Raw genomic sequence first — 144,179 nt, 5'->3', positions numbered from 1 at the left:
CAGAGTGAAAGCCTTCTTCTCCAATTCATTCCTATCGATCATTGGAAGAGAAGACTTCGAAAATCCATTTTCGACAAGATTCCAAAGTTCAAAATCCATAGAAATAAGAAAGATCCTCATTCGTGTCTTCCAATAAGTGTAGTCCGTCCCATTGAACATAGGTGGACATGTAATAGAGTGGCCCTCTTGGTTTCCGGCGTATACTATCTCTGGGTTTTAATCCGTTCGAGAGTTAACCCCGCTCTGATACCAATTGTTAGGATCAAGAGCACTAAGAGGGGGGGGGGGGGGGGGGGGTGAATTAGTGCAGCAGAAAACCTTCTACGATAAAAACTGCGTTCGTTCGTTAAAAGTGATTTCGGTAAGAAAGTCGATTCGTAAATCACTTTAACTTTTGTTTAAGCGAGATGCAGCAAAGATATAAATGCAGTTTGTAGTTATGATTCAAATCCGATAGTAGGCGCAAACTGAAATATGATATTCGTAGGTAGAAACTGATTTACGTCTAAATGCGGATTCGTAAATCACTTGATTAGGCGAGATGCAGTTTAAGCAAGGATATAAAGGCAATTTGCAGTTATGATAAAAATCAAAACGTAAACGCAAACTGAAATATGATGATCGTACAAAAAAATAGATTTACGTCTAAACGCTGATTCGGAAAGTGCAAAGCTTGAAACCCGATCGTATATGCGCAGAAAGCAGTAAGCTTTAGTGGAGGTCTGCAGTAAAGATAATATGCTCAAAGTAAATGCAAACAGAGATTTAGAGTGGTTCGGTCAATCTTTACCTACTCCACTTTTGGCTTCCTCCACCGACGAGGTCATCGACGTCAACTAGAGGCCTTCCTTCAATAGGCGAAGGCCAACCACCCTTTTACAGTTTCACTCCTTTTGACGGGCTTAGGAGACAACCCTTATAGAATTTTCTCTCTTCTCTTTACAGCTCAGAACTTGGAAGAAAAGAGGGAAAAGAACTTTTGGCCTTTGCAACAATTTTGAGCTCTAAAAATCACAGAAAAAGATCAAGATTTCGGTGTTAGTTCATTGCCCTATAAATGGGTGGGGTATTTATAGGCCCCAACCCAGTTCAAATTTGGAGCTCAAAACTGTCAATTCCCGGAATTCCGGGATCAAGCGGTTGCACCTCTTGACTGGAGCGGTTGCACCGCCTAGCAGAGCTCGAAGACTGAGCCTCTGGGCGGTGCCACCTCCTGTCAGGGGCGGTTGCACCTCCTGCCAGAGCTCGAAGACCGAGCTGAGGCGGTGCAAATTCTTGACTGAGGCGGTTGTACTGCTCAGCTAGTACTCGAAGACCGAGCCCAAGCGGTGCCACCTCCTGTCAGGGGAGGTTGCACCGCCCAGTCTCGCTCGGAGACTGAGCCTAGGCGGTGCCACTGCCTGGCTGGAGCGGTTGCACCTCCTAGTCTCGCTCAGAGACTGAGCCCAGGCGGTGCAACCTCCTGCCTTGGGCGGTTCAATCGCCTGGCAGAAATCAGGGTCCGAATGGGTTGATCCATTCGGCCCAATTTGGGTTTTTTAGGGGCCCAATTGCCCCAAGATTAAGTTAATGGGATCACCTCCCATTTCCAACTGAATCATTGTGCTAACTACGATATTCCCTAAGACATTTACTACAACTTGCTCCAGTGCGTCAATCGCTTCTTCCGGCGAGCTTCCGGCAAACTTCCGTCGATCATCCGATGAACCCTCGGTGATGCTCCTGTGGACTTCTGGCAAACTCCTAGACTTGTGATGATCCACTTGGCGAGTTCTGATGAGCTTCTTTGGCAAGCTCATGGACTTCTCGGATTTGTTCCCGCAGAACCTCCGATGATTGTCCGAACTTTCGTCGAACTCTCGAACTCCCAACGTGATCATTGTTTTGACTCCGGCGCAACTCTTGCTGCATGTCTTACTTTCATCGTAGTTAATCCTGCACACTTTTTTTTTTTTTTGTAAGTAAAAGTAAAATTCATTATGTGTAAAGTTTCTACAAATAGCTTTATCTATACAAGTCATAGACAAAGCCAAGTAACTCATAGAGTGCTAATGCGATAGTTATGACTATACATGCTGTAGACTATAACTATCTGTGGGTACATTATTTGGCATCATTCCCAAGATCTTTAGCTAATAGCAAAATTAAATTTGATAAAAATATCTTTTTCTCTTCGGGTGAAGTGCTCAGTTTTGAGTTCATGCTCCATACAGGATCTTGAGTCTCTAATAATCTCTTCCAAGAGCTGAGCATTGTTTGTGTGTTGACATTCAAAGATTCTATTACATCTCTCTTTCCACATCCATCAAATAGCACATCTGAAAATAACCTTTGCTAGTTGTGTAAGAGGCCCTTTTCTTGATAAACATTGCATAAGGTCGCCTAGTTCTTGGTGCAAGTTTGGTTGCGGTAGTCTATTAAGTTCAAATCGCTGGAGAATCTCCTTCCATATCCATTTTGTATAATCACAAGCAAAATAGAGGTGGTCAACAGTTTCTTCTTGTTGCAAACAAAGGGAGCATCGGTTAACATGATAGATACCTCTTCTTTTTCATATTGTCTATTGTAGGTAGTTTATTGAGAAGGGCCTGCCATGTACATAAGGAGTGTCTTTGTGATCCCGGTCGATCCCATGTCCAACTGCTTGGGACCCACTTGTTATTTCTTTGCCTAATTTGATTCCATGAGGATGTGGCACTAAATTTACCATTGTCATGAGGCCAAATAAGTATATCTGAAGAGTTGTTCCTGATTCGAATAGCTATGATAGTCGGCCAAAGTGATAACATTTCAGGAGAAATAGGATTAGGGAGACACCAAGTACCGTTAGCGATGAACTCGGAAACCTTCCAATCTTTGGGAGCCCCAAGATCTTTTCGTATTCTGTCGCCATATAATTGAAATATACTCTTCCCATTCACCCAAGGATCGTACCACATATTAGTACTAGTTCCAGAAGAGATTGCATACGAAATGTGTTTGATTAGCCAATTCCTTGCCTTTAAAATTCCTTTCCAAGCTGCAGAGTGGTATGTTCTTGTTGAAATTTCCCATATTGATTCCTTTGAGAGATACTTAGCAGAAACCCAATGTGACCATAAGGAACATTTGTTTTGCAAAAGATCCCACAATTGCTGTACCAAACATGCTTGATTCCAATCTCTAGTATTTCTCAAATTTAGCCCCCCTTCATCTTTCGGTTTGCAAATACTATCCCAATTTACCATATGCATTGCCTTATCATTTGTGCCATTCCAGAAGAAGTTCATTAATAACCGTTCAATATCTTGGAGAAGTCCAGCAGGCAGAAGAAATGCATTACACCAATATATAGAGTAGGAGTGTAATACCGAACGGATGAGTTCGAGTCGTCCTGCTTTTGATAGAAACCTATTTTTCCAAGAAGAAATTCTATTCTTTATTTTTTGCAAGATAGGTTGACAGTGGGTTTTGTGAATGCCTGTGGATATGAGCGGGAAACCCAAATAAGGAACTGGCAAGCTTCCTTCACTAACCCCCAAAGTTTGTGAAATAAAGACCTTATCCTCAACGTAAGGGCTCATATATACTTTACTTTTCGCATGATTTAACTGAAGTCCAGAAACCATACCAAAGTCATTCATAATAGTAGCCAGGTACTTTACTGAAGTTGGTTCATTTTGGAGAAAGATAAGTAAGTCATCTGCAAATGTTATATGTGATATATGAACAGAACCAGCACTGGGTACCTTAATGCTGTCATTTAAGACTGCGTGTTCCAACATACAGCTAAGTCCTTCCATCGCAATAGTAAAGAGATACGGAGAGAGTGGATCACCTTGTCGGATGCCATTCGTGCTCCCAAAAAAACCAATAGGTGAGCCATTAAAGAGTATCGAAAACTTTGGAATTTCTAGGCAAGATTGAATCCAATTAATCCATTGCTGTGGGAAGTTCATATCAAGGAGCATCTTATAGATAAATTTCCTATTAACTGAATCAAAGGCTTTCCTTAGATCAGCTTTAATGCAGATTTTTGTCCCTCTTGCTTTTGAATGCAAATCTTTGACCAAGTCATTAGCAAGCAAAATGTTATGATGTATACTTCTCCCTTTGATGAAAGCAGCTTGATTTGGGCTAATGATCTTGTGTAATACCTTTTGGATTCTATTTGCCAATACTTTGGAGATGATCTTGTATATAAAGTTGCATAATGATATGGGTCGATAGTTCTCTAGTGAATCAGCCCCTGCATTCTTCGGAATTAAAGAAATAAAAGTGCAATTCATCTCTCTAAGAATATGACCTGAAGAGAAAAAATGTTGGCAAGCTTTGATCACATCATTTCCAATAATAGACCAAGCAGTTTGGTAAAATTCAGCTGGAAATCCATTTGGACCTGGGCTTTTGTGCTTTGGTGACTTAAAGACAACACATACAATTTCGTCATCTGTAATTGGGGCATTGAGGATTGAAATAGCTTCCGAATCAAGTTTTCTAGTCGGCTCCACATGAATGTTATTAGGTTTCCCAGCTTGATTGAGTAAGGAATAAAAAAATTGCTCTGTGTGTGCTTTAACCTCATCTAAATTCTCAATAAGATTATCATCTTTGTCTCTGCATTTGCTGATACGGTTAACAGCCCTTCGAGTAGCAATTGAAGCATAGAAAAATTTAGTATTGGAATCCCCTAGTGTAAGCCAATGCTGTCGAGACTTCTGCTTTGCAAAACTTTCCTCCTGTTTTAAGGCTTGCATGAAGTTATTTCTGGCTTCCGTCTCTTTGTAGATAATATTTTCATCATTTGGCTGAAGTTGCAGCTCATGTTGCAATGACATTAGTTCCTTTCTGCAAAATTGAACTCTGGTGGTAATATTGCCAAAGGTATTTGTATTCCACTCCTTTAGTGCTGCTTTACAGGCTTTGAGCTTTTGACATAAGATGTAAGGGGGAGATCCATGCACATTAACATTCCAAGCAGATCTGATAACATCAAGAAATTGAGGATGAGTACTCCACATGTTAAAGAATCTAAACGGTTTCTTGCCTCTTGGTGTCGCTTTTTCTGCGTGTATATACATTAAAGAATGGTCAGAAAACAAAGGAGCACCATACTCAAGAAGTGAATCTGGGTAAACTGTTAACCATTCATGGTTAATCAAACACCTATCAAGTCGAGCCATTATTTTTCTGTTAGCAGCACCTTGATTACTCTAGGAGAGCCAATTACCCACAGATTTCATATCAAACAATGCTGCAGTGTCAATGTAATCATTAAAACTTTGAAGCTGACTTTCTGAAAGTTGTCTACCCCCCACTTTTTCATTTGTGTACCGAACAGTATTAAAGTCTCCAAGAACAATCCAAGGTACATTGAGACAGCCATTTACAATATTAGTCAGGTCAGACCAAAGAGTATTTCTTTCTTGCATACTGTTTGAAGCATATATACCAGTGAAATTGAATTGACAGCCATTCTTTTTATCCTCTACCTTAAGATGAATGAATTGATCAGTAGCAGAAATAAACCAAGCATTAATAGAGTTAGGATTCCATAAGACCTATATTCTACCAAAAGTTTCATTTGAGTCATTGGTAAACAGTTCTGCGTCCGGCCATATTAAATTCTTTTGAGCTTGAACGCGCGATTGTTTAATTTTCGTTTCCACTAGAATAACAATATCACATGCGGCAGACTTGATTATTCTGTTGAGCTCCCGACATTTCTCCGACTTATTAAGTCCGCGAACATTCAAGCATGTTATCTTCATTAGTAATAAACAAATGAAAAGGTAGTAAGGTATTCATCCTACGACTTTGGATGGATTGTACCATCCTTTTTCTTATCCTTCGGTTTTGTATTTTCTTCCCGCACAATATCCTTACCTTTTATGGCTTTATGTTAGGACTCTAGCTTGGAGAGTCCTAATTGAGAGGGACATTCATGTAAAACTGTTAGGACTCTAGCTAAGAGAGTCCTAATTGAGAGGGGCATCCATTTAAAACTGTTAGGACTCTAGCTAGGAGAGTCCTAATTGAGAGGGACATTTTGTTAGGACTCTAGCTAGGAGAGTCCTAATTGAGAGGGGCATTCATGTAGGAGGTGTTTTCTTAGAAAAGAATTAGGAGTTGTAAGGGAATAGGAGTCTTGACTAGGAGTCCTATTAGGAGTTGGTTAGAAGTAAGAGTCTTAAGTAGGAGTCCTATTAGGAGTTAGGGTTTAGAAGCCCTATAAATAGCCTTGTATTCCTTCTCTTTTGATAAGCAATAGATGAATCTTTTCTGCAGCCTTTGAGCAGCAACTCCAAGGGAGGAACCCCTATAGAGTTCCAAGGAGGCCGATCCCCTAAAGAGATCAACCCCAAGTTTAGAATCTGCAAGGGTTCTAACACCTGGTATCAGAGCAGCGTTCTTGGCGTCTCGCTGCCCTTCCACAGCCATCCATCAACCCTCTACAACCATCCCAAGCAATTCCCACAATTGCTTAAAAGATCGTCACCGAATTCCGCCATCATCTCCACCACCACGGATCATCCTTTGATCTCCCCGTGAATTGCAACAGGTTCTGGTTTCCTACCTTACTGCTGCTGCAATTTAGTTATCCTTATTTGAAAATCAAAAAAAAAAAAAAAAATCGTTCTTATATTGCTGCATAAACTTTTCGTCACAAAGTTTTCATCTCTACGACGAAAGATACATTGCAGAATTCCGGCCGCATAGCACCATCTGTTTGATCTTGCTACTGTGCTTTTTATATCCAAATTTCTACGAAATTTTTATGACATCTTTGACACTTCTTAATAGTGGATTTCCCTTTGGTTTCATCAAAAAATTCTTAATATAAACTACTGATCTTTTATGTCCAATCTGCTGCACTTGAATTGCAGAATTCAAGCCGCATAGAACCATCTGTTTGATCTTGCTACTATGCTTTTTCTATCCAAATTTCTACGAAATTTTTATGACATCTTTGACACTTCCTAACAGTAGATTTTCCTTTGGTTTCATCGAAAAATTCGAAATATAAACTATTGATCTTTTATGTCCAATCTGCTGCACTTGAAAATCTATGCTGCAGAAAATTTCAGCCGCATATTATTGCCTTAACCCATCTATTTGCAATCTTTTTTGAATGAAATTTCTTATACACTTCATATATCATCTTGGCTTCTATCTAAGATTGATCTATTAAGAAAATTCATCTCAAAAAATGATTTTATGTTGCTGCAAATTTTCGTCGTATCCTGCTGAAATTTTTCGACGAGAATTCTGCAATTGCAACTTGCACCAATTTCCTTGCTGTTATACTACCGAAATTTTCTTGATTAAATTAGATATCCTTGCTGTCATATAAATTGTGATTTTGCTATCAATTCCCTCCTCAATTCTCTCACGTTTTTGGTGGGAATTACGTCGAGAAACCGTTGTTTCTTCGACGACAATTCTACTCTTACAAGACAGCACATACTTACTGCAACTTCCATTGATTTCTACCAAACCTTTGCTACCATCTACCACATATCCAAAACTTTTAACTATCACCCTAAAACTCTACCAAACCACACCCTCAACCTGCACCCAAAATAGCCACAAAACAAGCCTAAATCGTAGCCTACATCCACCAATCTACCAACCCTTTCGACCATCACCTTTCTTAACCAATACATACCTTTAACCCGACAACAAAAGAGAGATCTTGATATCACAGATTAGACGGCATATACTATGATATCTGAGGAGGTATTCAATGCTAAATTCGAAGCCTTCGAGGCGCGAATGGAGGATAAGATTGGGATGCTCTTTACCGAACTCAGATTGGGCCGACCACTAAGCCCGAAGAAATCACATCAAGGAGAGAGCTTTACCCAATCGCACCAAGCCCAAAGATATGACTTCCAAGAGAGGAGAAGCTCTATGACCAACCTCAACTATCCATGCATGAGAGTGGACTTCCCTAGATGGGAAGAAGGAGACCCGATTGGTTGGATCTCACACGCGGAGCGATATTTTCGGTACCACAAAATCGCAGATGCATCTTTGGTGAAAATTGCAGCTATACATCTTGAAGGGGATGCTATACAGTGGTTTAAACAGTTTGAACATACTTATGGAGTCCTTTCATGGCAACAATTCAAAGAAGGACTACTGATCCGCTTCAGACCAACCGATTACGAGAATATTGACGAAACACTAGCAAAGATCCGACAAACCTCCACCATTCAGGAGTACCAAACCAGGTTTGAAAGGTTATCTAATCAAACTCATGATTGGTCTCAAAAACAGCTATTGAGGACCTTCATTGAGGGCTTGAAGCCGGAGATCCAAGGAGAAGTTAGAGTGCGACAACCGTATACGCTTATGGCAGCCATCTCTTTCGCACGACATCAAGAGGAGCAATTGAACCATGAAGCTCAGAGGACTAGGGTCACTCCTCAACCAGTAATATTGAAGCCCTCAGCCCCCCCTACTATTGACCAAGTCCCTACACCAAAGAGGTTAACAAGAGAAGAGCTTCGGGAGCGATATACGAAGGGGTTATGTTGGCATTGTGACGAGCCGTGGAGCCGTAAGCATTGCTGTAGTAAAGGGGGACTTCTTATGATTGAACCGATAGAAGAAGAAGTCATTGAACATCCAGAAGAGAGCCTTGAACATGAAGAAGAAGATGCAGAAGAAGAGCCACAACCGATCGAAGTTACGGTATATACACTAGCTGGCTACTCAAACCCGCAAACGATGAAAATTGGAGGCCTTCTCAAACAACAACCAATCACTGTTCTCATCGACACGGGCAGTACTACTAACTTCCTAAATAGTAAGCTTGCTGTTCGGATATTATTACCTATCGAGAATCGCTGCAGGTTTGATGTTAAGGTCACCGACGGACGGATTTTGAATTGTGATCATAGGCGCTTGCAGGAGAAACTATTGCTGCAGGACCAAGAGATAATTGCAGATTTCTTCCTTCTCCCTCTTAACAATCATGAGGCCATGCTCAGAATTAAATGGTTGACGACATTAGGTGATATTTCTTGGAATTTTATGAAACTAATTATGAAATTTTACAGTAAGGAGAAACAGGTGACATTGCACGGGAAACGTGGGGGCGACATAACAACGATTTGCACACAACAAATGGAGAATGTTTTGCATAAAGCATGCAGTGGCTTTTTGATACAACTTGAGCAGCAAACTAAGGGAGAACCAATAGAATTTGAAGATCCAAATCTACTTCCTTTGCTTACTGAATTTTTAAATATATTTGACGAACCGCGCAACCTACCTCTTACCTGTCGGCATGATCATTGTATAATGATTCTTCCAGGCAAATCTTCAGCAAATGCTCAGCCATATCAGTATCCACATCTCCAGAAGGATGAAATAGAAAGGATTATAAAAGAGATGCTCGAAACAGGAGTTATTCGGCCAAGTTGCAACCTCTACTCTTCGCCGGTGCTACTTGTACGCAAGAAGGACGGAACAAGGCGAATATGTGTTGATTACCGAGCTCTCAATGGCATAATCATCAAGGACAAATACTTTATTCCAATAGTAGATGAATTGCTAGATGAAAGGGAGCACAAATCTTTACAAAGTTGGACCTTTGATCCGGGTATCATCAAATACGAGCATGCGAAGAAGACATACGGAAAACCACCTTTTGAACACACAACAACCACGAATTTTTGCTTTCTTCAACAAAAGGCGGAATATCTTGGGCATATCATATCAGAGGAAGGTGTGGCAGTGGACCCCTTCAAAATTGGAGCAATGCAAAACTGGCCGACCTCGAGAAACATAAAATTGCTACATGGCTTTCTGGGTTTAACAGGCTACTACCGCAAGTTCGTGAAAAACTATGGAAAGATCAGTGCACCACTTACTTCCTTACTAGAAAAAGATGTCTTCCAATGGTTGGACAGAGCCTCCGCTGCCTTCGACAAACTTAAGGCAGCCATGACGACGACGCCGGTGCTAACACTACCAGATTTCAACCGACCCTTCATTATTGAGGTCGGCACATTTGGAGTCAGAATTGGAGCCATTCTCATGCAAGACGGTCGACAACTCGCATACATTAGCAAGGCATTATCTCCCTCCGATCAAAATATGTCAACATATGATAAGGAGATGCTCGCCATTGTGCGCGCAGCAACGAGGTGGAGATTGTACTTGATCAGACGATACTTTCAAATCAAGACCGACCATAAAAGCCTAAAATATCTATTGGAGCAGAAGATATCTTCCCCCGAGCAGCAAAAATGGGTAACAAAACTTCTTGGATTTGATTTTGAAATAACTTACAAAAAGGGGAAAGAGAATGTTCTTGCAGATGCGCTTTCGCAGCTACCCGAGCAAGTTGAAGTTTCGACCGTTTCACTTTCGACCAGTGAATTCCTTGAGGATATTAAGATGGAATGGCAGGAAGATTCAGAGACTAGTAAGTTTATAAAAAAATTGGAGGAAGCACCAAGCTCCGTGGCTCATTACAATTGGGACTCAAAAGAATTACACTATAAGGGACGCATTGTGCTTATGATAAATTCTACTTGCATCTTCACGAGTAGATTTTGGACCAAGTTATTCTATATGCAGGGTACTAAATTGAAAAGGAGTATGGCATATCACCCACAAATCGACGACGAGACAGTTGTAAATAGGTGCTTGGAGATAGCCCAAAGCCACCCACCAAAAATGACTACCCAAAGAGAACTCCTGACCCTGCGAAGTGCCATTATTGATCGACGGATCGTGACTCGACGATGACGACCCACTAATGAAGTTCTAATACAGTGGGCGAACCTACCAATAGAAGATGCCACTTGGGAGAACTATGACGACTTGAAGATCAAATTCCCAGAATTCATGAATCATCAGCCTCGAGGACAAGGCTGATTTGAAGAGGGCGGGTCTGTTAGGACTCTAGCTTGGAGAGTCCTAATTGAGAGGGACATTCATGTAAAACTGTTAGGACTCTAGCTAAGAGAGTCCTAATTGAGAGGGGCATCCATTTAAAACTGTTAGGACTCTAGCTAGGAGAGTCCTAATTGAGTGGGACATTTTGTTAGGACTCTAGCTAGGAGAGTCCTAATTGAGAGGGGCATTCATGTAGGAGGTGTTTTCTTAGAAAATAATTAGGAGTTGTAAGGGAATAGGAGTCTTGACTAGGAGTCCTATTAGGAGTTGGTTAGAAGTAAGAGTCTTAAGTAGGAGTCCTATTAGGAGTTAGGGTTTAGAAGCCCTATAAATAGCCATGTATTCCTTCTCTTTTGATAAGCAATAGATGAATCTTTTCTGCAGCCTTTGAGCAGCAACTCCAAGGGAGGAACCCCTATAGAGTTCCAAGGAGGCCGATCCCCTAAAGAGATCAACCCCAAGTTTAGAATCTGCAAGGGTTCTAACACTTTATTCCTATATTTATCCACTTCATCTACAGCTTGCAGATTTTTAAACTTTAAAGTACCTTGAATCATGTGGTCTTGATTGGCAGGGTTTGTTGAAGCTCGATAAGATTGTTGCAGCACAATATCCTGGATAGTACTTGTTGGAGCAGAGTGGCTAGAGAGGTTTGTTGGGGCATGAGTTTGTTGAGTCGGAATATCCTTGTTGGCGATGTTTGTTGTGGCCTGAGTTTTTTGAGGAAGAATATCGTTGCTAGCGAGATTTGCTTGGGCCTGAGTTCGTTGAGCTATTGTGGATGGATCCGATGATATTAGAAGAGATGAAGTTCCTGACTTATGTTTCTCCTGTCCACTAGTACCATGGGAAACCTCTGTTGTGGAAGGCTCTGACATTATAGGAAGAGATAAAGTTTTGGAATTGTCTTTCTGTCCGCGGTGCTTTCCTTGCGAGTCGGAATGCTTAATAGTTTTTGCCACCATCGGTGCTACTGCCATTAGAGAAGAATCACTTTGTTGCTGAGGTGCTTGACGTGGTCGATAGACCTTTGTGGTTGGTTGTGGGGTTTGCTGACAAGCTCCATTTGCATGACCAAAAGATAAGCAACGCTGACATCGTTGTGGCTTCCAGGAATATGAGACATGTACCTTCCGAGTGTTCCCGTCAAGATCGCGATAGAAAACTTCATTAGGAAGATCTTCATCGGAAGAAACCAGCACACATGCTCGTGCAAATGCTAATCTCGTCTGAGCTGCTGTTGCTTTGTCGATGTAGAGTGGCTGTCCCAGAGTGCTGCATAACTTTGCAATAAAATGTCGACTCCAAAGATGTAGAGGCAGTCCTTGAAAGGATACCCATAATGGAATAGACTGTAGGCTATCTAACTCCAAACGGACATCAGGAGACCAACGTCGTAAAATCATTGGATGACCGCGGATAGTCCAGAATCCTTCGAGGATTCATTGCAAATCTTCTTCAGAGTATAGCTTGCAAACAAAGAATCCGTTCTCCAGCATATGAAGATCAAATGACGATATTCCCCATCGAGTTTTGATAAATGAGGATAATGGGAAATAAGATGTTTTGAGACCTACCACATAGCCAACAATCGCCATTGACCATGTCTCAATAAGCTCTGCTGAATCAGCAGTCTCGTATACAGCAATCTTCTTATCAGCCTGAACTTCTGGCGTAATGAATTCCAAGCTTAGATCTGGACTTCCAACCGGAGCCTTGAATAGGCTAGTCCAAGGCCGAGGGTCATTGGAAATTAGAGCAGGCTGCCACGATCTAGAGCGCAACCTGCTTCGATGCTGCTTCATCGAAGGAGTTTCTCTCTGGAGAGGATATGGTGGAGGAGCAACTTGAGGGATAACTGTAGGGAGTCTTGCCATCGTTTCAACCCTCCCGCCACCGTCGCCAGCCCTAGGGGCCGTCGATGCCATGTTTGATCCCTCTTCTGGTCACCGCTACAGAATCGTCACCATAGGGAAAAGTCACCGCTGCAGAATTTCAGATCGTCGCTATAGTACCGTCGCCCTAGATCTGGTCGCCGCTGCAGTGTCGTCGCCGCTACAGTACCGTCGAACCAGATCTGGTCGCGCTGCAGTGTCGTCGGCGCTACAGTACGTCGACCTAGATCTGGATCTGGTCGCCGCTGCAGTGTCGCCGCCGCTACAGTACCGTCGCCCTAGATCTGGTCGCCGCTGCAGTATCGTCGCCGCTGCAGTATCCTGCACACTTATCTCAACATATAGATTAGATAACAAATGACAATTGACTTCATCATCAAAATTCGAGATTCAACAAATGGCACTTTTCGGATTTCAAGAGGGTTTTTCAATCATTCGTCCTCCTATGTTCAATGGGATGGACTACACTTATTGCTTTCTATAGATTTAAACTTATGTAATATCGTTGAAAATGGATTTCAAAAGTCTTCTACTCCAATTAATAAATGGAATGATTTGGAGAAGAAACCATTTTCTTTAAATGCTAGAGCTACGAATGCTCTATTTTGCGCCTTAGACAAAAATGAATTCAATCAAATTTTGATATGCGAAATGACTTTCGATATTTGGCATACTCTTGAAATCACACATGAAGTGTAGCACCCCTGATTAGTCCCACATCGAAAGTGGACAATATTAAGATTGGCTTATATGGGTCTAATGAGTATAATACTATCAACTTCAGCTTAAGTATTTTGGTCAGTGGTTTAGACCAAACGAAGTTGATAGGCCAATTAGCCCATCGGGCCCAGGTCATGACACGAAGGCACTAGTAGAGTAAAAGATTCTAAGATAATTCTTTTGATGCATGATTTTGAATTATTTCAAATGAAGCCATGTGAAACCATTATTGACGTATACTTATTTTACGGATGTCGTCAATGGCTTAAAAGGTTTTAGCAAATATTTTTCAAATCTTACACTTGTTAATAAAGTTTTACGATCTCTTTCTATAAGATCCTAAAGTAACGGTCATTTAAGAGGTCAAGGATTTAAATACTTACCCTCTTAAAGAATTTATCAGGTCTTGAGTGACCTATGAAATGAGATGTATGGCATAAAATGAACATGAGAACAACCTTCCAAAGAATAAGAAGTATTTGACACTTAGAACAAATGAAGACCACTCGAGCGAAAGCTTAAGTGATGATGAACTTGAATTTCTTACTATAAAACTTAAAAATTTTATTAAACAAGAATTAAAGAATAAAAATGAACTTAAAAAGAAGTTGCCAAAGAAGAAAAGAGTACTCAAAGTGATTTGGGATGAAACGAGTACATCCGAAGACAATTGCATGTTTTGTAATAATACTTGCACATTAATTCCTTATATGTTGTAAGAAACAATTATATGTATCTTGATAATTTTGTATTCCTTTTCAACTTTCAACATGATGGATGATTTTTTTTTTTAAAACTTGAGTACACGTATATGAAATCAATCACATAAAATTAAATACATAAAAAGAAAAATGCATTACTATAACAAACAAGATGATTTTGATTAAAAATGTATCATGTTTAATGAAATCTTGCTTGATGTTTGAATGACATAATGATATAAAACGTAATGAAAATATTAAAAGATTTTATATCATGCTTGATGATTTTATTTTATACATGAGGATTTGAAGTAATGATTTGAAATCATATGTTTTGGAATTGTGTTGCACTTTTTAATCTTGATGATTTTTTTGATAAATCTTGCACTTTCATTTTAAACATTGATGAATGTTTTTATTTGGCATAAATAATAAAGGCATGCTTGTATGAAATAAAAAAGAAATACATTTTTTTCTTGAAGACTTCTCATTCCCTATCTTATTGAGTTTTCAAGGAGAGATTAATGAATCTATCTATGTTTTTTTTATGAATCTCTTGAAAATGATTTTGATTTGACGATTTGAATTTGAATGAACCTTATCTTGATTTTTTGAGATTTATAACTTGAAATTTCTTATGCTTGAATCAAGATATTATATCATTTGATCTCCTATGTTTCTTTTTGCTATTTATAAAAGAAGAGATTTGTTGAAATCAATCATGTCTTGTGGCATTCATAATTTGATATTAATATCTTTATGTCATGATTTTCATATGACACATTTGTATTTTTATGATGACTTGAACATTTATACCATTATGTTCTTTCCTTCTTCCTTCTTATTTACAATGACAAAGGAGAGAAAGGAAATCACTAGCATTTCAAAAGATCGATAAATCTCTTCATTTCACTTTGAATCACTTGAAAGAGATTTTGTTGATTTAACAAATTGAATAAGTTGAAAATAATGATGAATGTTTTGAAAATAAATGATTTTATCATGTTTGATGATTTTACATTTTCAAATTATGCAATGATGAGTTGAAGTAATGTTGGTTTAAAAATATTTATTCAAATGCATGAATCGATAATCTTTTTATCAAATAAATCATGATTTTTCTTATGATTTCTTTGAATTATAACTTGAGTCTTATTTTTGAATCAAGATCGTTTTCCTATCATGCTTTCTATTTACAAAAGAAGAAATTTATCAAAAATGATATATGGTCTTTTGACATTCATGACTTGATTCTTCATCTTTGCTATTTATCATTGTCATGATTTGAAGATTGAAGTAAAGGAAAATGAATTGCACTACTGTATTGTTATTACCTTCACTTTGCCAATGACAAAGGGGGAGAAAAAATTACTAGCATATATATCACGAAAAGAGGCAAACTTGCTAGCTTACTCATCTCAAAAGAGATGCAAGAAGTGGTATCTTGCAAATCTCAAGAGAAGCAATGTTTGCTAAGTTACACATTTTAAGAAGATGTAAAAATAATCTATCTTGCACATCTCAAAAGATGTAAAATTTTGCTAACTTTCATATATGTAAAATTTGCTAGCTTGCATATTCTAATATGATATAACACTAGCTAAATTTTCTAGCTTACAAATTAAAAGGATAAAAACTTGCAAGGAAGCTAAATTGCTAGCTTGTACTTCTCAAAAAAGAAGAAAGAAAATTACTAGCTTGCATGTGTTAGGATCGGAGCGGCACTAAGAGGGGGGGTGAATTAGTGCAACGGATTAAAACATTGGTTTTGACAAATCTTCCGTACGATAAAAATCGAACTCGGAAGTGCTTAACTTGAAAGCGTATTCGTAAAATTGTGCAGCAAAGGTAATGAGGAAATAAAGCACATAAGAAGGTTTGCAGTAATGTAAATAGCAATAATGAAATGCAAACCAGAGATCACGCCGATTTTAAAGTGGTTCGGTCAAATGACCTACATCCACTTGCAAGGCTCTCTTCGATGAGGCTCCCACCTTCCACTAGCAAATCTCTTGAAAGGGAAGGGCAAATACCGCTCTTACAACTTTTTACAAGCGGTTCACTCTCTTACAGATTTTCAGCAAGAAAGAAGGAGGTGAACACTAGCAAATTGAAAACAAGACTTGCTAAGACTTTTCTAAGACCTTTCTCTCAATCAATTGCTTCTTAAAAAGTTATAATCTCAGCTGAGATTTGAGGGGTATTTATAAGCCTCAAGAGGATTCAAATTTGGGCTCCAAAATTTGAATTATCTTTGGTTACCGATGCTGGCGGTGCCATCGCCTATTAGTGGCGGTGCCACCGCCTGTCAGTGTCTGACACTAACAGTAGATTGGCGGTGCCACCGCCCAGCCAAGCGGTGCCACCACCTAGCTCTCGGGTGTTGGGCGGTGCCACTGCCTGGTTCTCGGGTTCTAGGCGGTGCCACCGCCTACACTATTTCAGCTCACTGGTTGGGCTCCAAACTTAGCCCAAACTAGTCCGAACTCGGGCCCAATTGGCCCCTACTTGAGTTATAGGATTAACACCTAATCCTAACCCTAATTAACATGCTAACTACGAATTTAAAGACATTTTCTAAGCTATTACAAAGTCCGCAAGTCAAGACTTTTTCCGGCGAGCTTCCGGCAAACTTCCGACTGTCTTCCGACGAACTCTCGGAAACCATTCTACGGACACCCGGCAAGCTCCTAGACTTCACGATTTGATCTTGGCGAGTTCCAATGAGCTTCTTCGGCAAGCTCCGATCTTTCTCGGTGAGCTCCGCGAACTTCCAACGAACCTTCCGGCGAGCTTCCGAAAACCCTTCGGAAAGCTCCCTACTCATTCTCGGCTAGTTCCGGCAGCATTCCCGACGAACCTTCGGACTTCTATCGAACTCTCGAACTCGCAACAAATCCTTCGCACTTGACTCCAACACTTTGTTTCAGTTTATGTCTTCATCGTTATCGTAGTTAATCCTGTACACACAAGCCAAAACTCTACTCCGATCTAGACAATTATTACAAAGCGAATTGACATTCTGTTGCCCGGCACGTCATTGGTTGGCCCTTCGTCCGATTCTTCAGCGCATCGTCCTCTCTTGCAGCTTGTTGCCCAATCGGCGGTTGACCTCTGCAACCCTGATATCCTTGACGCAATCCCGCTCTCCTTGGCCCGATGCCTGACGTCCGAAGCTTTCTGCCATCCAATATCCTGACGTGATCTCCTCCGGTGCAACGTCAATTCCTCCTGCGTCAACTGTCTAATCCTGATCGAAGCATCCTACGTCACTCAAAACGCAGATTAAATCATAAACACATATCAAGTGGTTTCATCATCAAAATACGAGATTCAACAATCTCCCCCTTTTTGATGATGACAACCACTTGATGACGGAGTTATCCTTAACTCCCGGAGTTTAAACAAACTCCCCCTATCAATATAGCTTATTGATAGAAACTCTTGGATTCAAGAATCCAAGCAACATGTCTGTTGAATCTCGTATTTTGATGATGAAACTACTTGATGTATGTTTATGATTTAATCTGCGTTTTGAGTGACGCAGGATGCTTCGATCAGGATGAGACAATTAAAGCAGGAAAATCATGTTGTGCCAAAGGAACATGTCAGAAGATTGGACGTCGGGCCGGTGGATCGGTCGACGTATCGATAGAAGGCTTCGGGCCGTGAACTCGGGCATCGGGCCAAGAAGAGCGGGTATTGTGCCAAGGATATCGGAGTTGCGAAGTCAACTGGCCGATTGGGCAATAGGCTGCAGGAGAGGACGATGCGCCGAAGAATCGGACAAAGCGTCGAGGGACCAATGACATGTCGGACAACTTGGTTAATTGCTTAGGATTAATTGTCTCGATCGAAGTTTTGTTTTGTTGTGCAGGATAACTACGATGAGAGTAAGACAAGCAGCAGGTGTTGCTCCGGAGTCAAGATCATGATCATATTGGGAGTTCGAGAGTTCGACGGAAGTTCGGACGGTCGTTGGAGGTTCAGCGAGAACAGATCCGAGAAGTCCAGAAGCTTGCCAAGCGAAGCTCGTCGGAACTCGCCAAGTGGATCGTCGCAAAGTCCAGGAGTATGCCGGATGTCCGCAGAAGGATCACCGAGGGTTTATCGGATGATCGACGGAAGTTCGCCGGAAACTCGCCGGAAGAAGCGATTGACGCATCGGAGCATAGCTGCAGAAGTTGTCTTAGAGTTAATCGTAGTTAGCACGATGATTAAGCTTGAAAATGGGAGGTGATCCCATTAGCTTAATCTTGGGGCAATTGGGCCCCTGAAAAGATTCAAATTGGGCCGAATGGAGCGAACCATTCGGGCCCTGATTGCACCAGGCGGTGCAACCGCCTAGGCCAGGAGGTGCAACCGCCAAGGCTGCGAGACTGGGCAATGCAACCGCCCCAGCCAGGCGGTGCAACCGCCCAGGCCATGTCTTCCAGCGGGACTGGGCGGTGCAACCGCCCCAGCCAAGAGGTGCAACCGCCCAGGGCTCAGTCTTCGAGCTAGACTGGGCGGTGCAACCTCCTCTGTCAAGAGGTAGCACCGCCAGAGCTCAAGTTTCGAGCTCTGGCAGAGAGGTGCATCAGCCTGAGCTCAGTTTCAAGCTCTGCCAGGTGATGCAACCACCGAGCTCAGTCTTCGAGCTCTGCCAGGCGGTGCAACCACCGAGCTCAGTCTTCGAGCTCTGGCAGAGAGGTGCAATCGCCTGAGCTCAGTCTTCGAGCTCTGCCAAGCGGTGCCACCTCTCCAGTCAAGAGGTGCAACCGCCTGATCCCGGAATTCCGGGATTTGATCGTTTTGTTAGGATCGAGAGCACTAAGAGGGGGGGGGGGTGAATTAGTGCAGCGGAAATCTTACAGCGATTAAAAACCAAAAGCTGCGTTCGTTCAAAAACTATTATGATGCAAAAGCAAATTCTCAGTTTGTATCTAAGTGTAGTTTGCGTCTAAGCGCAGATTGCGTCAAAGCGCAGTTTTGCGTCTAAGCGCAGTTTACGTCTAAACTCAGATTTACGTCTAAACGCAGTTTTACGTCTAAACGCAGATTTACGTCTAAACGCAGATTTACGTCTAAACGCAGATTTACGTCTAAACGCAGTTTTACGTCTAAACGCAGATTTACGTCTAAACTCAGATTTACGTCTTAAACTCAGATTTACGTCTAAACACAGATTTACGTCTAAACGCAGTTTTACGTCTAGACGCAGATTTACGTCTAAACTTTGAAACTTGTCTGTATACTCGCAGAAGGCAGTATGCAGTTGAAATCAAGACGTAAAAGTGATGATTGAGCGAGGAAAGCCGATTTACGTCTGAATGCAGTTTTACGTCTAAATGCTGAAACTCGTTCGTAAAATCGTAGAGAAAAGTTTGCAGTTATCAGTAGGATCAAAATGTAAGTGTAAACTGCAAAGAAGCTCATTCGTAAAAGCACGGAAGACAGTTCTGCAGAATCAAACGTAAACATAAACAGTAATGTATGAAAATACGAATTTACGTCTGAATGCAGATTCGGAAGAACAGCACTTAGAACTTGTTCGTGAAAGCGCAGAGAGCAGTAGCAATGAAGGAGGTTTGCAGTAATGATAAAGTGCTCGAAGATAAACGCAAACCAGAGATTTAGAGTGGTTCGGTCAGCCTTGACCTACTCCACTTTTGGCTTCCTCCACCGACGAGGTTGCCGACGTCAACTAGGTGCCTTCCTTCAATGGGCGAAGGCTAACTGCCCTTTTACAGTTTCTCTCCTTTTGACAGGCTCAGGAGACAACCTTTACAGACCTTTCTCTCCTCACTTTACAACTGAAAACTTGAAGAACAGAAGGAGGAGACTTAAAGACTTTACAACACTTTTGAGCTCTTAGAATCACAGAAAAGATCAAGATTTCGGTGTAGGTCTGTATCTTTTCAGTGCTGAATGGGTGGGGTATTTATAGGCCCCAACCCAATTCAAAATTCGAGCTCAAAACGATCAAATCGATCAAATCCCAGAATTCTGGGATCAGGCGGTTGCACCTCTTGACTGGAGAGGTGGCACCGCCTGGCAGAGCTCGAAGACTGAGCTCAGGCGATTGCTTCTCTCTGCCAGAGCTCGAAGACTGAGCTCGATGGTTGCATCACCTGGCAGAGCTCGAAGACTGAGCTTGGTGATTGCATCACCTGGCAGAGCTCGAAACTGAGCTCGGGGGTTGCATCACCTGGCAGAGCTCCAAGCTGAGCTCAGGCTGATGCACCTCTCTGCTAGAGCTCGAAGACTGAGCTCGGTGAATGCATCACCTGGCAGAGCTCGAGACTGAGCTCAGGCTGATGCACATCTCTGCCAGAGCTCGAAGACTGAGCTCGGTGGTTGCATCGCTTGGCAGAGCTCGAAACTTGAGCTCTGGCGGTGCTACCTCTTGGCAGAGGAGGTTGCACCGCCCAGTCTAGCTCGAAGACTGAGCTCTGGGCGGTTGCACCTCTCGGCTGGGGCGGTTGCACCTCCCAGCCTCGCAGCCCTGGCGGTTGCACCTCCTGGCTGGGGCGGTTGCACCTCCCAACCTCGCAGGAAGACATAGCCTGGGCGGTGCTACCTCCAACCCTGGCGGTGGCACCTCTTCACTATTCCAGCTCACTTGGTTTGGCTCCAAACTTGGTCCAAACCAGTCCGAACTTGGGCCTAATTGGCCCCTACTTGGGTTATAGGATTAACACCTAATCCTAACCCTAATTAACGTGCTAACTATGAATTTAAAGACATTTTCTAAGCTATTACAAAGTCCGCAAGTCAAGACTTCTTCTAGCGAGCTTCCGGCAAACTTCCGGCGGTCTTCCGATGAACTCTCGGAAACCATTCTGCGGACTCCCGGCAAGCTCCTAGACTTCACGATTTGTTCTTAGCGAGTTCCAACGAGCTTCTTCGGCAAGCTCCGATCTTTCTCGGCGAGCTCCGCGAACTCCCAACGAATCTTCGGACTTCCGTCGAACTCTCGAACTGGCAACAAATCCTTCGCGCTTGACTCCGACACTTTGTTTCGCTTTATGTCTTCATCGTTATCATAGTTAATCCTGCACAATTAAAACAAAACTTCGATCGAGACAATTAATCCTAAGCAATTAACCAAGTTGTCCGACATGTCATTGGTCTCTCGACGCTTCGTCCGATTCTTCGGCGCATCGTCCTCTCCTGCAGCCTATTGCCCAATCGGCCAGTTGACTCCGCAACTCCGATATCCTTGGCACAATACCTGCTCTTCTTGGCCGAATGCCCGAGTCCACGGCCCGAAGCCTTCTGTCGATACGCCGACCGATCCACCGGCCCGACGTCCAATCTTCTGACATGTTCCTTCGGCACAACATGATTTTCCTGCTTTAATTGTCTCATCCTGATCGAAGCATCCTGCGTCACTCAAAACGCAGATTAAATCATAAACATATATCAAGTAGTTTCATCATCAAAATACGAGATTCAACACGTTTTGAGCTCCAAATTTGAATTGGGTTGGGGCCTATAAATACCCCACCCATTCAACACTGAAAGGATATAGATCCACACCGAATTCTTGATCTTTTCAGTGATTCTAAGAGCTCAAATTTGTGTAAAGTCCTAAAGTTCTCCTCCTTCTGTTCTTCAAGTCTTGAGTTGTAAAGAGAGGAGAGAAAGGATCTGTCAAGGTTGTCTCCTGAGCCTGTCAAAAGGAGAGAAACTATAAAAGGGCAGTTAGCCTTCGCCCATTGAAGGAAGGCAGCTAGTTGACGTTGGTGACCTCGTCGGAGGAGGAAGCCAAAAGTGGAGTAGGTCAAGACTGACCGAACCACTCTAAATCTCTGGTTTGCTTTTACCTTGAGCACTTTATCATTACTGCAAACCTCCTACATTGCTACTGCCCTCTGCGACTTTACGAACGAGTTTCTAAGTTCTGATCATTTAGAATCTGCATTCAAACGTAAATCGTGTTTTCGTACGATCTTCACACTGCAGCTTACGCTTACATTCGGATTCCATTTATAACTGCAAATTGCTTTCTACGTAAAACGCTTTTCAAGGTTCAAAACTGCTTTTAGACGCAAAACTACATTTAGACGTAAAATTACGTTTAGACGTAAAACTGCGTTTAGACGCAAGACTACCTTTAGACGTAAAACTGCGTTTAGACGCAAAACTGCGTTTAGACGTAAAACTGCGTTTAGACGTAAAACTACGTTTAGACGCAAAACTGCGTTTAGACGTAAAACTGCGTTTAGACGTAAAACTGCGTTTAGACGTAAAATTGTGTTTGGATGTAAAACTGAGTTTAGACGCAAACTGTGCTTAGACGCAAACTGTGCTTAAACGCAAACTGCGCTTAGACGAAAACTGTGTTTAGTTGCAAACTGCGCTTAGACGCAAAACTGCGCTTAGACACAAACTGCACTGTGATTCTGCTTTTATATCGAAATCGTTTATTATCGGACAAACGCAGCTTTCGTTTTTAAAATCGCTGTAAGATTTCCGCTGCACTAATTCACCCCCCCCCTCTTAGTGCTCTCGATCCTAACAATTGGTATCAGAGCGGGGTATTTCTCATTTCGGATTTACACCCGAGAGAAATGACTTTTCAAGAGGGCTGTTCGGTCTTTCGTCCACCGTTCTTTAATGGATTGGACTACACTTATTGGAAAACTCGAATGAGAGTTTTCTTAATTTCTCTAAATCTGGATTTATGGAATATCATTAAAAACGGTTTTCAACTTCCCTCCAAACCGATGAACGAATGGTCGGATTTGGAGAAGAAGAATTTTTCTTTAAACGCAAAGGCTATGAATGCCTTATTTTGCGCATTGGACAAAAATGAGTTCAATCGGATTTCTACGTGTGAAACGGCTTTCGATATTTGGCGCACTCTTGAAATCACGCACGAGGGAACTAATAGAGTCAAAGACTCGAAAGTTAATATTTTACTACTTGATTTCGAGCTTTTTCATATGAAACCAAGCGAAACCGTTGTTGACATGTACACCCGTTTTACGGATGTCGTCAATGGTTTAAAATCACTTGGTAAAAGCTTTTCGGATTTTGAACTCGTTAACAAAGTTTTGCGCTCACTTTCTAAAACTTGGGATTCAAAAGTAACTGCTATTCAAGAATCGAAAAACTTGAACCAATTTCCACTTGAAGAACTAATTGGTTCATTGATCACATATGAAATGACGTGCAATGCACATGAAGAACTTGAGAACCACCTTCCAAAGAACAGGAAGGATTTGGGACATAGAACATTGAAGACCACTCGAGCATAAGCTCAAGTGATGGTGAACTTAAACTACAAATGAAACGAAAATTAAAAAGCAAAAAGAATGGAACTACTTGCTTTAAACGCAAGAAGAAGAACAAAAATTGGGATGAATCAAGCTCATCTGAAGACGAGAAAGTCAACAAAAGCGAGGCGGCAAACTACGCCTTACTAGCCTACGACATTGAGGTAATTAAAATGCCTTTGGTTTATTTTGAAATTACTTGATGCTTTCATGATATATTTTCTTTTTTAGTTTAGAATTAATTTTCTTGAAAATTACATGTTTAAAAATAAAAATACAAAAATTATGATCATGCTGATAATTTCGAAAATAATATTACATATTTTATGATAAACAAACAAAATGATTTTGATCATGGTTAAGAAGTAATAATGTGTATCATGTTTGATTAACATTGTTGAATGAAATCACGTTTGATTTAAAGTAATGCATAAAGATGTAATATGAAATGGTTATTAACAATTTTATGCATGTGATTTTAAGTTATCCATGATCATGAGCTTGTTTGATCTTCTTGACTTAATTTCAAGATCTATAGCAAAAATCATGTTTGAATATATGAAAGTGTTAATTTCATTTTCGGATTCACTTAACAATTGGTATCCTAACAATCGGATTTTCTCATACACTTATGAAAAATATTTTTCTAAAATGGATTTGATGAAATGATTCATGCTTATAAACTCCATCTTGAAATATGAATGATAGTGTTTTTGCTTGCAAAGATTTGTTTCACATTCATATCTCCTATGATTCGTGTGCAGAAAAAGAATTTATAAATCATAACACAATGTGATTTCTTATGCAAAAATAAAGTGCTTTTGTGATTCTTTGCTAAAGAGAATAATTATTAAAATCATGATCTTGATAACATGAAGCTCTTTATAAATCAAGATCGTTCATTATGCTCCCTACATTTATCAAAAAGGAGTTCTTCAAATGAAATGCAATTCAATGAAATGTCATATTGATATCTTGAAACTTGGAATATTTTAAAATGTGATCTTGATAAGAATGTTTCAAGTTGCTCTTTGTACTATATCTTTTCGAATGAATCATGAGCCTTGATATCATATATTTCATAATACAAGATTTCTTTGCCTTATGTCTTGAACTTTCATGCTTACCTTAATTTGGCATATAAAGAATAAGGCATGCTTAGATGAAAAAGAATATCTTAATAAAATGCTTTTCCCATCTGATCGAGATTAATGATTTCATGATATTTTGTGAATCTTGAAATTAATTTTAATGACTTGATTATGAATTTCAAGTTAATAATTTGATTTGAATAAGTTTTATCTAAATCATAATCTTGATCTTGCAAAATTGAAGTCACAAATAATATCTTGTGGTATTCATGAATTGATACTCACAATATGAAAGCATTGATATTCATGACTTGAATTGGATTGAAACATTGTATGCTTAAATTAATCATTCTCCTATGTTTCAAAAATTCCTTAAAAGCCTTATGTGATGATTGAAAACTAACTTGCTTTATGATGAATCACGAATCATGACTTGATCTATGATGTAAATGCCTTGAAATGATTGAAATATTTAACACTTTTATGCTCTCCCCCCTACTTTCTTCTTGTTTTCAATGATAAAATAGGGAGAAATTTTTATCATGCATGGTAGGATATAATTTGACAAAATTGATACCATCATGATATGAAACATTTATGATGTGCAATTATGCATGCAATACTTGTGCTTTCTAATTATGATGTGATGTATTGCAGATGATGTAAATCATGATTTAAAATGCTATGAGTGCCAAGTTACACATTTTGAGAAGAAATTGTTATATTGAAATATTAAGGTAATTATGAATGGTGATATGATATCATGCATGTAATACTTCAATTTATGATAATGATGCATGCAATGATAAAATATTCATGATGAAAAATTATCTTGACATTCATAACTTGATTATTCATCATTTGTCATGATTTTGAAATCGTTGTAAAAAGAAAAGAGAACTACAAAACTGTATTCTCTCTTTCTTTTTTACAATGACAAAGGGGGAGATAGCTAGCTTGTACAAGTCAAGAAGATGCAAAAACTTGATTGCTAGCTTGCCTATTTTAAGAAGCAAAGATTGCTAACTTGCTTATTTCAAGAAGAAAAATTTACTTCTTGAACATCACTGTCTTGAATATCTCAAGAAGCAAAACTTGCAATTTGCACATTGCAATAGGAAGCAAGAATCATGAGCTTACACAAGAAAGCTATCTTGCATTTGCTTTCGAAATTTTTGCTAGCTTATATATTGTGAAACTTGTATATCGTAAAAATCGCTAGCTTGTTGGTCTAAAGAGAAGCAAAAAGTTGCTATCTCAAAAGAAGCAAATGTGCTATCTTGCCTATCTCAAGAGGCAAAAATGCTAACTTGCGCATCTAGCAAAGTGAGCAAAATTTTCAAGAAGCAAGAGTTGCCTTCTTGAACATCTCTAATTTACTAGCTTGCATGATATAGAACTTGCTATCTTGAACATTACCAAAAGTGCTATCTTATATGTTATAAAACTTGAATATCTAAAACTTGATAGCATGAATGTTCTAAGCATGATATAACACTTGCTAAATCTTCTAGCTCCAAGATTGCATGATGATAAAACTTGATACTATGTTTTTCATGCAATGAGTTGAATCAATATCACAAACACTTGATTGTGATACTTCTCCTTTTTGTTGATGACAAAGGGGGAGAAGTATGTTGATGAAAGTATGTTGATGACATGACATGTGATGCATAAGTTTATGCATATGTTCATGTTGACGTGTTGCAAGTATTCATGATGAATATTGCAATGACTTGAATTCAGTTTGAATTCAAGGTTCTATCAATATGGCATATTGATAGGGGGAGTTTGTTTAAACTCCGGGAGTTAAATTTAACTCCGTCATCAAGTGGTTGTCATCATCAAAAAGGGGGAGATTGTTGAATCTCGTATTTTGATGATGAAACTACTTGATATATGTTTATGATTTAATCTGCGTTTTGAGTGACGCAGGATGCTTCGATCAGGATGAGACAATTAAAGCAGGAAAATCATGTTGTGCCGAAGGAACATGTCAGAAGATTGGACATCGGGCCGGTGGATCGGTCGACGTATCGACAGAAGGCTTCGGGCCGTGAACTCGGGCATCGGGCCAAGAAGAGCGGGTATTGTGCCAAGGATATCGGAGTTGCGGAGTCAACTGGCCGATTGGGCAATAGGCTGTAGGAGAGGACGATGCGCCGAAGAATCGGACAAAGCGTCGAGGGACCAATGACATGTCGGACAACTTGGTTAATTGCTTAGGATTAATTGTCTCGATCGAAGTTTTGTTTTGTTGTGCAGGATTAACTACGAAGAGAGTAAGACAAGCAGCAGGTGTTGCTCCGGAGTCAAGATCATGATCACGTTGGGAGTTCGAGAGTTCGACGGAAGTTCGGACGGTCGTCGGAGGTTCAGCGAGAACAGATCCGAGAAGTCCAGAAGCTTGCCAAGCGAAGCTCGTCGGAACTCGCCAAGTGGATCGTCGCAAAGTCGAGGAGTATGCCAGATGTTCGCAGAAGGATCACCGAGGGTTTATCGGATGATCGACGGAAGTTCGCCGGAAGAAGCGATTGACGCATCGGAGCATAGCTGCAGAAGTTGTCTTAGAGTTAATCGTAGTTAGCACGATGATTAAGCTTGAAAATGGGAGGTGATCCCATTAGCTTAATCTTGGGGCAATTGGGCCCCTGAAAAGATTCAAATTGGGCCGAATGGAGCGAACCATTCGGACCCTGATTGCACCAAGCGGTGCAACCGCCTAGGCCAGGAGGTGCAACCGCCAGGGCTGCGAGACTGGGCGGTGCAACCGCCCCAGCCAGGCGGTGCAACCGCCCAGGCCATGTCTTCCAGCGGGACTAGGCGGTGCAACCGCCCCAGCCAAGAGGTGCAACCGCCCAGGGCTCAGTCTTCGAGCTAGACTGGGCGGTGCAACCTCCTCTGTCAAGAGGTAGCACCGCCAGAGCTCAAGTTTCGAGCTCTGGCAGAGAGGTGCATCAGCCTGAGCTCAGTTTCGAGCTCTGCCAGGTGATGCAACCACCGAGCTCAGTCTTCGAGCTCTGCCAGGCGGTGCAACCACCGAGCTCAGTCTTCGAGCTCTGGCAGAGAGGTGCAATCGCCTGAGCTTAGTCTTTGAGCTCTGCCAGGTGGTGCCACCTCTCTAGTCAAGAGGTGCAACCGCCTGATCCCGGAATTCCGGGATTTGATCGTTTTGAGCTCCAAATTTGAATTGGGTTGGGGCCTATAAATACCCCACCCATTCAACACTGAAAGGATATAGATCCACACCGAATTCTTGATCTTTTCAGTGATTCTAAGAGCTCAAATTTGTGTAAAGTCCTAAAGTTCTCCTCCTTCTGTTCTTCAAGTCTTGAGTTGTAAAGAGAGGAGAGAAAGGATCTGTCAAGGTTGTCTCTTGAGCCTGTCAAAAGGAGAGAAACTATAAAAGGGCAGTTAGCCTTCGCCCATTGAAGGAAGGCAGCTAGTTGACGTTGGTGACCTCGTCGGAGGAGGAAGCCAAAAGTGGAGTAGGTCAAGACTGACCGAACCACTCTAAATCTCTGGTTTGCTTTTACCTTGAGCACTTTATCATTACTGCAAACCTCCTACATTGCTACTGCCCTCTGCACCTTTACGAACGAGTTTCTAAGCTCTGATCATTCAGAATCTGCATTCAAACGTAAATCGTGTTTTCGTACGATCTTCACACTGCAGCTTACGCTTACATTCGGATTCCATTTATAACTGCAAATTGCTTTCTACGTAAAACGCTTTTCAAGGTTCAAAACTACTTTTAGACGCAAAACTACATTTAGACGTAAAATTACGTTTAGACGTAAAACTGCGTTTAGACGCAAGACTACGTTTAGACGTAAAACTGCGTTTAGACGCAAAACTGCGTTTAGACGCAAAACTGCGTTTAGACGTAAAACTGCGTTTAGACGTAAAACTGCGTTTGGATGTAAAACTGAGTTTAGACGCAAACTGTGCTTAGACGCAAACTGTGCTTAAACGCAAACTGCGCTTAGACGCAAACTGTGTTTAGACGCAAACTGCGCTTAGACGCAAAACTACGCTTAGACACAAACTGCACTGTGATTCTGCTTTTATATCGAAATCGTTTTTTATCGGACAAACGCAGCTTTCGTTTTTAAAATCGCTGTAAGATTTCCGCTGCACTAATTCACCCCCCCCCCTCTTAGTGCTCTCGATCCTAACAATGTCATTATAAACTTATGCATAACATGTCATGTCATAATACTTCTCCCCCTTTGTCATCAACAAAAAGGAGAAGTTTCTACTCTTATGTGTTTAGAGATAAATAGTTCCATACATTGCATGAAAAACATAGTATCAAATTTTATCATCATGCAATCTAGCAATTTAATATGTGTAAGTTTAGCATATTTGCTTTTCTTGAGATAACAACTAATTGCTTCTCTTTAGACTACAAGCTAGCAATTTTCATGATATGCAAGTTGTAAGCTACCAAATTTTTGCTTCTTTTGCAATGTTTGAACTAGCAATTTTGCTTCCGTAATAAGTTAGCATGTTTTTTATTTTGAGATAGGCAAGATAGCATATTTGCCTTTTTTGAGATAGCAACTCTTTTGAGATAGTGATCTTAGCAAATTTTACATCATCCAAGGTAGCAAATTTTTGTGATGTTCAAGATAGTAAGTTCTTTCTTCTCTTTTGAGAAGTGCTATTTTCGCTTCCTTTACAAAGTGCAAGCTAGCAAAGTGTTTGAAAAAGTGAGCAAGTTTTGTAATATACAAGCTAGTAAAAATTTCGAATGCAAATACAAGATAGCTTTCTTGTTAAAGTGTGTAAGCTATCGATTCTTGCTTCCTATTGTAATGTGCGGGTTGCAAGTCTTGCTTCTTGAGATAGGCAAGATAGTGATGTTCAAGAAGACAACTTTTGCTTCTTGAAGTAAGCAAGTTAACAATCTTTGTTACTTAAGATAGGCAAGCTAACAATCAAGTTTTTGCATCTTCTTGACTTGTGCAAGCTAGCTATCTCCCCCTATGTCATTGTCAAAAAAAAGGGAAGACCCTTTTACATCAATTATGACAAAGGTAAGTATCAATCTTTTTTTGGTAAGTTGGTAAGTATTAATCTTATTTGTGCATCATCATATTTTCAAATTAGAATATGCACATTTTCAAAAACCTTATATTCATTCATGCACGATATTGAATAAATCGATCAACATTATGAGGATATCATACATGATACTAAAAATTTTAACTATTTGTCAACATTTTGATCATGATACCAAACATTCATCATTTAGAGTATTCATGATACAAAACATTAAATCAATATTTATAATACATCATTTTAGCAACAACTCATAGTATTTTAAATCATGATTTACATCATATGTAATACATCACATCATAATTAGAATGCACAAGTATTGCATACATCATTGCAAATCATAAATGTTTCATATCATGATGGTATCAATTTGTCAAATTATATCCTACCATGCATGATCAAAACTTCTCCCCATTTGTATTTCATGCATAATTTCACTTCTATTACATTAGGAGTATCAAGAGGAATTAATTGGGTGATGAGATAAATATTTCACGAAAACATGGAATTATATAAAAAATCATATCCTAAGTGTTTCATGCATTCATATCATCACATGAAGGAATATAAACAAAAATTAGTGATGAGATATTACTTCATGAATACAATAAAATTTATATAGCATATCATGGTTTATTAGAATTAATCTTCCTTTTGGTGAATAGCAAAAAGAATAGTAGGAGAGCAAGATCTCAATTCATGCACATCAAATATTCAATCATCAAAATCATGATTTATCTAAAAAATTCTCCTCTTTAAATATTCAAAGAGAGAATCATGATGAACATTCTTGGTTTACATAAAGTTTCAAAACATAATTATCAAGATCATGAATACTAAAAGACTATGAAACATTTCGACAAATCTCCTTTTAAATAGAAAACAATCTTGATTCATAAAGGATTTCATGTTATAAATTTCAAGAGATCAAGATCGTGATTTCAATAAAAAAATATTCAAATTTAAATCATCAAAATCATTATCAAAATCCAAGAGATTCACAAAGATGATACAAATGGATTCATCAAAATCAATAAGATTGAGCAAAATAATTTTCAAGAATGTTTCCCTCTTTTCGATTGTTTCAAAACATATGATTTTGTTTCATTTATGCCAAATAAAAACATGTATCATGTTTAAAACCGAAAGAGTAAGATTTATTACAACAAAGATCAATAAGGTACTTTCATTATAGTAAAAATCAATAATCCATAAATCGTAAGATTCATCATGCATAATTTCGAGATTTATTAAGCATGATCAATATGCATGACACTAAAACATAGTTTCAAAATGTTTAATATTTTTATTACATAATTTCATCATTATGCATCATTATATATAACTTTACAATGTCATGCATAAATTCGTCAAATCATAGTATTAAAATATTAATATTTTTATTACAACTTTATGCATAATTAAGTATACAATTGTCAAGCATGACACTTCACTATTTCAAATAAGCATGCCTATTTCATTTATGTCAAATCAAAACATATATCATTTTTTAAAGCCACTTTTATATCAAATCAAAAAATACATCATTAAGCATGATCATTATGCATTACTTCAAATCAAACATGATTTCATTTATTTTCAAAATGTTTATCATGATAGGGTATATAAGCTAAAGAAACTATTAAACATAAAGCATATTCATCAATGATGGTTTCATTGAGTATAAAGTATTTTCAACCAAAATCATTTGTAATTTGTTGTAGTCATACATTTTTCTTTTTAGGTGAATCTATTTTTTTTTTATACTTAAATTTTTAATTTTTCAAAGATGCTAAAAAGAAACACATGATATAATTTTTGAAAAACAATTTTTTATTTCCTATTCCTACTATCTAAATTAAGCACTCATGAAAAACTTCAAGTAATTTCAAAATAATTTAAGAGAGTTTTACTTACCTTGTAATCGAAGCCCATCAAAGCCTAATTCACCGTTTCGCCTTTGGAAGTTTTTGATTCATCCTTGGTTGCCTTCCTCTTTTTTAGCCTCTTCCTCCGTTCAAGTTCATTGTTTATTTTAGATTTTTGTTTAATAAACTTATTAAGATTTAGTGTTTGAAGTTCAAGTTCATCATTGTCCTCATCACTTGAGTCATCGCTCAAGTGGTATTCATTTGTCTGGAGTTCCAAATCCTTCTTGTTCTTTGGAATGTGATTTTGTTCATCATGTGCATTGTGCACCATTTCATATGTCATCAACAAACCAATTAGTTCTTCAAGTGAAAAAATATTAAAATCTTTTGTTTCTTGTATTGCGGTTATTTTAGGATCCCACCTTTTTGGAAGGGATCTTAAGATCTTGCTTACGAGATCAAAATTCGAAAAAGATTTACAAAGAACTCTTAGTTTATTGACGACATCCGTGAAACGGGTGTACATGTCACCTATAGTCTCGCTTGGTTGCATTCGAAAAAGCTCAAAATCATGCAATAAAATGTTAACTTTCGAGTCTTTGACTCTACTAGTTCCCTCATGCGTGATTTCAAGTGTTCGCCAAATATCAAAAGTCGTTTCGCACGTAGAAATCCGATTGAACTCATTTTTGTCCAAAGCGCAAAATAAGGTATTCATAGCCTCTGCGTTTAAAGAAAAATATTTTTTCTCCAAATCCGACCATTCGCTCATCGGTTTAGAGGGAAGTTGAAAACCGTTTTCAATGATATTCTATAAATCCAAATTCATATAAATCAAGAAAACACTCATTCGAGTTTTCCAATAAGTGTAGTCCAATCCGCTAAACAACGGTGGACGAACAATCGAAAAGCCCTCTTGATGTTAGGATCGAGAGCACTAAGAGGGGGGGGGGGTGAATTAGTGCAGCGGAAATCTTTCAGCGATTAAAAACGAAAGCTGCGTTCATTCGATAAAAACTATTTTGATGCAAAAGCCGATTCTAAGATTACTTATGATTAAGTGCAGTTTACGTTTAAACACAGTTAGCGTCTAAACGTAGTTTGCGTCTAAATGCATATTGCGTCTAAACTCAGATTGCGTCTAAGCGCAGTTTGAGCAGAAGTATAAAGACAATGTGCTGCTATTGTACAGCTCAAAAAGTAATATGCAAAAAGCAGATTTACGTCTAAACGCAGATTTACGTCTGAACTTTGAAACTCGTTTGTATACTCGCAGAAGGCAGTATGCAGTTGAAATCAAGATGTAAATGTAAACTGAAATCTGATGATTATGCGAGGAAAGCCGATTTACGTCTAAATGTTGAAACTCGTTCGTAAAATTACAGAAGACAGATTGCAGTTATAAATAGAATCAAAATGTAAATGTAAACTGCAAAGAAACTCGTTCGTAAAAGCGCAGAAGAGCAGTAGCTATGTAGGACGTTTGCAGTAATGATAAAGTGCTCAAAATAAACGTAAACCAGAGATTTAGAGTGGTTCGGTCAGTCTTGACCTACTCCACTTTTGGCTTCCTCCACCGGCGAGGTCACCGACGTCAACTAGGGGCCTTCCTTCAATAGGCGAAGGCCAACTGTCCTTTTACAGTTTCTCTAAGACAACGATTAACTCCGATTAACTCTAAGACAACTTCTGCAGCTTTGCTCCGATGCGTCAATCGCTTCTTCCGGCGAGTTTCCGGCGAACTTCCGTCGATCATCCGATGAACCCTCGGTGATTCTTCTGCGGACTTCCGGCAAACTCCTGGACTTTGCGATGATCCACTTGGCGAGTTCCGACGAGCTTCGCTTGGCAAGCTTCTGGACTTCTCGGATCTGTTCTCGCAGAACCTCCGACGACCGTCCGAACTTCCGTCGAACTCTCAAACTCCCAACGTGATCATGAACTTGACTCCGGCGCAACTCCTGCTGCTTGTCTAACTTTCATCGTAGTTAATCCTGCACACTTATCTCAACACATAGATTAGACAACAAATGATAATTGACTTCATCATAAAAATCCGAGATTCAACAATCTCCCCCTTTTTTATGATGACAATCAATTGATAATGGAGTTATCCTTAACTCCCCCTGTCTATATGACAATCAAGTTTGTATGATTGTGTTTGTAACTATTCATCATGTAGTTTAAACATTATCATATAAAGCTGTGAAGCGCTATTACATGATGCACATATTTGAAATATTCTTGCAAGTTTTGTATTTTCTTCACATGATAAGATATCAACTCAGGGTATAATGCAAACTATAGCACACGTTCATATATCTCTTGGTGATGCAAGGATGGCATAATCATAACATTGTTTAAAAATCTGCAAGCTGTAGATGAAGTAGATAAATATAGGAATAAAGCCATAAAAGGTAAGGATATTGTGCGGGAAGAAAATACAAAACCGAAGGATAAGAAAAAGGATGGTACAATCCATCCAAAGTCGTAGGATGAATACCTTACTACCTTTTCATTTGTTTATTACTAATGAAGATAACATGCTGGAATGTTCGCGGACTTAATAAGTCGGAGAAATGTCGGGAGCTCAACAGAATAATCAAGTCTGCCGCATGTGATATTGTTATTCTAGTGGAAACGAAAATTAAACAATCGCGCGTTCAAGCTCAAAAGAATTTAATATGGCCGGACGCAGAACTGTTTACCAATGACTCAAATGAAACTTTTGGTAGAATATGGGTCTTATGGAATCCTAACTCTATTAATGCTTGGTTTATTTCTGCTACTGATCAATTCATTCATCTTAAGGTAGAGGATAAAAAGAATGGCTGTCAATTCAATTTCACTGGTATATATGCTTCAAACAGTATGCAAGAAAGAAATACTCTTTGGTCTGACCTGACTAATATTGTAAATGGCTGTCTCAATGTACCTTGGATTGTTCTAGGAGACTTTAATACTGTTCGGTACACAAATGAAAAAGTGGGGGGTAGACAACTTTCAGAAAGTCAGCTTCAAAGTTTTAATGATTACATTGACACTGCAGCATTGTTTGATATGAAATCTGTGGGTAATTGGCTCTCCTGGAGTAATCAAGGTGCTGCTAACAGAAAAATAATGGCTCGACTTGATAGGTGTTTGACTAACCATGAATGGTTAACAGTTTACCCAGATTCACTTCTTGAGTATGGTGCTCCTTTGTTTTCTGACCATTCTTTAATGTATATACACGCAGAAAAAGCGACACCAAGAGGCAAGAAACCGTTTAGATTCTTTAACATGTGGAGTACTCATCCTCAATTTCTTGATGTTATCATATCTGCTTGGAATGTTAATGTGCATGGATCTCCCCCTTACATCTTATGTCAAAAGCTCAAAGCCTGTAAAGCAGCACTAAAGGAGTGGAATACAAATACCTTTGGCAATATTACCACCAGAGTTCAATTTTGCAGAAAGGAACTAATGTCATTGCAACATGAGCTGCAACTTCAGCCAAATGATGAAAATATTATCTACAAAGAGACGGAAGCCAGAAATAACTTCATGCAAGCCTTAAAACAGGAGGAAAGTTTTGCAAAGCAGAAGTCTCGACAGCATTGGCTTACACTAGGGGATTCCAATACTAAATTTTTCTATGCTTCAATTGCTACTCGAAGGGCTGTTAACCGTATCAGCAAATGCAGAGACAAAGATGATAATCTTATTGAGAATTTAGATGAGGTTAAAGCACACACAGAGCAATTTTTTTATTCCTTACTCAATCAAGCTGGGAAACCTAATAACATTCATGTGGAGCCGACTAGAAAACTTGATTCGGAAGCTATTTCAATCCTCAATGCCCCAATTACAGATGACGAAATTGTATGTGTTGTCTTTAAGTCACCAAAGCACAAAAGCCCAGGTCCAGATGGATTTCCAGCTGAATTTTACCAAACTGCTTGGTCTATTATTGGAAATGATGTGATCAAAGCTTGCCAACATTTTTTCTCTTCAGGTCATATTCTTAGAGAGATGAATTGCACTTTTATTTCTTTAATTCCGAAGAATGCAGGGGCTGATTCACTAGAGAACTATCGACCCATATCATTATGCAACTTTATATACAAGATCATCTCCATAGTATTGGCAAATAGAATGCAAAAGGTATTACACAAGATCATTAGCCCAAATCAAGCTGCTTTCATCAAAGGGAGAAGTATACATCATAACATTTTGCTTGCTAATGACTTGGTCAAAGATTTGCATTCAAAAGCAAGAGGGACAAAAATCTGCATTAAAGCTGATCTAAGGAAAGCCTTTGATTCAGTTAATAGGAAATTTATCTATAAGATGCTCCTTGATATGAACTTCCCACAGCAATGGATTAATTGGATTCAATCTTGCCTAGAAACTCCAAAGTTTTCGATACTCTTTAATGGCTCACCTATTGGTTTTTTTGGGAGCACGAATGGCATCCGACAAGGTGATCCACTCTCTCCGTATCTCTTTACTATTGCGATGGAAGGACTTAGCTGTATGTTGGAACACGCAGTCTTAAATGACAGCATTAAGGTACCCAGTGCTGGTTCTGTTCATATATCACATATAACATTTGCAGATGACTTACTTATCTTTCTCCAAAATGAACCAACTTCAGTAAAGAACCTGGCTACTATTATGAATGACTTTGGTATGGTTTCTGGACTTCAGTTAAATCATGCGAAAAGTAAAGTATATATGAGCCCTTACGTTGAGGATAAGGTCTTTATTTCACAAACTTTGGGGGTTAGTGAAGGAAGCTTGCCAGTTCCTTATTTGGGTCTCCCGCTCATATCCACAGGCATTCACAAAACCCACTGTCAACCTATCTTGCAAAAAATAAAGAATAGAATTTCTTCTTGGAAAAATAGGTTTCTATCAAAAGCAGGACGACTCGAACTCATCCGTTCGGTATTGCACTCCTACTCTATATATTGGTGTAATGCATTTCTTCTGCCTGCTGGACTTCTCCAAGATATTGAACGGTTATTAATGAACTTCTTCTGGAATGGCACAAATGATAAGGCAATGCATATGGTAAATTGGGATAGTATTTGCAAACCGAAAGATGAAGGGGGGCTAAATTTGAGAAATACTAGAGATTGGAATCAAGCATGTTTGGTACAGCAATTGTGGGATCTTTTGCAAAACAAATGTTCCTTATGGTCACATTGGGTTTTTGCTAAGTATCTCTCAAAGGAATCAATATGGGAAATTTCAACAAGAACATACCACTCTGCAGCTTGGAAAGGAATTTTAAAGGCAAGGAATTGGTTAATCAAACACATTTCGTATGCAATCTCTTCTGGAACTAGTACTAATATATGGTACGATCCTTGGGTGAATGGGAAGAGTATATTTCAATTATATGGCGACAGAATACGAAAAGATCTTGGGGCTCCCAAAGATTGGAAGGTTTCCGAGTTCATCGCTAACGGTACTTGGTGTCTCCCTAATCCTATTTCTCCTGAAATGTTATCACTTTGGCCGACTATCATAGCTATTCGAATCAGGAACAACTCTTCAGATATACTTATTTGGCCTCATGACAATGGTAAATTTAGTGCCACATCCGCATGGAATCAAATTAGGCAAAGAAATAACAAGTGGGTCCCAAGCAGTTGGACATGGGATCGACCGGGATCACAAAGACACTCCTTATGTACATGGCAGGCCCTTCTCAATAAACTACCTACAATAGACAATATGAAAAGAAGAGGTATCTATCATGTTAACCGATGCTCCCTTTGTTTGCAACAAGAAGAAACTGTTGACCACCTCTATTTTGCTTGTGATTATACAAAATGGATATGGAAGGAGATTCTCCAGCGATTTGAACTCAATAGACTGCCGCAACCAAACTTGCACCAAGAACTAGGCGACCTTATGCAATGTTTCTCAAGAAAAGGGCCTCTTACACAACTGGCAAAGGTTATTTTCAGATGTGCTATTTGGTGGATGTGGAAGGAGAGATGTAATAGAATCTTTGAATGTCAACACACAAACAATGCTCAGCTCTTGAAAGAGATTATTAGAGACTCAAGATCCTCTATGGAGCATGAACTCAAAACCGAGCACTTCACCCGAAGAGAAAAAGATATTTTTATCAAATTTAATTTTGCTATTAGCTAAAGATCTTGGGAATGATGCCAAATAATGTACCCACAGATAGTTATAGTCTACAGCATGTGTAGTCATAACTATCGCATTAGCACTCTATGAGTTACTTGGCTTTGTCTATGACTTGTATAGATAAAGCTATTTGTAGAAACTTTACACATAATGAATTTTACTTTTACTTACCAAAAAAAAATCACTCTAAGTGTTTTGCAAGTATGACATGATCATGGCAGTTTTTATCAATTCATATGTTTCTCCCCCTTTGTCATCAACAAAAAGCATGGTACAGATTTTCAAAAATAATCATGGAAACATGGTAATCAAGTGATTTGATCATTCAATATAGTCCGAAAAATAATTTTAACAAGTTTATTTATTCGGACACATCAACATTCCTAATTCGCTTCTTATGAAATCAAATTGTTCTTCACTTAGAGGTTTTGTAAAGATGTCAGCTAGTTGATGTTTCGTATCAATGAATTCTATGATTACATCATGATTCGTAACATGATCTCGTATAAAGTGATGTCTGATATCAATATGTTTTGTTCTCGAGTGTTGTATAGGGTTTTTTGTTAGGCATATTGCACTTGTGTTATCACATTTAATGGGAATGTTTTTGAGATGAACTTTATAATCTTCTAAGGTATTTTTCATCCAAACAACTTGTGCACAGCATGCACTTGCTGCAATATATTCAGCTTCGGTTGTTGATAGTGCAACCGAGTTTTGTTTCTTAGATGTCCAGGAAACAAGGGCATGTCCTAAGAATTGACATGTTCCTGATGTGCTTTTTCTATCTAATCTACAACCAGCGAAGTCCGCATCAGCATAAGCAGTTAACTCAAACTTCTCTGATTTTGGGTACCATAATCCTAGATTTGTGGTACCATTAAGATATCTGATTATTATTTTAACTGCTTTGAGATGAGATATCTTAGGGTTTGATTGAAATCTAGCACAAAGTCTTACACTAAACATTATGTCTGGTCTAGTTGCAGTGAGGTAAAGTAAACTTTTGTTAGGACTCTAGCTAGGAGAGTCCTAATTGAGAGGGACATTCATGTAAAACTGTTAGAACTTTAGCTAGGAGAGTCCTAATTGAGAGGGACATTCTGTTAGGACTCTAGCTAGGAGAGTCCTAATTAAGAGGGACATTCATATAGGAGGTTTTTTCTTAGAGAAGAATTAGGAGTTGTAAGGGAATAGGAGTCTTGAGTAGGAGTCTTAATTGAGTAGGACTCTTGAGTAGGAGTCCTATTAGGAGTCTTGAGTAGGACTCTTGAGTAGGAGTCCTATTAGGAGTTAGGGTTTAGAAACCCTATAAATAGCTATATATTCATCCTCTTTTGATAAGCAATAGATGAATCTTTTCTGCAGCCTTTGAGCAGCAACTTGGAGGGAGGAACCCCTATAGAGTTCCAAGGAGGCCGATCCCCTAAAGAGATCAACCCCAAGTTTAGAATCTGCAAGGGTTCTAACACCTGGTATCATAGCAGCGTTCTTGGCGTCTCGCTGCCCTTCCATAGCCATCCATCAGCCCTCTACAACCATCCAAAGCAATTCTCACAATTGCTTAAAAGATCGTCACCGAATTCCGTCATCATCTCCACCACCACGGATCATCCTTTGATCTCCCCGCGAATTGCAACAGGTTCTGGTTTCCTAACTTACTGCTGCTGCAATTTAGTTATCCTTATTCGAAAATCCAAAAAAAATTGTTCCAAAATTGCTGCATAAACTTTTCGTCGCAAAGTTTTCATCTCTACGACGAAAGATACATTGCAAAATTCCAATCGCATAGCATAGATTGTTTGATCTTGCTACTATATTTTTTCTATCCAAATCTCTATGAAATTTTTATGACAGCTTTGACACTTCCTAATAGCAGATTTTCCTTTGGTTTTGTCAAAAAATTCTCAATATAAACCGTTGATCTTTTACGTCTAATCTGCTATACTTGAAAATCTGCACCGTAAAATTTCAGCCGCATAGCACTATTTGTTTGATCTTGATACTATGTTTTTTCTGTCCAAATCTCTACGAAATTTTTATGATTGCTTTGAAACTTCCTAACAGTGGATTTCCCTTTGGTTTCGTCGAAAAATTCTCAATATAAACCACTAATCTTTTACGTCCAATCTGCTACACTTGAAAATCTATGCTGCAGAAAATTTCAGCCGCATATTGTTGCCTTAACCCATCTATTTGCAATCTTTTTTGAATGAAATTTCTTATACACTTCATAGATCATCTTGGCTTCCATCTAAGATTGATCTACTAAGGAATTCATCTCTAAAAACGATTTTGGGTTGCTGCAAATTTTCGTCGTAGACCGCTGAAATTTTTCGACGAGATTTCTACTATCGCAACTTGCATCAATTTTCTTGCTGTTCCTGCCGAAATTTTCTTGATCAAATTGGACATCCTTGCTATCATATAAACTGTGATTTTTCTATCAATTCCCTCCTCAAATCTCTCAAGTTTTTGGTGGAAATTTCGTCGAGAAACCGCTGTTTCTTCGACGACAATTCTGCTCTTACAAGACAATACAATTCTGTAGCAAACTTCCACTGATTTCTATCAAACCTTTGCTACCATCTACCACAGATCCAAACCTTTCATCTATAGCCCTAAAACTCTACCAAACCACACCCTCAAACTGCACCCAAAACAGCAACAAAACAAGCCTAAACCGTAGCCTACATCCACCAATCCACCAACCCTTTCGACCATCACTTCTCTCAACCTATACATGCCTTTAACCCAACAACAAAAGAGAGATCTTAACATCACAGATTTGAAGATATATACTATGGTATCTAAGGAGGCAATCAATGCTAAATTCGAAGCCTTGGAGGCACGAATGGAGGATAAGATTCGGATGCTCTTTACCGAACTCAGATTGGGCCGACCACTAAGCCCGAAGAAATCACATCAAGGAGAGAGCTTTGCCCAATCACACCAAGCCCAAAGATATGACTTCCAAGAGAGGGGAAGCTCTATGACCAACCCCAACTATTCATGCATGAGAGTGGAATTCCCTAGATGGGAAGAAGGAGACCCAATTGGTTGGATCTCGCGCGCGGAGCGATATTTTCGGTACCATAAAACTACGGATGCATCTTGTTAGGATCGAGAGCACTAAGAGGGGGGGGGGGTGAATTAGTGCAGCAGAAATCTTACAGCGATTAAAATCAAAAGCTGCGATCGTTCAGAAACTGTTATGATGCAAAAGCAAATTCTCAGTTTGTATCTAAGTGCAGTTTGCGTCTAAGCGCAGATTGCGTTTAAGCGCAGTTTTGCGTCTAAGCGCAGTTTTGTGTCTAAGCGTAGTTTTGCGTCTAAACTCAGATTTACGTCTAAATGCAGATTTACGTCTAAACGCAGATTTACGTCTAAACGCAGTTTTACGTCTAAACGCAGATTTACGTCTAAACGTAGTTTTACGTCTAAACGCAGATTTACGTCTAAACGCAGATTTACGTCTAAACTTTGAAACTCGTTTGTATACTCGCAGAAGGCAGTATGCAGTTGAAATCAAGACGTAAACGTGAACTGAAATCTGACGATTGAGCGAGGAAAGCCGATTTACGTCTGAATGCAGTTTTGCGTCTAAATGTTGAAACTCGTTCGTAAAATCATAGAGGACAGATTGCAGTTATTAATAGGATTAAAATGTAAGCGTAAACTGCAAAGAAGCTCGTTCGTAAAAGCACGGAAAACAGTTCTGCAGAATCAAACGTAAACGTAAACTGTAATGTATGAAAATACGAATTTACGTCTGAATGCAGATTTGGAAGAACAGCACTTAGAATTTGTTCGTGAAAGCGCAGAGAGCAGTAGTGATGAGGGAGGTTTGCAGTAATGATAAAGTGCTCGAAAATAAACGCAAACCAGAGATTTAGAGTGGTTCGGTCAGCCTTGACCTACTCCACTTTTGGCTTCCTCCACCGATGAGGTTGCCGACGTCAACTAGGTGCCTTCCTTCAATGGGCGAAGGCCAAACTTCCCTCTTACAATTTCTCTCCTTTTGACAGGCTTAGGAGACAACCTTTACAGACCTTTCTCTCCTCACTTTACAATTGAAAACTTGAAGAACAGAAGGAGGAGACTTAAAGGCTTTACAACACTTTTGAGCTTCTTAGAATCACAGAAAAGATCAAGATTTCGGTATTGGTCTGTATCTTTTCAGTGCTGAATGGGTGGGGTATTTATAGGCCCCAACCCAATTCAAAATTCGAGCTCAAAACGATCAAATCGATCAAATCCCAGAATTCTGGGATCAGGCGGTTGCACCTCTCAACTGGAGAGGTGGCACCGCCTGGCAGAGCTCGAAGACTGAGCTCAGCCGATTGCTCTTCTCTGCCAGAGCTCGAAGACTGAGCTCAATGGTTGCATCACCTGGCAGAGCTTGAAGACTGAGCTTGGTGGATGCATCACCTGGCAGAGCTCGAAATCTGAGCTCGGTGGTTGCATCACCTTGGAGAGCTCGAAACTGAGCTTAGGCTGATGCACCTCTCTGCCAGAGCTCGAAGACTGAGCTTGGTGAATCCATCACCTGGCAGAGCTCGAGACTTAGCTCAGGCTGATGCACCTCTCTGCCAAAGCTCGAAGACTGAGCTCGGTGGTTGCATCGCCTGGCAGAGCTCGGAACTTGAGCTCTGGCGGTGCAACCTCTTGGCTGGGGCGGTTGCACCTCCCAACCCCACAGCCCAGGCGGTTGCACCTCCTGGCTGGGGCGGTTGCACCTCCCAACCCCACAGCCCAGGCGGTTGCACCTCCTGGCTAGGGCGGTTGCACCTCCTGGTGCAATCAGGGTCCGAATGGTTCACTCCATTCGGCCCACTTTGAATCTTTTCAGGGGCCCAATTGCCCCAAGATTAAGCTAATGGGATCACCTCCCATTTTCATGCTTAATCATCATGCTAACTACGATTAACTCTAAGACAACTTCTGCAGCTTTGCTCCGATGCGTCAATCGCTTCTTCCGGCGAGTTTCCGGCCAACTTCCGTCGATCAACCGATAACCCTCGGTGATCCTTCTGCGGACATCCAGCATACTCCTGGACTTTGCGACGATCCACTTGGCGAGTTCCGACGAGCTTCGCTTGGCAAGCTTCTGGACTTCTCGGATCTGTTCTCTCTGAACCTCCGACGACCGTCCGAACTTCCGTCGAACTCTCGAACTCCCAACGTGATCCTGATCTTGACTCCGGCGCAACACCTGCTGCTTGTCTTACTCTTATCGTAGTTAATCCTGCACAACAAAAACAAAACTTCGATCGAGACAATTAATCCTAAGCAATTAACCAAGTTGTCCGACATGTCATTGGTCTCTCGACGCTTCGTCCGATTCTTCGGCGCATCGTCCTCTCCTGCAGCCTATTGCCCAATCGGCCAGTTGACTCCGCAACTCCGATATCCTTGGCACAATACCTGCTCTTCTTGGCCGAATGCCCGAGTCCACGGCCCGAAGCCTTCTGTCGATACGCCGACCGATCCACCGGCCCGACGTCCAATCTTCTGACATGTTCCTTCGGCACAACATGATTTTCCTGCTTTAATTGTCTCATCCTGATCGAAGCATCCTGCGTCACTCAAAACGCAGATTAAATCATAAACATATATCAAGTAGTTTCATCATCAAAATACGAGATTCAACAATCTCCCCCTTTTTGATGATGACAACCACTTGATGACGGAGTTAAACTTAACTCCCGGAGTTTAAACAAACTCCCCCTATCAATATGCCATATTGATAGAACCTTGAATTCAAACTGAATTCAAGTCATTGCAATATTCATCATGTATACTTGCAACACGTCAACATGAACTTATGCATAAACTTATGCATCACATGTCATGTCATCAACATACTTTCATCAACATACTTCTCCCCCTTTGTCATCAACAAAAAGGAGAAGTATCACAATCAAGTGTTTGTGATATTGGTTCAACTCATTGCATGAAAAACATAATATCAAGTTTTATCATCATGCAAGTTTGCTAATATCAACATGAAAAATTACGATGTAAGCTTTTGATATCATAACGCAAACATTTCAAGTGTTTATCAATTGTCGCATTTCATCACATGGTAAGATATCAACGCGTAAAATTACGATACAAGCTCTTGATATCTTAACGCATGATGCAAACATGGCATAATGCAAGTTTGGCAATCATAGCATCAATTCATATATTTCTCACCCTTTGTTATCAACAAAACGGAGAACGATATAAGCAAATTTTTCAAGTTTTGCTAGATGTGCAAGTTAGCATTTTGCCTCTTGAGATAGGCAAGATAGCACATTTGCTTCTTTTGAGATAGCAACCTTTTTGCTTCTCTTTAGACCAACAAGCTAGCAATTTTTACGATATACAAGTTTCACAATATATAAGCTAGCAAAAATTTTGAAAGCAAATGCAAGATAGCTTTCTTGTGTAAGCTCATGATTCTTGCTTCCTATTGCAATGTGCAAATTGCAAGTTTTGCTTTTTGAGATATTCAAGATAGTGATGTTCAAGAAGACAATTTTTCTTCTTGAAATAAGGAAGTTAGCAATCTTTGCTTCTTAAAATAGGCAAGCTAGCAATCAAGTTTTTTTCATCTTTTGTACAAGCTAGCTATCTCCCCCTTTGTCATTGTCAACAAGGGAAAAACCCTTTACATCAATTTCTAAATCATGACAAAGGTAAGTAATCATTCTTATTTGTGCATCATTATAGTTTCAATGCACAAATTCATTAACATTACATTTCAAAAAATTTATGCATGATACCGAAAAATCAATCATCATCATGAGCATATCAAACATGATATTCAAGCATCCATGATATATCATTTTGGCAGCATGATCATAGATATTCAAACGATGGTATCTAGAATTCATTACATCCTATTATGCATGATCATTAACTCCTCATTTGTATTTCATGCATTATTTCATTTCATCTCATAAGGAATATCAAGAAGAGTTATTGGATGATGAGATAAATATTTTATGAATACACAGAATATCATAAGTGTTTCATGTATCCATATTATCACATGAAGCATATTATCATTTTTAAGATTCATAACATGAATAACGTTATTACTATTTCATCAAAATCAGTTTCGAGATTCACATAATATCATGAAATCATTAATCTCGATAAAATGGGAAAAACATTTTCTTTTTAAGTGATTCTTTTAACACATCATAAAAAAGAAAAACTCATTCATAATTCAAGTGATTTACAAGATATCATAAATGAATTTATCACTTGTATTTCACCAAAATCGAGAACTCTTAGAGATAGAAAATGATTGAAGCATTTAATCTGATTGAAGAATGATTCATATTTAAAGTGTAGCATTTGTCAAATCTGAAATCATCAAGTATAACTTTAATATTTTCATTGCAACATTAAGCAAGGTTTCATTGAACATAATTTTGAATGATTCTTATAAATGCCTAAAACTTCTTTAGTTTTAATTTATGATTGACTTTATAATAGCATGCTCAAATTTTTATTTTTATGTCAAAACCATACATTATCTTTAATAAACAAAGACAATGAAAAATATCAAGCCTTCCAGACAAAAGCCATGTATCGTCATTGAAAAGCAACATGAAAATCATCAAAATATACATTCTGGCTTCTCAAGCATATAAATAAGATTAATCTCACTAGGTGTAAGATCATTAGATTTCTATCTTGCATTTACATAAGACATGCAATTTTCATTATCATTTTCAAGATTACAAGCATGATCATATTTTTGCATTTTCATTATTAAAAATATAATTTTCAAGAAAATTTAAAGAGAAAGAAAAATGCATCATGAAAAGCATCATGTAATTTCGAAGTAAATTAGGGGGATTTCGATTACCTCATCATTGTAGGCTATTAAGGCGTAGTTTGCCGCCTTGCTTTTGTTGACTTTCTCTTCTTCGGAGGAGCTCGATTCATCCCAATTTTTGTTCTTCTTCTTGCGTTTAAAGCAAGTAGTTCGATTGCTTTTTAATTTTCGTTTCATTTGTAGTTTAAGTTCACCATCACTTGAGCTTATGCTCAAGTGGTCTTCAAATGTTCTATGTCCCAAATCCTTCCTGTTCTTTGGAAGGTTGGTTTGTTCATCATTGTCCTCATCACTTGAGTCATCGCTCAAGTGGCATTCATTTGTCCAGAGTTCCAAATCCTTCCTGTTCTTTGGAAGGTGGTTCTCAAGTTCTTCACGTGCATTGCACGTCATTTCATATGTGATCAATGAACCAATTAGTTCTTCAAGTGGTAAGTTGTTTAGATTTTTAGCTTCTTGTATTGCAGTTACTTTTGAATCCCACCTTTTAGAAAGAGAACGCAAAATCTTGTTTACGAGTTCAAAATCCGAAAAACATTTTCCAAGAGCTCTTAAACTATTGACGACATCCGTGAAACGGGTGTACATGTCGCCTATAGTCTCGCTTGGTTGCATTTGAAAAAACTCAAAATCATGCAATAAAAAGTTAACTTTCGAGTGTTTGACTCTACTAGTTCCCTCGTGCGTGATTTCAAGAATTCGCCAAATGTCAAAAGCCGTTTCACACGTAGAAATCCGATTGAACTCATTTTTGTCCAATGCGCAAAATAAGGCATTCATAGCCTTTGCGTTTAAAGAAAAATTCTTCTTCTCCAAAACCGACCATTCGTTCATCGGTTTGGAGGGAAGTTGAAAACCGTTTTCAATGATACTCCATAAGTCTAAATTCGTAGAAATCAAGAAAACTCTCATTCGAGTTTTCCAATAAGTGTAGTCCAATCCGTTAAACAACGGTGGACGAAAGACCGAAAAGCCCTCTTGAAGAGCCATTTCTCTCGGGTGTAAATCCGAAATTAGAAATAACCTGGCTCTGATACCAATTGTTAGGATCGAGAGCACTAAGAGGGGGGGGGTGAATTAGTGCAGCGGAAATCTTACAGCGATTAAAATCAAAAGCTGCGATCGTTCAGAAACTATTATGATGCAAAAGCAAATTCTCAGTTTGTATCTAAGTGCAGTTTGCGTCTAAGCGCAGATTGCGTTTAAGCGCAGTTTTGCGTCTAAGCGCAGTTTTGCGTCTAAGCGCAGTTTTGCGTCTAAACTCAGATTTACGTCTAAATGCAGATTTACGTCTAAACGCAGATTTACGTCTAAACGCAGATTTACGTCTAAACGCAGTTTTACGTCTAAACGCAGTTTTACGTCTAAACGCAGTTTTACGTCTAAACGCAGTTTTACGTCTAAACGCAGATTTACGTCTAAACGTAGTTTTACGTCTAAACGCAGATTTACGTCTAAACGCAGATTTACGTCTAAACTTTGAAACTCGTTTGTATACTCGCAGAAGGCAGTATGCAGTTGAAATCAAGACGTAATCGTGAACTGAAATCTGACGATTGAGCGAGGAAAGCCGATTTACGTCTGAATGCAGTTTTACGTCTAAATGTTGAAACTCGTTCGTAAAATCATAGAGGACAGATTGCAGTTATTAATAGGATTAAAATGTACGCGTAAACTGCAAAGAAGCTCGTTCGTAAAAGCACGGAAAACAGTTCTGCAGAATCAAACGTAAACGTAAACTGTAATGTATGAAAATACGAATTTACGTCTGAATGCAGATTTGGAAGAACAGCACTTAGAATTTGTTCGTGAAAGCGCAGAGAGCAGTAGTGATGAGGGAGGTTTGCAGTAATGATAAAGTGCTCGAAAATAAACGCAAACCAGAGATTTAGAGTGGTTCGGTCAGCCTTGACCTACTCCACTTTTGGCTTCCTCCACCGATGAGGTTGCCGACGTCAACTAGGTGCCTTCCTTCAATGGGCGAAGGCCAAACTTCCCTCTTACAATTTCTCTCCTTTTGACAGGCTTAGGAGACAACCTTTACAGACCTTTCTCTCCTCACTTTACAATTGAAAACTTGAAGAACAGAAGGAGGAGACTTAAAGGCTTTACAACACTTTTGAGCTTCTTAGAATCACAGAAAAGATCAAGATTTCGGTATTGGTCTGTATCTTTTCAGTGCTGAATGGGTGGGGTATTTATAGGCCCCAACCCAATTCAAAATTCGAGCTCAAAACGATCAAATCGATCAAATCCCAGAATTCTGGGATCAGGCGGTTGCACCTCTCAACTGGAGAGGTGGCACCGCCTGGCAGAGCTCGAAGACTGAGCTCAGCCGATTGCTCTTCTCTGCCAGAGCTCGAAGACTGAGCTCGATGGTTGCATCACCTGGCAGAGCTCGAAGACTGAGCTTGGTGGATGCATCACCTGGCAGAGCTCGAAATCTGAGCTCGGTGGTTGCATCACCTTGGAGAGCTCGAAACTGAGCTCAGGCTGATGCACCTCTCTGCCAGAGCTCGAAGACTGAGCTTGGTGAATCCATCACCTGGCAGAGCTCGAGACTTAGCTCAGGCTGATGCACCTCTCTGCCAGAGCTCGAAGACTAAGCTCGGTGGTTGCATCGCCTGGCAGAGCTCGGAACTTGAGCTCTGGCGGTGCAACCTCTTGGCTGGGGCGGTTGCACCTCCCAACCCCACAGCCCAGGCGGTTGCACCTCCTGGCTGGGGCGGTTGCACCTCCCAACCCCACAGCCCAAGTGGTTGCACCTCCTGGCTGGGGCGGTTGCACCTCCCAACCCCACAGCCCAGGCGGTTGCACCTCCTGGCTGGGGCGGTTGCACCTCCTGGTGCAATCAGGGTCCGAATGGTTCACTCCATTCGGCCCACTTTGAATCTTTTCAGGGGCCCAATTGCCCCAAGATTAAGCTAATGGGATCACCTCCCATTTTCATGCTTAATCATCATGCTAACTACGATTAACTCTAAGACAACTTCTGCAGCTTTGCTCCGATGCGTCAATCGCTTCTTCCGGCGAGTTTCCGGCCAACTTCCGTCGATCAACCGATAACCCTCGGTGATCCTTCTGCGGACATCCGGCATACTCCTGGACTTTGCGACGATCCACTTGGCGAGTTCCGACGAGCTTCGCTTGGCAAGCTTCTGGACTTCTCGGATCTGTTCTCTCTGAACCTCCGACGACCGTCCGAACTTCCGTCGAACTCTCGAACTCCCAACGTGATCCTGATCTTGACTCCGGCGCAACACCTGCTGCTTGTCTTACTCTTATCGTAGTTAATCCTGCACAACAAAAACAAAACTTCGATCGAGACAATTAATCCTAAGCAATTAACCAAGTTGTCCGACATGTCATTGGTCTCTCGACGCTTCGTCCGATTCTTCGGCGCATCGTCCTCTCCTGCAGCCTATTGCCCAATCGGCCAGTTGACTCCGCAACTCCGATATCCTTGGCACAATACCTGCTCTTCTTGGCCGAATGCCCGAGTCCACGGCCCGAAGCCTTCTGTCGATACGCCGACCGATCCACCGGCCCGACGTCCAATCTTCTGACATGTTCCTTCGGCACAACATGATTTTCCTGCTTTAATTGTCTCATCCTGATCGAAGCATCCTGCGTCACTCAAAACGCAGATTAAATCATAAACATATATCAAGTAGTTTCATCATCAAAATACGAGATTCAACACATCTATGGTGAAAATTGCAGCTATACATCTTGAAGGGGATGCTATACAGTGGTTTGACTGGTTTGAACATACTTATGGAGTCTTTTCATGGCAACAATTCAAAGAAGGACTGCTGATCCGCTTCAGACCAACCGATTACAAGAATATTGACGGACAACTAGCAAAGATCCGACAAACCTCCACCATTCAGGAGTACCAAACCAGGTTTGAAAGGTTATCTAATCAAACTCTTGATTGGTCTCAAAAACAGCTATTGAGGACCTTCATTGAGGGCTTGAAGCCGGAGATCCGAGGAGAAGTTAAAGCGCGACAACCGTACACGCTTATGGCAGCCATCTCTTTCGCACGACATCAAGAGGAGCAATTGAACCATGAAGCTCGGAGGACTAGGGTTGCTCCTCAACCAGTAATATTGAAGTCCTTAGCCCCCCCTACTGTCGACCGAGTCCCTACACCAAAGAGGCTAACAAGAGAAGAGCTTCGGGAGCGATATGCGAAGGGGTTATGTTGGCATTGTGACGAGCCGTGGAGCCATGAGCATCGCTGTAGTAAAGGGGGACTTCTTATGATTGAACCGATAGAAGAAGAGGTTATTAAACATCCAAAAGAGAGCCTTGAATATGAAGAAGAAGATGCAGAAGAAGAGCCACAACCGACCGAAGTTACAGTACATACACTAGCTGGCTACTCAAACCCGCAAACGATGAAAGTTGGAGGCCTTCTCAAACAACAATCGATCACTGTTCTCATCGACACGGGCAGCACTAATAACTTCCTAAACAGTAAGGTTGCTGTCCATATGAACTTACCTATTGAGAATTGCAGCAGGTTTGATGTTAAGGTCACCGACAGACGGATTTTGAAGTGTGATCGTAGGCGCCCGCAGGAGAAACTATTGCTGCAGGACCAAGAGATAATTGCAGAATTCTTCCTTCTCCCTCTTGATGATCATAAGACCATGCTCAAAATTGAATGGTTGATGACATTAGGTGATGTTTCTTGGAATTTTATACAACTAATTATGAAATTTTGCAGTAAAGAGAAACAGGTGATACTGCACGGGAAACGTGGGGGCGACGTAACGATGATTTGCACACAACAAATGGAGAAGGTTTTGCATAAAGCATGCAGCGGATTCTTGGTACAACTTGAGCAGCAAACAAAGGGAGAGCTAATAGAATTTAATGATTCAAACCTACTTCCTTTGCTTGCTGAATTTTTAGATATATTTATGGAACCGTGCAATCTACCTCTTACCCATCGGCATGATCATTGTTTAATGATTCTTCCAAGCAAATCTCCAGCAAATACTCAGCCATATCAGTATCCACATCTCCAGAAGGATGAAATAGAAAGGATTATAAAAGAGATGCTCGAAACAGGAGTTATTCGGCCAAGTTGCAGCCCCTACTCTTCACTGGTGCTACTTGTACACAAGAAGGATGGAACATGGCGAATATGCATTGATTACCGAGCTCTCAATGGCATTACCATCAAGGATAAATACCCTATTCCAATAGTAGATGACAGGGAGCACAAATCTTTACAAAGCTGGACCGTTGATCCGGGTATCATCAAATACGAGTATACGAAGAAGACATACCGAAAATCGCCTTTCGAATACACAACAACCACTATGAATTTTTGCTTTCTTCAAAAGAAGGTGGAATATCTTGGGCATATCATATCAGAGGAAGGTGTGGTAGTAGACCCCTTCAAAATTGGAGCAATGCAAAACTGGCTGACCCCGAGGAACATAAAATTGCTACATGGCTTTCTCGATTTAACAGGCTACTACTGCAAGTTCGTGAAAAACTATGGAGAGATCAGTGCACCACTTACTTCCTTTCTGAAAAAAGATGTCTTCCCATGGTCGAATAGAGCCTCTGTTGCCTTCGACAAACTTAAGGCAGCCATGCCGGTGCTAACACTACCATATTTCAACCGACCCTTCATTATTGAGGCCGACGCATCTGGAGTCGGAATTGGAGCAATTCTCATGCAAGATGGTCGACCACTCGCATACACTAGCAAGGCATTATCTCCCTCCCATCAAAATATGTCAACATATGATAAGGAGATGCTCGCCATTGTGCGCGCAGCAACGAGGTGGAGATTGTACTTGATCAAGCGATACTTTCAAATCAAGACCGACCATAAAAGCCTAAAATATCTCTTGGAGCAGAAGATATCTTCCCCCGAGCAGCAAAACTGGGTAACAAAACTTCTTGGATTTGATTATGAAATCACTTACAAAAAGGGGAAAGAGAATGTTCTTGCAGATGCGCTTTCGCAACTACCCGAGCAAGCTGAAGTTTTGACCATTTCACTTCCGACCAGCGACTTCCTTGAGGATATTAAGATGGAATGGCATCACTCACAAACCGACGGCCAGACAGAAGTTGTAAATAGGTGCTTGGAGATAGCCCAAAGCCACCCACCAAATATGACTACCCAAGGAGGACTTCAGACTCAGCCAAGTGCCATTATTGATCGACGGATTATGATTCGACGACGACGATCCACTACTGAATTGCTAATACAGTGGGCAAACCTACTAACAGAAGATGCCACTTTGGAGAACTATGATGACTTGAAGATCAAATTCCCAAAATTCATGAATCGTCAGCCTCGAGGACAAGGCTGATTTGAAGAGGGCGGGTTTGTTAGGACTCTAGCTAGGAGAGTCCTAATTAAGAGGGACATTCATGTAAAACTGTTAGAACTTTAGCTAGGAGAGTCCTAATTGAGAGGGACATTCTGTTAGGACTCTAGCTAGGAGAGTCCTAATTAAGAGGGACATTCATATAGGAGGTTTTTTCTTAGAGAAGAATTAGGAGTTGTAAGGGAATAGGAGTCTTGAGTAGGAGTCCTATTAGGAGTCTTGAGTAGGAGTCTTAATTGAGTAGGACTCTTGAGTAGGAGTCCTATTAGGAGTCTTGAGTAGGACTCTTGAGTAGGAGTCCTATTAGGAGTTAGGGTTTAGAAACCCTATAAATAGCTATGTATTCATCCTCTTTTGATAAGCAATAGATGAATCTTTTCTGCAGCCTTTGAGCAGCAACTTGGAGGGAGGAACCCCTATAGAGTTCCAAGGAGGCCGATCCCCTAAAGAGATCAACCCCAAGTTTAGAATCTGCAAGGGTTCTAACAACTTCCTATCATACCCTTATAGGTTTTTTGATCGAAGCTTTCTCCACTTTCATCAATTTCTAACTTAGTGGAGGTGCTCATAGGAGTATTAATAGCTTTTGAGTTATTCATATTAAACTTCTTTAGTAAACTCATAGCATATTTAGTTTGGCTAATAAAGATGTCATTGCTTAGTTGTTTGATTTGTAGACCTAAGAAGAATGTTAATTCTCCCATTAGACTCATTTCGAATTCACGACTCATAGTTTTAGCAAAGGACTCACAAAGAGATTCATTCGTAGAACCAAAGATAATATCATCAACATAAATTTGAACAATGAGAAAATTATTTTCAAAGTCTTTGATGAATAATGTAGTATCAACCTTGCCTTTTATGAAATTATTTATTTTCAATAAGAAAGGAACTAAGTCTCTCATACCACGCCCTTGGAGCTTGTTTTAAACCATAGAGAGCTTTAGTCAATCTAAACACATGATTAGGGAGACTATTATTTTCAAAGCCAGGAGGTTGTTCAACATAAACTTCTTCGGAAATAAAGCCATTTAGAAAAGCGCTTTTAACATCCATTTGAAATAACTTAAAATTATTACAACTAGCGTAGGCAAGGAGCATCCTTATGGCTTCCAATCGAGCCACAGGTGCGAAGGTTTCTTCGTAATCGATACCTTCTTCTTGGTTGAAACCTTTGGCCACTAATCTAGCCTTGTTTCTAACCATGATACCATTTTCATCTTGCTTGTTTCTAAAGACCCATTTAGTACCAATAACTAAATGGTCATTTGGCCTAGGAACAAGCGTCCACACCTCATTTCTCTCAAATTGATTCAATTCATCTTGCATTACGATAATCCATGAATCATCTTTCATGGCTTCATCAACACATTTGGGTTCAATTTTGTCACGCCCCCTCAAAATATCCATGATTTTTAAAATTTTCATCACAGACCAATCCAGGATCCAAACTAACGTTTGAGGACACTGAAAACATTCTATTCATATTCACATCCATAAAACCTGTGCAGTTTATAATCATATATCACGTCACTCGATAATTCACATTTATGGCAACCCAAGCCAACTTGACAAACATGAACAACATTTATAAATCCACAAGCTAAATAAATTATACAATCAGAACTCCAACTATTCACCACAAGTTCATATCACCATAAATTAGACTTAACATTCTGAAATTCCAAATAAGAGAGATCTCCTAACACTTTGACACAGTATATCCATTTCGGTTCATCGACAACATTTCATTACATACAAGACATACTTATACAACAATATCGTAATAACCAACCAGACTTGCCCATTATTCTGAATAGCTATCCATTGCCTCAGCCCAAATCAAACATCTCGAAGAGTGACAAGCTGACCTGAAAGATTTATATAACAACGGAGTGAGCCAAAAACGGCTCAGCAAGTGACAAAGCATATTCAGAACAAAATGAACGGTTTCAAACGAGTAAGGTATCATAATGCAAGGCAGAATACAAGAATTCTCAAGGATACCATCTCAATAGATACCAAATCATACGTATCATGTCATTCAAAAACATATTTGATCCATAACGAATGGGGCATAGAGTAATTGGAACATATCAATGGCAGATAGGACATTTCAGAACATATCTGTTCATAGCAAATGGAGCACAGAGTAATTGGAACATATCAATGGCAGATAGGACATTTCAGAACATATCAGTTCATAGCAAATGGAGCACAAAGTAATTGGAACATATCAATGGCAGATAGGACATTTCAGAACATATCAGTTCATAGCAAATGGAGCACAGAGTAATTGGAGCATATCAATGGCATATGAAATGTTCCGGAGCATATCAACGGCATATGGAACATTTCGAAGCATATCATTAGTGAATGAAGCATTTCAGAGCATATCAAACTCATATGTCGTACAGAATCTCAAACGTCGTCCTTGACGTTGCAATCATATCATAACTATCCAGAGCACGAACAGAAATAACTCACCAAAACTCTGGATGTCATTCAAACATATAGAGGGTGTAGTGGGATCTCAGTCAGCAATATCCCACAAAGCGGGACCCCACAAAGCGGGCAAATAAGCGCATACCAGAATATCCCACAAAGCGGGACCCCACAAAGCGGGCAAATCAGCGCATACCTTTTACCATTTCTGGCAAAGGTCCAGACGATCCCACACACCAGAGTACAAAAGGACAGTTTCAACAATAAGTAGCATATATCGGAAGCACACGCGGAACAACAAACGTACATGTGCCTTTACGAGTCAATCCGAAGTAAGCAATAATCTTTCACAAGTATATTCAGATTTGAAGGGAATTGAAAGCAAGGGCACATATGGAATCCAAGCAATCACAAATAACTCAATTCAATAAGAAGATTTGATGAATTCAATGTCCAAAGGAATGAAACTGGAATAGGCACATATCGAAAGCAAATGCGGAACAATAGGATATACATGTGCCTATATGAGTCAATACGATATAGCATAAACGTTACACATCAGTTTTCAAGAATGCAATAATTTTAAGGACAAGAGCATACAAGAATTCAAAGTAGTAATATAAAGCTCAATTGAATAAGAAGGCTAAAGGATATCAATTTCCAAAGGAACGAAACCAGAATATGAGAAATCGACCAAAGCTCGATTTCTGGCAGAATACAGAAGGCACATTGAACAAATGATTCAAACTATCAATCGTGCTCCAATTTACTCAGAAATAATCATTGGATAATACTTTCAAATAAGACAGGCTTCATATGAATTGAACTGTCCAACAGAGAGAGTTACAAATAATTTGGTAAGCAAGAGTCATAGAACAAAATCTCTGTTGGCAGAATTCATAATGTCAGATTCAACAGATAACTGGGCAGGTGTTTGGATTTCAGATCTTTCAATCCATATATCAAAGAAAGGTCTACCAGTCTAGTTTCCAATTAAATCAGTTTTGAACAAATCAGAGTTTCCACAAAGTCTTATAGGCAGTTCGGTATCAAAAGATCATAATCTCAAAAGTTGCACAGATTCGAATCGTTACATGTAAACAGGAGATATAACAAATGCAAGGCTAGTACAATTCAAAGTTCCTCATAATCAAAGCAAATGTAGAGATAAAAATGGCAGTGGGGAACGATCAGGGAACTTGCAATAGAAAGGATTGAAACAAGCGGGAAACTTGCAATAGAAAGGATTGAAACAAGCGGGAAACTTGCAATAGGAAGGATCAGAAAACTTGCCTTTCAATGATTTCGATCCGAAGATCCAAAGAAGGTGCCAGGCCAAATCCTTCTACTTTTTCTCCGTGTCCTCTCTCTGTTTCGTTTTGTGCTCCCGTTTTCTTCCTTTCTTCGCAACTACATCACGTGTCGAACATCGAGGCACAGTCACCTGCTCTCTCTTACTCTCATTCCTTCTTTTTTTTCTTTCCCAAACGCAGCTGCCACAGCCACCGTCGCTGCCGCTGCCACAATCGCAGCCACGACCGCAACTGCGGTCACAACCGCAGCCCCCTTCCACTGCACTATTTCCTTCTTCCCTTCTCTCGTTCCTACTCTTTCTCTTTCCCAAAAGCAGCTACTGCAGCTACTGCAGCCACCACCGCTGCCGCAGCTACCGCAGCCAACGTTGCAGCCGCAGCCGGAGTCGCAGCCACGGCCGCAGCCACCACACTCGCAGCCTCTTCTTCCTCCCCTGCTCATCTTCCTCTCCTTCTTCTCTTCCAACTGCAGCTGCTATCGCCGCAGCCGTAGCCCCTTCTCTTCTTCCTCTCCTTCCCTTCTTCCTTTCTCTTCTTCTTCCTTTCCTTCTCTTCTTTCCCAGCTGCATGCTGCAGTCGCAGCCTCAGCCACGGCCACAGCCTTTTCTTCCTCCCCTGCTCATCTTCCTCTCCTTCTTCTCTTCCAACTGCAGCTGCCATCGCCGCAGCCGCAGCCCCCTCTCTTCTTCCTCTCCTTCCCTTCTTCCTTTCTCTTCTTCTTCCTTTCCTTCTCTTCTTTCCCAGCTGCATGCTGCAGTCGCAGCCTCAGCCACGGCCACAGCCTTTTCTTCCTCCCCTGCTCATCTTCCTCTCCTTCTTCTCTTCCAACTGCAGCTGCCATCGCCGCAGCCGCAGCCCCTACTCTTCTTCCTCTCCTCCCCTTCTTCCTTTCTCTTCTTCTTTCCCTGCCACAGCTGCAGCTGCCACAACCGCAGCCGCAGCTACTTTCTTCCCTTCTCCTCTTCCTTTTCCTTCCTTTCTTCTTCTTCTCTTCTTCTCCTTCCTCCCCTTCTTCTCCCCGACGTCACCCACACCCTCCCCTCTGTTTCCTCTGCAGGAAACAGAGGTATCACAACCTCTTCCCCTGCTTCCTCTTCCTCTTCTCTTCCTCTTCTTCTTCTTCTCCTCTTCGAACGCCCCACACCTCTCCTCTGTTTCCACCTGCAGGAAACAGAGGTGCTGCAGCCCTAGCTGCTGCCACCTCTCGCTCCTCTCCCTCTTCCCTCTCTTTTCCCTCTTCTTCTCCTCTTCCCTTTTCCTCCCCAACCCCACACCTCCTCGCTGCAGCCTTGCCGCAGCTATCCTCTTCTCTTCTTCTTCTTCTTCTTCTTCTCTTCTCCCTCTTCTTCCTCTCTTCTTCTCCCCACGCCCCACAGCTTCTCGCTGCAGCCCTCGCTGCAGCCACCTCCTCTTCTTCTTCTTCTCCTTCTTCTTCTTCTCTACTCCCTCTTCTTCCTCCTCTCTTCTTTTCCCTCTTCTTCTTCTTCTTCTTCTTCTTCTTCTCTTCTCCCTCTTCTTCCTCTCTTCTTCTACCACTCTCCTTCTTCTCCTCACGCCCCACCGCTCTCTCTGTTTCTGGAAGAAACAGAGTGCGTGGGAGGCGGTGGGATAATACCGAATTTTCGGTTTTTTCCTTTTTTTTTTTGCAACTTAGCAGTTTAGTCCTTGTAATTTCTATATTTACATATAGGTCCTCCAATTTACATATAAATCTTTATTAATAATTTTTAAAAACGAGGGATATTACACTCTCCCCCCCTTAAAAGAAAATTTAGTCCTCTAAATTGATCATAGCTCAATCGATGAAAAGATGAGGATTATGATATCTTTATTTCCTCCTCCTACTCTTAAATAGTTTCATCAATACAATACATTTACATAATTATCCACGAGTGACCGAAATATTCTCCTCCTTGATCCTCAATAGACGGTAACCCGACCTTCAATCAATTTCTAAAAATACTTGCGTACCCTGTAATTAATCGAGCAAGTCGATACTTCAGAAAATACTCGTTTTTGATGGTCACCTAATTCAACTGTCTATAATCATTACAAAGCCTCAATGTTCCATACATTTCTTTTAACTAACACCGGAGCACCCCATGATGAAATATTAAGCCAAATAAAATCCTCATTTAACAATCCTTGTAGTTGCTTTTCCAATTCCACTTACTCAAATGATATCTTTCTGTAGAGAGGCTTAGATATTGGGATTATCCCAAGGACCAAATCAAAAGCAAAGTCACATTTGCAGGTAATCCAAACAAGTCATCCTAGGATACATTAGGCAAGGAGATAAATAATGTCCAATACTCTCAAAATAAAAGATGGACTGATCAAATATGCAAAAAGCGATCATTTGTTATATATCAATCCATACTGGTATGATAAGAAGATGGCCAATCCATACCAAGTATAATATCATAACTCCAAATCTCTAGGAGAACTAAATCAGCAAAAGTTCAAGTTCTCCAACAAAAATCAGACAAGAGGACCAGATTCAAGTTCGTTATCAAAGAATCTCCAATGATCGTATTTACATATAGCACATAATGTAGTGGTCTAGGTTGAATACCCAAGTGATAGACAGAATATTCCGAATCAAATCATAGATGGGACCCATGGTCAAACAAATATTTGCATTCTTTCATAAACATGCATAATACCTTTGACCACTAATTCAGAAGTTTCAGAATCATATTTAGTGATAGCATACACTCTTACATGGGCTGATGATTTAGGAGGCAGTGACTCTTTCTTCTTGTTCAAAGGGCAAACTTTTATTTTATGATCCAACTTTCTACAAGCAAAATAGACTCCAATCACCCGAAAACACAAACTTGTTTCATAATTTAACTTGTAATTCACACATGATTAAGTCTTTGATGGTAACTTTCCTTTTCAAATCCAAATGTCTTGACCCTCTTGTCATTACTTTCTGATTCATTTCCAATCATATTCTTATCGGTAAACTTGTCCTTATCATTCTTGTCACTGATCTCCAAAAATTCTTTTCATTGTTGCCAATAATAATCAGCCTCTACTTCCAATATAAGGTGGCAAAAGAAATCTTTTGATCATCAAAACAATTTTGTACATCAAATATCTTCTCTGTTTGCATCATTCATTTTTCTACCACCAATGAAATTAGGTCCACCATGCTTTCGCTGCGCCACTCTGATTCAATATCCTCGATTACCCCTTTCATCCCACTTAATTAATCAAAATCAGATGAAGTAGGAGGACTAAATGTCATCGTCATCCTAGATTCCTAAAATACATCAAAGAAAATTTCCACCAATCACTATAGTTCATTAGACCTCAATATATTTTGCACGTCAACATATCAAATATTTCAGTAATCCTCAAACAATGCTCTGATACCACCTCTGGCACGCCCCCTCAAAATATCCATGATTTTTAAAATTTTCATCACAGACCAATCCAGGATCCAAACTAACGTTTGAGGACACTGAAAACATTCTATTCATATTCACATCCATAAAACCTGTGCAGTTTATAATCATATATCACGTCACTCGATAATTCACATTTATGGCAACCCAAGCCAACTTGACAAACATGAACAACATTTATAAATCCACAAGCTAAATAAATTATACAATCAGAACTCCAACTATTCACCACAAGTTCATATCACCATAAATTAGACTTAACATTCTGAAATTCCAAATAAGAGAGATCTCCTAACACTTTGACACAGTATATCCATTTCGGTTCATCGACAACATTTCATTACATACAAGACATACTTATACAACAATATCGTAATAACCAACCAGACTTGCCCATTATTCTGAATAGCTATCCATTGCCTCAGCCCAAATCAAACATCTCGAAGAGTGACAAGCTGACCTGAAAGATTTATATAACAACGGAGTGAGCCAAAAACGGCTCAGCAAGTGACAAAGCATATTCAGAACAAAATGAACGGTTTCAAACGAGTAAGGTATCATAATGCAAGGCAGAATACAAGAATTCTCAAGGATACCATCTCAATAGATACCAAATCATACGTATCATGTCATTCAAAAACATATTTGATCCATAACGAATGGGGCATAGAGTAATTGGAACATATCAATGGCAGATAGGACATTTCAGAACATATCTGTTCATAGCAAATGGAGCACAGAGTAATTGGAACATATCAATGGCAGATAGGACATTTCAGAACATATCAGTTCATAGCAAATGGAGCACAAAGTAATTGGAACATATCAATGGCAGATAGGACATTTCAGAACATATCAGTTCATAGCAAATGGAGCACAGAGTAATTGGAGCATATCAATGGCATATGAAATGTTCCGGAGCATATCAACGGCATATGGAACATTTCGAAGCATATCATTAGTGAATGAAGCATTTCAGAGCATATCAAACTCGTATGTCGTACAGAATCTCAAACGTCGTCCTTGACGTTGCAATCATATCATAACTATCCAGAGCACGAACAGAAATAACTCACCAAAACTCTGGATGTCATTCAAACATATAGAGGGTGTAGTGGGATCTCAGTCAGCAATATCCCACAAAGCGGGACCCCACAAAGCGGGCAAATAAGCGCATACCAGAATATCCCACAAAGCGGGACCCCACAAAGCGGGCAAATCAGCGCATACCTTTTACCATTTCTGGCAAAGGTCCAGACGATCCCACACACCAGAGTACAAAAGGACAGTTTCAACAATAAGTAGCATATATCGGAAGCACACGCGGAACAACAAACGTACATGTGCCTTTACGAGTCAATCCGAAGTAAGCAATAATCTTTCACAAGTATATTCAGATTTGAAGGGAATTAAAAGCAAGGGCACATATGGAATCCAAGCAATCACAAATAACTCAATTCAATAAGAAGATTTGATGAATTCAATGTCCAAAGGAATGAAACTGGAATAGGCACATATCGAAAGCAAATGCGGAACAATAGGATATACATGTGCCTATATGAGTCAATACGATATAGCATAAACGTTACACATCAGTTTTCAAGAATGCAATAATTTTAAGGACAAGAGCATACAAGAATTCAAAGTAGTAATATAAAGCTCAATTGAATAAGAAGGCTAAAGGATATCAATTTCCAAAGGAACGAAACCAGAATATGAGAAATCGACCAAAGCTCGATTTCTGGCAGAATACAGAAGGCACATTGAACAAATGATTCAAACTATCAATCGTGCTCCAATTTACTCAGAAATAATCATTGGATAATACTTTCAAATAAGACAGGCTTCATATGAATTGAACTGTCCAACAGAGAGAGTTACAAATAATTTGGTAAGCAAGAGTCATAGAACAAAATCTCTGTTGGCAGAATTCATAATGTCAGATTCAACAGATAACTGGGCAGGTGTTTGGATTTCAGATCTTTCAATCCATATATCAAAGAAAGGTCTACCAGTCTAGTTTCCAATTAAATCAGTTTTGAACAAATCAGAGTTTCCACAAAGTCTTATAGGCAGTTCGGTATCAAAAGATCATAATCTCAAAAGTTGCACAGATTCGAATCGTTACATGTAAACAGGAGATATAACAAATGCAAGGCTAGTACAATTCAAAGTTCCTCATAATCAAAGCAAATGTAGAGATAAAAATGGCAGTGGGGAACGATCAGGGAACTTGCAATAGAAAGGATTGAAACAAGCGGGAAACTTGCAATAGAAAGGATTGAAACAAGCGGGAAACTTGCAATAGGAAGGATCAGAAAACTTGCCTTTCAATGATTTCGATCCGAAGATCCAAAGAAGGTGCCAGGCCAAATCCTTCTACTTTTTCTCCGTGTCCTCTCTCTGTTTCGTTTTGTGCTCCCGTTTTCTTCCTTTCTTCGCAACTACATCACGTGTCGAACATCGAGGCACAGTCACCTGCTCTCTCTTACTCTCATTCCTTCTTTTTTTTCTTTCCCAAACGCAGCTGCCACAGCCACCGTCGCTGCCGCTGCCACAATCGCAGCCACGACCGCAACTGCGGTCACAACCGCAGCCCCCTTCCACTGCACTATTTCCTTCTTCCCTTCTCTCGTTCCTACTCTTTCTCTTTCCCAAAAGCAGCTACTGCAGCTACTGCAGCCACCACCGCTGCCGCAGCTACCGCAGCCAACGTTGCAGCCGCAGCCGGAGTCGCAGCCACGGCCGCAGCCACCACACTCGCAGCCTCTTCTTCCTCCCCTGCTCATCTTCCTCTCCTTCTTCTCTTCCAACTGCAGCTGCTATCGCCGCAGCCGTAGCCCCTTCTCTTCTTCCTCTCCTTCCCTTCTTCCTTTCTCTTCTTCTTCCTTTCCTTCTCTTCTTTCCCAGCTGCATGCTGCAGTCGCAGCCTCAGCCACGGCCACAGCCTTTTCTTCCTCCCCTGCTCATCTTCCTCTCCTTCTTCTCTTCCAACTGCAGCTGCCATCGCCGCAGCCGCAGCCCCCTCTCTTCTTCCTCTCCTTCCCTTCTTCCTTTCTCTTCTTCTTCCTTTCCTTCTCTTCTTTCCCAGCTGCATGCTGCAGTCGCAGCCTCAGCCACGGCCACAGCCTTTTCTTCCTCCCCTGCTCATCTTCCTCTCCTTCTTCTCTTCCAACTGCAGCTGCCATCGCCGCAGCCGCAGCCCCTACTCTTCTTCCTCTCCTCCCCTTCTTCCTTTCTCTTCTTCTTTCCCTGCCACAGCTGCAGCTGCCACAACCGCAGCCGCAGCTACTTTCTTCCCTTCTCCTCTTCCTTTTCCTTCCTTTCTTCTTCTTCTCTTCTTCTCCTTCCTCCCCTTCTTCTCCCCGACGTCACCCACACCCTCCCCTCTGTTTCCTCTGCAGGAAACAGAGGTATCACAACCTCTTCCCCTGCTTCCTCTTCCTCTTCTCTTCCTCTTCTTCTTCTTCTCCTCTTCGAACGCCCCACACCTCTCCTCTGTTTCCACCTGCAGGAAACAGAGGTGCTGCAGCCCTAGCTGCTGCCACCTCTCGCTCCTCTCCCTCTTCCCTCTCTTTTCCCTCTTCTTCTCCTCTTCCCTTTTCCTCCCCAACCCCACACCTCCTCGCTGCAGCCTTGCCGCAGCTATCCTCTTCTCTTCTTCTTCTTCTTCTTCTTCTCTTCTCCCTCTTCTTCCTCTCTTCTTCTCCCCACGCCCCACAGCTTCTCGCTGCAGCCCTCGCTGCAGCCACCTCCTCTTCTTCTTCTTCTCCTTCTTCTTCTTCTCTACTCCCTCTTCTTCCTCCTCTCTTCTTTTCCCTCTTCTTCTTCTTCTTCTTCTTCTTCTTCTCTTCTCCCTCTTCTTCCTCTCTTCTTCTACCACTCTCCTTCTTCTCCTCACGCCCCACCGCTCTCTCTGTTTCTGGAAGAAACAGAGTGCGTGGGAGGCGGTGGGATAATACCGAATTTTCGGTTTTTTCCTTTTTTTTTTTGCAACTTAGCAGTTTAGTCCTTGTAATTTCTATATTTACATATAGGTCCTCCAATTTACATATAAATCTTTATTAATAATTTTTAAAAACGAGGGATATTACAAATTTGTGAGAGAAAGGCGGCGTTGCCACAAAAATTCTTAAAAGAGGATCGTGTTTGAACCCCCTTTGATGTGTCTCCTAAGATTAGCTCCTTAGGATGAGCATCTACATACTTCCAATCCTTGGGTAAGGAAGTGGATGCATCCAAGTTGCTAGTTGGAGACGGGGTTTCGTTTAAATTCAAAGAATCAAAGTTAACATCATCATCAAGATCATTCTTCTTAATTTCGAAAATCTCATTGAAAACAACATGGATGGATTCTTCAATAATTAAGGTTCTTTTATTGAAAATACGAAAAGCTTTAGAAACCGAAGAATAACCAAGAAAGATTCCTTCATCAAATTTAGCATCGAATTTTCCTAAGTTATCCTTTTCATTCAAGATAAAACACTTACACCCAAAGACTTTAAAATATGAGACATTGGGTTTTTTGTTATTCCATAACTCATAAGGAGTTTTGGAGAGTAAGGGTCTTACTAGAACTCTATTCAAAATATAGCATGCAGTGTTTACAGCTTCGGCCCAAAAATATTTGGGTAGGCCATGTTCATTCAACATGGTTCTTGCCATTTCTTGTAAATTTTGATTTTTTTCTTTCTACTACCCCATTTTATTGAGGATTTCTTGGAGTAGAGAAATTATGGTTGTATCCATTGAGTTCACAGAATTCTTTGAAATCATGGTTTTGAAATTCTCCACCATGATCACTTCTAATTGACGAAATCATAGATTCCTTCTCATTTTGAACAAGTTTACAAAACTTGGTAAAATATCTAAAGCATTCATTTTTCTGTTTTAAGAAGTAGGTCCATGTATATCTGCTGTAGTCATCAACAATGACAAAGGCGTATTTGCTACCTCCTAGACTCGATGTAGAGATTGGTCCGAACAAGTCCATATGGATCAATTGTAAGGGCCTAGAGGTGCTTATTTGATTCTTAACTTTGAAACTACCCTTAATTTGTTTACCTAATTGGCAAGCATCACATACATTGTCTTTGATGAACTTGATACGAGGAATTCCTCTTACAAGTTCTCTAGATGATACTTGAGTGATTAGTTTCATGCCAACTGCCCTTTTACAGTTTCTCTCCTTTTGACGGGCTCAGGAGACAACCCTTACAGATCCTTTCTCTCCTCTCTTTACAACTCAAGACTTGAAGAAAAGAAAAGAGGAGAACTTTTGGACTTTACACAAATTTGAGCTCTTAGAATCACTGAAAAGATCAAGAATTCGGTGTGGATCTGTATCCCTTCAGTGTTGAATGGGTGGGGTATTTATAGGCCCCAACCCAATTCAAATTTGGAGCTCAAAACGATCAAATCCCGGAATTTCGGGATCAGGCGGTTGCACCTCTTGACTGGAGAGGTTGCACCGCCTGGCAGAGCTCGAAGACCGAGCTCAGGCGGTGCCACCTCTCTGTCAGGGAGGTTGCACCGCCCAGTCTTGCTCGAAGACTGAGCTCAGGCGGTGCCACCTCTCTGTCAGGGAGGTTGCACCGCCCAGTCTAGCTCGAAGACTGACAGAGAGGTTGCACCGCCCAGTCTAGCTCGAAGACTGAGCTCAGGCGGTGCCACCTCCTGGCTGGGGAGGTTGCACCGCCTAGTCTCGCTAGGAGGCTTAGCCCAGGCGGTGCCACCTCTTGGCCTAGGCGGTTGCACCTCCTGGTGCAGTCAGGGTCCGAATGGTTAGCTCCATTCGGCCCAATTTCTATCTTTTCAGGGGCCCAATTGCCCCAAGATTAAGCTAATGGGATCACCTCCCATTTTCCAACTTAATCAACGTGCTAACTACGATTAAATCTAAGACAATTTCTGCAGCTTTGCTCCGATGCGTCAATCGCTTCTTCCGGCGAGTTTCCGGCGAACTTCCGTCGATCATCCGATGAACCCTCGGTGATTCTTCTGCGGACTTCCGGCAAACTCCTGGACTTTGCGACGATCCACTTGGCGAGTTCCGACGAGCTTCGCTTGGCAAGCTTCTGGACTTCTCGGATCTGTTCTCGCAGAACCTCCGATGACCGTCCGAACTTCGCTCGAACTCTCGAACTCCCAACGTGATCATGAACTTGACTCCGGCGCAACTCCTGCTGCTTGTCTAACTTTCATCGTAGTTAATCCTGCACACTTATCCGAGATTCAACACTTGAAAGCCATGAAGAGTCATTTCTCTCGAGTATAAATCCGAAATGAGAAAAACCTAGCTCTGATACCAATTGTTAGGATCGGAGCGGCACTAAGAGGGGGGGGGGTGACTTAGTGCAGCAGATTAAAACGTCGGTTTTGACAAATCTTTCGTACGATAAAAATCGAACTCAAAAGTGCTTAACTTGATAGCGTATTCGTAAAGTTGTGCAGCAAAGGTAATGAGGAAATAAAGCACGTAAGAAGGTTTGCAGTAATGTAAATAGCAATAATGAAATGCAAACCAGAGATCATGCCAATTTTAAAGTGGTTCGATCAAATGACCTACATCCACTTGCGAGGCCCTCTTCGATGAGGCTCCCACCTTCCACTAGCAAATCTCTTGAAAGGGAAGGGCAAATACCCCTCTTACAACTTTTTACAAGCGGTTCACTCTCTTACAGATTTTCAGTAAGAAAGAAGGAGGTGAACACTAGCAAATTGAAAATAAGACTTGCTAAGACTTTTCTAAGACCTTTCTCCCAATCAACTGCTTCTCAAAAAGTTACAATCTCAGTTGAGATTTGAGGGGTATTTATAAGCCTCAAGAGGATTCAAATTTGGGCTCCAAAATTTGAATTCTCTTTGGTTACTGATGCTGGCGGTGCCACCGCCTATCAGTGGCGGTGGCACCACCTGGTTCTTGGGTTCTAGGCGGTGCCACCGCCTAATCTAGCGGTGCCACCGCCTACACTATTTCAGCTCACTAGTTGGGCTCTAAACTTGGCCCAAACCAGTCCGAACTCGGGCCCAATTGGCCCCTACTTGAGTTATAGGATTAACACCTAATCCTAACCCTAATTAACGTGCTAACTACAAATTTAAAGACATTTTCTAAGCTATTACAAAGTCCGCAAGTCAAGACTTTTTCCGGCGAACTTCAGACCGTCTTCCGACGAACTCTCGAAAACCATTCTACGGACTCCCGGCAAGCTCCTAGACTTCACGATTTGATCTTGGCGAATTCCAATGAGCTTCTTCAGCAAGCTCCGATCTTTCTCGACGAGCTCCGCGAACTTCCAACGAACCTTCCGGCGAGCTTCCGAAAAACCCTTCGGCAAGCTCCCTACTCATTCTCAACTAGTTCCGGCAGCATTCCCGACGAACCTTCGGACTTTTGTCGAACTCACGAACTCGCAACAAATCCTTCACACTTGACTCTGACACTTTGTTTCAGTTTATGTCTTCGTCGTTATCGTAGTTAATTATGTACACACAAGCCAAAACTCTACTCCGATCTAGACAATTATTACAAAGCGAATTGACATTCTGTTGCCCGACACGTCATTGGTTGGCACTTCATCCGATTCTTCAACGCATCGTCCTCTCTTGCGGCTTGTTGCCCAATCGGCGGTTGACCTCTGCAACCCCGATATCCTTGGCGCAATCCCGCTCTCCTTGGCCCGATGCCTGACGTCCGAAGCCTTCTGCCGTCTAATATCCTGACGTGATCTCCTCCGGCGCAACATCAATTCCTCCTGCGTCAACTATCTAATCCTGATCGAAGCATCCTGCGTCACTCAAAACGTAGATTAAATCATAAACACATATCAAGTGGTTTCATCATCAAAATACGAGATTCAACAGCATGATGATAAAACTTGCGATTATGTTGAAATAATTTAAACTTATATCTAAAAAATTGGCTAGTTGCACTTCTCCTTTTTGTTGATGACAAAGGGGGAGAAGTTATAATGATGATCATGCATAGAATGATGTATTGAAAATTTGATTATGCATGATTTTATGTTGCACATTTTGATGATTAAATTTGGTTTGACTTGAATTTAAGTTGAATTCAGGTTCTATCAATATGGCACATTGATAGGGGGAGTTAAGGTTAACTCTCTCATCAATTAGTTATCATCATAAAAAAGGGGAAGATTATTGAATCTCAAAATTTGATGATTAAACCAATTGATGATTAAACCAATTAGTTATCGTCATAATCTGTATTTTGAGTGACGAAGGAAACTTCGATCAGGGAGAGACAATTAAAGCAAGAAGAATCATTTTGCGTCGAAATGGAACATGTCAGAAGATTGGACGTCGAGTCAGAGAATCGATTGACTTATCAGTAGAAGGCTTCAGACCATGGGTTTGGGCATCGGGCCAAGAAGAGTAGAAATTACACTAAGAAAATTGGAGTTGCGGAGGTCAACTATGTTAGGATTAAGAGCACTAAGAGAGGGGGGGGGGGGGGGCGAATTAGTGCAGCGGAAAACTTTCGACGATTAAAAACACATTCGTACGATAAGAGCGATTTCGGTAGAAAAGCCGATTCGTAAATCACTTTAACTTGTGATCAAGCAAGATACAGTTAAAGCAAGTCTATGAAGACAGTTTGTAGTTATGATGGAAATTAGAATGTAAGCATAAACTGAAATATGATGTTCATACGATAAAACTAATTTACGTCTAAACGCCGATTCGGAAAATACTGAACTTTGAAACAAGATTGTAAATGCGCAGAAGGCAGTAAGCTATTGAGGAGGTTTGCAGTAAAGATAATATGCTCAAAGTAAATGTAAATCGAGATTTAGAGTGGTTCGGTCAATCTTGACCTACATCCACTTTTGGCTTCCTCCACCAACGAGATCACCGACGTCCACTAGAGGCCTTCGTTCAATAGGCGAAGGCCAACCACCTTTTTACAGTTTCACTCCTTTTGACGGGCTTAGGAGACAACCCTTATAGAATTTTCTTTCTTCTCTTAACAGATCAAAACTTCGAAGAAAAGAGGAAGGAGAACTTTTAACTCATACAACACTTTTGAGCTCTAAAAATCACAGAGTAAGATCAGGATTTCGGTGGTTTTTGGTTTCTCTTTCATTGCTGAAAGAGTGGGGTATTTATAGGCCCCAAACTAGTTTGAATTCCGAGCTCAAAACTATCATCTCCCGGAATTCCGGGGTCTAGCGGTTGCATCGCCTGGCAGAGCTCAAAGACTGAGCTTCTTGGCGATGCCACCGCTTGTCAGGGGCAATTGCACCTCCTGCCAGAGCTTGGAGACTGAGCTCAGGCGATGCCATCGCTTGACTAGGGTGGTTGCACCGCCCAGCCAGAGCTCGGAGATCGAGCTCAGGCGGTTGCACCTCTATCAAAGGCGGTTGCACTGCCCAGCCAGAGCTCGGAGACTGAGCCCTGGGCGGTGCCACCGCCGACCCAGGCAGTGCCACCTCTGGCCAAGTAATCTGGGTCCGAATGGGCTGATCCATTCGGCCCAATTTGGGTCTGTCAAGGGCCCAATTGCCCCAAGATTAAGTTAATGGGATCACCTTCCATTTCTAACTTAATTATCATGCTAACTAAGAATTTCTTAAGACATTTACTGCAACTAGTTGAATCTCGGATTTTGATGATGAAGTCAATTGTCATTTGTTATCTAATCCATATGTTGAGATAAGTGTGCAGGATTAACTATGATAAAAGTAAGACATGCAGCAGGAGTTACGCCGGAGTCAAGACAATGATCACGTTGGGAGTTCGACGGAAGTTCGGACAGTCGTCGGAGGTTCTGCGGGAACAAATCCGAGAAGTCCATGAGCTTGCCAAAGAAGCTCATCGGAACTCGCCAAGTGGATCATCGCAAATCCATGAGTTTGCCGGAAGTCCGCAGGAGCATCACCGAGGGTTCATCAGATGATCGACGGAAGTTCGTCGGAAGCTCACCGGAAGAAGCGATTGACGCACCGGAGCAAGTTGTAGTAAATGTCTTAGGGAATATCGTAGTTAGCACAATGATTAAGTTGGAAATGGGAGGTGATCCCATTAACTTAATCTTGGGGCAATTAGGCCCCTGAAAAACCCAAATTGGGCCGAATGGATCAACCCATTCGGACCCTGATTTCTGCCAGGCGGTTGAACCGCCCAAGGCAGGAGGTGGCACCGCTTGGGCTCGGTCACCGAGCACTGGCTGAGTGGTGCAACCGCCTTAGTCAGGAGGTTGCACCGCCTGAGCTCGGTCTTCGAGCTCTGATAGAAGGTGCAACCACCCCTAACAGGAGGTGGCACCGCCCAGAGGCTCAGTCTTTGAGCTCTGCCAGGCGGTGCAACCGCTCCAGTTAGGAGGCGCAACCGCCTGATCTCGGAATTTCGGGAATTGATAGTTTTGAGCTCCAAATTTGAACTGGGTTGGGGCCTATAAATACCCCACCCATTTAGCACTGATAGAGCACAGAATACACACCAAAATCTTGATCTTGTTCTGTGATTTTTAGAGCTCAAAATTGTTGTAAAGGCTAAAAGTCCTTCTCCCTCTTTTCTTCCAAATTCTAAGCTGTAAAGAGAGGAGAGAAAATTTTGTAAGGGTTGTCTCCTAAGCCCGTCAAAAGGAGTGAAACTGTAAAAGGGTGGTTGGCCTTTGCATATTGAAGGAAGGCATCTAGTTGACGTCGATGACCTCGTCGGTGGAGGAAGCCAAAAGTGGAGTAGGTCAAGATTGACCGAACCACTCTAAATCTCGATTTGCATTTACTTTGAGCATTTTATCTTTACTGCAAACCTCCTCTAAAGCTTACTACTTTCTACGCATATACGATGGGGTTTCAAGCTATGCACTTTCCGAATCAGCGTTTAGACGTAAATCTATTTTTTCATACGATCATCATATTTCAGTTTGCGTTTACGTTTTGATTTCTATCTTAACTGCAAACTGCCTTAATATCCTTGCTTAAGCTATATCATGCCTAATCATGTGATTTACGAATCAGCATTTAGACGTAAATCAGTTTCTTCGTACGAACATCATATTTCAGTTTGCGCTCACATTCTGGTTTTCATCATAACTGCAAACTGCCTTCATAGATTGACTTTAACGTCATCTCGCTTGATCTTAAGTTAAAGTAATATTAGAATCGGCTTTCACACCGAAATCGTTTTTATCGTTCGAATGTTTTTATCATCGAAAGATTTCCGCTGCACTATTTCAGCCCCCGCCCCCTCTTAGTGCTCTTGATCCTAACAATTGGTATCAGAGCCAGGTTCAACTCTCAAACGGATTAAAACCCAAGAGAGATGGCATACGCGTGAAACCAAGAGGGCCACTCTATTACATGTCCACCCATGTTCAATGGGACGGACTACACCTATTAGAAGACCCGAATGAGGATCTTTCTTATTTCTATGGATTTTGAACTTTGGAATCTTGTCGAAAATGGATTTTCGAAGTCTTCTCTTCCAATGATCGATTGGAATGAATTGGAGAGGAAGACTTTCGCTCTTAATGCAAAGGCTATGAATGCCTTATTTTGTGCACTTGATAAAAATGAGTTCAACCATGTTTCGGTTTGTGAAACCGCATTTGATATTTGGCACACACTCGAAGTGACTCACGAAGGCACAAGTAGAGTGAAAGAGTCAAAAATCAACCTTTTGTTACACTTTTTAAACTTTTCCGGATGAAACCAAGTGAGACTATTGGCGACATGTTTACCCGTTTCACGGATGTCGACAACGGTCTAAAAGGACTTGAAAAAAGTTTTTCGGATTTTGAGCTCGTAAATAAGATTCTAAGATCCCTTCCTAAGAGTTGGAATCCTAAAGTCACTGCTATTCAAGAGGCGAAAGATCTAAACAACTTCCCTCTTGAAGAACTAATTGGGTCATTAATGACCTACGAGATGACTTGCAAATCTCATGAAGAGCAAGAAGACATCCTTCCAAAGAACAGGAAGGATATGACACTTAAAATTTCAGAAGAGCACTTAAAATTTCAGAAGACCACTTGAGAGAAAACTCAAGTGATGAGGACTGTGACGATGACTTGGCACTTCTAACAAGAAAATTTAAAAAATTCATTAAAAGAAACAAGTTTAAGAATGAAACAAAAAATAAATTTGAACCCAAGAAGGACCAAGTTATTTGCTATGAGTGCAAAAAGTCGGGACACTGCAAAAGTGATTGTCCCCAAGTCAAGAAGAGAACATCAAAGAAGAAGGCGCTCAAAGCAACATGGGATGACTCGAGCGCGTCCGAAGAAGAGGAGTCCAACATCGAGCAAGTTGCTCATTACGCCTTAATTGCCATCGGAGAGGAGGTAACGAATTTAATAGATACAGATTTATCATTTGATGAATTATTAAATGCCTTTCATGACTTATTTGATGAATGCAAGATTATTAGTAGAAAATATAAATTGCTAAAAAAGGAGCATGATAGTCTTACTTGTAATTTTGATAAGTTAAAAACTGAATATCATGATAGTTTAAGTTCATGCATAAAATGCCATGATCTAGAAACTCTTCAAAAGGAAAACTTGCTACCTAAGGACACCTTGAAGAAATTCGAGGTTGGTAGCAAGTCATTGAACATGATCCTTGCAAACAAGGGTCACGTTCCCAAAAGAAGTGGAATTGGATTCGTGAGAAGTCCTCACCAAAATCCAACCACCTTCATAAAAGGCTCCATCCTACATATTCGACACCAAAGCAAATGCAACTTTTGTTGCAAACTTGGACACAAAACGCATTATTGTCCATTCAAGAAAATTAGTCCGAACAAATTAATTTGGGTTCCTAAAGGAACCATGATAAATTCTATGATAAACAATGTAGATCTATTTTTGAGGCACCCAAAAGCAAATGGGTACCTAAAAATCATCCTTTCTTGTAGAAACCTATACCTTCGCAAGCTAGGAGCAAGAGATGGTACCTTGATAGTGGATGCTCAAGGCATATGACCGGAAATCCATCTCAATTCTCTAAGCTCATTAGCATAGACGAAGGCTATGTCACCTTCGGAGACAACAACAAGGGTAAAATCATTGGCAAAGGAACCATAGGTAACAAATCCAACTTCTTTATCGAAGTTGTTTTGTTAGTTGATGGTTTAAAACATAACCTCTTGAGCATTAGTCAATTATGTGATAAAGGATATATTGTCAGATTCGAGTCTAATGCTTGCATCATTGAAAAACCACACAAAAACACGTCCATGATTGCATTAAGATAAAATAACGTATACACTATTGACATCAATGATTTGTGTAATGAAATGTGTTTTTCGGTTTTGAATGAGGATGCTTGGCTATGGCATAGAAGATTAGGTCATGCTAGCATGAAACTAATCACTCAAATATCATCTAAAAAACTTGTAAGAGGTATTCCTCATATCAAGTTCGTCAAAGATAATGTATGTGATGCTTGCCAATTAGGTAAACAAATTAAGGGCAGTTTCAAATCTAAGAATCAAATAAGCACCTCTAGGCTCTTACAATTGATCCATATGGACTTGTTCGAACCAATCTCTATATCAAGCCTAGGAGGTAGTAAATACGCCTTCGTCATTGTGGATGACTATAGCAGATACACATGGACTTACTTCTTAAAACAGAAAAATGAATGCTTTAGATATTTTACCAAGTTTTGTAAACTTGTTCAGAATGAGAAGGGTTCTATGATTTCGTCAATTAGAAGTGATCATGATGGTGAATTTCAAAACCATGATTTCCAAGAATTTTGTGAACTCAATGGATACAACCATAATTTCTCTACTCCTAGAAATCCTCAACAAAATGGAGTAGTAGAAAGAAAAAATTAAAATTTACAAGAAATGGCAAAAACCATGTTGAATGAACATAGCGTACCCAAATATTTTTGGGCCGAAGCCGTAAATACTGCATGCTATATTTTTAATAGAGTTCTAGTAAGACCCTTACTCCCCAAAACTCCCTATGAGTTATGGAACAACAAAAAACCCAATGTTTCATATTTTAAAGTCTTTGGGTGTAAGTGTTTTATCTTGAATGAAAAAGATAACTTAGGAAAATTTGATGCTAAATCCGATGAAGGAATCTTTCTTGGTTATTCTTCGGTTTCTAAAGCTTTTCGTATCTTCAATAAAAGAACTTTAATTATTGAAGAATCCATTCATGTTGTCTTCAATGAGATTTCCGAAATCAGGAAAAACGATTTTGATGATGATGTTAATTTTGATTCCTTGAATTTAAATGAAACTCCATCTCCAACTAGCAACTTGGATGCATCCACTTCCGAAACATCCTTACCCAAGGATTGGAAGTATGTAGATGCTCATCCTAAGGAGCTAATCCTAGGAGACACATCAAAGGGGGTTCAAACACGTTCTTCTCTCAAAAATTTTTGTTCCAACGCCGTTTTTCTCTCTCAAATTGAACCCAAATGTATTGACGAAGCCATAAAAGATGATTCATGGATTATCGTAATGCAAGATGAATTAAATCAATTTGAGAGAAATAAGGTGTGGAAGCTTGTTCCTAGACCAAATGACTATTTAGTTATTGGTACTAAATGGGTGTTTAGAAACAAGCAAGATGAATATGGTATCATGGTTAGAAACAAAGCTAGATTAGTGGCCAAAGGTTTCAACCAAGAAGAAGGTATCGATTATGAAGAAACCTTCGCTCCTGTGGCTCGATTAGAAGCCATAAGGATGCTTCTTGCCTACGCTAGTAGTAATAATTTTAAGTTGTTTCAAATGGATGTTAAAAGCGCTTTTCTTAATGGCTTTATTTCCGAAGAAGTCTATGTTGAACAACCTCTTGGATTTGAAAATAATAGCCTTCCCTAATCATGTGTTTAGATTAACCAAAGCTCTCTATGGTTTAAAACAAGCTCCGAGGGCTTGGTACGAAAGACATAGTTCTTTTCTTATTGAAAATAATTTCACAAAAGGCAAGGTTGATACTACATTGTTCATCAAGAATTTTGAAAATAATTTTCTCATTGTTCAGATTTATGTTGATGATATTATCTTTGGTTCTACGAATGAATCTCTTTGTGAATCTTTTGCTAAAACTATGAGTTTTGAATTCGAAATGAGTTTAATGGGAGAATTAACATTCTTCTTAGGCTTACAAATCAAACAACTAAGCAATGACATCTTTATTAGTTAAACTAAATATGCTTTGAATTTGCTGAAAAAGTTTAATATGAATAACTCAAAAGCTATTAACACTCCTATGAGCACCTCCACTAAGTTAGAAATTGATGAAAGTAGAGAAAGCTTCGATCAAAAAACTTATAGGGGTATGATAGGAACTTTACTTTACCTCACTGCAACTAGACCAGATATCATGTTCAGTGTAGGACTTTGTGCTAGATTTCAATCAAACCCTAAGATATCTCATCTCAAAGCAGTTAAAAGAATACTTAGATATCTTAATGGTATCACAAATCTAAGATTATGGTACCCAAAATCAGAGAATCTTGAGTTAATTGCTTATGCTGATGCCGACTTTGCTGGCTGTAGACTAGATAGAAAAAGCACATCAGGAACATGTCAATTTTTAGGACATGCCCTTGTTTCCTGGTCATCTAAGAAACAAAACTCGGTTGCACTTTCAACAACCGAAGCTGAATATATTGCAGCAAGTGCATGTTGTGCATAAGTTGTATGGATGAAAAACACCTTAGAAGATTATAAAATTCATCTTAAAAATATTCCTATTAAATGTGATAACACAAGTGCAATATGCTTAACGAAAAATCCTATACAACACTCAAGAACAAAACATATTGATATTAGACATCACTTTATACGAGATCATATTACTAATCATGATGTAATCATAGAATTCATTGATACTAAATATCAACTAGCTGATATTTTTACAAACCTCTAAGTGAAGAACAAATTGATTTCATAAGAAGAGAGTTAGGAATGTTGATGTGTCCGAATACATGAACTAGTTAAAATTATTTTTCGGACTTAATTGAATGATCAAATCACTTGATTGCCATTACATGCCTAAATAATATATTGGAAATTATGTGTTGAATACAAAAATTTCCATAACAATAAGCATGTTTTGTCTTCATGATTGTATTTGAAAATCTGTAGCATAGTCTTGACCGAATGCATGAAAGTGTTCATTTCATTTTCGGATTCGCTTAACAATTGGTATGCTAAAAATCAGATTTTCTCATACACTTATATGAAAAATATTTTTCTAAAATGGATTTGATGAAATGATTCCTGCTTATGAATTCCATCTTGAAATATAGATGATAGTGTTTTTACTTGCAAAGAGTTGTTTCACACACATATCTTGACTCAAAGTAAACTCACAAATAGCTAGTATCACAAATGACTTTCCTCCTTCATGCAAAAAGATTATAACAAATAAAAAGGAAGAAGTATTCAAAGCAATATATGTATCATGCTTTCCTTTATATGCTTGTATAATTGATTTCCTATCACTCACTATTGAAAAATAACTTGAACCAAGTAAAGGCATGAACAATTATCGCACTTATGCTCAAAATTTGCTTATATTGTCCTCCTAGTATCACAATTACTAAGCTTTTTGTTGATGACAAAGGGGGAGAAATATATGAGTATTAATGCCATGCTTGCATCACCAAGAGATATATGAATAGATGCTATGATTTGCATTATGCCTTGTATCGTGTCAAGATATCAAACAAAAAACTTGCATCGTAATTTTACATATTGATATCTTACCGTGTGATGAAATGTAATAATTGCTAAAACATTTGAAATATGTGCATCATGTAATGATATCAAAATCTTACTTCGTAGTTTCACATGTTGATATCTTACAATATGATGAATTGCTACTATTACCATCATTCAAACTTTTAATGAAAATGAATGTCAAGCCTTGACATCATCTTCAGAGAGATACATTATCATGATGGGAGTATTGATAAGTTTGAATGATTTTAACTTATCAATATGTCTCATGAATTCATAGGTTTTGAATTCAAGAAAGACTTATCTCAAGTATGGCATATAGACAGGGGGAGTTAAGGTTAACTCCATTATCAATTGATTGTCATCATCAAAAAGGGGGAGATTGTTTAATCTCGGATTTTGATGATGAAGTCAATTGTCATTTGTTATCTAATCCATATGTTGATATAAGTGTGCAGGATTAACTACGATAAAAGTAAGACATGCAGTAGGAGTTGCGCCGGAGTTAAGACAATGATCACGTTGGGAGTTCGAGAGTTCGATGGAAGTTCGGACAATCGTCGGAGGTTCTGCAGAAACAAATCCGAGAAGTCCATAAGCTTGCCAAAGAAGCTCGTCGGAACTCGCCAAGTGGATCGTCGCAAGTCCAGGAGTTTGCCAGAAGTCCGCAAGAGCATCACCGAGGGTTCATCGGATGATCGACGAAAGTTCGCCGGAAGCTCGCCGGAAGAAGCGATTGACGCACCGGAGCAAGTTGCAGTAAATGTCTTAGGGAATATCGTAGTTAGCATAATGATTAAGTTGGAAATGGGAGGTGATCCCATTAACTTAATCTTGGGGCAATTGGGCCCCTGAAAAACCCAAATTGGGCCGAATGGATCAACCCATTCGGACCCTGATTTCTGCTAGGCGATTGAACCGCCCAAGGCAAGAGGTTGCACCGCCTGGGCTCAGTCTCCGAGCGAGATTGGGAGGTGCAACTGCTCCAGCCAAGCGGTGGCACCGCCTAGGCTCAGTCTCCGAGCGAGACTGGGCGGTGCCACCTCCTGTCAGTGCAACCTCCCTTGACAGGAGGTGGCACCGCTTGGGCTCGGTCTCCGAGCATTGGCTGAGCGGTGCAACCGCCTTAGTCAGGAGGTTGCACTGCCTGAGCTCGGTCTTCGAGCTCTAGCAGGAGGTGCAACCGCCCCTGACAGGAGGTGGCACCGCCCAGAGGCTCAGTCTTCGAGCTCTACCAGGCGGTGCAACCGCTCTAGTCAGGAGGTGCAACCGCCTGTTCTCGGAATTCCGGGAATTGACAGTTTTGAGCTCCAAATTTGAACTGGGTTGGGGTCTATAAATACCCCACCCATTCAGCACTGAAACAACATAGAATACACTCCGAAATCTTGATCTTGTTTTGTGATTTTTAGTGCTCAAAATTGTTTTAAAGGCCAAAAGTCTTTCTCTCTCTTTTCTTCCAAGTTCTAAGCTGTAAAGAGAGGAGAGGAGAGAAAATTCTGTAAGGGTTGTCTCCTAAGCCCGTCAAAAGGAGTGAAACTGTAAAAAGGGTGGTTGGCCTTCGCTTATTGAAGGAAGGCCTCTAGTTGACGTCGGTGACCTCGTCGGTGGAGGAAGCCAAAAGTGGAGTAGGTCAAGATTGACCGAACCACTCTAAATCTCAGTTTGTATTTACTTTGAGCATTTTATCTTTACTGTAAACCTCCTCTAAAGCTTACTGCTTTCTGCGCATATATGATCGGGTTTTAGCTTTGCACTTTCCGAATCAACGTTTAGACGTAAATCTTTTTTTTGTACGATCATCATATTTCAGTTTACGTTTACGTTTTGATTTCTATCTTAACTGCAAACTACCTTAGTATCCTTGCTTAAGCTGCATCTCGCCTAATCAAGTGATTTACGAATCAGCATTTAGACGTAAATTAGTTTCTTCATACGAACGTCAAATTTCAGTTTGTGCTCGTATGTTGGTTTTCATCATAACTGCAAACTGCCTTCATAGATTAACTTTAACGTTATCTCGCTTGATCTTAAGTTAAAGTAATCTTAGAATCAATTTTCACATCGAAATCATTTTTATCGTTCGAACGTTTTTATCGTCGAAAGATTTCCGCTGCACTAATTCACCCCCCCCCCCCTCTTAGTGCTCTTGATCCTAACAGCTACAACGACGCTCCTCAAAACTCCTGGCCTGCTCTGAGGTGGAGAGGGGGAGGAGAGGCAAGCAAAGGCTCTAGCCTATGAGGCTCTGAATCCCTCCTATTTATAGAGGTCCTCTGTCAAACCCTAATGGATCCTCCCTTAGTGGGTATTGGATCTGCATCCAATAACCCAAGCCTTTTAGATTAGTGGATCTCTATCCAATAATCTCTTAAGGGCTCTTATTGGATCTCGTCCATGGGATCCAATAATTCAGGGGCTTATTGGATATCCAATAAGACAAGGGCTCCGTCGGATATCTCATATCCGAACTTCTACACATCGCAATGCCTACCATATGTGTGTGACCCTCTAGGCCCAATATCGAGCTGGCCGTGAGTCATACTTGTCAGAACTCCTTCTAACTTAGTGAATTATTATCTCTGTAATAATTCACTCGACTCATCGACTACGGACGTACTAGGCCACTACGTCATAGCCCCTAGACGATACAGGGGAATCCAATCCATTGGACCTGTCTGTCCTCAGTTACCGTGTACCTATAGTCTCTCATCCATCTAATATCCCAGAGACCGTATATCGAGCATGGTGTTGTCGGACCCATATGGTTTCTACTGGAGTCTCGCTCTAATGGATTCTTCCGGAGAACTCTTTCTCTCTCAACCAGAATGACCCTTGCTAGGGATTTTTCTAAGCAAGAACACATGGGATATTCCTCTTATGACGCCGAGAGTGGATGGTCCTCTATCGACACTCAATAGCCTTCGTAAGGTCGACTACCACTCCCAATGACCAGTTGTACTAGATCTGGGACAACCAAACCTATAAGTCTGGTATCAAAGAGTGGAGCACTCATACAGGACATCCTTAGTGTCTCAAGTCTAAGGACCTGATATACCACTAGGACTACGGAATCGTTGTTTGACAATAAGGAATCATCAACCATCCAACATTTCGTAAGCGGATCAATCAGTGAACTCATTCTCCAATGAGCACCTGTACTGTATCTCTAGTGTCCCTACACGAGCGGCTATGAGACCAGCTGCATCCATCATATGGACGGGTATACAACACACCAGTCTGTCCGGTTATCACGATGTCCCTCTCGAGTAACCTATGACCGGGATTATTTAGGATCTGTGTTTAAAGGTGAATCGATCTTATTATCGTGATCTCATCACGATCCGATTCCCATTGCACAAATCCAAGACATCACAATATATATATATATATATATATATATATATATATATATATATATATATATATATATATGCAATAGTTATAAAGTGATATATGCCAAAATATAACAAGCAAAAAGATTCTGTATCACTTCACACGTGCCATCACTCACGTGATTGGCTTGCTAGGCACCTATGACTAGAACAAACTTGGGCGATGGTACCGCCCAAGACAGTGTTAGTGTCGACTGACACTGGGCGGTGGTACCGCCCAGCGTAGGCGGTAGTACCGCCTGTGCTCGGGGAACCCAGGATGGGAAAGTTTTAGGCTCCAAGTTTGAATCAACTTGAAGCCTATAAATACGTCTCTCATCCCTAGTTAGAAGACACAAGCACAGAGAGCCTAAAAGTAAAGAAACACTACTACAATCTCTTGAGAATCCTCCTCTTTGAGTCTAAGTGTTAGAATAGTTTAAGAGGAGTGTGAGTGCTTGTAAGGGTTGTCTCCTAAACTCGTGAAAAGGAGAAGAGGTATGTAAGAAGGAGGTTGATCTTCGCCAATAAAGGAAGATCATTAGTGGATGCTGGTGGCCTCGACGGAAGGGGAATCGGCGGAGTGAATATAGGTCACGACGACGGAACCACTATAAAATTAGCGTGCTCTCTAGTTTGCATTTACTTATTGCTATTTACCTTACTGCAAACCTCCATACATGCTTTACTTCCTCATTACTTTTGCTGCACACCTTTAGGAATACGCTTTCAAGTTAAGCACTTCCGAGTTCGGTTTTTATCGTACAAAAGATTTTCTGAAATCGACATTTTTATCCGCTGCACTAATTCACCCCCCCCCCTTAGTGTCGACCTCTTGATCGTAACATGTATCATCTTCTCCATCAGCCCTACCGCATACTCCACTTAGTAGCAAAGGTACAACACCGCGTACTACTTGTTTCGTTCCTTGGTCGTGCACTCTTGCATGACCCAAAGTCCTTCACTTACAGCTATTATGATGAGAAGATCGTTGACACCAGTCTTATGAAGTTCCTTGGCCTCTGCCCTTCAGTCTTGTCTCAGTACTTGGAGTTTAACTTTGTATACTCCACCTCCTCGGCCCCTTTCACGACCAAGCACTCTCCCTCCATGAGAGCAAGGGATCGATGACTTCACGGAAGTCCTACCTCTGTGGTACTATGGTGCTGCCATGCCCATGGCCCTACTATCCATCACCTCACATCTACATCTTTCTTCACGATCGAAAGATCTGCCTCTATGGCACTCCTTCGAGTCCATCTAACCAATGCTTATTTTTTGGGTAGCTAAGTCCATCTAGACTCGTCATCGCTTCCTCGCCCCTTTCGGCCTCCTGCTACAACACCTCTGTATTCTCCCAATAGTTCCCCTTGGTCAATAAAAAGACAGACTGCAACTCCCATGTATAGCCTCTGCCATCATGTTGTAGGATTCGCACCGATTTTATTTTCCTTAGCTTCCTTGGTAGCAATGTTCGCTTACTCGGTCTTGTCCTCTGATTTACCGGGCTCTCTTAAACGAATGTAAACTCTGGAGCAGTCCAACTCTCCAATCGCTCCGATCATACCTCTGCATGATCAAGTCCCTCCAATGAGACTTATTGGTACTTGCATTCAAACTTTTCCCTCGGTAGTACACAGCCCCCATATGCTAATGACCAAGACTCTCATCCGGTGTAAAATTCGATGCACGCACGGAAGACCCGCCTTTGTGGTACCATGATCTTCACTCATTGAATCCATAGCCTTTCTTGCCATCGTGTTGTTCACCGAAGGAGCTCCTAGTAGCTCTCGATCATATATCCATATGATATAGTCCCTCACGGGACAAGATTCGTGTGTATTATATGTTGAATCTCATATTTTGATGATGAAACTAATTGATAATTATGTTTATATTTAACTGTATTTTGAGTGATGCAGGTCTACTCGATCAGGATTAGACAGTTAACGCAGGAGGAATTGACGTTGTGCCGGAGGAGATCACGTTAGGGTATTGGACGGCAGAAGGCTTCGGACGTCGGGCATCGGGCCAAGGAGAGCGGAATTGCGCCAAGGATATCGGGGTTGCGGAGGTCAACCGCCGATTGGGCAACAAGCCGCAAGAGAGGACGATGCACCGAAGAATCGGACGAAGCGCCAACCAATGACGTGCCGGGCAACAGAATGTCAATTCGCATTATAATAATTGTCTAGATCGGAGTAGAGTTTTGGTTTGTGTGTGCAGGATTAACTACGATAACGATGAAGACATAAAGCGAAACAAAGTGCTGGAGTCAAGCGCAAAGGATTTGTTGTGAGTTCGAGAGTTCGACGGAAGTCCGAAGGTTCGTCGGGAATGCTGTCGGAACTAGCCGAGAATGAGTAGGGAGCTTGCCGAAGGGTTTTTCGGAAGCTCGCCGGAAGGTTCGTTGGAAGTTCGCGGAGCTCACCGAGAAAGATCGGAGCTTGCCGAAGAAGCTCGTTGGAACTCGCCAAGATCAAATCGTGAAGTCTAGGAGCTTACCGGGAGTCCGCAGAATGGTTTCCGAGAGTTTATCGGAAGACCGTCGGAAGTTCGCTGGAAGCTCGTCGGAAGAAGTCTTGACTTGCGGACTTTGTAATAGCTTAGAAAATGTCTTTAAATTCATAATTAGCACGTTAATTAGGGTTAGGATTAGGTGTTAATCCTATAACCCAAGTAGGGGCCAATTGGGCCCAAGTTCGGACTAGTTTGGGGCAAGATTGAAGCCTAACTAGTGGGCTGAAAACACTGTAGGCAGTGGCACCGCCTAGGCTGGGCGGTGGCACCGCCCAGTGCCCGAGAGCTAGGCGGTGACACCGCCTGGCTGGGCGGTGGCACCGCTTGGCTGGGCGGTGGCACCTCCAACAGCGGGAACCCAAAGAGAATTCAAATTTTGAAGCCCATATTTGAATCCTCTTGAGGCCTATAAATACCCCTCAAATCTCAACTGAGAGAACAACTTTTTGAGCAGCAAGTGTTTGAGAGAAAAGCCTTAGAAAAGTGTTAGCTTGTCTTGTTTTCAATTTGCTAGTGTTCACCTCCTTCTTTCTTGTTGAAAATCTGTAAGAGAGTGAACCGCTTGTAAAAGTTGTAAGAGGGGTATTCACCCTTCACTTTCAAGAGATTTGCTAGTGGAAGGTGGAAGCCTCATCGAAAAGGGGCCTCGCAAGTGGATGTAGGTCACTTGACCGAACCACTTTAAAAACGGCGTAATCTCTGGTTTGCATTTCTTATTGTCATTTACATTACTGCAAATCTTCTTACTTGCTTTGTTTCATCATTACCTTTGCTGCGCAACTTTAAGAATACGCTTTCAAGTTAAGCTTTTCAAGTTCCGTTCTTATCGTACGAAAAATTTGTCGAAATCAACGTTTTAATCCGCTGCACTAATTCACCCCCCCCTCTTAGTGCCACTCCGATCCTAACAATTGGTATCAGAGCCACGTTTTTCTACCTTGGTTTAACACCCAAATAGAAATGGCTCTTTATGGCTTTCAAGAGGGTCATTCTCTCATTCGTCCTCCCTTTTTCAATGGGACGGACTACACTTATTGGAAAGCTCGAATGAGAGTTTTCTTACTTTCTTTGGATTTGAATTTATGGCACATAGTCGAAAATGGATTTGAAATGTCTTCTCTCCTAATGAATCATTGGAATGATTTGGAGAAGAAGATGTTTTCTCTAAATGCAAAGGCTATGAATGCCTTATATTGTGCACTTGACAAAAATGAATTTAATCGTGTTTCGATGTGTGACTCGGCTTTTGATATTTGGAGAACTCTAGAGGTCACTCATGAAGGCACTAGCCGAGTGAAAGAGTCCAAAATCAATATTCTTGTGCATTCTTACGAACTTTTCCGGATGAAACCAAGTGAGTCCATCGGAGACATGTACACCCGGTTCACGGATGTCATCAATGGACTCAAAGCTCTTGGTAAAAGTTTTTCTAATTTTGAACTAGTCACTAAAATCTTAAGATCCCTTCCAAAAAGTTAGGATCCAAAAGTTACGGCCATTCAAGAGGCCAAGGACCTTAAAACATTCCCTCTCGAAGAACTTATTGGGTCTCTAATGACCTACGAAATGAACAATGTGACAAAAAAGAAACTCGAGAACAACCTTCCAAATGATAGGAAGGATTTGGGACATAGAACACATGAATACCACTCGAGCATAAGCTCAAGTGATGGTGAACTTAAACTACAAATGAAACAAAAATTAAAAAGCAAAAAGAATGGAACTACTTGCTTTGAACGCAAGAAGAACAAAAGTTGGGATGAATTGAGCTCTTCCGAAGACGAGGAGAAAATCAAGAAAGGCGAGGTGGCAAACTATGCCTCACCCTCTTACAACAATGAGGTAATCAAAATCCCACTAATTTATTTCGATATTACATAATACTTTCTTGAGTTATTTTTAATTTAGTTTAGGATTAATTTTCTTGAAAATTGCATGTGTTATGTTAATGCAGTAAAATGTTAGATATAAATCTAATGCTTATACACCTAGTAAGATTAATCTTATATATGTGATTGAGAAGCAAGAATTTGTATTTTGACGATTTCCATATTGATTTTCAATGACGATGCATGAATTTTGAATGGAAGGCTTGATGATTTTTTTTTTAACTTTGTCTTTGGTTTTCAAACATGATGTATGGTTTTGACATATGAACAAAATTTGAGCATGCTAAGATAAAGTTAATCATATAAATTAAAACTAAAGAAGTTTTAGTTATCTATAAGAATCATTCAAAATTATGTTCAATAAAAATGCAAAATGATGGAATGAAAATATTAAATGTTTTAATACCATTTTATGCATGAGATTTTAAACGTTATACATAATGATCTTGATGGTTTTATGACAAAATTCATTTTTCGATCCTAAATGTTGATGCACATTTTTATCTAGCATAAATGACATGAATTTAAATAACTAAAAAGAGAAAAGCATTGTTCTTGAAAATTATTTTTCTCTATCTTGTTGATTTATATGAATCCCTTGAAAATGATTTTGGTTTGATGATTTGAATTAGAAATGAGTTATATCAAAATCATGATATTGATTTGACTTGAAGTAATGAGTTGAAATCATTTTTTTTGGAATTATGTGTTGCACTTTTTTATCTTGATGATCTTTGATTTTTTTTTTTTTTTTTAAAACGATGATGCATGGATTTGAAAGAAAAGGAGATGCATGCATGGAATCAATCAATAAGTTAAAACAAAAGGAGGAAAGATTTTTTATTGAAAATTTTCTTTTTCTCTATCTTATTGATTTATACCTAAGAGACCAATAAAATTATTTATGTCATTTTGAATCTCTTGAAAGAAATGTTGAGATTTTGATGATTTAGACGATTTGAATTTGAATGAGTTTTATCTAAAATCATGATCTTGATTCCGTGATATTTACAAATTAAGATTTATTATGAATCAAGATTTTTCATTAATCGATCTCCTAAGATTTTCTTTTGATTATTAATGAGTAGGTTTTTCAAAAAGAAATCATGTCTTTTGGTATTCACATGTTCTAATCCTTCATGATAAAATTTTTATGTAATTCCTTATATTCATGAAATGTTTATCTCATCACCAATTATTTTCTTCTTGATATTCCTTATTTGGTGATATAAAATCATGCATGAAATACTCTTGAGATTATTTTGATGCATACAAATGAAAAGTTATGATCATGCATGGTAGGATGCAATTTGACAAATTAATACCATTATGATTTGAAATATTTATAATTTGGAATGATGCATACAATACTTATGCCTTTTATTATGATAATATATGTGATGTATTGCATATGATGTGAATCATGAATGCTTTAAATGATAAATGTCTTGATATCATGATTGATGATTTTGTTCTATGCATAAGATTTTTAAAATTATGCATAATGAATCTTGTAATTTACAGATTATCGATTTTCTTTTTACCATAATGAAAGTGCCTTATTGATCCTTGTCATAATAAATCTAGCACTTTCGGTTTTAAACATGATACATGTTTTTATTTGACATAAAAAAAAAAAGGGGAGGCATGCTTGAATGAAATAAATCACATGAATTGAAGCAACTAAAAGAGAAGAATATTTTTCTTCTTGAAAATTATTTTTTCTATATTATTGATTTTGATGAATCTATTTGTATTATTTTTATGAATCTCATGGATTATGAAAATGATTTGAATTTAATGGATTTTATTGAAATCATGATCTTGATTTCTCATAATTTTCTATTGAATGAATCAAGTTTGTTTTCTATTTAAAAGGATATTTATCAAAATTTTCATGGTCTTTTAGTATTCATGATATTGATAATTATATTTTGAAACTCTACGTAAATCAAAATTCTTCATCATGATTCTCTCGTTTTATAAAAGAGGAGATGTTCTATGTGAATCATAAGATTTTATATGCATGAATTGAGATTCTTTTTGCTATTAACTAGCAAGAAACTTGTTTTTGTAAACCATGACATACTACTTGACATCTTGATAATTTATAACTTGAGTTTTCTTTTTGAATCAAGATTGTTTCCTATCATGTTTTCTATCTACAAAAGAAGAAATTTGTCAAAAATGATATATGTCTTTTGACATTCATTTTTCATCTTTATTATTTTTTTTTTTTTTGGTAAGTAAAAGTAAAATTCATTATGTGTAAAGTTTCTACAAATAGCTTTATCTATACAAGTCATAGACAAAGCCAAGTAACTCATAGAATGCTAATGCGATAGTTATGACTACACATGCTGTAGACTATAACTATCTGTGGGTACATTATTTGGCATCATTCCCAAGATCTTTAGCTAATAGCAAAATTAAATTTGATAAAAATATCTTTTTCTCTTCGGGTGAAGTGCTCGGTTTTGAGTTCATGCTCCATAGAGGATCTTGAGTCTCTAATAATCTCTTTCAAGAGCTGAGCATTGTTTGTGTGTTGACATTCAAAGATTCTATTACATCTCTCCTTCCACATCCACCAAATAGCACATCTGAAAATAACCTTTGCCAGTTGTGTAAGAGGCCCTTTTCTTGAGAAACATTGCATAAGGTCGCCTAGTTCTTGGTGCAAGTTTGGTTGCGGCAGTCTATTGAGTTCAAATCGCTGGAGAATCTCCTTCCATATCCATTTTGTATAATCACAAGCAAAATAGAGGTGGTCAACAGTTTCTTCTTGTTGCAAACAAAGGGAGCATCGGTTAACATGATAGATACCTCTTCTTTTCATATTGTCTATTGTAGGTAGTTTATTGAGAAGGGCCTGCCATGTACATAAGGAGTGTCTTTGTGATCCCGGTCGATCCCATGTCCAACTGCTTGGGACCCACTTGTTATTTCTTTGCCTAATTTGATTCCATGCGGATGTGGCACTAAATTTACCATTGTCATGAGGCCAAATAAGTATATCTGAAGAGTTGTTCCTGATTCGAATAGCTATGATAGTCGGCCAAAGTGATAACATTTCAGGAGAAATAGGATTAGGGAGACACCAAGTACCGTTAGCGATGAACTCGGAAACCTTCCAATCTTTGGGAGCCCCAAGATAACTGTAGCGGCGACCAAATCTAGGGCGACACGACCAGATCTAGATCTTGGTCGACGTACTGTAGCGGCGGGCGACACTGCAGCGGCGACCAGATCTAGGGCGACACGACCAGATCTAGATCTAGGTCGACGTACTGTAGCGCCGACGACACTACAGCGGCGACCAGATCTGGGTCGACGTTACTGAAGCGGCGGCGACACTGCAGCGACGACCAGATCTGGGTCGGCGTTACTGTAGCGGCGACGACACTGCAGCGGCGACCAGATCTAGGTCGACGGACTGTAGCGGCGACGATATTGCAGCGGTGACCAGATCTAGGGCGACGGTACTGTAGCGGCGGCGACACTACAGCGGCGACCAGATCCAGATCTAGGTCGACGTACTATAGCGCCGACGACAGTGCAGCGTGAATAGATCTGGTTCGACGGTACTGTAGCGGCGACGACACTACAGCGGCGACCAGATCTAGGGCGACGGTACTGTAGCGACGATCTGAAATTCTGCAGCGGTGACTTTTCCCTATGGTGACGATTCTGTAGCGGTGACCAGAAGAGGGATCAAACATGGCATCGACGGCCCCTAGGGCTGGCGACGGTGGCGGGAGGGTTGAAACGATGGCAAGACTCCCTACCGTTATCCCTCAAGTTGCTCCTCCACCATATCCTCTCCAGAGAGAAACTCCTTCGATGAAGCAGCATCGAAGCAGGTCGCGCTCTAGATCGCGGCAGCCTGCTCTAATTTCCAATGACCCTCGGCCTTGGACTAGCCTATTCAAGGCTCCGGTTGGAAGTCCAGATCTAAGCTTGGAATTCATTACGCCAGAAGTTCAGGCTGATAAGAAGATTGCTGTATACGAGACTACTGATTCAGCAGAGCTTATTGAGACATGGTCAATGGCGATTGTTGGCTATGTGGTAGGTCTCAAAACATCTTATTTCCCATTATCCTCATTTATCAAAACTCGATGGGGAATATCGTCATTTGATCTTCATATGCTGGAGAACGGATTCTTTGTTTGCAAGCTATACTCTGAAGAAGATTTGCAACGAATCCTCGAAGGATTCTGGACTATCCGCGGTCATCCAATGATTTTACGACGTTGGTCTCCTGATGTCCGTTTGGAGTTAGATAGCCTACAGTCTATTCCATTATGGGTATCCTTTCAAGGACTGCCTCTACATCTTTGGAGTCGACGTTTTATTGCAAAGTTATGCAGCACTCTGGGACAGCCACTCTACATCGACAAAGCAACAGCAGCTCAGACGAGATTAGCATTTGCACGAGCATGTGTGCTGGTTTCTTCCGATGAAGATCTTCCTAATGAAGTTTTCTATCGCGATCTTGACGGGAACACTCGGATGGTACATGTCTCATATTCCTGGAAGCCACAACGATGTCAGCGTTGCTTATCTTTTGGTCATGCAAATGGAGCTTGTCAGCAAACCCCACAACCAACCACAAAGGTCTATCGACCACGTCAAGCACCTCAGCAACAAAGTGATTCTTCTCTAATGGCAGTAGCACCGATGGTGGCGAAAACTATTGAGCATTCCGACTCGCAAGGAAAGCACCGCGGACAGAAGGACAATTCCAAAACTTTATCTCTTCCTATAATGTCAGAGCCTTCCACAACAGAGGTTTCCCATGGTACTAGTGGACAGGAGAAACATAAGTCAGGAACTTCTTCTCTTCTAATATCATCGGATCCATCCACAATAGCTCAACGAACTCAGGCCCAAGCAAATCTCGCCAGCAACGATATTCTTCCTCAACAAACTCAGGCCACAACAAACATCGCCAACAAGGATATTCCGACTCAACAAACTCATGCCCCAACAAACCTCTCTAGCCACGCTGCTCCAACAAGTACTATCCAGGATATTGTGCTGCAACAATCTTATCGAGCTTCAACAAACCCTGCCAATCAAGACCACATGATTCAAGGTACTTTAAAGTTTAAAAATCTGCAAGCTGTAGATGAAGTGGATAAATATAGGAATAAAGCCATAAAAGGTAAGGATATTGTGCGGGAGGAAAATACAAAACCGAAGGATAAGAAAAAGGATGGTACAATCCATCCAAAGTCGTAGGATGAATACCTTACTACCTTTTCATTTGTTTATTACTAATGAAGATAACATGCTGGAATGTTCGCGGACTTAATAAGTCGGAGAAATGTCGGGAGCTCAACAGAATAATCAAGTCTGCCGCATGTGATATTGTTATTCTAGTGGAAACGAAAATTAAACAATCGCGCGTTCAAGCTCAAAAGAATTTAATATGGCCGGTCGCAGAACTGTTTACCAATGACTCAAATGAAACTTTTGGTAGAATATGGGTCTTATGGAATCCTAACTCTATTAATGCTTGGTTTATTTCTGCTACTGATCAATTCATTCATCTTAAGGTAGAGGATAAAAAGAATGGCTGTCAATTCAATTTCACTGGTATATTGTTAGAACCCTTGCAGATTCTAAACTTGGGGTTGATCTCTTTAGGGGATCGGCCTCCTTGGAACTCTATAGGGGTTCCTCCCTCCAAGTTGCTGCTCAAAGGCTGCAGAAAAGATTCATCTATTGCTTGAGAAAAGAGGAGGAATACATGGCTATTTATAGGGCTTCTAAACCCTAACTCCTAATAGGACTCCTACTTAAGACTCTTACTTCTAACCAACTCCTAATAGGACTCCTACTCAAGACTCCTATTCCCTTACAACTCCTAATTCTTCTCTAAGAAAAAACCTCCTACTTGAATGTCCCTCTCAATTAGGACTCTCCTAACTAGAGTCCTAACAGAATGTCCCTCTCAATTAGGACTCTCCTAGCTAGAGTCCTAACAGAATGTCCCTCTCAATTAGGACTCTCCTAGCTAAAGTCCTAACAGTTTTACATGAATGTCCCTCTCAATTAGGACTCTCCAAGCTAGAGTCCTAACAGACCCGACCTCTTCAAATCAGCCTTGTCCTCGAGGCTGATGATTCATGAATTCTGGGAATTTGATCTTCAAGTCGTCATAGTTCTCCCAAGTGGCATCTTCTATTGGTAGGTTCGCCCATTGTATTAGAACTTCATTAGTGGGTCGTCGTCGTCGAGTCACGATCCGTCGATCAATAATGGCACTTGGCTGGGTCTGGAGTTCTCTTTGGGTAGTCATATTTGGTGGGTGGCTTTGGGCTGTCTCCAAGCACCTGTTTAAAACTTCCGGTTGGCTGTTGGTTTGTGGGTGATATGTCGTACTCCTTTTCAATTTAGTACCCTGCATATAGAATAACTTTGTCCAAAATCTGCTATTGAAGATGCAAGTAGAATTTGTCACAAGCACAATGCGTCCCTTATAGTGTAATTCTTTTGAGTCCCAATTATAATGAGCCATGGGGCTTGGTGCTTCCTCCAATTTTTTTATAATCTTACTAGTATCTGAATCTTCCTGCCATTCCATCTTAATATCCTCAAGGAAGTCGCTGGTCGGAAGTGAAACGGTCGAAACTTTAACTTGCTCGGGTAGCTGCGAAAGCGCATCTGCAAGAACATTCTCTTTCCCCTTTTTGTAAGTTATTTCAAAATCAAATCCAAGAAGTTTTGTTACCCATTTTTGCTGCTCGGGGGAAGATATCTTCTGCTCCAAGAGATATTTTAGGCTTTTATGGTCGGTCTTGATTTGAAAGTATCGCCTGATCAAGTACAATCTCCACCTCGTTGCTGCGCGCATAATGGCGAGCATCTCCTTATCATATGTTGACATATTTTGATCGGAGGGAGATAATGCCTTGCTAGTGTATGCGAGTTGTTGACCATCTTGAATGAGAATGGCTCCAATTCTGACTCCAGATGTGTTGGCCTCAATAATGAAGGGTCGGTTGAAATCTGGTAGTGTTAGCACCGGCGTCATCATCATGGCTGCCTTAAGTTTGTCGAAGACAGCGGAGGCTCTGTCCAACCATTGGAAGACATCTTTTTCTAGTAAGGAAGTAAGTGGTGTACTGATCTTTCCATAGATTTTCATGAACTTGCGGTAGTAGCCTGTTAAACCCAGAAAGCCATGTAGCAATTTTATGTTTCTCGAGGTCGGCCAGTTTTGCATTACTCCAATTTTGAAGGGGTCCACTGCCACACCTTCCTCTGATATGATATGCCCAAGATATTCCACCTTTTGTTGAAGCAAGCAAAAATTCGTGGTTGTTGTGTGTTCAAAAGGTGGTTTTCCGTATGTCTTCTTCGCATGCTCGTATTTGATGATACCCGGATCAAAGGTCCAGCTTTGTAAAGATTTGTGCTCCCTTTCATCTAGCAATTCATCTACTATTGGAATAAAGTATTTGTCCTTGATGATTATGCCATTGAGAGCTCGGTAATCAACACATATTCGCCTTGTTCCGTCCTTCTTGCGTACAAGTAGCACCGGCGAAGAGTAGAGGTTGCAACTTGGCCGAATAAATCCTGTTTCGAGCATCTCTTTTATAATCCTTTCTATTTCATCCTTCTGGAGATGTGGATACTGATATGGCTGAGCATTTGCTGAAGATTTGCCTGGAAGAATCATTATACAATGATCATGCCGACAAGTAAGAGGTAGGTTGCACAGTTCGTCAAATATATTTGAAAATTCAGCAAGCAAAGGAAGTAGATTTGGATCTTCAAATTCTGTTGGCTCTCCCTCAGTTTGCTGCTCAAGTTGTACCAAAAAGCCGCTACATGCTTTATGCAAAACATTCTCCATTTGCTGTGTGCAAATCGTTGTTATGTCGCCCCCACGTTTCCCGTGCAATGTCACCTGTTTCTCCTTACTGTAAAATTTCATAATTAGTTTCATAAAATTCCAAGAAATATCACCTAATGTCATCAACCATTTAATTCTGAGTATGGCCTCATGATCATCAAGAGGGAGGAGGAAGAAATCTGCAATTATCTCTTGGTCCTGCAGTAACAGTTTCACCTGCGGGCACCTATGATCACACTTCAAAATCCATCCATTGGCGACCGTAACGACAAACCTGCTGCAATTCTCAATAGGTAAGTTCATATGGACAGCAACCTTACTGTTTAGGAAGTTATTAGTGCTGCCCGTCTCGATGAGAACAGTGATCGGTTGTTGTTTGAGAAGGCCTCCAACTTTCATCGTTTGCGGGTTTGAGTAGCCAGCTAGTGTTTGTACCGTAACTTCGGTTGGTTGTGGCTCTTCTTCTACATCTTTTTCTTCATGTTCAAGGCTCTCTTCTGAATATTCAATGACCTCTTCTTCTATCGGTTCAATCATAAGAAGTCCTCCTTTACTACAGCGATGCTCACGGCTCCACGGCTTATCACAATGCCAACATAACCCCTTCGCATATCGCTCTCGAAGCTCTTCTCCTGTTAACCTCTTTGGTGCAGGGACTTGGTCGACAGTAGGGGGGGCTGTGGGCTTCAATATTACTAGTTGAGGAGCGACCCTAGTCCTCCGAGCTTCATGGTTCAATTGCTCCTCTTGATGTCGTGCGAAAGAGATGGCTGCCATAAGCGTGTATGGTTGTCGCGCTTTAACTACTCCTCGGATCTCCGGCTTCAAGCCCTCAATGAAGGTCCTCAATAGCTGTTTTTGAGACCAATCATGATTTTGATTAGATAACCTTTCAAACCTGGTTTGGTACTCCTGAATGGTGGAGGTTTGTCGGATCTTTGCTAGTTGTTCGTCAATATTCTCGTAATCGGTTGGTCTGAAGCGGATCAGCAGTCCTTCTTTGAATTGTTGCCATGAAAGGACTCCATAAGTATGTTCAAACTGTTTAAACCATTGTATAGCATCCCCTTCAAGATGTATAGCTGCAATTTTCACCATAGATACATCCGCAGTTTTGTGGTACCGAAAATATCGCTCCGCGCGCGAGATCCAACCAATCAGGTCTCCTTCTTCCCATCTAGGGAAGTCCACTCTCATGCATGGATAGTTGGGGTTGGTCATAGAGCTTCCTCTCTCTTGGAAGTCATATCTTCGGGCTTGGTGTGATTGGGCAAAGCTCTCTCCTTGATGTGATTTCTTCGGGCTTAGTAGTCGGCCCAATTTGAGTTCGGTAAAGAGCGTCTGAATCTTATCCTCCATTCGCGCCTCCAAGGCTTTGAATTTAGCATCGATTGCCTCCTTAGATGCCATAGTATATGCCTCCAAATCTATGATGTTAAGATATCTCTTTTGTTGTCAGGTTAAAGGCATGTATAGGTTGAGAGAAGTGATGGTCGAAAGGGTTGGTGGATTGGTGGATGTAGGCTGCGGTTTAGGCTTGTTTTGTGGCTGTTTTGGGTGCAGTTTGAGGGTGTGGTTTAGTAGAGTTTTAGGGCTGTGGATGAAAGTTTTGGATCTGTGGTAGATGGTAGCAAAGGTTTGATAGAAATCCGTGGAAGTTGCAGCAAGTATGTGTTGTCTTGTAAGAGTAGAATTGTCGTCGAAGAAACAACGGTTTCTTGACGTAATTTCCACCAACAACTTGGAGAATTGAGGAGGGAATTGATAGTAAAATCACAGTTTATATGACAGCAAGGATATCTAATTTAATCAAGAAAATTTTGGCAGTATAACAGCAAGGAAATTGGTGCAAGTTGCAATTGCAGAATTATCGTCGAAAAATTTCAGCGGGTTACGATGAAAATTTGCAGCAACATAAAATCGTTTTTAGAGATGAATTTTTTAATAGATCAATCTTAGATGGAAGCCAAGATGATCTATGAAGTGTATAAGAAATTTCATTCAAAAAGATTGCAAATAGATGGGTTAAGGCAACGATATGCAGCTGAAATTTTCTGCAGCATAGATTTTCAAGTGCAGCAGATTGGACATAAAAGATCAGTAGTTTATATTGAGAATTTTTCGATGAAACCAAAGGGAAATCTACTGTTAGGAAGTGTCAAAGATGTCATAAAAATTTCGTAGAAATTTGGATAGAAAAAGCACAGTAGCAAGATCAAACAGATGGTGCTATGCGGCTTGAATTCTGCAATTCAAGTGCAGCAGATTGGACATAAAAGATCAGTAGTTTATATTGAGAATTTTTTAATGAAACCAAAGGGAAATCCACTGTTAAGAAGTGTCAAAGATGTCATAAAAATTTCGTAGAAATTTGGATAGAAAAAGTATAGTAACAAGATAAAAAAGATGGTGCTATGCGGCTGGAATTCTGCAATGTATCTTTCGTCGTAGAGATGAAAACTTTGCGACAAAAAGTTTATGCAGCAATATAGGAACGATTTTTTTTTTTGATTTTCGAATAAGGATAACTAAATTGCAGCAGCAGTAAGGTAGGAAACCAGAACCTGTTGCAATTCACGGGGAGATCAAAGGATGATCCGTGGTGGTGGAGATGATGACGGAATTCGGTGACGATCTTTTAAGCAATTGTGAGAATTGCTTTGGATGGTTGTAGAGGGTTGATGGATGGCTGTGGAAGGGCAGCGAGACGCCAAGAACGCTGCTCTGATACCAGGTGTTAGAACCCTTGCAGATTCTAAACTTGGGGTTGATCTCTTTAGGGGATCGGCCTCCTTGGAACTCTATAGGGGTTCCTCCCTCCAAGTTGCTGCTCAAAGGCTGCAGAAAAGATTCATCTATTGCTTGAGAAAAGAGGAGGAATACATGGCTATTTATAGGGCTTCTAAACCCTAACTCCTAATAGGACTCCTACTTAAGACTCTTACTTCTAACCAACTCCTAATAGGACTCCTACTCAAGACTCCTATTCCCTTACAACTCCTAATTCTTCTCTAAGAAAAAACCTCCTACTTGAATGTCCCTCTCAATTAGGACTCTCCTAACTAGAGTCCTAACAGAATGTCCCTCTCAATTAGGACTCTCCTAGCTAGAGTCCTAACAGAATGTCCCTCTCAATTAGGACTCTCCTAGCTAAAGTCCTAACAGTTTTACATGAATGTCCCTCTCAATTAGGACTCTCCAAGCTAGAGTCCTAACATATATATGCTTCAAACAGTATGCAAGAAAGAAATACTCTTTGGTCTGACCTGACTAATATTGTAAATGGCTGTCTCAATGTACCTTGGATTGTTCTTGGAGACTTTAATACTGTTCGGTACACAAATGAAAAAGTGGGGGGTAGACAACTTTCAGAAAGTCAGCTTCAAAGTTTTAATGATTACATTGACACTGCAGCATTGTTTGATATGAAATCTGTGGGTAATTGGCTCTCCTGGAGTAATCAAGGTGCTGCTAACAGAAAAATAATGGCTCGATTTGATAGGTGTTTGATTAACCATGAATGGTTAACAGTTTACCCAGATTCACTTCTTGAGTATGGTGCTCCTTTGTTTTCTGACCATTCTTTAATGTATATACACGCAGAAAAAGCGACACCAAGAGGCAAGAAACCGTTTAGATTCTTTAACATGTGGAGTACTCATCCTCAATTTCTTGATGTTATCAGATCTGCTTGGAATGTTAATGTGCATGGATCTCCCCCTTACATCTTATGTCAAAAGCTCAAAGCCTGTAAAGCAGCACTAAAGGAGTGGAATACAAATACCTTTGGCAATATTACCATCAGAGTTCCATTTTGCAGAAAGGAACTAATGTCATTGCAACATGAGCTGCAACTTCAGCCAAATGATGAAAATATTATCTACAAAGAGACGGAAGCCAGAAATAACTTCATGCAAGCCTTAAAACAGGAGCAAAGTTTTGCAAAGCAGAAGTCTTTTTTTGGTAAGCATTGGCTTACACTAGGGGATTCCAATACTAAATTTTTCTATGCTTCAATTGCTACTCGAAGGGCTGTTAACCGTATCAGCAAATGCAGAGACAAAGATGATAATCTTATTGAGAATTTAGATGAGGTTAAAGCACACAAAGAGCAATTTTTTTATTCCTTACTCAATCAAGCTGGGAAACCTAATAACATTCATGTGGAGCCGACTAGAAAACTTGATTCGGAAGCTATTTCAATCCTCAATGCCCCAATTACAGATGACGAAATTGTATGTGTTGTCTTTAAGTCACCAAAGCACAAAAGCCCAGGTCCAGATGGATTTCCAGATATAACATTTGCAGATGACTTACTTATCTTTCTCCAAAATGAACCAACTTCAGTAAAGAACCTGGCTACTATTATGAATGACTTTGGTATGGTTTCTGGACTTCAGTTAAATCATGCGAAAAGTAAAGTATATATGAGCCCTTACGTTGAGGATAAGGTCTTTATTTCACAAACTTTGGGGGTTAGTGAAGGAAGCTTGCCAGTTCCTTATTTGGGTCTCCCGCTCATATCCACAGGCATTCACAAAACCCACTGTCAACCTATCTTGCAAAAAATAAAGAATAGAATTTCTTCTTGGAAAAATAGGTTTCTATCAAAAGCAGGACGACTCGAACTCATCCGTTCGGTATTGCACTCCTACTCTATATATTGGTGTAATGCATTTCTTCTGCCTGCTGGACTTCTCCAAGATATTGAACGGTTATTAATGAACTTCTTCTGGAATGGCACAAATGATAAGGCAATGCATATGGTAAATTGGGATAGCATTTGCAAACCGAAAGATGAAGGGGGGCTAAATTTGAGAAATACTAGAGATTGGAATCAAGCATGTTTGGTACAGCAATTGTGGGATCTTTTGCAAAACAAATGTTCCTTATGGTCACATTGGGTTTCTGCTAAGTATCTCTCAAAGGAATCAATATGGGAAATTTCAACAAGAACATACCACTCTGCAGCTTGGAAAGGAATTTTAAAGGCAAGGAATTGGCTAATCAAACACATTTCGTATGCAATCTCTTCTGGAACTAGTACTAATATGTGGTACGATCCTTGGGTGAATGGGAAGAGTATATTTCATCTTACGTTGAGTGCTAATGCGATAGTTATGACTACACATGCTGTAGACTATAACTACCTGTGGGTACATTATTTGGCATCATTCCCAGGATCTTTAGCTAATAGCAAAATTAAATTTGATAAAAATATCTTTTTCTCTTCGGGTGAAGTGCTCGGTTTTGAGTTCATGCTCCATACAGGATCTTGAGTCTCTAATAATCTCTTTCAAGAGCTAAGCATTGTTTGTATGTTGACATTCAAAGATTCTATTACATCTCTCCTTCCACATCCACCAAATAGCACATCTGAAAATAACCTTTGCCAGTTGTGTAAGAGGCCCTTTTCTTGAGAAACATTGCATAAGGTCGCCTAGTTCTTGGTGCAAGTTTGGTTGCGGCAGTCTATTGAGTTCAAATCGCTGGAGAATCTCCTTCCATATCCATTTTGTATAATCACAAGCAAAATAGAGGTGGTCAACAGTTTCTTCTTGTTGCAAACAAAGGGAGCATCGGTTAACATGATAGATACCTCTTCTTTTCATATTGTCTATTGTAGGTAGTTTATTGAGAAGGGCCTGCCATGTACATAAGGAGTGTCTTTGTGATCCCGGTCGATCCCATGTCCAACTGCTTGGGACCCACTTGTTATTTCTTTGCCTAATTTGATTCCATGCGGATGTGGCACTAAATTTACCATTGTCATGAGGCCAAATAAGTATATCTGAAGAGTTGTTCCTGATTCGAATAGCTATGATAGTCGGCCAAAGTGATAACATTTCAGGAGAAATAGGATTAGGGAGACACCAAGTACCGTTAGCGATGAACTCGGAAACCTTCCAATCTTTGGGAGCCCCAAGATCTTTTCGTATTCTGTCGCCATATCTTTATTATTTACCCTTATCATGATTTGAATATTTTAGTAAAGAGAAATGAATTACATGATTGTATTGTTATTCCCTTCTATTTGACACTGACAAAGGGGGAGCAAAACTTGCTAGATAGCAAATTTGCTAGCTTGCACAATTTGAAAAGAGGCAAAATAGTCCATCTTGCACATCTCAAAAGATGAAAAAATTTTGCTAACTTTTTATGTGCAAAAGTTGATAGCTTGTATACTATAAATTTGCATACCAAAAATACAATCTTGTTTAGCTCAAGATGCAAAACATACTAACTTGCACTTTGCAACGGAAGCAAAATTGCTAGCTCAAACATTGCAAAGGAAGCAAAAATTTGCTAGCTTACAATTTGCATATTTCAAGAAGCAAGAGTTGCTTTCTTGAACATCTCAATATTGCTAGCTTGCATGATGTAGAACTTGCTATCTTGAACATTACCAAAAGTGCTATCTTATATGCTGTAAAACTTACATATCTAAAACTTGATAGCTTGAATGTCCCAAGCATGATGCATTACTTGCTAAATTTTCTATCTTCAAAATTGCATGATGATAAAAATTTAATATTATGTTTTTCATGCAATGGTTTGAACCCATATAATAAACACATAAGAGTAGGAACTTCTCCTTTTTGTTGATGACAAAGGGGGAGAAGTATATTGATGACTTCATGCATTAAATTGAATATTTTATATATTTGCATGATGGTTTAAATGTTTATCAGAACTAGTGACGAATGTTACTTGGATTTGGGATAATCCAAGTGTTCTATCAATGGCATATTGATAGGGGGAGTTTGGTTAAACTCCGGGGAGTTAAAGTTAACTCCGTTAGTCATCAATTAGTTGTCATCATCAAAAAGGGGGAGATTGTTGAATCTCGTATTTTGATGATGAAACTAATTGATAATTATGTTTATGTTTAACTGTATTTTGAGTGATGCGGGTCTACTTGATCAGGATTAGACAGTTAACGCAGGAGGAATTGACGTTGTGCCGGAGGAGATCACGTTAGGGTATTGGACGGCAGAAGGCTTCGGACGTCGGGCATCGGGCCAAGGAGAGCGGAATTGCGCCAAGGATATCGGGGTTGCGGAGGTCAACCGCCGATTGGGCAACAAGCCGCAAGAGAGGACGATGCACCGAAGAATCGGACGAAGCGCCAACCAATGACGTGCCGGGCAACAGAATGTCAATTCGCATTATAATAATTGTCTAGATCGGAGTAGAGTTTTGGTTTGTGTGTGCAGGATTAACTACGATAACGATGAAGACATAAAGCGAAACAAAGTGCTGGAGTCAAGCGCGAAGGATTTGTTGTGAGTTCGAGAGTTCGACGGAAGTCCGAAGGTTCGTCGGGAATGCTGTCGGAACTAGCCGAGAATGAGTAGGGAGCTTGCCGAAGGGTTTTTCGGAAGCTCGCCGGAAGGTTCGTTGGAAGTTCGCGGAGCTCACCGAGAAAGATCGGAGCTTGCCGAAGAAGCTCGTTAGAACGCGCTAAGATCAAATCGTGAAGTCTAGGAGCTTGCCAGGAGTCCGCAGAATGGTTTCCGAGAGTTCATCGGAAGACCGCCGGAAGTTTGCCGGAAGCTCGCAAGAAGAAGTCTTGACTTGCGGACTTTGTAATAGCTTAGAAAATATCTTTAAATTCATAGTTAGCATGTTAATTAGGGTTCGGATTAGGTGTTAATCCTATAACCCAAGTAGGGGCCAATTAGGCCCAAGTTCGGACTGGTTTGGACCAAGTTTGGAGCCAAACCAAGTGAGCTGAAATAGTGAAAGAGGTGCAACCGCCCAGGCAGGGAGGTAGCACCGCCCAGGCTAAGTCTCCCAGCGAGATTGGGCGGTGCAACCGCCCCAGCCAAGAGGTGCAACCGCCCAGAGCTCAGTCTTCGAGCTAGACTGGGCGGTGCAACCTCCCTGACAGAGAGGTGCAACCGCTTGGGCTCAGTCTCCGAGCTCTGCCAGGCGGTGCAACCTCTCCAGTCAAGAGGTGCAACCGCCTGATCCCGAAATTCCGGGATTTGATCGTTTTGAGCTCCAAATTTGAATTGGGTTGGGGCCTATAAATACCCCACCCATTCAGCACTGAAGGGATACAGATCCACACCGAATTCTTGATCTTTTCAGTGATTCTAAGAGCTCAAATTTGTGTAAAGTCCAAAAGTTCTCCTCTTTTCTGTTCTTCAAGTCTTGAGTGGTAAAGAGAGGAGAGAAAATATCTGTAAGGGTTGTCTCCTGAGCCCGTCAAAAGGAGAGAAACTGTAAAAGGGCAGTTGGCCTTCGCCTATTGAAGGAAGGCCCCTAGTTGACGTCGGTGACCTCGCCGGTGGAGGAAGCCAAAAGTGGAGTAGGTCAAGACTGACCGAACCACTCTCAATCTCTGGTTTGCGTTTATTTTGAGCACTTTATCATTACTGTAAACCTCCTACATAGCTACTGCTCTCTGCACTTTTACGAACAAGTTTCTAAGTTCTAATCTTTCCAAATCTGGATTCAGACGTCAATAGGTGTTTTCGTACGATCTTTACATTGCAGCTTACATTTACGTCTTGAATCTGTTTATAACTGCGAACTGTCTTCTGTGCTTTTACGAACGAGTTTCCTTGCAGTTTACATTTACATTTTGATTCTATTTATAACTGCAAACTGTCTTCTACAATTTTACGAACGAGTTTTAACATTTAGACGTAAATCGGCTTTCCTCGCACAATCATCAGATTTCAGTTTACGTTTACGTCTTGATTTCAACTGCATACTGCCTTCTGCGAGTATACAAACGAGTTTCAAAGTTCAGACGTAAATCTGCGTTTAAGACGTAAATCTGCGTTTAGACATAAATCTGCTTTTTGTAGATTACTTTTTGAGCTGTACAATAGCAGCACATTGTCTTTATACTTCTGCTTAAACTGGGCTTAGACGCAAACTGTGTTTAGACGCAAACTGCGCTTAGACGCAATCTGCGCTTAGACGCAATCTGCGCTTAGACGCAAACTGCACTTAGACGCAATCTGAGTTTAGACGCAATCTGCATTTAGACGCAAACTGCGTTTAGACGCTAACTGTGTTTAAACGTAAACTGCACTTAATCATAAGTAATCTTAGAATCGGCTTTTGCATCAAAATAGTTTTTATCGAACGAACGCAGCTTTCGTTTTTAATCGCTGAAAGATTTCCGCTGCACTAATTCACCCCCCCCCCCTCTTAGTGCTCTCGATCCTAACAATATACGCAGAAAGCAGTAAGCTTTAGAGGAGGTTTGGAGTAAAGATAATATGCTCAAAGTAAATGCAAACCGAGATTTAGAGTGGTTCGGTCAATCTTGACCTACTCCACTTTTGGCTTCCTCCACTGACGAGGTCACCGACGTCAACTAGATGCCTTCTTTCAATAGGCGAAGGCCAACCACCCTTTTACAGTTTCAATCCTTTTGACGGGCTTATGAGACAACCCTTATAGAATTTTCTCTCCACTCTTTACAACTCAGAACTTGGAAGAAAAGAGGGAGAAGAACTTTTGGCCTTTACAACAATTTTGAGCTCTAAAAATCACAGAATAAGATCAGGATTTTGGTGTTAGTTCATTGCCCTTTCAGTGCTGAATGAGTGGGGTATTTATAGGCCCCAACCCAGTTCAAATTTGGAGCTCAAAACTATCAATTCCCGAAATTTCGGGATCAGGCGGTTGCACCTCCTGACTGGAGCGGTTGCACCGCCTGACAGAGCTCGAAGACCTATGGGCGGTGCCACCTCCTGTCAAGGGTGGTTGCACCTCCTGCCAGAGCTCGAAGACCGAGCTCAGGCGATGCAACCTCCTGACTGAGGCGGTTGCACCACTCAGCCAATGCTCGGAGACCGAGCCCAGGCGATGCCACCTCCTATTAGGGGAGGTTGCACCGCCTAGTCTCACTCGGAGACTGAGCCTAGGCGGTGCCACCGCCTGGCTGGAGCAATTGCACCTCCCAGTCTCACTCGGAGACTGAGCCCAGGCGATGCAACCTCCTGCCTTGGGCGATTCAACTGCTTGGCAGAAATCAGGGTCCGAATGGGTTGATCCATTCGGCCCAATTTGGGTTTTTCAGGGGCCCAATTGCCTCAAGATTAAGTTAATGGGATCACCTCCTATTTCCAACTTAATCATTGTGCTAACTACGATATTCCCTAAGATATTTACTGCAACTTGCTCTGGTGCATCAATTGCTTCTTCCGGTGAGCTTCCGGCGAACTTCCGTCGATCATCCGATGAACCCTCGGTGATGCTCCTGTGGACTTCCGGCAAACTCCTGGACTTGCGACGATCCACTTGGCGAGTTTCGACGAGCTTCTTTGGCAAGCTCATGGACTTCTCAGATTTGTTCCCGCAGAACCTCCGATGACTGTCCGAACTTCCGTTGAACTCTCGAACTCCCAATGTGATCATTGTCTTGACTCCGGCGCGACTCCTACTGCATGTCTTACTTTCATCGTAATTAATCCTGCACACTTATCTCAACATATAGATTAGATAACAAATGACAATTGACTTCATCATCAAAATCCAAGATTCAACAAACTCACCGCTGCTGCCCTTGTTTCCAACCGCGCCTCCACCAGCCGCGCCTCCTCCAGCACTCCTCCTTCCCTCGAGTGTCGTTGCCGCCCAGCCGACCCATCACCGCTGTGGGCCACCGTGCGACGACCGCCGCTCGTCTCCCAGCTGCCGCCGCTTCACCTTGTTGTGCATCTAACCGAAATAGAGCACACTTGCTCTGCCCTTGTTTCAACCGCGCCACACCTTGCTCTGCATCTAACCGAAACAGAGCACACTTGCTCTGCCCTTGTTTCAGCCACGCCACAGTCGCGTGGGTTCTCTTGCTGTTGCCAGCTACCACCACTGTCGCTGCTACTGCCCAGCTACTGTGCAAATGCCCTTGACTAGACATCAGAAATAAGAACTGGGGATTACCGACTTGCAATCGTATGCAATGGCTACCGATAACTCAGTGAAGGCACAAATGGAAGCGTTGGAAACCAGAATTGAAAATCGACTACAAGAAACTCTTCATTATTTCAAAAAGAGCTTGTTAGAGCACTTTAGCGGGTTTTAACAAGATGGAAGATCAAGTTCTACGCTAAACAGATCGAGAGATACAGGAAAAGGGCCCCAGGATGGTGACACACACTACCCACGTATCAGGGTAGAATTTCGACAATGGGAAGATGGGGATCCGACCAGTTGGATCTCTAGGGCGGAACATTTTTTTCGTTTTCACGGAACTCCAGAAGAATCTAAGGTAGAAGTGGCCTCAATCCAGCTCAATGGAGATGCAATCCAGTGGTATGATTGGTACGAAACTTGCCATGGAATTCCTTCGTGGGAGCAGTTTAAAAGAGGACTTCTTGTTCGCTTTGGCCCATCCGAATATGAGAATGTTGATGACCAACTCGCCAAAATTCATCAGACTTCTATAGTGTTGGAATATCAGAGTAGATTTGAAAGATTGTCCAACCAAGCTAGAGATTGGTCAGAATGATAATTTCTTGGTACATTTATTGAAGGGCTTATTCCCGAGATCCGGTTTGAGGTTAAGGCTCATCAACCTCGCACTATGATGGCTGCGATTTCATTTGCACGCCTACATGAAGAAAAAATCAGTGTGGAATATCGTCGAAATAGAGGTGCCAATAAATAGGTGATTAACAGGCAACCTACCTAATCTACTCCAAGTCGAAACTATAACACTAGCATACTAACCCGAGAAGAACTCAAAGAAAGGTTAGCGAAGGGTTTGTGTTGGCATTGCGATGAAAAGTGGAGTAAGGAGCATCAATGCAAATAAGGAAGACTTTTGATGATTGAACCGATCGAGGAGGAGCCGGAAGTAGAAGTATCAGATTCCGATCATGAAGAAGTGGAAATTAATGATGATGTTGAAGCCGTCACACATACAGTGCATGCATTGGCTGGCTACTCTAATCCACAAACTATGAAAATTGGGGGAACTCTTAAACACCAGTCTGTCATTGTTTTGATTGATACGTGTAGCACTAATAATTTTATGGATAGGAAAATTACAGCCCGATTAGCTTACCACATTGAATGTTGTGACAAATTTGAAGTCAAGGTCACCAATGGACGGATTTTAACCTGTGATAGCAAGTGCTCAAAGATAAAACTAATTTTGCAAGGTCAAGAATTATTTGTGGATTTCTTTTTATTACCCTTGGAAGACTATGAAGTGGTGCTCGGAATTGAATGGCTATCAACCCTAGGTGATGTCTCCTGAAATTTTTCTAAACTGATTATGAAGTTCTTTATTAATGGAAGACAGGTGACTCTCAAAGGAAGACGTGGGGGTAAGGTTACAACTATCATGAGCCATCGGATGGAGCGGGTCCTTCGGAAGACACACACCAGATTTTTGGTGCAATTGTGTAACATTGGAAAGGAAATGACAGTGAACATTCCGGCTAGAAATATTGAATCATTGCTAACAGAGTTTGGGGATATATTTGCAGAGCCACACGGACTTCCACCTCTTAGATGTCATGATCATCGGATTCCATTATTACCCGAGAAGGCACCAACTAATGTCCGACCGTATAGATATCCACATTTCCAAAAGGTAGAGATAGAGAGGATTGTTACAGAGATGCTCAAAACAGGAGTTATACGAGCTAGTGTTAGCCCATATTCTTCCCTAGTCTTACTAGTCAAAAAGAAGGATGGCTCATGGCGGATGTGTGTCGACTATCAAGCACTTAACAACATTACAGTGAAAGATAAATATCCTATTCCAGTAGTGGATGAACTATTGGACGAACTAGGAGGAGCTCAGGTCTTCACTAAATTGGACCTATGATCAGGCTATCATCAAATCAGAGTACATGAAGGGGATGTTCAGAAAACTGCCTTCAGGACACATAATGGCCATTATGAGTTTCTAGTAATGCCTTTTGGGTTAACCAATGCACCCGCTACCTTCCAGAGTTTAATGAATGATATATTTCGGGCTCATCTCCGTAAGTTTATTTTGGTTTTCTTTGATGATATTTTAATATACAGTCATTCCTTAGAAAGTCATTTATTACATTTACGAACTATCTTTAATATTCTTCATGAGCATGGTCTTTTTGTCAAGAAATCCAAGTGCAGTTTTGGGCAACCTGAGGTTGAGTACCTCGGTCATATCATATCTCAAAAGGGTGTTGCAGTTGATCCTTCAAAAATCCAAGTGATGACAGACTGGCCAATTCCAAAGTCAATCAAAGCTTTAAGGGGGTTCTTGGGATTAACCGGCTATTATCGAAAGTTTGTGAAGAATTATGGCAAAATCAGTGCCCTCTTGACGTCACTTCTAAAGAAAAATGCATTTAGATGGTCAGAAGAGGCAACTCAAGCATTTCAATTCTTGAAAACTGCAATGTCTACTACACCCGTGCTGGCTTTACCCGATTTTAACAAGATGTTTGTGATTGAATCTGATGCTTCTAGAGCTGGAATAGGGGCTGTATTAATGCAGGAAGGTCGGCCTATCGCTTATGCTAGTAAGGCTCTTTCCCCTTCCCATTTGAGTTTATCTATTTATGACAAGGAGATGCTAGCTATAATACATGCAGTCACAAAGTGGAGACCCTACCTAATTGGTCGACGGTTTCAAATACGCACTGATCACAAAAGCCTCAAATATTTTCTAGAGCAAAATATTTCTTCTCCAGAGCAACAGAAATGGGTCACAAAGCTACTGGGATTTGATTATGAGATCATTTATAAAATGGGGAGTGAGAATTTAGTAGCCGATGCCCTCTCACTCCTTCTAGAACAAGCTGAACTAGTAGCTATTTCTATTCCTATTTGCGAGACTTTGGAAGTTATCAAAAATGAATGGTCAAATAATCCTGAGATCCAAAACATCATTAAAAAATTAGAAGAAGCCCTAGGTTCTGTCTCAAATTATAGTTGGAATTCGGTGGACTTGCGCTATAAAGGCCGAATAGTGGTTGCCCCACATTCTTCTTGCCAAGCAATAATTCTGAAGGAGTTCCATTCATCACCAATTGCTGGTCACTCGGGATTTCTCCGCACTTATAAGCGAGTTCGACAACTTTTTTACTAGAAAGGTATGAAAAATTTTATCAAGAAATTTGTTACTGAATGTGATGTTTGCCAATGTCACAAAAGTGAGACAGTAGCCACCCCAGGCTTACTACAGCCCCTCCTCCCTATTCCTGATGCTACTTGGACCGACATATCTATGGATTTCATTGATAGTCTCCCATCATCTCAAGGAAAGAGTACTATACTTGTAGTCGTGGATAGACTTACAAAGTATGCTCATTTCTATGCTTTACGACATCCTTATACTACTGCAAGTGTTTTTTTTTGTAAGTAAAAGTAAAATTCATTATGTGTAAAGAGGTGGAGAATCTCCTTCCATATCCATTTTGTATAATCACAAGCAAAATAGAGGTGGTCAACAGTTTCTTCTTGTTGCAAACAAAGGGAGCATCGGTTAACATGATAGATACCTCTTCTTTTCATATTGTCTATTGTAGGTAGTTTATTGAGAAGGGCCTGCCATGTACATAAAGAGTGTCTTTGTGATCCCGGTCGATCCCATGTCCAACTGCTTGGGACCCACTTGTTATTTCTTTGCCTAATTTGATTCCATGCGGATGTGGCACTAAATTTACCATTGTCATGAGGCCAAATAAGTATATCTGAAGAGTTGTTCCTGATTCGAATAGCTATGATAGTCGGCCAAAGTGATAACATTTCAGGAGAAATAGGATTAGGGAGACACCAAGTACCGTTAGCGATGAACTCGAAAACCTTCCAATCTTTGGGAGCCCCAAGATCTTTTCGTATTCTGTCGCCATATAATTGAAATATACTCTTCCCATTCACCCAAGGATCGTACCACATATTAGTACTAGTTCCAGAAGAGATTGCATACGAAATGTGTTTGATTAGCCAATTCCTTGCCTTTAAAATTCCTTTCCAAGCTGCAGAGTGGTATGTTCTTGTTGAAATTTCCCATATTGATTCCTTTGAGAGATACTTAGCAGAAACCCAATGTGACCATAAGGAACATTTGTTTTGCAAAAGATCCCACAATTGCTGTACCAAACATGCTTGATTCCAATCTCTAGTATTTCTCAAATTTAGCCCCCCTTCATCTTTCGGTTTGCAAATACTATCCCAATTTACCATATGCATTGCCTTATCATTTGTGCCATTCCAGAAGAAGTTCATTAATAACCGTTCAATATCTTGGAGAAGTCCAGCAGGCAGAAGAAATGCATTACACCAATATATAGAGTAGGAGTGCAATACCGAACGGATGAGTTCGAGTCGTCCTGCTTTTGATAGAAACCTATTTTTCCAAGAAGAAATTCTATTCTTTATTTTTTGCAAGATAGGTTGACAGTGGGTTTTGTGAATGCCTGTGGATATGAGCGGGAGACCCAAATAAGGAACTGGCAAGCTTCCTTCACTAACCCCCAAAGTTTGTGAAATAAAGACCTTATCTTCAACGTAAGGGCTCATATATACTTTACTTTTCGCATGATTTAACTGAAGTCCAGAAACCATACCAAAGTCATTCATAATAGTAGCCAGGTTCTTTACTGAAGTTGGTTCATTTTGGAGAAAGATAAGTAAGTCATCTGCAAATGTTATATGTGATATATGAACAGAACCGGCACTGGGTACCTTAATGCTGTCATTTAAGACTGCGTGTTCCAACATACAGCTAAGTCCTTCCATCGCAATAGTAAAGAGATACGGAGAGAGTGGATCACCTTGTCGGATGCCATTCGTGCTCCCAAAAAAACCAATAGGTGAGCCATTAAAGAGTATCGAAAACTTTGGAGTTTCTAAGCAAGATTGAATCCAATCAATCCATTGCTGTGGGAAGTTCATATCAAGGAGCATCTTATAGATAAATTTCCTATTAACTGAATCAAAGGCTTTCCTTAGATCAGCTTTAATGCAGATTTTTGTCCCTCTTGCTTTTGAATGCAAATCTTTGACCAAGTCATTAGCAAGCAAAATGTTATGATGTATACTTCTCCCTTTGATGAAAGCAGCTTGATTTGGGCTAATGATCTTGTGTAATACCTTTTGCATTCTATTTGCCAATACTTTGGAGATGATCTTGTATATAAAGTTGCATAATGATATGGGTCGATAGTTCTCTAGTGAATCAGCCCCTGCATTCTTCGGAATTAAAGAAATAAAAGTGCAATTCATCTCTCTAAGAATATGACCTGAAGAGAAAAAATGTTGGCAAGCTTTGATCACATCATTTCCAATAATAGACCAAGCAGTTTGGTAAAATTCAACTGGAAATCCATCTGGACCTGGGCTTTTGTGCTTTGGTGACTTAAAGACAACACATACAATTTCGTCATCTGTAATTGGGGCATTGAGGATTGAAATAGCTTCCGAATCAAGTTTTCTAGTCGGCTCCACATGAATGTTATTAGGTTTCCCAGCTTGATTGAGTAAGGAATAAAAAAATTGCTCTGTGTGTGCTTTAACCTCATCTAAATTCTCAATAAGATTATCATCTTTGTCTCTGCATTTGCTGATAAGGTTAACAGCCCTTCGAGTAGCAATTGAAGCATAGAAAAATTTAGTATTGGAATCCCCTAGTGTAAGCCAATGCTGTCGAGACTTCTGCTTTGCAAAACTTTCCTCCTGTTTTAAGGCTTGCATGAAGTTATTTTTGGCTTCCGTCTCTTTGTAGATAATATTTTCATCATTTGGCTGAAGTTGCAGCTCATGTTGCAATGACATTAGTTTCTTTCTGCAAAATTGAACTCTGGTGGTAATATTGCCAAATGTATTTGTATTCCACTCCTTTAGTGCTGCTTTACAGGCTTTGAGCTTTTGACATAAGATGTAAGGGGGAGATCCATGCACATTAACATTCCAAGCAGATCTGATAATATCAAGAAATTGAGGATGAGTACTCCACATGTTAAAGAATCTAAACGGTTTTTTGCCTCTTGGTGTCGCTTTTTCTGCGTGTATATACATTAAAGAATGGTCAGAAAACAAAGGAGCACCATACTCAAGAAGTGAATCTGGGTAAACTGTTAACCATTCATGGTTAATCAAACACCTATCAAGTCGAGCCATTATTTTTCTGTTAGCAGCACCTTGATTACTCCAGGAGAGCCAATTACCCACAGATTTCATATCAAACAATGCTGCAGTGTCAATGTAATCATTAAAACTTTGAAGCTGACTTTCTGAAAGTTGTCTACCCCCCACTTTTTCATTTATGTACCGAACAGTATTAAAGTCTCCAAGAACAATCCAAGGTACATTGAGACAGCCATTTACAATATTAGTCAGGTCAGACCAAAGAGTATTTCTTTCTTGCATACTGTTTGAAGCATATATACCAGTGAAATTGAATTGACAGCCATTCTTTTTATCCTCTACCTTAAGATGAATGAATTGATCAGTAGAAGAAATAAACCAAGCATTAATAGAGTTAGGATTCCATAAGACCCATATTCTACCAAAAGTTTCATTTGAGTCATTGGTAAACAGTTCTGCGTCCGGCCATATTAAATTCTTTTGAGCTTGAACGCGCGATTGTTTAATTTTCGTTTCCACTAGAATAACAATATCACATGCGGCAGACTTGATTATTCTGTTGAGCTCCCGACATTTCTCCGACTTATTAAGTCCGCGAACATTCCAGCATGTTATCTTCATTAGTAATAAACAAATGAAAAGGTAGTAAGGTATTCATCCTACGACTTTGGATGGATTGTACCATCCTTTTTCTTATCCTTCGGTTTTGTATTTTCCTCCCGCACAATATCCTTACCTTTTATGGCTTTATTCCTATATTTATCCACTTCATCTACAGCTTGCAGATTTTTAAACTTTAAAGTACCTTGAATCATGTGGTCTTGATTGGCAGGGTTTGTTGAAGCTCGATAAGATTGTTGCAGCACAATATCCTGGATAGTACTTGTTGGAGCAGCGTGGCTAGAGAGGTTTGTTGGGGCATGAGTTTGTTGAGTCGGAATATCCTTGTTGGCGTTGTTTGTTGTGGCCTGAGTTTGTTGAGGAAGAATATCGTTGCTGGCGAGATTTGCTTGGGCCTGAGTTCGTTGAGCTATTGTGGATGGATCCGATGATATTAGAAGAGATGAAGTTCCTGACTTATGTTTCTCCTGTCCACTAGTACCATGGGAAACCTCTGTTGTGGAAGGCTCTGACATTATAGGAAGAGATAAAGTTTTGGAATTGTCCCTCTGTCCGCGGTGCTTTCCTTGCGAGTCGGAATGCTCAATAGTTTTCGCCACCATCGGTGCTACTGCCATTAGAGAAGAATCACTTTGTTGCTGAGGTGCTTGACGTGGTCGATAGACCTTTGTGGTTGGTTGTGGGGTTTGCTGACAAGCTCCATTTGCATGACCAAAAGATAAGCAACGCTGACATCGTTGTGGCTTCCAGGAATATGAGACATGTACCTTCCGAGTGTTTTATTGCAAAGTTATGCAGCACTCTGGGATAGCCACTCTACATCGACAAAGCAACAGCAGCTCAGACGAGATTAGCATTTGCACGAGCATGTGTGCTGGTTTCTTCCGATGAAGATCTTCCTAACCTACATTTGCTGAAGTAGAGCATGAAAAGTTTCCACGAGGTGATTGGGTGAAGGTCGATTCTTGAAAAAATCAGTGAAATAGTAGGGTCAAGAAGTGGATTTTGTTGGGCTAGGGCTCCAACCGAGCCTTATTTTGGGATTACTAAGAATGGGAGATTCTAATCAGGAGCATTTAGAGTGATCAAGGTCAAGGCACAAAACTACGAGGGATTCGAATACTTAGGATTCCCATGAGATATAACAATCAACCCTCCTTTTAACGACAAACTGTTAAGTCAATTTTGGGTTGCTTGAGTTGGAAGCTAGATCTAACCTAGTTTCTTTTTGAGTTGGTATATGGGAAAACACACCAAGCTAGTCTCCTAACCCTACAAAATTAAGTCAATGGACGATCTCGACAACACCCCTTCGATGCTCAAGTCAATAATGGTATCAGATGAGCCAAAGTAGTCAGTCAAGTTGGACTAGTCTAGCAAGGCTATTTTTTTTTTAAGTGTTTGAGCATACTTGGCCAATCCCGTTTATAGCGAAACCTGGGGGGCCGTTACACAATTTGTTCAAGGTGGTTGGGTCTATTGGTTGTAACTACTAAAAATAGATACTAATCATTTGTCAACTAGTCATGTTCTTTATTGAAATCTATGCTTCGACATAAGTCATCGATGGTACATCCACATGAAGATAAAATCACTGCTAAGTAGTGCATGATACTAGCAAGTAAAAAGATGACACATCGACTATATATGATGCTAACATGTCAATCACATCACATCTACTATAACAATATTATATATCGAATGAGATTTTGAATCTTTCATTTTTTATAAGTAGATCTTGTATATTATCATAAGACCAATGTTTAGGCATCTAATGATCACAATATGATAAGGTTGTAACTAGAAGAATGACAATAGAGCAGAATGGAATCTTAGCAGTGGCCTGAATAGAATCTTTCCATGTCTCACAAGTAAACAAAATTGCGCTTGTTTAGACATACAAAACGCAAATTACCATTCATCACTGATAGTCATTGCCATCCAAGTCAGGCACCTTTCTCTCATGTACATGGCCATAAACATGTGTACCACTTTCAAGGTCAAACACTTTCTCATTTCTCCCGACATTATATGAGTGCAAGAAAGGTGCGTCAAGCTTGGCACTATGTCGGGCGTCGGAGGCACCTCGATCAGGTGCAAATCGAGCAGCACCTAGTCAGGCTGATCAACCCACTCAAAGGCAATCACTGATATCGAGCAACGACAAGAACAAAAGCATACATCTATAGCTTCGTTGCACAACATCCATACTGCAATGTAAAGCCAAGAACGGGCTTTCAAGCCAAGTTCTTCTAAGATGACAAAACAAAGAAAGGAGTGCCCAAATCATAAGTTCATATAGTTTCCAATACTTAGTCTCTAATACCATTTTCTTGATTTCAGAATGTAGCATATTGTTTCTGCAAATATGCAAAATGTCCCAAGTCAAAAAGGTCCAAGAAGGATTCCAACCCTCTGTTCCTCTTATTCTCACTTTTCTCTGGGCAGAATAACTATGAAGATGTCTGCATGGCATTCTCCATAAATAGATTACAATGTGTAAGAAATGCATCTTACAGGTTACATTTCCGGAATCTCACTGTCCCTTAGTGAGAGAATTGGATAGATCAACAATGTCAGAGACGCTACTTGCATAATAATCTGGATGGATTTCATTTGAAGGATCCTGAAGATCTAACATGCTAGTCACACCTGAAATGGTTTTCTCCACAAGAATCAGCCGGTCAACAGATTGTTCAACCATACATTAGAGGACATAGTAAAGCTAAGCATTAACAGAAAAACAAATGAAAAGGTTATACAGAATAAATGATTGGACCTGAGAGAACAAGAAGAGTCTTACAGCCCGCATTTTTGCCAAAGAGTATATCAGTATCCAGTCTATCACCTACCATGCACATACGCGTCGTATCAATTTGGAACCTGCCATGCAATGTGACACAGAGAGATAGTAAGATGGTGGCATATCTTAGAAAGTTTGGTTATAACGTAGCTCATACGATAGATGCGAGTCATGCAACTATCTCTGTGGTTTGTTTATTCTCCTACTCCCACATTTACTATATGCCACAAAATGCATCTGTTCAACATGCATCCTAATGTACTGAATATAGCTTTAAACAGAGAATCGATGCTGGTTTATTTGTATTGCACCGCAATACTTGAAAGATGGAAAAGCATTAGTTACCTTTCTAACAAGAAATCCATCAGGAAGGTTGATGGTTTTCCGACTACAATAGGTTCCTTCTGTGTTGATCCACATACTGCTGCAACCATGCATCCTGCACCTGCACATCTATAGAATAAATATCATGGAAAGGACAACCATAAGTAGGAATATTGGCAAAGGAGTCTCCTTTGCTAAGGATGAACCTGGCCATTCTTGCAAGTCTGTCATATGACCAACAGCATCACGGTTGGTGGCAATAAAAAGGCATCCAGGGTTCTCACAGATACAAAGAGTTGCATACCTGCCAAATAGTCATCTTTCTTTAAAATTATCTTTGGAATAGTGAAAAAAACAACAAGATCACAATAGCAAAACCAGAAACAAAAAAGCACCATTAAAGTTTTTAATATTCAATAAATGATAACAAATCACTATGATCATTTAAGCTCATGAATCAGACTGAGAATAGTGACCTTCTGATGCTTGCAGCCAAGAGAATACTCAAAAGCATGATTTTAAACGACTAACTTGAATCTCACTTATCATTTGGCTCCTAACATTTTACTGACTCCAATATCCAGTATCTGGAACTGCAATGAAGCTCAAAAGGCTTATGCATAACCTTTTACTAGGAAAGGTTAACAGTTAGGAATGAATATCAAAAGTTATTATAATAAACAGTGATAGTTAATTAGGCTGAATCCATATCCTGATCAAATTGAAACACTGAGAAGAGAGGGAGAACAATCATTAAACAATCGGTAAAGAACAAGATGGCATCAAGGACAAAAGATACAATAGAGACAGGTTCCTTTAATTGTCACCAAATGTTATCAAGAAAGCTAAAGAGCGTCTCAATTTGTATGTTAATCACCAATGACAGACAAAAAGTTGATTTAATAGAAATTAAGATATAAAATGTAGGATAGAATGTCTTACTGGAGCTTATAATAGTTAATATATTGATCAAGCCCAACAATAACTGCTCCAACCTGAAACAAGAAATTTTAATTTTACTACGCATATTATATGTTATTCTAAATGAATTATTTAAATGTTCTAGTTAAGCATATATTTGTTCTGCAAAACAATGGGAAATTCAGCAAATAAGATGGCCATTTTGGTTACACTCTTATCATGTTCAAACCAGAAGTTTGTCTTCAGCTCTACTTTCTTCTTGCCATCCTCCTGCAGACAGTTGATTGACTAATTAAAGAAAATACAGATTTTTGGAAACATGCTAATCCAACATACTGACAACTACCACTGAAAGGCATGTGCGATACTTATCCTAGAAAAGAAAAGGAAGTAGAATCATTGAAACAGAAAGATGTCTACTAATCACCTTGTTAGGTCATCAATGACATCACATATATAGTAAAATTTCAAATTAATTAAGGGAATGTAATGAAACATCAAAGTAATTATCCTGTTTTTCTTTTTTGGTGGTTGAGATAGCCAGTATGCAAGTGTTCAACAAAAAAAATTGTGGGATTTGATGTACATATATCACTACTTTTTAGTATATAATCAATGTCATAGACAAAGATAAATTCAAATGATAGGCAAGAAAAAATATATAAAAAAGGCCAATGACGCCTTACAGGACCACCTAAACATGAAAATCCAGCCTGCTTGAGTTCTTCTAGTATGCCTTCTTCGCCTATAACATAGACCTGACAAAATGCCAGTGCAATTTAATCAAGATATTATGATGAATTATCGCACGATGGAAAAAGTTAAGAACACATTAATCACTGATTCTCCAGATACCCAAATGGACAACCAAACAGGCAATAAAGATGTTACCTTTTTCTCCCTAGGGAAGTTTCTCAGTTTCAGAAACATGGCAGCAGCAAACGATGATGAAAAAATTTCTTCCTGCATATGGATAAATGAATCGGGAACAAATGCCGCACGAATTTCGAAAGATCTCAAAGGAAAACACGAACCTCGCTGACATCAAGCCCGAGAGATGTGAACTTCCTCTCGTATTGCTTCCGAGATTTCGTGGAGTTATTCGTCACAAAGACCAGCTTCTTCCCCTGCCGACAAACCGAGACGTTGTTAGTTCGGAATCTTGATTGCGATCAACTAGTGATTAAAGAAAAAAGCAAGAAGGAACAAACTTTCTGGATGAAACATAATCTTCACAACATCAATTAGTCAATGATCGGAGGGACAGGGGAGGTATACAATTACCAATGATCGGAGGGCTTGCAAGGCGTGCGGAACACCTTCGATGAGCTTGTCGCCCTTCCAGATGACCCCTGAAAAAGACAAAACGGAAAAGGACAAGGGTCAAAAACGTTGAAGGACAAGAATCGAGTGGGGAGAAATCAGACGAAGGGGAGAGAGAGAGAGAGGAGAGAAGGAAGAAGGAGACCGTCGCAATCGAAGAGGAACGCATCGACGGAATCAACGAGGGATTGTGCAGCCTGAGGCAACAGGGGCTGGGACGTCGAGGGCGACTTCGTCCCGTTGGCCGTCGTCATCGCTGCTGGAGAAGGAAGAGAGGAACAGATGGGATGTCAATGACGACCCTCGCGCTCGGAGGGAGCGGAGAGCGGCGATACTTGTAGCGAACATTTGATGTGCATATGTTAGGTCTCAAGGGACCACATTCCGTTTGACGGTCGGAAATGGAGTGCGAATTCTGGTGGTAATTGAAAGTTGATTTGGACTAGATGGTGGGCTCCCTTAACGAGCAACAAAACAACACCGTTACGGCACAATAAACAAGGATAACATATTCAGCTCATGCTCTCTTTATTATTACTCCCGAGGAATAAAATGTGCTCAGTAAGCTAGTTGGCACCTTGGCATCTTCATAAAATTTATGACGATGATATGGATGATACGGAAAACATATATGAAAGTTAAAAGAACAGCAAAGAGAGCGTTGATGTTCCAAATGTTTGATGTTACAGATTCCTGACAGAAACCTACACAACCACCTATCATGAACTCAAAAGCCTTGAAGGCTCAATCCCAGTGGTGCTGGCGTGTCAATTTTGCCTAAACAATTAGAAACAATACACAATCAGAGGTGGCGGTACTAGCTGAATCTGATGACATGGTAAAAACCTTTTCCTATCTTCCATAAGGGTGGTATCGACCAGCACCACCACCATAGCCTCCTCTACTGCCATAGAGTCCACCTGCACCATAACCACCCGGAGAATCATACCCGCTTCCATAGCTAGAACCACTGTAGCCACCCGTTTCACGTCCATAGCCTCCAAACCCTCCACCATATGAACCAAAACGACTGGTGTAACCAAGCGAAGATTCTCCACGATAGTCCCCTAACCCACCAGCATAACCACCAAATTCACCAGCAACGCTGCCATAACCACCATAGGCTCCAGGTCTAGGACCATAACCTCCTGGTGTCCTGTAGGATGAAGGCCCATAACCAGCACCACCACCACCACCAAAGCCACCATAATTGCCACCAAATCCACCAAAACTATCACCAAAGTGACGAGGTCGGGGTTCACCACCAAAAGCAGGTGGTGGTGCATTGCCAGATTTCTTTGGTTCAGCCTTCTTGATTTCCACCTACAATATCACAGCAACATCAACCTTTACCATGCCCAAAAAACCAACTAAAAATGCAATACAGATGAATATATATGCAATTTCATGAGATAGAAAACAGACAAGACTAAACTATCATATCTGATAATTTTATCATCTCAAGGTTCAACCAAATTGTTATTCAATTAGATGAACAAGCATGAAGAACATAAGGATGCCTCTGCTAATGCAACTTTAGTCTTCCTACCGAACATAGAACTAGACTCACCTTAGAACCAGCTAAATCAATCATGTTTCCCCTTTTGGCTAACAAGTCATCTACATCTTTTTCCTTCTCAAAGACTATAAAACCAAATCCACGAGACCTGTTGGTTGTATGGTCACGAATGATTTCATGATCTTCTACTCTCCCAAACTCAGAAAAGAAGTTCTTGAATTCATCTGCTATGTTTAAAGTGAAAGATCAAACCCTGTTTCTGTTAACATGTATAGTCAAATGACTCGCATATACAATGACAAGGATGTGTTACCTTCTGTTAATGTTGTTGGTATACCACCAACAAATATCTTTCTCGTCTTGAAATCCTTCAAAGGAGCAGCACCTTTCGGAATAGTTCTTTTAATTTCCACCTGCAAAGTTCAGGATATGAGACAATATGATTTGATGTATTAGTATGGAAGTTATAATAAGGCAAAAAAAAATGTAACAGACATATGAACTAAGCATAAAGGATGATACCAAGAGATGGTTATAAAGATAATGGCACATCAAAAAATCAGTATATACAATAATTTAAATACAAAAAAATAAATATTGGTCTCACTTAAATAAAACAGTTCTAAGTAGTGACAGAAACAATTAGGGGATGATGCACCAGCCTGATCCACATGGTCACCGTAGGTTTGACCAACTTTAACCAGGGAAAAGGGTGAGATCAAGGGTATAATTTTCAAACACAATTGAGACCACGACAGGGTCAGTCCTGAGTCTCTTCCATCCCATCCTGATCTCCAAAAAACCAGCTTCAGAAGTTTGATAAAAGTACTCCTTACTATATGGTAGATACAACAACAGCATATGCCAATCATAACACATTTATTACTATGGGCAATTTAAATAGGTGTGGTGCAGGGAAAAGCCAATACTTTCAATTTTTGGATGGCCAGGGATGGTATTGTTTTTGTTAACCTGGGTCTGGGAGAGGCAGAGGTGGCAGAATGAGGTAGAGAAAGTCTTAATAAAAAAGCAATCACATCCCATCACTAAAACCAATTGCACAATGTTTTACAAAATCAGAAAATAAAAAAAAGAAAGAAATGTCAACAAAATTTAACAATCACATGAGCATAAAGTACCAAAGCAAAATAGGACAGCTACATATTTGTACAAATGTCAGTAAAAAATGGAGGTCAAACATGCAAAACCAAAAGCATATCACATAAGCCTTACAACCTACATAAGATAACTACCCAAAGCGCAGTTGGGCATTTAATACAAATATAGAACTTCACAAAACAAACTACTGATCCAAAAAAGTAAATTAAATAAATTCAGTTCTTTTGACATCTAATAGACTAAAAATCACTGAGATAGAACATACAGTTTTCCCATTGAGAATATGTGTGTCCTCAATGACTTGGTCGACAACAGAAGCATCTTTGTAGGTGATGAACCCAAAACCTCTGGGCTTGTTTGTATATCGATCTTTCATTATCACTGAATCCACTATCTCTCCATACTTTTCAAAGTGCTTCACAAATGTTTCTGTCATATCATCACACGAACAAAACAATAAAATATTATCATAAATTAACAAAAATATTTAAAAAAAAAATCTCCCTAGCCATGACACTTATACAAACGGAACCTTTGGCAAAATGCAAAAGACATGCGAGACAAAAAGAAGTCAATATGCCAACATCAATCATAAAAGCCGTAAAGAACTAGCACTAACAGATATGGTAATGAATTATAGCTTCGTGAATCACCAAAATCTTGATATACTAGTACACAAGCAATCAGCAACCAGGTCAAAGTTATAACCAAAGAAGTAGAAATAAATAAAAAAATATGGATATTAGCCATAAGCAGAACAAAGATATATTCTTTCAAACCTGATAATGAAGCCATGATTTACGCAATAAGAAGATAGTATAAACTGCTAGTTAAATCTGTGACGAAGTAAAATCGTCATTACGTGACAGCATGGCACAGTATGCGGAATAAAAACTCTGAGCTTTAACCATATCAAGTTAGATCCCTGAGGAAAAGGTTCTAAACAACAGAACAATGAAATAAATAGTGAGAGAACCAATCAACATATACTGAATCCTAGAGTGCGGTTTTGCGAGAACGATCAATCAGGTTTCTTGACAGATCGCAACGAAAAAGAACTCACCGAGCGTCGTATCCTTCGGAAGCCCTCCGATAAAAATCTTTCTGCCAGAGAAAAGAAAGCATTAAAGAAGAGAACAAGAAGAAAAACAGCACAAGATTGATCGAGGAGGAAACTCACGCAGGGCTCGCACCATCGTGCTCCTGCATTCTCGAGGCCATGGCGACGACCTCGCAAAGATCTCCGAGACTTAGGTTTTCTCAGGTTAGGTGGATGAGGAAAGGAGGAAGGAGCCCAAGCAAGAAATAGGGTTTGCGGAGACATGGGCCGGAGGTTCGTCCATATATGGGAGTCAGCTCTCGCAGGTGGGAAACACGAGACACACCGTCGCATTTAGCCGCTCGTCCGATCGCGGAGCAGAAAATCCATCGGAACCGTAGATCCCAAAACTAACGGTTCGCAATGGGGGGCCTCTGATTCACACTGTCTCGGCAGCAGATTCGGACGATGGGTATGATTTGGATTCGGATCCGAATGGCTGAGGGCTAACGGGGCGGATCCAGAAAAGCAACACCGTTTATGGATCCATGAGTTAGAACCTAATCTTGCAGAGACTTAGAGACCTTTGGTGGTCTCATCTCCTCACCTTTCTCGTTATATATATATATATATATATATAGTCTGTGCCTTGGATATCAGGTTATTAAGAGATTTAGGCCAGTAATCCCGCCAAGGACATGATCATTCATGATATCAAAATTCGTCAATCAATTGACACAAGAATTTTCTTCACGACACAAGACATGGGATAGCTCGAAGGATCTAATAGAAATATAGTGTCGAGCAAGATTGAGCATACTCCACGACGGACTTAGCTTTTGATGTATTGGATTCCAACCTGTTTGACATTAGTGAGTCCTTCCTTGATTGCAATCATTTTATTGTAGTAGCTACCTCTATTCGAGGAAAACACATTCTGCGAAGCATCCTCTCCCTGCTTTTGATTGATGATGGCAAGAGCCATCTGTAATTAGTTTAAACTAATATTGCTCGAAACTAGTCCAAACTACATTAATGGAGATTTTGTTACAACTTGATCTCTCATATAAAGATATGGTTTACAGCGAGCAGCATACACAACGATTTTAAGAAAGATGCATGTTGGAGTGTCTCACTCCATGGAATCATAACTCATTCCTGACCTTCTAAATCTGTCAAGAGTGCATATTCCATCATCAAGCCATTTACCAGTATCCTAGTGAGAGTGGAATTGAAATTGGTGACCAGGAAGAGATCAAACATTTCTAGTTACGGAATTGTGTGATCCTGCCCATCCAAATCTTGACTACGGAAGAAGCAAACTCTAGGAAGTATCTATAGAGGATAAAAAGTCTATTATTTATCAATCGTGTGATCCCATCTATTATCGATATAGGAAGTCTCGATAGAGGAAGCAAACTCTAAGAAGTATCGATAGAGGATAAAATTATAATTGGGATGCTCGACGAAATGCTTATGTATATCCGTGTCTTTTGGTTTGTTCATACTTTACACAACATGTAAAGGGTTGGCAGTAGGCTTAGCAACCATATTTTCTTTCGGTCTATAGTATATCATTTTAGATTTTTTGTTGTGTGACCATTTAGAACTTATAAAGTATGTTTATAATTTGTATTGGCTATGAAGTGTTTTATGAAATGATTGCTTGTGGATCCCGAATGAAGCGCTTTCTCTAACCTTTTTTCTCTTTTGCAGGTCGTAAGGGACCTTAGGAGGTTTCCGAGAGGTTGACCTTTGCGGACAAATACACAATGGTGCCGCACGACTTAGGCTAAACCAACTAAGTCCATGATAGATAGTATCAGAGCGGGACAAGCGCTCATAGAAATACTAGGCATGCAAAAATGGGGACCTAGTGGGCTGCGTTGAGGGCAGCCATCATAAGCGACCGTTTGGGGGAAAACATGCATGGAGATGTAGGAAAAAAGTAGTCACTCAGAGGAGCGGGCATCTTAGATTAACATTTAGAGGAATAGCTAACTCTTCGCACAAGAGACACCACGCGGACAAGGAAGCTTGGAAGAATATAGCGTACAAAGGTTGAGATAGCTGAGTTTGAGCTACGACTTGACGTTGACAACCATATATGATAGTGCTCAAGGTAAGTGAGGTGCTTCGTAAAGGATGAGACCATGCAAGGTGGAATGGGTTGCTCATCGACTAAAAGAGTTATGCAAAGCTCATAGAGGTGAGAGGAATTGATAACTCGAATAATTTGGTACTCATGCAAGGACTTGTATGCAGATGATAGAATATTCGTGGGCATCCCAAGGTGACCGAAACTCAGTATCATGGAGCATTAAAACTTTATATTCAGCATGAGAAGAATACATCTGTGGGAGGCTGAAGTGTGCAGTGAGTTCAGCATGTTGCTATGCCTTGAGTGGTGTAGTGAGGACTATATTGATGTGGAATCGTAATCTAGCAAGTGCGTTTGCAGGAGGCAGAATAATGCATAGTTTGTTCAGTAAGGTGGAGTAGTCTAAGGGGATGATGGTCTCCGAAACTTTCAAAGAGAAGGAAGCGAAGAGAAAAGTTGCTCCAATAGGACAAATATCCATGCGAGATAAGTCCCGGCTCTCCAAAGGGAGACCAATGTACAACGGACCGTACATGTTGAGGAGGAGTACCTCAAAAACAACTTCACAAAGCTCAACAGACCGAGCGAGCGACGAGAAGTTATCATATGATCTCACTTGAGATAATGCATTAAGGGAATGCATTATGAGATCAAGTGGGGGAGTGACCTAAGGTAGCACAAATGAAGGCATACTTAGAGTTGATATAGAGATCGGACTCAATCGAGGGTTGACCCATGGAATGGTGGGCGCGAGGGTCACCATCAACTCAATGCAAAATGAGGAGCAGAGCAACTTTGGTGAAACTTGGGGAAGTACTCAAATCGCATGAAGGAAGCTGACATAGAAGATAGAACATGGAGTAGAGGCATAGAGCTTTCCTTGGATAGAGGTCAAAGACATGAACTCTTGCAGAAGCAAGAGTGAGATCATATCGTTCCATGAGTCCTTTATTCTGATGGAGTGGACTCATCTTACATGGTGCCAAAGACGAAAGGAGCTTCTAGGCACATACACCTTATCTCAGAGATGCATTTGATGGAGGAACTAAGGCGACTCAACTTGTGGAGGCAAAGTTGGGTTCAAAAGGCCTTGGCACGAGACATGAGGACGCGGAGGCGAGTACTCTTGAAGAATATGCCATAGTGTTGCCATTCAAATTGTCATGAAGGAAGCGGTGTGCAGTGAAGATTGTGCTAGTAAAGGCAGAGGCCGAGGATCAAGACAATGGTACAATAATTTCAACAAAGTCGATGGACTTCGAGAGCTACTATGTGACAGATTATCCTAGAGTGGTTCTTCATCTAGGTGTGACCCGAGAGCGGGTGGACAAAGGTCGATTGCCAAAGGAGTAAACACAATCGAAGGTGGAAGAGGCATCGTAATGTGTTGGCAGAGGCCACACATGGAGGGATCACAATCTGAGTTCATCCCACAAGTATCAGAATGCAATGGAGATGTCACCAGAAGGCGACATGGTGTAGCAGATCATGGTAGAATAGTTCCTAGCAATATAATGTTAGGATCGGAGTGGCACTAAGAGGGGGGGGTGAATTAGTGCAGCGGATTAAAACGTTGATTTCGACAAATTTTTCGTACGATAAGAACGGAACTTGAAAAGCTTAACTTGAAAGCGTATTCTTAAAGTTGCGCAGCAAAGGTAATGATGAAACAAAGCAAGTAAGAAGATTTGCAGTAATGTAAATGACAATAAGAAATGCAAACCAGAGATTACGCCGTTTTTAAAGTGGTTCGGTCAAGTGACCTACATCCACTTGCGAGGCCCCTCTTCGATGAGGCTTCCACCTTCCACTAGCAAATCTCTTGAAAGTGAAGGGTGAATACCCCTCTTACAACTTTTACAAGCGGTTCACTCTCTTACAGATTTTCAACAAGAAAGAAGGAGGTGAACACTAGCAAATTGAAAACAAGACAAGCTAACACTTTTCTAAGGCTTTTCTCTCAAACACTTGCTGCTCAAAAAGTTGTTCTCTCAGCTGAGATTTGAGGGGTATTTATAGGCCTCAAGAGGATTCAAATTTGGGCTTCAAAATTTGAATTCTCTTTGGGTTCCCGCTGTTGGAGGTGCCACCGCCCAGCCAAGCGGTGCCACCGCCTAGGGCTCGGGTGCTGGGCGGTGCCACCGCCCAGCCAGGCGGTGTCACCGCCTAGCTCTCGGGCACTGGGCGGTGCCACCGCCCAGCCCAGGCGGTGCCACCGCCTACAGTGTTTTCAGCCCACTAGTTAGGCTTCAATCTTGCCCCAAACTAGTCCGAACTTGGGCCCAATTGGCCCCTACTTGGGTTATAGGATTAACACCTAATCCTAACCCTAATTAACGTGCTAACTATGAATTTAAAGACATTTTCTAAGCTATTACAAAGTCCGCAAGTCAAGACTTCTTCCGGCGAGCTTCCTGCGAACTTCCGACGGTCTTCCGATAAACTCTCGGAAACCATTCTGCGGACTCCCGGTAAGCTCCTAGACTTCACGATTTGATCTTGGCGAGTTCCAACGAGCTTCTTCGGCAAGCTCCGATCTTTCTCGGTGAGCTCCGCGAACTTCCAACGAACCTTCCGGCGAGCTTCCGAAAAACCCTTCGGCAAGCTCCCTACTCATTCTCGGCTAGTTCCGACAGCATTTCCGACGAACCTTCGGACTTCCGTCGAACTCTCGAACTCACAACAAATCCTTCGCGCTTGACTCCAGCACTTTGTTTCGCTTTATGTCTTCATCGTTATCGTAGTTAATCCTGCACACACAAACCAAAACTCTACTCCGATCTAGACAATTATTATAATGCGAATTGACATTCTGTTGCCCGGCACGTCATTGGTTGGCGCTTCGTCCGATTCTTCGGTGCATCGTCCTCTCTTGCGGCTTGTTACCCAATCGGCGGTTGACCTCCGCAACCCCGATATCCTTGGCGCAATTCCGCTCTCCTTGGCCCGATGCCCGACGTCCGAAGCCTTCTGCCGTCCAATACCCTAACGTGATCTCCTCCGGCACAACGTCAATTCCTCCTGCGTTAACTGTCTAATCCTGATCGAGTAGACCTGCATCACTCAAAATACAGTTAAACATAAACATAATTATCAATTAGTTTCATCATCAAAATACGAGATTCAACAATCTCCCCCTTTTTGATGATGACAACTAATTGATGACTAACGGAGTTAACTTTAACTCCCCGGAGTTTAACCAAACTCCCCCTATCAATATGCCATTGATAGAACACTTGGATTATCCCAAATCCAAGTAACATTCGTCACTAGTTCTGATAAACATTTAAACCATCATGCAAATATATAAAATATTCAATTTAATGCATGAAGTCATCAATATACTTCTCCCCCTTTGTCATCAACAAAAAGGAGAAGTTCCTACTCTTATGTGTTTATTATATGGGTTCAAACCATTGCATGAAAAACATAATATTAAATTTTTATCATCATGCAATTTTGAAGATAGAAAATTTAGCAAGTAATGCATCATGCTTGGGACATTCAAGCTATCAAGTTTTAGATATGTAAGTTTTACAGCATATAAGATAGCACTTTTGGTAATGTTCAAGATAGCAAGTTCTACATCATGCAAGCTAGCAATATTGAGATGTTCAAGAAAGCAACTCTTGCTTCTTGAAATATGCAAATTGTAAGCTAGCAAATTTTTGCTTCCTTTGCAATGTTTGAGCTAGCAATTTTGCTTCCGTTGCAAAGTGCAAGTTAGTATGTTTTGCATCTTGAGCTAAACAAGATTGTATTTTTGGTATGCAAATTTATAGTATACAAGCTATCAACTTTTGCACATAAAAAGTTAGCAAAATTTTACATCTTTTGAGATGTGCAAGATGGACTATTTTGCCTCTTTTCAAATTGTGCAAGCTAGCAAATTTGCTATCTAGCAAGTTTTGCTCCCCCTTTGTCAGTGTCAAATAGAAGGGAATAACAATACAATCATGTAATTCATTTCTCTTTACTATAATATTCAAATCATGATAAGGGTAAATAATAAAGATATGGCGACAGAATACGAAAAGATCTTGGGGCTCCCAAAGATTGGAAGGTTTCCGAGTTCATCGCTAACGGTACTTGGTGTCTCCCTAATCCTATTTCTCCTGAAATGTTATCACTTTGGCCGACTATCATAGCTATTCGAATCAGGAACAACTCTTCAGATATACTTATTTGGCCTCATGACAATGGTAAATTTAGTGCCACATCCGCATGGAATCAAATTAGGCAAAGAAATAACAAGTGGGTCCCAAGCAGTTGGACATGGGATCGACCGGGATCACAAAGACACTCCTTATGTACATGGCAGGCCCTTCTCAATAAACTACCTACAATAGACAATATGAAAAGAAGAGGTATCTATCATGTTAACCGATGCTCCCTTTGTTTGCAACAAGAAGAAACTGTTGACCACCTCTATTTTGCTTGTGATTATACAAAATGGATATGGAAGGAGATTCTCCAGCGATTTGAACTCAATAGACTGCCGCAACCAAACTTGCACCAAGAACTAGGCGACCTTATGCAATGTTTCTCAAGAAAAGGGCCTCTTACACAACTGGCAAAGGTTATTTTCAGATGTGCTATTTGGTGGATGTGGAAGGAGAGATGTAATAGAATCTTTGAATGTCAACACACAAACAATGCTCAGCTCTTGAAAGAGATTATTAGAGACTCAAGATCCTGTATGGAGCATGAACTCAAAACCGAGCACTTCACCCGAAGAGAAAAAGATATTTTTATCAAATTTAATTTTGCTATTAGCTAAAGATCCTGGGAATGATGCCAAATAATGTACCCACAGGTAGTTATAGTCTACAGCATATGTAGTCATAACTATCGCATTAGCACTCAACGTAAGATGAAATATACTCTTCCCATTCACCCAAGGATCGTACCACATATTAGTACTAGTTCCAGAAGAGATTGCATACGAAATGTGTTTGATTAGCCAATTCCTTGCCTTTAAAATTCCTTTCCAAGCTGCAGAGTGGTATGTTCTTGTTGAAATTTCCCATATTGATTCCTTTGAGAGATACTTAGCAGAAACCCAATGTGACCATAAGGAACATTTGTTTTGCAAAAGATCCCACAATTGCTGTACCAAACATGCTTGATTCCAATCTCTAGTATTTCTCAAATTTAGCCCCCCTTCATCTTTCGGTTTGCAAATGCTATCCCAATTTACCATATGCATTGCCTTATCATTTGTGCCATTCCAGAAGAAGTTCATTAATAACCGTTCAATATCTTGGAGAAGTCCAGCAGGCAGAAGAAATGCATTACACCAATATATAGAGTAGGAGTGCAATACCGAACGGATGAGTTCGAGTCGTCCTGCTTTTGATAGAAACCTATTTTTCCAAGAAGAAATTCTATTCTTTATTTTTTGCAAGATAGGTTGACAGTGGGTTTTGTGAATGCCTGTGGATATGAGCGGGAGACCCAAATAAGGAACTGGCAAGCTTCCTTCACTAACCCCCAAAGTTTGTGAAATAAAGACCTTATCCTCAACGTAAGGGCTCATATATACTTTACTTTTCGCATGATTTAACTGAAGTCCAGAACCATACCAAAGTCATTCATAATAGTAGCCAGGTTCTTTACTGAAGTTGGTTCATTTTGGAGAAAGATAAGTAAGTCATCTGCAAATGTTATATGTGATATATGAACAGAACCAGCACTGGGTACCTTAATGCTGCCATTTAAGACTGCGTGTTCCAACATACAGCTAAGTCCTTCCATCGCAATAGTAAAGAGATACGGAGAGAGTGGATCACCTTGTCTGATGCCATTCGTGCTCCCAAAAAAACCAATAGGTGAGCCATTAAAGAGTATCGAAAACTTTGGAGTTTCTAGGCAAGATTGAATCCAATTAATCCATTGCTGTGGGAAGTTCATATCAAGGAGCATCTTATAGATAAATTTCCTATTAACTGAATGAAAGGCTTTCCTTAGATCAGCTTTAATGCAGATTTTTGTCCCTCTTGCTTTTGAATGCAAATCTTTGACCAAGTCATTAGCAAGCAAAATGTTATGATGTATACTTCTCCCTTTGATGAAAGCAGCTTAATTTGGGCTAATGATCTTGTGTAATACCTTTTGCATTCTATTTGCCAATACTTTGGAGATGATCTTGTATATAAAGTTGCATAATGATATGGGTCGATAGTTCTCTAGTGAATCAGCCCCTGCATTCTTCGGAATTAAAGAAATAAAAGTGCAATTCATCTCTCTAAGAATATGACCTGAAGAGAAAAAATGTTGGCAAGCTTTGATCACATCATTTCCAATAATAGACCAAGCAGTTTGGTAAAATTCAACTGGAAATCCATCTGGACCTGGGCTTTTGTGCTTTGGTGACTTAAAGACAACACATACAATTTCGTCATCTGTAATTGGGGCATTGAGGATTGAAATAGCTTCCGAATCAAGTTTTCTAGTCGGCTCCACATGAATGTTATTAGGTTTCCCAGCTTGATTGAGTAAGGAATAAAAAAATTGCTCTGTGTGTGCTTTAACCTCATCTAAATTCTCAATAAGATTATCATCTTTGTCTCTGCATTTGCTGATACGGTTAACAGCCCTTCGAGTAGCAATTGAAGCATAGAAAAATTTAGTATTGGAATCCCCTAGTGTAAGCCAATGCTTACCAAAAAAAGACTTCTGCTTTGCAAAACTTTGCTCCTGTTTTAAGGCTTGCATGAAGTTATTTCTGGCTTCCGTCTCTTTGTAGATAATATTTTCATCATTTGGCTGAAGTTGCAGCTCATGTTGCAATGACATTAGTTCCTTTCTGCAAAATTGAACTCTGATGGTAATATTGCCAAAGGTATTTGTATTCCACTCCTTTAGTGCTGCTTTACAGGCTTTGAGCTTTTGACATAAGATGTAAGGGGGAGATCCATGCACATTAACATTCCAAGCAGATCTGATAACATCAAGAAATTAAGGATGAGTACTCCACATGTTAAAGAATCTAAACGGTTTCTTGCCTCTTGGTGTCGCTTTTTCTGCGTGTATATACATTAAAGAATGGTCAGAAAACAAAGGAGCACCATACTCAAGAAGTGAATCTGGGTAAACTGTTAACCATTCATGGTTAATCAAACACCTATCAAGTCGAGCCATTATTTTTCTGTTAGCAGCACCTTGATTACTCCAGGAGAGCCAATTACCCACAGATTTCATATCAAACAATGCTGCAGTGTCAATGTAATCATTAAAACTTTGAAGCTGACTTTCTGAAAGTTGTCTACCCCCCACTTTTTCATTTGTGTACCGAACAGTATTAAAGTCTCCAAGAACAATCCAAGGTACATTGAGACAACCATTTACAATATTAGTCAGGTCAGACCAAAGAGTATTTCTTTCTTGCATACTGTTTGAAGCATATATACCAGTGAAATTGAATTGACAGCCATTCTTTTTATCCTCTACCTTAAGATGAATGAATTGATCAGTAGCAGAAATAAACCAAGCATTAATAGAGTTAGGATTCCATAAGACCCATATTCTACCAAAAGTTTCATTTGAGTCATTGGTAAACAGTTCTGCGTCCGGCCATATTAAATTCTTTTGAGCTTGAACGCGCGATTGTTTAATTTTCGTTTCCACTAGAATAACAATATCACATGCGGCAGACTTGATTATTCTGTTGAGCTCCCGACATTTCTCCGACTTATTAAGTCCGCGAACATTCTAGCATGTTATCTTCATTAGTAATAAACAAATGAAAAGGTAGTAAGGTATTCATCCTACGACTTTGGATGGATTGTACCATCCTTTTTCTTATCCTTCGGTTTTGTATTTTCCTCCCGCACAATATCCTTACCTTTTATGGCTTTATTTCTATATTTATCCACTTCATCTACAGCTTGCAGATTTTTAAACTTTAAAGTACCTTGAATCATGTGGTCTTGATTGACAGGGTTTGTTGAAGCTCGATAAGATTGTTGCAGCACAATATCCTGGATAGTACTTGTTGGAGCAGCGTGGCTAGAGAGGTTTGTTGGGGCATGAGTTTGTTGAGTCGGAATATCCTTGTTGGCGATGTTTGTTGTGGCCTGAGTTTGTTGAGGAAGAATATCGTTGCTGGCGAGATTTGCTTGGGCCTGAGTTCGTTGAGCTATTGTGGATGGATCCGATGATATTAGAAGAGATGAAGTTCCTGACTTATGTTTCTCCTGTCCACTAGTACCATGGGAAACCTCTGTTGTGGAAGGCTCTGACATTATAGGAAGAGATAAAGTTTTGGAATTGTCCTTCTGTCCGCGGTGCTTTCCTTGCGAGTCGGAATGCTCAATAGTTTTCGCCACCATCGGTGCTACTGCCATTAGAGAAGAATCACTTTGTTGCTGAGGTGCTTGACGTGGTCGATAGACCTTTGTGGTTGGTTGTGGGGTTTGCTGACAAGCTCCATTTGCATGACCAAAAGATAAGCAACGCTGACATCGTTGTGGCTTCCAGGAATATGAGACATGTACCTTCCGAGTGTTCCCGTCAAGATCGCGATAAAAAACTTCATTAGGAAGATCTTCATCGGAAGAAACCAGCACACATGCTCGTGCAAATGCTAATCTCGTCTGAGCTGCTGTTGCTTTGTCGATGTAGAGTGGCTGTCCCAGAGTGCTGCATAACTTTGCAATAAAACGTCGACTCCAAAGATGTAGAGGTAGTCCTTGAAAGGATACCCATAATGGAATAGACTGTAGGCTATCTAACTCCAAACGGACATCAGGAGACCAACGTCGTAAAATCATTGGATGACCGCGGATAGTCCAGAATCCTTCGAGGATTCGTTGCAAATCTTCTTCAGAGTATAGCTTGCAAACAAAGAATCCGTTCTCCAGCATATGAAGATCAAATGACGATATTCCCCATCGAGTTTTGATAAATGAGGATAATGAGAAATAAGATGTTTTGAGACCTACCACATAGCCAACAATCGCCATTGACCATGTCTCAATAAGCTCTGTTGAATCAGCAGTCTCGTATACAGCAATCTTCTTATCAGCCTGAACTTCTGGCGTAATGAATTCCAAGCTTAGATCTGGACTTCCAACCGGAGCCTTGAATAGGCTAGTCCAAGGCCGAGGGTCATTGGAAATTAGAGCAGGCTGCCGCGATCTAGAGCGCGACCTGCTTCGATGCTGCTTCATCGAAGGAGTTTCTCTCTGGAGAGGATATGGTGGAGGAGCAACTTGAGGGATAACGGTAGGGAGTTTTGCCATCGTTTCAACCCTCCCGCCACCGTCGCCAGCCCTAGGGGCCGTCGATGCCATGTTTGATCCCTCTTCTGGTCACCGCTACAGAATCGTCACCATAGGGAAAAGTCACCGCTGCAGAATTTCAGATCGTCGCTACAGTACCGTCGCCCTAGATCTGGTCGCCGCTGCAGTGTCGTCGCCGCTACAGTACCGTCGAACCAGATCTGGTCACGCTGCAGTGTCGTCGGCGCTACAGTACGTCGACCTAGATCTGGATCTGGTCGCCGCTGCAGTGTCGCCGCCGCTACAGTACCGTCGCCCTAGATCTGGTCACCGCTGCAATATCGTCGCCGCTACAGTACCGTCGACCTAGATCTGGTCGCCGCTGCAGTGTCGTCGCCGCTACAGTAACGTCGAACTCTTGAACTCGCAACAAATCCTTCGCGCTTGACTCCGACACTTTGTTTCGCTTTATGTCTTCATCGTTATCATAGTTAATCCTGCACAATTAAAACAAAACTTCGATCGAGACAATTAATCCTAAGCAATTAACCAAGTTGTCTGGCATGTCATTGGTCCCTCGACGCTTTGTCCGATTCTTCGGCGCATCGTCCTCTCCTGCAGCCTATTGCCCAATCGTCCAGTTGACTCCGCAATTCCGATATCCTTGGCACAATACCCGCTCTTCTTGGCCCGATGCCCGAGTCCACGGCCCGAAGCCTTCTGTCGATACGTCGACTGATCCACCGACCCGACGTCCAATCTTCTGACATGTTCCTTCGGCACAACATGATTTTCCTGCTTTAATTGTCTCATCTTGATCGAAGCATCCTGCGTCACTCAAAACGCAGATTAAATCATAAACATATATCAAGTAGTTTCATCATCAAAATACGAGATTCAACATATATACGATCAGGTTTCAAGCTTTGCACTTTCCGAATCAGCGTTTAGACGTAAATCTATTTTTTCGTACGATCATCATATTTCAGTTTGCGGTTACGTTTTGATTTCTATCATAACTACAAACTATCTTTATATCCTTGCTTAAACTGCATCTCGCCTAATCAAGTGATTTACGAATCAGCATTTAGACGTAAATCAGTTTCTTCGTGTGAATATCATATTTCAGTTTGCGCCTACTATCGGATTTGAATCATAACTGCAAACTGCATTTATATCTTTGCTGCATCTCGCTTAAACAAAAGTTAAAGTGATTTACGAATCGGCTTTCTTACCGAAATCACTTTTAACGAACGAACGCAGATTTTATCGTAGAAGGTTTTTCGCTGCACTAATTCACCCCCCCCCCCCTCTTAGTGCTCTTGATCCTAACAATTGATATCAGAGCGGGGTTAACTCTCAAACGGATTAAAACCCAAGAGAGATGACATACGCCGGAAACCAAGAGGGCCACTCTTTTACACGTCCACCCATGTTTAATGGGACGGACTACACCTATTGGAATACCCGAATGAGGATCTTTCTTATTTCTATGGATTTTGAACTTTGGAATCTTGTCGAAAATGGATTTTTGAAGTCTTCTCTTCCAATGATCGATTGGAATAAATTGGAGAAGAAGGCTTTCGCTCTGAATGCAAAGGCTATGAAAGCCTTATTTTGTGCACTTGATAAAAACGAGTTCAACCGTGTTTCGGTTTGTGAAACCGCATTTGATATTTGGCACACACTCGAAGTGACTCACGAAGGCACAAGTAGAGTGAAAGAGTAAAAAATCAATCTTTTGTTATACTCTTTCGAACTTTTCCGGATGAAACCGAGTGAGACTATTGGCGACATGTTTACCCGTTTCACGGATGTCGTCAACGGTCTAAAAGGACTCGAAAAAAGTTTTTCGGATTTTGAGCTCATAAATAAGATTCTAAGATCCCTTCCTAAGAGTTGGGATCCTAAAGTCACTGCTATTCAAGAGGCGAAAGATCTAAACAACTTCCCTCTTGAAGAACTAATTGGGTCATTAATGACCTACGAGATGATTTGCAAAGCTCATGAAGAGCAAGAAGACATCCTTCCAAAGAACAGGAAGGATATGACACTTAGAATTTCAGAAGACCACTTGAGAGAAAACTCAAGTGATGAAGACTGTGACGATGACTTGGCACTTCTAACAAGAAAATTTAAAAAATTCATTAAAAGAAACAAGTTTAAGAATGAAACAAAAAATAAATTTGAACCCAAGAAGGACCAAGTTATTTGCTATGAGTGCAAGAAGCCAGGACACTATAAGAGTGATTGTCCCCAAGTCAAGAAGAAAACATCAAAGAAGAAGGTGCTCAAAGCAACGTGGGATGACTCGAGTGCGTCCGAAGAAGAGGAGTCCAACACCGAGCAAGTTGCTCATTATGCCTTAATGGCCATCGGAGAGGAGGTAACGAATTTAATAGATGCAGATTTATCATTTAATGAATTATTAAATGCCTTCCATGACTTATTTGATAAATGTAAGATTATTAGTAGAAAATATAAATTGCTAAAAAAGGAGCATGATAGTCTTACTTGTAATTTTGATAAGTTAAAAACTAAATATCATGATAGTTTAAGTTCATGCATAAAATGTCATGATCTAGAAACTCTCCAAAAGGAAAACTTGCGACTTAAGGACACCTTGAAGAAATTCGAGGTTGGTAGCAAGTCATTGAATATGATCCCTGCAAACAAGGGTCACGTTCCCAAAAGAAGTGGAATCAGATTTGTGAGAAGTCCTCACCAAAATCCAACCACCTTCATAAAAGGCCCATCTTACATGTTCGACACCAAAGCAAATGCAACTTTTGTTGCAAACTTGGACACAAAATGTATTATTGTCCATTAAAGAAAATTAGTCCGAACAAATTAATTTGGGTTCCTAAAGGAACCATGATAAATTCTATGCAACATGATAAATAATGTAAATCTATTTTTGAGGCACCCAAAAGCAAATGGGTACCTAAAGATCATCCTTTCTTGTAAAGACATAAAACATCTTAAGCTGAGAGCAAGAAATAATATCCTGCTCTTTGGATTCTCGATATTCATGACACGAGATCCAAAAAGAACTCGCGATGCTCTCTAGCCTAAATAACATAAAAGGATTAGAAAGTTAAAATTACAAATGTGATATAGATATAATCCTATTTGATCTCTCAGAATTGGAAACCCATGATCCTCACTTCACATATCCTGTAGATTTTCAAACTCATTGATTTTATCCGTTCGTTACTTTCAATTCCAATTATATCATGAACCTGCTAAGTTTGTCATAAACTTGTAAGGCTTACCAATCTGAACAATCCGTCACAAACATGTATGCACGTCACAAGATCTATCTTGATCATGCAAAATTTCTTATCTTACAATGAAAATTCTTACGTAATTACGTAAGTAAAGTTGATTGCTCTGAATGAAAATTCTTCTCAAGTCAAAAACTTTCAAATCAGATCACACTGCAGTCAGAACAAGTGCTCACCGCCCCAGTTGGAGGTAGCACCTCCGGCTGTCACGTGTTGCAAGCGGTTGCACTGCCCCAGCTAGAGGTGCAACCGCCCGCAACTCTGCCCCTTTTTAACCCGAGCTAGGGCCGGCGGTGGAACCGACCCCAACTCACTCCTTTCCCCTCTTTACTCTTCTAAAGCTTCTCCACCTCCATTTCTCCTCTCATAGCATACCAAATACTCTTCATTTTGAAGCAAAAGATCAACAATCTTTTCCCCTCTTGAAGATCTCACTAATAAGAAGCCCTTAAATTCTATTTTTGATTCATTTACTCTTGCTTATTACTATCCTCCTAAACAGCAGTGGTTATGGGGTCTAGAAGATCCTCAAGGGACAAAGGGAAGAGGAGATTAGTGGAAGATTTTGATCTTATCCTTTTCGATTCAAAATATCATGCTGAAAAGTTTTCCTCTTTCGAACTTAGGAGTGTCAATAAGGGAAAACATGTTGATTTAAATGAACTAAGAGACTTAGAGACAATACAATGGTTTGCAAACTTAGATCTACTTTTGTTTTTGGTAAGTAAAAGTAAATTGATTATGTGTAAAGTTTCTACAAATAGCTTTATCTATACAAGTCATAGACAAAGCCAAGTAACTCATAGAGTGCGAATGCGATAGTTATGACTACACATGCTATAGACTATAACTACCTGTGGGTACATTATTTGGCATCATTCCCAAAATCTTTATCTAATAGCAAAATTAAATTTGATAAAAATATCTTTTTCTCTTCGGGTGAAGTGCTCGGTTTTGAGATCATGCTCCATACAGGATCTTGAGTCTCTAATAATCTCTTTCAAGAGCTGAGCATTGTTTGTGTGTTGACATTCAAAGATTTTATTACATCTCTCCTTCTACATCCACCAAATAGCTCATCTGAAAGTAACCTTTGCCAGTTGTGTAAGAGGTCCTTTTCTTGAGAAACGTTGCATGAGGTCGCCTAGTTCTTGGTGCAAGTTTGGTTGCGACAGTCTATTGAGTTCAAATCGTTGGAGAATCTCCTTCCATATCCATTTTGTATAATCATAAGCAAAATAGAGGTGGTCAACAGTTTCTTCTTGTTGCAAACAAAGGGAGCATCGGTTAACATGATAGATACCTCTTCTTTTCATATTGTCTATTGTAGGTAGTTTATTGAGAAGGGCCTGCCATGTACATAAGGAGTGTCTTTGTGATCCCGATCGATCCCATGTCCAACTGCTTGGGACCCACTTGTTATTTCTTTGCCTAATTTGATTCCATGCGGATGTGGCACTAAATTTGCCATTGTCATGAGGTCAAATAAGTATATCTGAAGAGTTGTTCCTGATTGGAATAGCTATGATAGTCGGCCAAAGTGATAACATTTCGGGAGAAATAGGATTCGGGAGACACCAGGTACCGTTAGCAATGAACTCGGAAACCTTCCAATCTTTGGGAGCCCCAAGATCTTTTCGTATTTTGTCGCCGTATAATTGAAATATATTCTTCCCATTCACCCAAGGATCGTACCACATATTAGTACTAGTTCCAGAAGAGATTGCATAAGAAATATGTTTGATTAGCCAATTCCTTGCCTTTAAAATTCCTTTCCAAGCTACAGAGTGGTATCAGAGCAACGATTCTTGGCGCAACCCGCCGCAACCTTGCTTCCCTTCTTCCCCACCACCACTACAAGGCAACTCTTTCTTCACCGTTATCGTTGTTTCCCCGGCCAGCGACCTTCGACCGCTCAACCTTCTTACTGCCTCATCTCGCTTAAAAAAAAAAAAAAAAAAAAAAACAAAGGAAAAAGAAAAGAAGAAACACGAGAGGAAGAAGAAGCCGCAGCCACCCCAGCGTCCCCTGCTTCCAGCCAGCCCACCCGCCGCTGCTTCTCTCCGGCCAGCGCCCACCATCGCCCCGCTTCCTGGCCGGCGACCACCGCCGCCGCTGTTCCCCGGCCAGGAGACGACGCTGCCAACGTCCATCCCAGCCCTACTACCGCCGCCCGCCTCCCCTTGCGTCGCAGCGCAGCCGCTCGACCTCTCCTCCTCGGCGATCGTTGGTGACGCTGCTCCCAGCCGCGCCACCACCGCTGCCTCTCAACCGCCGCCTGCCTTCCCTTGGGTCGCAGCCGCAGCGGCCGATTGTCGCCCTCCTCGCGGCGACCGAAACAGGGCAACTCACGGATTGCCCTTGTTCCCAGCCGCATCGCCTCCGCTCGATCACCTGGCCAGCGACCTCTTCTCTTCGCGTTCCCATCTCGCTCGAGCGAGAAGGACCGCCGGCACCACAGCCGCAACCGCCGGTTGCCGCAGCCCCTCCTTGCAGCGGTTGCAGAAACAGAGCTTCCTCTGTTGCCGCAGCCCCTCGTCGATCGCAGCCACGCCTCGAGCGCCGTCGCCTTCCAGCCGACCCACCACCACTGCCAGCCACCGTGCGGCGACCGCTGCTCGCCTCCCAGCCGCCGCTCCCCCTGGCTCGGGCGAGAACGACCGCCGCCACTCCCCCTTCCTCTGCCCCCTTGGTGACCGAAACAGGGCAATCCTCTTGCTGCTGCGAACGGTTGCCACCACCGTCGCCGCTGCTGCCCAGCCAGCGACGACGCCGCTCGCCGCCCAGCCTGCCACCGTCGATTCCTATTTTCCCCTGCAGCCTCAACCTCGGCAACACCACCGCAGCCTCCCTCCAACAGCACACGCAGCAAGCTCTGTTTCGGTCGCTTCAACGACACCGTTGTGTCAACTGCACGCGATCCATCGACGTCACCCGCCTTCGTAGTGCGGTAGTGACAGAGCAACGCTGCCTTCCATCCGCACCGTCGCAACCACCACAGTGATAGGCCCTTGGCGACGCTGCCCCCAGCTGCAGCCACATCAACGCAGTCGCCTTCCAACCTCGGCGCTCTCACCCCACACCTCGATAGAAACAGGGCAGCTACTCTTCCTCCAACGCAGCGACCGCAGCACTGCCTTTGGCATCCACCTCCTCGGTAACTTCGCATCTACAGTGTTGACGCCCTTGTCCGACACCAAAAACAGGAGTTAGATTACAGATTTGCAGTCTTACGCAATGGCCACCGATAACTCAGTGAAAGCACAAATGGAAGCATTGGAAATTAGAATTGAGAACCGGTTACAAGAAGTACTTAATGATTTCATAAAGGACTTACTGGGGAGCCTTAGTAAATTTCAACAAGGTGGGAGCTCAAGTTCTACGTTGAACAGATATGAAGATACAAGAAAAGGGCCCCAAAATTATGACACAAATTACTCACACATGAAGATGAAATTTTCGAGATGGAAAGATAGAGATCCGACCAATTGGATCTCTAAGGCAGAAAATGTTTTCTGTTTTCACAGAACCCCAGAAGAATCCAAGGTAGAAGTGGCCTTAATTCAACTCGAGGGAGATGCACTCCAGTGGTACGATTGGTATGAAACTTTTCACGGAGTTCCTTCGTGGGAGCAGTTCAAAAGAGGGCTTCTTGTTCGCTTTGGCCCATCCAAATATGAGAATGTTGATTGCCAGCTCGCCAAAATTCATCAAACTTCTACAGTGTTAGAATATCATAGTAAGTTTGAAAGATTATCAAATCAAGCTAGAGATTGGTCGAACCGACAACTTCTGGATACATTTATTGAAGGGCTTATTCCAGAGATCCGGTGTGAAGTTAAGGCTCGTCAACCCCGTACTATGATAGCTGCGATCTCATTTGCAACTCTACATGAGAAAAAAATTAGCAAGGAAAGATCAGCAAGGGGTTTGTATTATGATGAAAAATGGAGTATGGAGCACCGATGTAAACAATGGCAACTTCTAATGATTGAACCAATTGGAGAGGAACCGAAAGCTAAGAATGTGGACTCCGATCATGAAGGTATAAATTCTAATGAAGATGTTGGACCTACCATACATACAATGCATGCATTAGCCGACTACTCTTTTTTTTTTGGTAAGTAAAAGTAAATTGATTATGTGTAAAGTTTCTACAAATAGCTTTATCTATACAAGTCATAGACAAAGACAAGTAAGTAACTCATAGTTATGACTACACATACTGTAGACTATAACTCCTAATTACAATCATCAAAGAAAATGTTTATCCAGATATATCAAAACTACCTGTTGGTACATAATTTGGCATCATTCCCAAGATCTTTAGCTAATAGCAAAATTGAATTTGATAAAAATATCTTTTTCTCTTTGGGTAAAGTGCACCGTTTTGAGATCTTGCTCCATACAGGATCTTGAGTCTCTAATAATCTCTTTCAATAGCTGAGCATTATTTGTATGTTGGCATTCAAATATTCTGTTACATCTCTCCTTCCACATCCACCAAATAGCGCATCTGAAAGTAACCTTTGCCAGTTGTGTGAGAGGCCCCTTTCTTGAGAAACATTGCATGATGTCGCATAGTTCTTGGTGCAAGTTTGGTTGCGGTAGTTTATTGAGTTCAAATCGCTGGAGAATCTCCTTCCATATCCATTTTGTATAATCACAAGCAAAATAGAGGTGGTCAACAGTTTCTTCTTGTTGCATACAAAGGGAGCATCGGTTAACATGATAGATACCTGTTCTTTTCATATTGTCTATTGTAGGTAATTTATTGAGAAGGGCCTGCCATGTACATAAGGAATGTCTTTGTGATCCCGGTCGATCCCATGTCCAACTGCTTGGGACCCACTTGTTATTTCTTTGCCAAATTTGATTCCATGCGGATGTGGCACTAAATTTGCCATTGTCATGAGGCCAAATAAGTATATCTGAAGAGTTGTTCCTGATTAGAATAGCTATAATAGTCGGCCAAAGTGATAACATTTTGGGAGAAATGAGATTAGGGAGACACCAGGTACCGTTAGCAATGAACTCAGAAACCTTCCAATCTTTGGGAGCCCCAAGATCTTTTCGTATTCTGTCACCATATAATTGAAATATACTCTTCCCATTCACCCAAGGATCGTATCACATATTAGTACTAGTTCCAGAAGAGATTGAATAGGAAATGTGTTTGATTAGCCAATTCCTTGCCTTTAAAATTCCTTTCCAAGCTGCAGAGTGGTATGTTCTTGTTGAAATTTCCCAGATTGATTCCTTTGAAAGATACCTAGTAGAAACCCAATGTGACCATAAGGAACATTTGTTTTGCAAAAGATCCCACAATTACTGTACCAGACATGCTTGATACCAATCTCTAGTATTTCTCAAGTTCAGCCCCCCTTCATCTTTCGGTTTGCAAATGCTATCCCAATTTACCATATGCATTGCCTTATCATTTGTGCCATTCCAGAAGAAGTTCATTAATAACCGTTTAATATCTTGGAGAAGTCCAGCAGGCAGAAAAAATGCATTGCACCAATATATAGAGTAGGAGTGCAATACCGAACGGATGAGTTTGAGTCGTCCTGCTTTTGATAGAAACATATTTTTCCAAGAAGAAATTCTATTCTTTATTTTTTGCAAGATAGGCTGACAGTGAGTTTTGTGAATGCCTGTGGATATGAGCGGGAGACCCAAATAAGGAACTGGCAAGCTTCCCTCACTAACCCCCAAAGTTTGTGCAATAAAGACCTTATCCTCAACGTAAGGGCTCATATATACTTTACTTTTCGCATGATTTAACTGAAGTCTAGAAACCATACCAAAGTCATTCATAATAGTAGCCAGGTTCTTTACTGAAGTTGGTTCATTTTGGAGAAAGATAAGTAAGTCATATGCAAATGTTATATGTGATATATGAACAGAGCCAGCAATGGGTACCTTAATGCTGCCATTTAAGACTGCGTCTTCCAACGTACAGCTAAGTCCTTCCTTTGCAATAGTAAAAAGATACGGAGAGAGAGTGGATCACCTTGTCGGATGCCATTCGTGCTCCCAAAAAAACCAATAGGTGAGCCATTAAAAAGTATCGAAAACTTTGGAGTTTCCAAGCAAGATTGAATCCAATTAACCCATTGCTGTGGGAAGTTCATATCGTGGAGCATCTTATAGATAAACTTCCTATTAACTGAATCAAAGGCTTTCCGTAAATCAGCTTTAAAACAGATTTTTGTTCCTCTTGCTTTTGAATGCAAATCTTTGACCAAGTCATTAGCAAGCAAAATGTTATGATGTATACTTCTCCCTTTGATGAAAGCAGCTTGATTTGGGCTAATGATCTTGTGTATTACCTTTTGCATTCTATTTGCCAATACTTTGGAGATGATCTTGTAATTGAAGTTGCATAAAGATAAGGGTCGATAGTTCTCTAGTGAATCTGCCCCTGCATTCTTCGGAATTAAAGAAATAAATGTGCAATTCATCTCTGACTTGAAGAGAAAAAATGTTGGCAAGCCTTGATCACATCATTTCCAATAATAGACCAAGCAGTTTGGTAAAATTCAGCTGGAAATCCATCTGGACCTGGGCTTTTGTGCTTTGGTGACTTAAAGACAACACATATAATTTCGTCATCTGTAATTGGGGCATTGAGGATTGAAATAGCTTCCGAATCAAGTTTTCTAGTCGGCTCCACATGAATGTTATTAGGTTTCCCAGCTTGATTGAGTAAGGAATAAAAAAATTGCTCTGTGTGTGCTTTAACCTCATCTAAATTCTCAATAAGATTGTCATCTTTATCTCCACATGAATGTTATTAGGTTTACACTTTTATTTCTTTAATTCCGAAGAATGCAGGGGCTGATTCACTAGAGAACTATCGACCCATATCATTATGCAACTTTGTTTACAAGATCATCTCCAAAGTATTGGCAAATAGAATGCAAAAGGTAATACACAAGATCATTAGCCCAAATCAAGCTGCTTTCATCAAAGGGAGAAGTATACATCATAACATTTTGCTTACTAATGACTTGGTCAAAGATTTGCATTCAAAAGCAAGAGGGACAAAAATATGTTTTAAAGCTGATTTACGGAAAGCCTTTGATTCAGTCAATAGGAAATTTATCTATAAGATGCTCCTCGATATGAACTTCCCACAGCAATGGGTTAATTGGATTCAATCTTGCTTGGAAACTCCAAAGTTTTCGATTCTCTTTAATGGCTCACCTATTGGTTTTTTTGGGAGCACGAATGGCATCCGACAAGGTGATCCACTCTCTCCGTATCTCTTTACTATTGCGATGGAAGGACTTAGCTGTATGTTAGAACATGCAGTCTTAAATGGCAGCATTAAGGTACCCAATGCTGGCTCTATTTATATATCACATATAACATTTGCAGATGATTTACTTATCTTTCTCCAAAATGATCCAACTTCAGTAAAGAACCTGGCTACTATTATGAATGACTTTGTTATGATTTTTGGACTTCAGTTAAATCATGCTAATAGTAAAGTATATATGAGCCATTACGTTGAGGATAAGGTCTTTATCGCATAATCTTTAGGGGTTAGTGAGGGAAGCCTGCCAGTTCCTTATTTGGGTCTCCCGCTCATATCCACAGGCATTCACAAAACCCACTATCAGCCTATCCTGCAAAAAATAAAGAATAGAATTTCTTCTTGGAAAAATAGGCTTCTATCAAAAGCAGGACGACTCGAACTCGTCCGTTCTGTATTGCACTCCTACTCTATATATTGGTGTAATTCATTTCTTCTACCTGCTAGACTTCTGCAAGATATTGAACGGTTATTAATTAACTTCTTCTGGAATGGCACAAATGACAAGGCAATGCATATGGTAAATTGGGATAGCATTTGTAAACCGAAAGATGAAGGGGGGCTAAACTTGAGAAATACTAGATATTGGAATCAAGAATGCCTGGTACAACAACTGTGGGATCTTTTGTAAAACAAATGTTCCTTATGGTCACAATGGGTTTCTGCTAGGTATCTTTCAAAGGAATCAATCTGGGAAATTTCAACAAGAACATACCACTCTGCAGCTTGGAAAGGAATTTTAAAGGCAAGGAATTGGCTAATCAAACACATTTCTTATGCAATCTCTTTTGGGACTAGTACTAATATGTGGTACGATCCTTGGGTGAATGGGAAGAGTATATTTCAATTATATGGCGACAGAATATGAAAAGATCTAGGGGCTCCCAAAGATTGGAAGGTTTCCGAGTTCATCACTTTGGCCGACTATCATAGCTATTCCAATCAGGAACAACTCTTTAGATATACTTATTTGGCCTCATGACAATGGCAAATTTAGTGCCACATCCGCATGTAATCAAATTAGGCAAAGAAATAACAAGTGGGTCCCAAGCAGTTGGACATGGGATCGAACGGGATCACAAAGATACTCCTTATGTACATGGCAGGCCTTTCTCAATAAACTACCTACAATAGACAATATGAAAAGAAGATGTATCTATCATGTTAACCGATGCTCCCTTTGTTTGCAACAAAAAAGAAACTGTTGACCACCTCTATTTTTCTTGTGATTATACAAAATGGATATGGAAGGAGATTCTCCAACGATTTGAACTCAATAGACTGCCGCAACCAAACTTGCACCAAGAACTAGGCGACCTCATGCAATGTTTCTCAAGAAAAGAGCCTCTTACACAACTGGCAAAGGTTACTTTCAGATGCGCTATTTGGTGGATGTGGAAGGAGAGATGTAATAGAATCTTTGAAGGTCAACACACAAACAATGCTCAGCTCTTGAAAGAGATTATTAGAGACTCAAGATCTTGCATGGAGCATGATCTCAAAACCGAGCACTTCACCCGAAGAGAAAAAGATATTTTTATCAAATTTAATTTTGAAATTAGCTAAAGATCTTGGGAATGATGCCAAATAATGTACCCACAGGTAGTTATAGTCTACAGCATGTGTAGTCATAACTATCGCATTCGCACTCTATGAGTTACTTGGCTTTGTCTATGACTTGTATAGATAAAGCTATTTGTAGAAACTTTACACATAATCAATTTACTTTTACTTACCAAAAACAAAAGTAGATCTAAGTTTGCAACAAGAACATACCACTCTGCAGCTTGGAAAGGAATCTTAAAGGCAAGGAATTGGCTAATCAAACACATTTCGTATGCAATCTCTTCTGGAACTAGTACTAATATGTGGTACGATCCTTGGGTGAATGGGAAGAGTATATTTCAATTATATGGCGACAGAATACGAAAAGATCTTGGGGCTCCCAAAGACTGGAAGGTTTCCGAGTTCATCGCTAACGGTACTTGGTGTCTCCCTAATCCTATTTCTCCTGAAATGTTATCACTTTGGCCGATTATCATAGCTATTCGAATCAGGAACAACTCTTCAGATATACTTATTTGGCCTCATGACAATGGTAAATTTAGTGCCACATCCGCATGGAATCAAATTAGGCAAAGAAATAACAAGTGGGTCCCAAGCAGTTGGACATGGGATCGACCGGGATCACAAAGACACTCCTTATGTACATGGCAGGCCCTTCTCAATAAACTACCTACACTAGACAATATGAAAAGAAGAGGTATCTATCATGTTAACCGATGCTCCCTTTGTTTGCAACAAGAAGAAACTGTTGACCACCTCTATTTTGCTTGTGATTATACAAAATGGATATGGAAGGAGATTCTCCAGCGATTTGAACTCAATAGACTGCCGCAACCAAACTTGCACCAAGAACTAGGCGACCTTATGCAATGTTTCTCAAGAAAAGGGCCTCTTACACAACTGGCAAAGGTTATTTTCAGATGTGCTATTTGGTGGATGTGGAAGGAGAGATGTAATAGAATCTTTGAATGTCAACACACAAACAATGCTCAGCTCTTGAAAGAGATTATTAGAGACTCAAGATCCTGTATGGAGCATGAAATCAAAACCGAGCACTTCACCCGAAGAGAAAAAGATATTTTTATCAAATTTAATTTTGCTATTAGCTAAAGATCTTGGGAATGATGCCAAATAATGTACCCACAGGTAGTTATAGTCTACAGCATGTGTAGTCATAACTATCGCATTAGAACTCTATGAGTTACTTGGCTTTGTCTATGACTTGTATAGATAAAGCTATTTGTAGAAACTTTACACATAAATCGTTGTTATGTCGCCCCCACATTTCCCGTGCAATGTCACCTGTTTCTCCTTACTGTAAAATTTAATAATTAGTTTCATAAAATTCCAAGAAATATCACCTAATGTTGTCAACCATTTATTCTGAGCATGGCCTCATGATTGTTAAGAGGGAGAAGGAAGAAATCTGCAATTATCTCTTGGTCCTACAGCAATAGTTTCTCCTACAAGCGCCTATGATCACAATTCAAAATCCGTCCGTCGGTGACCTTAACATCAAACCTGCAGCGATTCCCGATAGGTAATGATATCCGAACAGTAAGCTTACTATTTAGGAAGTTAGTAGTACTGCCCGTGTCGATGAGAACAGTGATTGGTTGTTGTTTGAGAAGGCCTCCAATTTTCATCGTTTGCGGGTTTGAGTAGCTAGCTAGTGTATGTACCGTAACTTCGATCGGTTGTGGCTCTTCTTCTGCATCTTCTTCCTCATGTTCAAGGCTCTCTTTTGGATGTTCAATGATCTCTTCTTCTATCGGTTCAATCATAAGAAGTCCCCCTTTACTACAGCGATGCTCACGGCTCCACGGCTCGTCACAATGCCAACATAACCCCTTCGCATATCGCTCCCGAAGCTCTTCTCTTGTTAACCTCTTTATTGTAGGGACTTGGTCGACAGTAGGGGGGGCTAAGGGCTTCAATATTACTGTTTGAGGAGAGACCCTAGTCCTCCGAGCTTCATGGTTCAATTGCTCCTCTTGATGTCGTACGTAAGAGATGGCTACCATAAGCGTATACGGTTGTCGCGCTTTAACTTCTCCTCGGATCTTTGGCTTCAAGCCCTCAATGAAGGTCCACAATAGCTGTTTTTGAGACCAATCATGAGTTTGATTAGATAACCTTTCAAACCTGGTTTGGTACTCCTGAATGGTGGAGGTTTGTTGGATCTTTGCTAGTTGTTCGTCAATATTCTCGTAATCGGTTGGTCTGAAGCGAATCAGCAGTCCTTCTTTGAATTGTCGCCATGAAAGGACTCCATAAGTATGTTCAAACCAGTCAAACCACTGTATAGCATCCCCTTCAAGATGTATAGCTGCAATTTTCACCATAGATACATCCGCGGTTTTGTGGTACCGAAAATATCGCTCCGCGCGCGAGATCCAACCAATCGGGTCTCCTTCTTCCCATCTAGGGAAGTCCACTCTCATGCATGGATAGTTGGGGTTGGTCATAGAGCTTCCCCTCTCTTGGAAGTCATATCTTCGGGCTTGGTGTGATTGGGCAAAGCTCTCTCCTTGATGTGATTTCTTCGGGCTTA

The 144,179-nt window shown here is 40.6% G+C and overlaps 2 protein-coding genes and 1 long non-coding RNA gene across 5 annotated transcripts; all 3 read right to left on the bottom strand.

Moving 5' to 3' along the window:
- Positions 1–53,436: 53,436 nt before the first annotated feature.
- Positions 53,437–63,130, bottom strand: LOC135678985 (uncharacterized). The gene is made up of 2 exons (XR_010515133.1): positions 55,607–63,130; positions 53,437–53,739 (listed from the first exon to the last, which is right to left on the bottom strand). It is a non-coding gene; the product is annotated as an uncharacterized LOC135678985 (long non-coding RNA).
- Positions 63,131–111,387: 48,257 nt separating this feature from the next.
- LOC135678984 (phosphoglycolate phosphatase 2-like) lies at positions 111,388–114,809 on the bottom strand. Of its 3 annotated transcripts, none has more exons than XM_065192288.1 (11): positions 114,592–114,809; positions 114,408–114,475; positions 114,158–114,250; positions 114,015–114,086; positions 113,810–113,881; positions 113,334–113,393; positions 113,145–113,197; positions 112,409–112,506; positions 112,224–112,317; positions 111,855–111,958; positions 111,388–111,727 (listed from the first exon to the last, which is right to left on the bottom strand). In XM_065192288.1, exons 1-11 carry the CDS (start codon positions 114,698–114,700, stop codon positions 111,612–111,614), a joined length of 939 nt encoding a protein of 312 aa, XP_065048360.1. In that variant the 5' UTR covers positions 114,701–114,809; the 3' UTR covers positions 111,388–111,611. The 3 variants fall into 3 exon arrangements, with proteins under 3 accessions (XP_065048360.1, XP_065048359.1, XP_065048361.1); XM_065192287.1 differs by having other exon boundaries at positions 112,224–112,323; positions 114,592–114,807; XM_065192289.1 differs by lacking the exon at positions 113,334–113,393 and having other exon boundaries at positions 112,224–112,323.
- Positions 114,810–115,056: 247 nt separating this feature from the next.
- Positions 115,057–118,421, bottom strand: LOC135678983 (uncharacterized). The gene is made up of 6 exons (XM_065192286.1): positions 118,265–118,421; positions 118,148–118,188; positions 117,350–117,513; positions 116,279–116,378; positions 116,017–116,189; positions 115,057–115,769 (listed from the first exon to the last, which is right to left on the bottom strand). Exons 1-6 carry the CDS (start codon positions 118,303–118,305, stop codon positions 115,299–115,301), a joined length of 990 nt encoding a protein of 329 aa, XP_065048358.1. The 5' UTR covers positions 118,306–118,421; the 3' UTR covers positions 115,057–115,298.
- Positions 118,422–144,179: the final 25,758 nt, after the last annotated feature.

Source organism: Musa acuminata, chromosome BXJ1-7 (genome assembly GCF_036884655.1).
Source record: "Musa acuminata AAA Group cultivar baxijiao chromosome BXJ1-7, Cavendish_Baxijiao_AAA, whole genome shotgun sequence".
Lineage (NCBI taxonomy): Eukaryota > Viridiplantae > Streptophyta > Magnoliopsida > Zingiberales > Musaceae > Musa > Musa acuminata.
Note: the sequence above shows the minus strand (reverse complement) of the source record. Positions and strands in the feature narration are given on the sequence as shown.

Bases quoted from the DNA above. Each gene is read 5' to 3' on its own strand.
- LOC135678983 (XM_065192286.1), bottom strand. From the start codon at position 118,305: ATGGCCTCGAGAATGCAGGAGCACGATGGTGCGAGCCCTGC. The intron at 118,189-118,264 runs GTGAGTTTCCTC...TTTCTCTGGCAG, and splicing joins CACGATGGTGCGAGCCCTGC to AAAGATTTTTATCGGAGGGC. The intron at 115,770-116,016 runs GTGAGTCTAGTT...GTGATATTGTAG, and splicing joins TTGATTTAGCTGGTTCTAAG to GTGGAAATCAAGAAGGCTGA.
- LOC135678984 (XM_065192287.1), bottom strand. From the start codon at position 114,700: ATGACGACGGCCAACGGGACGAAGTCGCCCTCGACGTCCCAGCCCCTG. The intron at 114,087-114,157 runs GTTCGTGTTTTC...ATCCATATGCAG, and splicing joins TCGGGCTTGATGTCAGCGAG to GAAGAAATTTTTTCATCATC. The intron at 113,882-114,014 runs GTAACATCTTTA...GCATTTTGTCAG, and splicing joins ACTTCCCTAGGGAGAAAAAG to GTCTATGTTATAGGCGAAGA.